A 142,490-nucleotide genomic window follows, 5' to 3' on the forward strand; every position below is an offset into this window, starting at 1 on the left:
GAATAATCCGTTCCCAGGACCCCATAATACATAATTTTCTACTTTATAATATTCTAAGCCTTAACCTTAACTCGACACAAAACATTGTGTGTGTGTGTGTGTATATATATATATATATATATATATATATATATATATATATATATATATAAGTATAAAAGTTTGTAAGCCAAGGGGTTCGTAAACCGAGGTATCACTGTAACAAAATTCTTACGCTTTATTGAATGTGTATGTCGTCCTAAAATTCAATATTCTGTGGGTCCTGCAATTCAAGTGACAATGACAAAAACTCCGGCACTGGAGTGGATGCAGTTTTGCACATCGTCTGGCTGTCAAAGAATTACAAGGTGGGGTGTCAGTTTCGGCTACTATTTCTGTATCAAAGATGTGACGTATTATTGGATGCACACATGGTAAATCGTAGGCTGGTTTGAATAAAATAGGGCCGCTCAAAAATGGATGACAGGCCACAAATGGCCCACCAGCTGTAGCTTTTACACCACCGTGAAGCTTTTGAAATGTGTTTGGCTCCAGACGATTTTATTTTGTGTGATCACAATTCCACAAAACACTTTTTTTGTCTCCTCCTGTGTTCTTGTGAAATTGTGTGTGCACCATTTTTTAGTTTTGGTGGCGTGCCACCATCTTTTTTGTCATGTAAAATGGCCGCCTCGGACCAAATAAAAGCGTGTGGAAAGATGTTCAGGCCATCATATTGAGATAATGTCAGCGCGTCTGTGCGGCTCACCCTTTATCTAACGTTACCCACGTTGCAGGATTTCTTTATCCAGGCAAGACGATGCCTTTGGGATAAAAGGATTTTCCATCGTCAGACGCAAAAAGAAAGACCGCCCCGAGGACTTGTAAACCGCAACCGCCGTCAACGTTTCGCTTTGTCTGCCGCCGGGTTAACGTTGCAAATGAGAAACGCTCCTGATGTGATTTACCTGAGGTTCAATAGAAAGAAACAAATCCAAAGCCTTGCAGAAAGAAATGTAGCCGAAAGCTCAGGGGGTGAAGGGGGGGGGGGGGGGGGTATAAATTCTCAACAATGTGTGTAAAAAAACCAAACAAACAATAATTCCATTTGATTTCATTTTATCGTCACTCCCTTTCCATTCGATATACTCTTGGATGTATGCAAATATCAAGATGGCTGACTGAGATACGGCAACGTTGCCATGACACACAACGGTTTTGGTTCATTCGCGTCAGGCACGTTTTCATCTTGGAACGGATATTAATGTCTAAGGGGAAATTAAACAGGTGCGTTGCATGTGTGTGTTGTGTGTGCGTGTGTTGAAGTCATTCATGTGAGTGTCTGAGGTGGCGGCGGCGTTTGGGAAGGGGAAATAACATTTCTTCCTCTGCAACATGAAACACACCAGACAACAAATAGGTCTTTTATGAAGCACGCCCACATTTCAAGCTCATATAACTCCAGACGCATATCATTTAGGAATTAACTCTTTTTCTGATGAAAAAAGAGAGTCTAAGGTTTCTTACGCTGAATTCAATATTTATGTAGTCCGAAAACTCCATATTCTGTGAGTCCCGGAATTCAAGTGACAATGACAAAAACCCTGGCACTGGAGTGAACAATTTTTTTGCACATCGTCTAGCAGTGAAGGAGTTAAATGATCATCTTTTGTTGTCTGCCGCTTAGCGATGCTATGCAAATAATTCACGAGACAGAAGCAAATTGACCCCCGCGGGGCAAACGAGAGGATCAAGGAAGAAGAAGAGAAGAAAAACGATGCCGTTGCAGCATCGCGAGGAACGTGTTACGCAACGTGCTAATATGCAAACATTGCAAAATACATGAAAGTACGTCAAATAAAACATCAAACTAGAGCGTCCATGTGGATAGCATCAGAAGCACCGAGGATCTGATTTTCAGTCCGGCCCGCCATTAATGCTACGGCAATGTTAAGGGGCGCCTCACCTCGCCTCGACCCCCCCCCCAACCGCTCGACCCCCTCGTCGGTATTCCACTAACAGCGGCAGAGAGCGCTGCCAGCCTCTATCGATCAGACGTTTAGCTGAATGTTCTCATCGAACAGCCCGGTTGCTGCGGATCAGACGCACGTGGCCGGACTGAAAAGTAGCTAGCTAGCGTGCTCACGCTACAAACGCCGACGCGGGTGAGGAAAGAGAGAAGATGCAGAGGGAAATAAAAAAGGGCTGAGCAAACACAAAATGATTAGCAGACAATCGGTAAATAGTCCTCCACATTGGTTGTAGCTCATTGAATAACTGTTGTTTTTGTTTATGAATTTTCATAGCGCTTTGTTAGCAAAGCGCAGTTCAATTGTATGCATCGATTGATTTTTTTTTTGGGGGGGGGGGGCATATTTCCATCTATATCTCTTGTTCATGGCGAGGGTTATATTCCAAAAATCTATGATGAGTTAAATCGGTGGACTAGTCATTATTATTATTATTATTATTATTTTACAATTTTGTATGCAAAGACATGCAATGTGGAAATACACAAAACAAAATCTCAAAAGCACAAAAAAATATATATACAGTGATACCTCGGTTTACGAACCCCTTGGCTTATGAACTTTTGTTCGTAAGCCAAGTATGAACATTTTACCTTGGCGAACAAACTATTTTTCGGGATAAACACGGAGCGCCACAATGAGTGATGTGTCATTCGCGAACGAGCCCGTTCTCCTAACAAGAAATGGCAGCCGACTGTTTTTGTCCTCTATTCCCCGCCCCCAGTCTACGGTTAAAGCCACGTGATTGGTCAAGAACGCAGCAGTGAGGGGGTAAGGGGTTTACAGACAGAAAAAGAGTGAGGCCGTTCTCCAAAAAAGAACATGGCAGCCGACTGTTTTTGTCCTCTATTCCCTGCCCCCAGTTTCGGTTAAAGCCACGTGATTGGTCAAGAACGCAGCAGTGAGGGGAGGTGGTTGAAACATTTAAGCAAACAGTTTAAACAACAACAAGAGACAGGCAGATGACAGTGAGAGAGTTTCAACTTTGATAGTTCAAAGGCAGAGTGTAGACTGCAAGGTTAAAATATTCCTATCAATCAGGCTCCACAAATAACCCGCACAAGCCATCTGTACACTTGATGCAAAACGCTATCAACCCAGCTAACCAGAACATAATTGATGATGAACTGGGTAAAATTATCGCAGAGAAACCACCGACAAGGGGTCATTCTTCAAGATGGTGAACAAAGAAGGCTATGTTCCTTATCAAGTGTTTAACGCTGAGGAAACCGGCCACTCCATTCCATCAAGCCATAAACGACCATCACAAAGGTAAATAAAATGACTTTATTATACAGTACAGTTTATTTCTTTATTTGTAATACCATAGCACATTTATTATACATAAAACAAGGTATATTTTGTGTAGTTTTAAGACTTAGAAAATTAGAAAGTAGAAAATTATGTTTTATGGGGACCTGGGAATGGATTATTGTCATTTTAATGGTTTCCAATGGGAAATTAATTTTGGGATACACACTTTTCGCCTTACACACTCTGTCTGGGAACCAATTAAGTTCGTAAGCCAAGGTATCACTGTATATGAAAAAAAAAACACAAGTCACAAGGAACTATTTAAAAAAAAGCTTCAGAGAGGTCTAGAAAACAATATTTGCGGCACAACGGTGAGCGATTTCAATAATCCGACAGAGACCTGGCAGCTCAACAGGTATGCACGCCGAAGGGAAACGCTCAGCACTCCAACTGCAGCTAATACACGTTCTCAACAAACAAAACAGGACGGTGATGAGGCGCACAGTGCGTTGGCATGAATTGACACTCCTTTGCAGAACGGGATGGACTGTTAACAATTTAAAAAATGGACTGTTAAAATAAATAAATGAATAAATACAAAATATGTCGTGAAAGACGAATCGCGCTTCAGCCAGCATTATCTGATAGGTGAGGGAAGTGTTTTGATTTTCCAACTTGATCATAAAGGACAACCGACGTCTCCGGACAAGTTGTGTCCATAATTTGTAAAATGGCATCAAATGACTTCTACTGAGCATATTTTACAAACATTCCACCGCATATAGCTATATTTTACGTTTTAAGACTCGCGCTGAATATTCAGGAAGTCTTGTTTTGGAGTTGGTGACGAGTCCGTACGTGACGTCACTGAACGAACGCCCCTGATGGAAAAAAAGACATATTGTAGCAGTCCTTCCATCACGTCAATGTATTTTGCTGTACTTGTTTGGTCTGAAAACCTCGTGTTGCACCAAAAAGCCGCCAGAAGAGGGCGACCAAGCTCCATCGAAGGGATTTATCAGCCTGTGGAAACGGGCTGACTAATTCCCTACACGGCTTTGTCGCCATTTTCTGCCTCCCTTGGGTGCGACACTTCCCACCCCTGATGCCTCAAAATGACACGGAATAAATTCTTTCATCGATTGCAAACATGTTTGCTTTCTTCTTCAGAACTATTTGAATCATATTCATAACTGGATGTGTAACAAGAAAGCATATTCTCCCAATCTGAAGCCATTGTTTTGATTCTCCAGCAATGCAAGACGTCTTGGCGTGACGTCACGAACTGGGGGCGGGACTTTCTGAAAATGCCCAATTCGTAGCTCAATTTTTTGCAGATTTTGGACACTTTAAGTCATTTTTATTGGTGTTTTGCATTTGAATAAAAATATCATACCGGGTGTTTTGGGTATTTTAGATGCTGTAAAACGTTTTTCTGATGTCAGTTAGGAAACAAAAAAGTGACGTCGGTTGTCCTTTAAAGTACATATGATATTACGCAATCACAACGACGCCGAAGAAGCGATGACAATATGGGGGTTGTGGGACCGGCGGACTGTTCGGTGGAGCGTATTAATCAGTAGCGGAGAGTCGGCAGGCGCAGTGATGGAGAGCCAGCTAATAGACAAGCTCCCTTTGGCGCGTGATGCTTTTGCGCGGTTGCGCGTGACCCCCAGGTCAAATCTATAATGGAAGATCCTCTCCCTCCATCTCACTGCTTTTGCCCTTTTCCTCTGCGACCGATCCGATGCACCGGCCCGCCTTTCTTTTCCCGTGCGCGTCACATATGGTGGTGCCGGGGAAGCAAGGATTTTTGTTTCCGGGACACTTTTTGGTTTTGTAACTGACATCAGAAAAACGTTTTATAGCCGCTAAAATACCCAAAACACACAGTATGATACGTATTTTTATTCAAATGCAAAACACCAATAAAAATGACTTAAAGTGTCCAAAATCTAAAAAAAAAAATGAGCTGCAATTATGGACACGACTTGTCCGGAGACGTCGGTTGTCCTTTAAATTTGACACCTTTTGGTGTACAATTTGTAAAGGTCGCACTAATGAAGTTTTTTCATTTCTTGAAAAAGGCAATAAAATAGTCCATCGTCAAAAAAAGGTCAAAAGTAACAAACAAATCTCGTTTTCACACCTAAATGACCAAAAGTCTTAGTTTGCGGTTCCCAAAACATCATTGGTGCATAAGCTCGAACCTGCGAGCGGATGTCAAATTAATGTGACGGAACTCTAGAGAGAGAGAGAGAGAGAGAGAGAGAGAGAGAGAGAGAGAGAGAGAGAGAGAGAGAGAGAGAGAGAGAGAGAGAGAGAGAGAGAGAGAGAGAGAGAGAGAGAGAGAGAGAGAGAGAGAGAGAGAGAGAGAGAGAGACAGAGACAGAGAGCATGGCAGCTTTTTGAAGCCGTTTGAAGCGGAGATCCAATTAGTTTCCCTCCACTGGAGTTCCGTTGGACTCTTTACTCATTGCCGAGCTCTCCCCACCATCCCTCTCGCGTGAAACAAACAAAACGATCTCCGAATTAATTAGCGAAGCCCTTTATAGCCTCGTATGTGTGGGGGGGCATCGGGGCAACATGCTAACGATGAAATATCGCTGGCGTCAGGCTCGATCACGAACCTCCCAAATTATCTTCCAGGAGACTCCCGCTCCCCCGCAAAAAAAAAAAAAGAAAAAGAAAAAATGCTAAGGAATGCGGCAAATGTTAACACGGGAGATTTTGGCTTGAGCCAGCGATCGATAGCGGAACTTGCGTTTCCATTTTAACAAGTCTCAGTGTCTCCGATTTGTTGTTATTTTGGTAAATGAGCAAAATGTGGAACAGGAATGAAATATTGTGCAGTGAAGTCCACCTTTTGTTCCGATTACATCATTCGGTGCTTTTGATGGGCGGCCATCGTGAATATCGCAAGGTCGGACTTGAGCTTCGCTGGCTTTTTGCGCTCCTTCTCCAAAACTCAATCCTGGCGACATTTATAGTCATGGCCAACGGGCAATTTCGACCTTTTTTTATCAGGGCTTTCTTTTTAATATATTTTTTGATGGCCTTCCAAGTTAATCTTTCCTATCGATTATGAATTGCGTGGCGTATGCACGGACGCTATGAAATTCGGATGTGCACGGGTGGGCATTCGTAAACCACAAATTGAAAGTTCCACATTGCGTGAGGATGTGGCTGGCATTGCCATGTCGCCTTCTGTTAGCCCCCCCGTATGTTATTTAATTTGTATTTGTCTTTATTGAATTTATATTATGTATTTATTTAATTTGTATTTATGTCTTTATTTAATTTATTTATGTATGTTATTTAATTTGTATTTGTCTTTATTGAATTTATATTATGTATTTATTTAATTTGTATTTATGTCTTTGTTTAATTTATATTATGTATTTATTTAATTTGTATTTATGTCTTTATTTAATTTATATTATGTATTAATTTAATTTGTATTTATGTATTTATTTAATTTGTGTTTATGTATTTATTCAATTAGTATTTATTCAGTTTGTGCTTATTTATATAGTGTTTGTTTTGTATTTATTTATTGTGTTTATTTATTCATTCTGTTTTTATGTTGTGTTTATTTAATTAGTATTTATGCATTTATTTACTTTGTATTCATGTTTTTATTTAATTGTAATGTATTTATGTCTTTATTTAAAAAATAATTGTGTATTTATTTGATTAGTATTTACGAATTTATTTAATTTGTGTCTATGTATTCATTTAATTAGTATTTATTTACTTTGTGCTTATTTCTTTAGTGTTTGTTTTGTATGTATTTATTGTGTTTATTTATTTATTCTTCTTTACCTTTTGGCTTTTCTGTTTTTATTTATTTAATTAGTATTTATGTACTTATTTAATTTGTATTTATGTCTTTATTTAATTTGCATGTATGTATTTAATTAGTATTTATTAATTTAATTTGTGTTTATGGATGTATTTAATTAGTATTTATTTACTTTGTGCTTATTTATTTAGTGTTTGTTTTGTATTTATTCATTGCGTTTATTTATTCTCATCTCATCTCATTTTCCGTAGCGCTTATTCCTCATTAGGGTCGCGGGGGTTGCTGGAGCCTATCTCAGCTGTCTTCGGGCACGAGGCGGGGGACACCCTGAATTGGTTGCCAGCCAATCGCAGGGCACACAAAGACATACAACAGTCACTCTCACACTCACACCTAGGGACAATTTGGAATGGTCAATCTGCCTGCCATGCATGTTTTTGGAGTGTGGGAGGAAACCGGAGGACCCGGAGAAAACCCACGCGGGTCCGGGGAGAACATGCAAACTCCACACAGGGAGGCCGGACCGGGACGCGAACCGGCGACCTCTGCACTGTGAAGCCGGTGTGCTAACCACTCGACTACCAGGCCGCCCGCGTTTATTTATTGTTTTTTTTTTAAATTTATTTCGTATTTATGTCTTTATTTAATTAAAATTTATGTATTTGAACGCTGGTGCAGTGTGGCTGCCCCTTCTCACCCGCAGAAAAATATCCTGTGACTGTAAAGTGTCCTTGAGAGTTTTGACAGGCGCTTATAAATAAAATGTATTATTATTATTATTATTATTATTATTATTATTGTGTGTTTGTATTTCGGTATTTATTTAATTTGTATGTATTTGATTTGTATTTATTTAGTCGTTGATTTATTTATTCTGTGTTGAGTTAATTTGTAGTTATTTATTCTGTGTTTATTTATTTAATTAGTATTTATTTAATTATCATTTATTTGTTTTGTGTTTATGTGATTTGTATTTATTATGCAGTGACGTGTTTAAAGGACAACCGACGTCACTTTTTTGTTTTTTAACTGACACCAGAAATACGTTTTATAGCATCTAAAATACCCAAAACAGCAGTATGATATTTATAGTCAAAGGCAAAACACCAATAAAAATGACTTAAAGTGTCCAAAATCTGCAAAAAAATGAGCTGCGAATTGGTCATTTTCAGAAAGTCCCGCCCCCATTTTGTGACGTCACGCCAAGACGTCTTGCATTGCTGGCGAATCAAAACAATGGCTTCAGATTCGGAGAATATGCTTTCTTGTTACACATCCAGTTATGAATATGATTCAAATAGTTCTGAAGAGCAAAGCATACATGTTTGCAATCGATTAAAGAATGTATTTGGGCCATTTTGAGGCAACATTGGGGGAAAATCTCTCACAAAAAAAAAGAGGCACAAAATGGCGACATCCTGTGGCCACCTCCGTTTCCACAGGCTGATAAATTCTTAAATGGCGCTTGGACGCCCTCTTCTGGCCTTCTGGCGGCTTTTGGGTTCAACACGAGGTCCCCAGACCAAACAAGTACAGCAAAATACATTGACGTGATGGAAGGACAATGCGACAATGCGTCCTTTTCACGGTCAGCAGGCGGTCCTTTTCTGACGTCACGTGAGGACTCGTCAGCAACTCAAAAACAAGACTTCCTGAATGTTCAGCGCGAGTTTTAAAACGTAAACTATAGCTACATGCGGTGGAATCTTTGTAAAATACGCTCAGTAGAAGTCATTTGAAGTGATTTTACAAATTATGGACACAACTTGTCCGGGGACGTCGGTTGTCCTTTAATGATCTTGCAAAACTGACATACGACTCAAGCCAGCATAGTTGCCACTTAAAAGGAGGAAATACATAGGAGTCGTCGTTGCATTTGGGGGCAAAGTTAGAGCAGCCATCTTGATGGGGACGTATGATGGAAAATTGTTTTTTTAATGGCTTGCACGCAAATAGTCGGTTTTCAGAGTGCCCGCTCGAGTGTTAAATTAAACAAGCAAGGCAATCTTGTGCGATCTGCCTCTTCCTAACGAGCTGTCCTGCCTCACTCCTGCAAGCTAATTTGCCCCAAATCAACATGGCGCCATCTCTCCTTCCAATCATTTGCTCTGTTGAGATGACGGCTGCCATTTTGTTTCGGAATTTCTCCAACCTTTTTTTTTCACAGCTGCCACTCAACCAAAAAAAGGAATCCGCGGATCAAAAACTGCCAAACTTTATTCTTCATGGAAAATGATCGAAATCTTGGAACAAGACAACCGTCTCAAACAGCGACGAGTCATCGCCGCTGCGGGAATTTCCACGACTGTGAGTGTTATTGATCGCCCACACGTAACAAGAATAAAAGAAATGAGCTACGCTGCCGATCGCCGAGCAGATATAAAGACAAAGCAAATTGATATCTGCTATAAAAAAAAAACGTGTCAAAATGAGTCTTAAAAAAATCCAAACAATAAAAGGATTGAGTGTGAGCCTCAATCCCATCCACATTTGGAATTTCAATCAGGCCCGCTTCAATTTCTCAGATAAACGACGTTCTAATCCCAAGCAACAAATGATAGTATGATAGTGTTGTTGATCTCGCAAAGTAAAAGGAGTCTGAAATTCTCCCCGGAGTGTAAACACGGCTGTCGTTGGGAGTCATCTGTCTTCCACACATGGTCAACCATCCATTTGGAGTGTGCATGAGTGTGTGTCTGTGTGTGTGTTTTTGAGTGTTGTGTGTGTGTGTGAGTGTGTTTGTGTGTCTCGCATTGTGGATGAGCTCCACAACAGAATGACTCTGCAAAGTGCAGTCGTTTACAACTCCAGGTTCCCAGTAAATCGGCGGCTCAGCGGCGTTACGGTCGAAATATGTCCACAAGATGAGAACTAAGACGGGCTGCCATTACAGACTAACATTACTTTTTTTTTTTTTGATTGGATTGGATTCGCCTTTATTGGTCTGGTAATGTAGAAATTGACATTTCACAGCAGTAAAGTGATGATAGGAAGAGGAAAGGAAGAAGTAGAAAAACAAAATAAAGGAGCTGCTATAAAGGCAGCCACTCTCGCGGCCGTCATCTTAAAGTCAAAACAACAACAAAAAAAACTAAACAACAAAGAATGTGACACAACACAAAAGACACAGTATTCAATCTTGAGCACTTTCTGTGCCCTTTGTTGCATGAAGAAGTTCAAGACGAAAGAGGAGATGATAAAAGCCTCCTTTTCACCAGTGGATCAGGAACGTCATGGTGAAATGTACGTGTCGGCTACAAGCTAAAAATTGAAAGTGAACATCAAGCTGTAGCATCCATTGACGAAAACAGATTGCCTCACATCTCCTGCTCCATGTAAATCCGCTTCAATTCCAAGTCGCGGCAGTTCCACTTATGCATTAACGCTTCTTTCTTCTCATGGCGGGCTCCTCAAGCCATGCATCCATCCATCCAGCCGCAGACTGTCCAACAACACTGACCTGTTCACCCCATAGCTATTCCTCCCAATCAAAAACGGTGCTGGCACATCCGCGCTGCCGAAAAGGCAGCATCCAAAAATGCTGAAAAAAACAACCCGTATGCCGTGTCGTCACATGACGCACAACAACTCAAAGTGACAAAAGAAAACACATCAACAACAAACAAAAAGCAAGGCTGGTGAGAGCACTCGCTGACGGCTACCTACTCGGGCCATCTTGCGCTTCTTTTTTCCACACTTACTTATTCATTTCACCGCTACATATGATTGACCGTCTTGCTCTTTCCAGTGCGGGCTCAACCGACACTTTGAAGGTCAAAACGGAGCAGCTTAAGCGGTCGCCAGCAAGGTCGCGCATTCTTGGGTCAGGGTTGTCCATTACAGTGTCACAAAGTTCTGCAAGTGGCCCGCTGACCCTGAGAATTCTGCTGCCTCAGAGATAGCGGCCCTGAAATTAACAACTCGCCAAGCGTTTCTTCCATCGCATTCACTCGACTGCTTCCTCTTCTTCAAAATAAAAGATTAAAAGAACACAATTATAGGTAGGGGAGGAGACATTGTTGCACTAGTTTAGAAGTGGGGTATTACCGTATTTATTCGAGTATAACACACAAAAGTTTCTACCGAAAAAAAGAACTCAAAGTTTGGGTGCGCGTTATAAACGAGGCCTGGGGAAAAAAAAAATCTCATATACAGTGATACCTTGGCTTACGAACTTAATTGGTTCCCAGACAGAATGTGTAAGGCGAAAAGTGTGTATCCCAAAAAATAATTTCCCATAGAAAAACATTCAAATGAGAATAATCCGTTCCCAGGTCCCCATAAAACATAATGTTCTACTTTCTAATTTTCTAAGCCTTAAAACTACACAAAATACACTGTATTTTATGCATAATAAATGTGCTATGGTATTATAATTAAAGAAATAAACTGTACTATATAATAAAGTCGTTTTATTTACCTTTGTGATGGTCGTTGATGGCTTGATGGAAAGGACTGGAAAGGAGTCGGTCCACCTTCAGCTGTTGTTAAGGTGGCCTTCAGTTTCGATTCTCGAAAAGACCCGGATCACTCGCATTCCTTTTTTTTTGATTGTTGATTACCATTTCTTTAGCTACGCTTCATTTCCTTTTCTCGCCTTGCCCATAATGAAACGTGAGTTAAGCATTGCTGTTTGGCACAATTACCAATATTCAGAGTTTTAATGATATACTAATAGCCGAGAAAAAGTGAAACACAATTTTATACTGATTTTATTTGAAAATTAGGGGTATGCGTTATACACATGTGCGCGTTATACTCTAATAAATACGGTAAGTCGATTATATCGCCGTTTGGGTATCGCACTCAATTCTATTCCAAGCGCTAAAGAAGCGATGGGGTCGTCCTTCGATGTCACCGTGGGCGGGCGGGGTGAGGGGGACTGCAGATGAATTTCACAGCCTGGTGGTAAAAGTTGTTTTGGAGCGTCATGGTCCCAGGCTTTATAGTCCTGTAGCATCTTCCAGAGGGGAAAGTTACGGGAGTGGTCGGTCATAATTCCACAGGAGTCCGTCTGCCTGTGTAAATGTCTCGGGAGCGGGCGTTGGAGGTGCGGGGGTGTCGATCCAATCAGCCACTCTGTTGCTCTCACGACCCACTGTTGGTTTCGCCTGTCTTTCACCGTTGGCTTCAGATATGCTATCATTGCTTTGCACGCACTGATTGATTGGTTGTCATTTCAGAAACAGAAATTGGACAACCCTGCCCTTCATGAATGAAGTTTGTATGCCAAGTCCCAATATTATATTTTAGTTATGATGGATATTCGATGATCTCTCGTGGAGGTCTGTGTGGGTGTAAGGCTTTGTGGATGTCTCACGACAGCTGGTTGCTGGGTGGTCTCAATTTCTGGAATGACAATGCCTATCAATCAATTCTACACGGTCGTCAGACTTCTTCATGTTATGGGACCCAAACAGTCCTGGATAACAAAAAGATTTTGACCGTGCCTAAATGCCACTCTCATTTGATCCCAAAGGGTCATCCCTTCATTAAAACAAAAAAAAATATCACTAAAAGTGTCTTATTTAAATCTAAAAAAGAACATAAGTAAGTGTTCCTTATTTTCCAGAATTATTTCTGCAGCAAATTAATGAAAAAAATATACATTCATGACTTCAACATGACATTCATAACTGGGTATGATGACACATTCCATATCGATTGACATCACACATAAACAATCATTTTGGGAGACTTTTAGCGCAGTTAGCATCGCCAACAACGGTCTCCAATGGAGTGCTCGCCTTTGACGTCATACAGCTCATTAGCATAGATCGCAAAAATACACGGACTCTATTTTATCTTGGTACTTTATATTTAAGTCACAAAGGGGTTCAATTTGTTTTGCGGTGCGTTTGAATTACTTTTCTAAACATTACTAACCTGAAAAAAAACTGGCGATGGGCTGGAGAAACGGACTAAATTGTTTCGATCTCAAGTTTCCTGTGAAGGGAGGGGGAGTGAGTTCCCTCACATAAATCGGAACCCGGTCGAAACAAGACCCAGAAGCGGTTGTTCCCTTTAATTTTTATACTCACATTATCCAAACAATTTTGAAATGTTCACTTTCGCTAAGAAAATAAATTGTATTTAAAATGCTCCGATCAACAACAAATTTCAGTGTCATATCAATAATCAAATCATCCAGGGATCTGTCACTGTCAAGTTTTGTTCAGGACTCATCAAGATGGCGCCGTAGTTGGCATACATTGGATGCCATCTATCTTTTGTGTTTGTCCTTTGTAAGTACCCATTATGGTTTGTTTTCAGCATTTTGGCCACTGCATTCTGTGTTTTGCTGCTATTTTACTGTTGAGACCGGGTCCCTGTCACATCCGATCTAGCACAAAACAAATAATATTCTCAGTTGTACAGTACAGTGGGACCTTGGCGTACGCACTTCAGTGGTTCCCAGACAGAGCGTGTAAGGCGAAAAGTGTATATCCCAAAAATTAATTTCCCATAGGAAACCATTAAAATGAGAATAATCCGTTCCCAGGTCTCCATAAAATATACATTTCAAGTACATAAGCCTTAAAACTACAAACAATATACCTTATTCTATGTATAATAAATGTTCTATTGTATTGTAATGAAAGAAATATACTGCACTGTATAATAAAGTTGTTTTATTTACCTGTCTGATGGTCGTTGATGGCTTGATGGAATGGGGTGGCAGGTCGGAGGGTATTGCTGTTTGGAGGGGGTCACATTCCGTAAGGACTGTAATTAAAGACATAAACTCTACTATATAATAAAGTCGTTTTATTTACCTTTGTGATGGTCGTTGATGGCTTGATGGAATGGGGTTCGGACCACATTAAATACTTGCTGAGAAACATATCCTTCTTTCACCATTTCGAGGAATGATACCTTGTAGGCTTCGGCAGCTTTACTGTCAGAACTGGCTGCCTCACCATGACAAGTAACGCAGTGAATCCCTGTACGGTGCTTAAAGTTCTCAAACTATCCTGTGCTAGCTTTAAAATCAGCAATAAACGACGAACTTCCAGGTTGCCGCATGACGATATCAGAGTGAATTTGCCATGCTTTATCGGATATAATTGCTTCATTCACGCTGTCGCAGACGAACTGCTTTTCATTAATCCAAATTAACAGAGGTTTTTCAACCTTTTCTATTGCCCGAAACACCTTTAGCAACACACGCACCTTTAATAGCTTCTTTGTTGCGAAAGATGGGAGCAATGGTGGACTTAGCATATTGCTACTGGGCCGTGAAGTCAGACAAACGCACACTTCATTCGTATTTCTCAATGATCTCCTTCTTCTCCTCGACTGTAATTTTGTTTTGTGTCTTCTTCGTCTGAAAACGAGCCCATGGTGGGGTCTTTTTTGGTCCCATAAGAGCAAAAATATATGTGATAAATCCTTGGAGACGAACAACGTGTGCACTCAGAGAAAGGGGGTGTGGAAAGGTAGGCCAGCTTTGGCGCTGTTCGGTCGTGTGGTTTGGTGTTCTTCTGCCGAAAATTACTCCGCCAACCGTGGTGGGGCGGCGCTGTGTGTATATCCCGAAAAGTAGTGCGTATGCCAAGGTTTAATTTTCAGAAATTCAACATTCGTAAACCGAAAACTTCGGAAGGCAAGGTGTTCGTAAACCGAGGTCCCACTGTATATGGAAGCGAGAAAGCCCAAAGTGTGGTTGCCTTGACTTCAAAATAAAACATAGCATTTATAGCTCGTTGTTTACTGTGGTTGGCAAGGGGAGATTTTGAGAGATTCACAAACAAGTCGGTCCATTCCAAGCTGCAACTGGTCCGTATCGGGGCCGGTTCAACCTGATGAATATGCTTTGACATATGACAGGAACTATTTGCGGCGCCCAACATCCGATGAATGCATCAACTGACAAAAAAAAAAAAACATTTGCGAATGTAATCATTTATTCAAGCCAGTCCGGAAAATGTACATGACTGTTCGGTCAAGGTATAAAATTTGCATTAAATAAGTTTGCTTTTTCATATTCATGGCCATTCATCATATAATGAAAAAAAACCCTGATTCTATCGGAAGACTTTTGGGACATCACAAATCATTAGAAAGCATAGGAAGAGTTAGTTAGGCAGTTAGCAAAAGCCGTCCAGCAGTTTGCAACCTGATTTCATCTGGGGGTGATGCTCATTTAAAAAAATAATAATAACTTTAAAAGTCTAAAACGGACACACAATAAGAGCTTATTTAAAAGTTCATGGAACGTTTTGATCAAGGATAATTTTAGAGGCTTGCTCTTTTTTGCTTCTTCCTCTTTCAGCAGAGCACTCTGTTGCTAAAACTGTTGCTTTTATACTGGTGTTGCAACACCCTTTGTTTTCCTGCGAATTGGAGGCTTCCCTAACGTTAGAGCCGGCGTAACGTCACTCAGGGGAATGACTTGTCTGAAGAGGAGCCTTACAACCATTTTGTTAGTTTGTTGTTTCGGTCCAGATGAAGACGATGATGAACCTGAGCCTGATGACCAGAGAAACTGCAGGCAGAGGAACATAAATAATTATCGTCAGTGCGTACGGTAACAAACGAGATTCCAAATTCAAGCCACAAAAAAGGGACCCATCATGACACAATTTTGTATTTTCACAAATTGTAAAAAACATCATTTTGAGGTTCTCTGCGATCTTCCATTAAAATTAAAAGGTACATTTGTTTTTGCCCCGGAAAGTAACTCTTTCTTCTCCGCTCGAGGCCAAATGACTTATTTTCAAGGCATTTTGTGAGAACACACCGTACAGAGAGTCAGGAGACGTATTCGGAACCAATAAAGCAAGGCTTCTTAGCGGCAAGGTGACGGGCGGTGGTGGGGAGTCAAATGAATGTGGAGCGCCTTCACGCTAACCATTAGCTTCCCCATTAACCCTCTGACACCTCCTCCCCGTGAGTGCATTAACAACGGCGACCGGGCTATAATTACAGCTGCTTGTCTCTGGGCCCTCTTAAGAATTACAGTGATACCTTGGCTTACAAACTTACAATTAATTTCCCATAGGAAACCATTAAAATGAGAATAATCCGTTCCCAGGTCTCCATAAAACATAATTTTCTACTTTCTAATTTTCTAAGCCTTAAAACTACAAAAAATATACCATATTTTATGTATAATAAATGTGATATGGTATTATAATTAAATAAATCAACTGCATTGTATAATAAAGTTGTTTTATGTACCTTTGTGACGGTCGTTGACGGCTTGATGGAATGGATAGCTTTTTGCATAAAATGTCTCAAGGAGCTCTGGGTTGTACATCTTGTGATATTGCAACAGCAACAGATGCAAGCAGACACACTAGAAAAATCATTAATAGCTGGTTCCCTTGCCTGTCTTTTCATTTCAAATTGAACTGATGGCTAGTGCGAGTTATTTGTGGAGCCTGATTGATGGGAATTTTAACCTTGCAGTCTACAATCTGCCTTTGAACTATCAAATGTCACTGTAATCTATCCATTTTGTCACTCTCTCTCTGTTGTCTGCTTGTCTCTTTAATGTTTAAACCACCTCCCCTCACTGCTGCGTTCTTGACCAATCACGTGGCTTTAACTGAAGACTGGGGGCGGAGAATAGAGGACAAAAAAATGTCAGCAGCCATTTTCTTTTTTGGAGAATGGTGTCACTCTCTCTCTGTCTATAACCCCCCCCCCCACTGCTGCGTCCTTGACCAATCACGTGGCTTTAACCGACGACTGGGGGTGGGGAATAGAGGACCAAAACAAGCTGGCTGCCATTTTCTTTTAGGAGAACGGGGTCGTTCGCGAACGACACATCTCTCATTGTGGCAGCTCCGTGTGCATCCCGAAAAATAGTTTGTATGCCAAGGTAAAAATGTTCGTAAACTTAACGTTCGTAAACCGAAAAGTTCGTAAGCCAAAAGAGGTTCGTAAACCGAGTTATTACTGTATAACAAAAAAAAACGCTACGTCTTCAGTAAAGTCCATTTGCTGCCACATCGAAATATTTTCGCCTGAACCTCGAAATATAAAAGCACTCATTCCGGAAGGAATGACTCACCTAGCACATTCTAAATTCACCCAACGCATGATTTGAGTGTTTTGTTTTCAGCTTGTTGTTTGATGAGCATTTTCTTTTCGGGGAGCCGCGCCTTTCGAATAAAACCTGCATCTGTCACCATTTGCAACGTCGTGGACCCCAAAAGAAGCAGGCAGGAAGGAAAAGCAGTGTGTATTGGACAAATTGTATTCAATAAAGTTGGCAGGAATGAAATCAAAAACAACAAAGTCATCAGAACAAAAAGGTCCAAAATAACAAACAAAACCATGATTAAAACATGACTGAAAACAAAGCAGACCAGATGAGAGGAAACAAACCTGACAGGGTGAAACAAACAATGACCGACACTGAATGGTCATGCCGGGTGTCCTTTTATCTTAGTCACTGGCAGACGATGTGCAAAAATGTGTCCAGTGCCAGGGTTTTTGTCATTGTCACTCAAATTGCAGGAGCCACAGAATATTGCGTTTTAGGACCACATAAAAATTCAATTCGGCAAACGAAACCTTATACTCTCTTCTTTCATTACAAAAAATTCCAAAATTATATGGGTCTGGAGTTATATGATTTTGAAATGAGGGCGGCTGTAAAAAATACAATGAAATGCAATTAGCGCTTTAACAACAGCGGAAGCTGGAATAAAGCGCTAACATGGAAAAAGTTGAAATGCTGCCCTCTAGTGGAAAAGAAAAAAAAAAGTATTGCCAGAGGTCTGACCAGCGCTTTATTGGCACCCAACCATGAAAAACCAAAACCCGAACAAATTCGGGAATGGCGCTGTATGTCACATTTTTAATTCCCGAATAAATTTGTGAATGGCAGAGAATGAGTTCATTGCCACTGACTAAAATGACCAACAGCTGCACAACTGCAGGCGGTGGGGCCCTACAGTGGTCAAAAACCAAAATGTGACATTGTTGCGGTTCGCGTTCCATTGTTTTTCCTTTGCTAGCTTGCCATTGTCTCAGCAGCGTCATATTTCCTTCCATCCCAAATCATTTCAAATTTAAAGAAGAAGAATACCCCGCAGAGTCTTAATGACTTCCTAATAATTAGAAAAATCCCGCTAATCTGCTACTCCATCGAGGCAATTCAGATGACTGACAGCAGACATGCACTCGGCGGTTATCGGCGCTTTTTACGAAAGGCTTTGGAAGGAGATAATTCCGTCTCGACGGCCGCTAATTACTAAGCGGAGAAATGCTGCGGGAGTCTGAATGTCTGAATCAGCTGCTTTTGGAAAGAACGAGATGTGCAGTGAGTCACCCCCCTCCCCCCCAATCGCACAAACGCACCAAGCGTGAATAGTTGACACTGTTTTCCGATCAAAAGACGCTCCGTCTTTTCCAAGTCGGCAGCGGGAATCTTAAGTCCCCATCAGATAAAAAAAAAAGCCAGCCTGCGCATTGAAAGGAAAATCCAGGCATTGAGTGCAAACGTCCACAACCCCCCTGCACAAAGAAAAGATGAATTCGCCATGCTATTTAACGGCAATTCCGCAAATGATTGCTAAGCGCCCGCTAATGCTTTGCTAACATTTCATGAGACTCAATGGGACGTTGGTGCAGCGAATATTTATTTGGACAATTTCTCACCCGAGGACTGAGACGATGAAATGAGACAGGACAATGGGACGACCTCGTTTTCATTTCAAACGCAGCTTGTAGCCGAAGTGAGGTGATGTCACCCGCGCGGGCTGAGATGACAATTTCGGTGGAATTGTCGTGGCTTGGAATTGAAGCGGATTTACGTGGGACAGAAGATGTAATAATAATAATAATAATAATAATAATAATAATAATAAATTTCATTAATAAGCGCCTTTCAAAACTCTCAAGGACACTGTAAAGTCACATGATATTTTTTCTGTGGGTGAGCAGCGGCAGCCGCACGCGCCAGCATTCACTCAACCCGGAAGTAAAAAAGTAAAAAAAAAAAAAAAAAAATAAATAACAAATAATATGACAACACAAGGACACAGAGAGTAATTCGTTCTTCAGCACTTTCTGTACCCTCTTTATGACATGAAGCAGTTCTAGATGAAAGAGGAGAGGATCAAAGCGTCCTTTTCAGCAGTGGATCAGGGATGTCATGTGAGGCAGTCTCTTTTCGTCAATGGATGCAACGGCTTCGTCTTTGCTTTCAAGATTTAGCTTGTAGCATATGTGCACATTTCGCCATGACGTCTCTGATCCACTGGTGAAAAGGATGCTTGGATCCTCTACGCTTTCATCTGGAAGTGCTTCATAAAACAAAGAGGGTTCAGAAAGTGCTTAAAATTGAATGACTGGCTGTGTCACATTATTTGTTAATTTGTTTTTTTGTTGTTCTTTTGATTTCAAGATGGCGTCGCGAGAGTGGCTGCCTTTACAGCAGCTCCTGTATTTCTGTTTTCTACTTCTTACTTTCCTTATCCTTTCATGACTTTGCTTCCGTGAAATGTATATTTCTCCACTGCGAAATTAATAAAAGCTACTCCAATCCAATCCTAATCAATCACGAGACAATGGGAAGAAACTTCACATCAACATAAATAGCGACAAAGAGAGATTTTGCGCAAGATTTAAAACTCCTTGTTACACAACCCAGGACTGGTCGCACTGCCCAGCTTTGGTCCAGCTATAAAAAGCCATTAGTAATCACTCCTCGACTCTCAGCGGCTCTTTTACCCAATCGAATTCCAACCAGCCAATCTGCATAAATCTGCATTAATCGACTATTTCCCCCCTCTTCACAGAAAACAAATGCGCTTTTAAAAAACTCTTTCTTATCTGTCGGCTTTTAGAGTAAACAGGCGCGCACGCACACACGCGCTCTCCATTTGACAAAACATTCGGCTTCTGTCTACCGAAAGGGTGTTTTTGCGGCGGCCGGACCACATTGTAGTTCTGGTTTCCTCTCGGGGGCCGTTATGAATTTGGGGAAACTATTAGAATGTTTCATCCCCCCCCACATAGTTTTCAAATCTGAAGTAAAAAAACAACTGTTATTATGGTTTACAATTTGGACAATTTGAAATTTTAGTTCAGACTTTAGCATGCATCATGGCTTGCTTGACATGCTTGATTTGCTTTTGCGGGCCGATTAAAATGATGTGACAGACCAGATTTGGCCCCCGAGCCTTGACTTTGACACCTGTGATGGAAGGAATTAGCCAGCTACCTGAATCGCTTGCTGGTTTGAAAGATGAGCATGGAATTTCACATGTTTGATTTGCTTTGGCGGGCCGAATAAAATGATTTGGAGGGCCAGATTTGGCCCCCGAGCCTTGGCTTTGACACCTGTGATGAAAGGAATTAGCCAGCTACCGAATCACTAGCTAGGTTACTCACTAGCTAGATCGATCGCTAGCTAGTCAGCTCGATCGTTAGCTAGCTAGCTAGCTCGATCGCTAGCTAGTTTGATAGATCAGCATGGAATTTCACAAGTTAGATTTGCTTTGGTGGGTCGAATAAAATGATTTGGAGGGCCAGATTTGACCCCATAGCCTTGACTTTGACACCTGTGATGTTAGGGATTAGCCAGTTACCTGAAAGGCTAGCTAGCTTGATCGCTAGCTAGTTAGCTCGATCGCTAGCTAGTTAGCTCGATCGCTAGCTAGCTAGCTCGATCGATGAGCATGGAATTTAACACGTTTGATTTGCTTTGGCGGGCCGAAGAAAAATGACGTGGAGGGCCACATTTGGTCCCCGGGCCGTGACTTGGACACCTGCCGTCTACAGTCAATGTATCACACCAGATGTGCCACAAGACAAAGGGCTTTTCATTAAATCTATGAAGGGTCGAAATAAAAACCCGAAAATATCTGGGTTGCATAAGTTTGGACACCCTCCCTGGAGTACTTTTTGGCTTTTCTGTTAACAACCCTAATACTAAATTAATATGACGAAAATGCTGTTTCGTTTGTTTTTTTTTTTTCGTACCAACAAAACATGGCATCACGCGAGTTCTTTTGATAAACACACTTACTTTATAATCACAATAGGCTGCTTGTTTTCATGCATTCAAACATGCATTTTCAATAAGCATTTTTTTTATATTGTGCTTGATATTGTATGTCTGAAACAATCATCAACATTCCCTTTTTTGTAGAACAACAAAAAGCATTACATTTGTCTATTTTTACATTTAACGAATGTGCTGCTGTGATCGTTCTGCATGTAAACAATTTTGCCAAAGGCTTGCACCTTCTTTTCCAAAAATATCAGCCGCTGAACACAAACAGGCAGCAAGACGCATCTCTGCCTGCTCCACAAAAATAAATAAATACATACAAAAGAAGTAATTCTTGGAGCAGGAGGAGTATTCTGATGGAGTTCTTTTCAGAGTTGTGTCGCACTAGCTTGCGCACCTGCTGCCGCCGCTATTGATTCGTGACAGGTTGGCAACTGATTCTTTGATACCATGGCGACTGGACAAATAGTGTTTCTTTTCGATTTCACTTGGCATTTGCAAAAGCGAGGACGTGGCCGGCGTCTTGTCAAGGCGGGCTTCTTTCTTACCAAAAAGTGTTGCCACAGAAACAACACTAAAAAAAAAAACTTCTTCCTGGCCGTCATGATCTTTGGTGAGCTATTTGCTATTTATGATTCTGCACGTCTAAAAATGAAAACTGGTTCATGAAAGCTTCATTTCGGAATCACGTAGCTAGCTCGGTTGTTATCTTATGAAAGATTATCGGATAAAATGAGGTGGGGTTTTGTTTGGGTTACCTGTCTGTCGACTTTCTTCTTTGGCTTTAAGTGGCCTTCCCTTTCGCCATCTCTTTGGTGTTTTCGGCAGCTCGTGCCAACGTGTTTGCCATCAGCGCCTCCTCCAGACTCCGCCTTGCTTGCTGCACCTTCAGTTCCTGCTCCCTAAAATTACAACAGAAACACGGCAAAGGCAGTTTTCAATTGCCGAATAAATTCGGGAATGGCAGCGAATGAGTTAAAAAAAATATATGCACATATGTGACCTTTGACCCCCCCCCATCTTCTTGAAGCATATTTTGTGTTTTTTTTTTTTTTTTTCTAACCAAGAAATTTACACCTGCAAATTTGTTTGGTTACATTCGACATCTCGTGGCTGCTCTTAATAATAATAATAAAATAAAAATAAAAATAAAAATAAAAATAAAAATAAAAAAAAATAAAAATAAAAATAAAAATAAAAATAAAAATAAAAATAAAAATAAAAATAAAAATAAAAATAGTCATTTAGCCTTTCAAAACTCTCAAGGTCACTTTACAGTCACAGGATACGTTTTTCTGTGGGTGAGCAGCGGCAGACACACGCGCTAGGGGTCAGGTCCAATGATGACTCATTTTTATTCTTTTTATAGACACGCAGCAAATATGATACATTGAAAATTGTACAAGGAGGAGCATTTAACACATTGACTGGCATACGATGTGCAAAAAATGTGTCCACTCCAGTGGCAGGGCTTTCACTCAAATTTCAGAATCCACAGAATATATAGAGTTTTAGGACTAGATATACATTCAATTCAGCGTAAGAAACCTTAGACTCCATGCTTTTATCAGAAAAAAAACAGTTAATTCCTAAATGATATGGGACTGGAGTTACAAATTCAGGAATGGCGCTCCATGTCACAGTTTTCAATTGCCGGGAATGGCCGCGAGTGAGTTAAAAAATATATGCACATATGTGACCTTTGACCACCCCCATCTTCTTGAAGCCTATTTGTGTTTTCTTTTCTAACCTAGAAATTTATACCTGCAAATTTATTTGGTTACATTCGACATCTCGTGGCTGCTCTAATAATAATAATAATAATAATAATAATAATAATAAATGTCATTTATACACGCCTTTCAAAACTCTCAAGGTCACTTTACAGTCACAGGATACATTTTTCTGTGGGTGAGCAGCGGCAGACACACGCGCTAGCGTTCACTCTTGAGCTATTAGCTATCTATTAGCTATATAGCTAGCTTTCTATCTTTTTGAGTTATTCCGGGTTGAGTGAACGCTGGCGCGTGTGGCTGCCGCTGCTCACGCACAGAAAAACTGATCCTGTGACTGTAAAGTGACCTTGAGAGTTTTGAAAGGTGCTTATAAAAGAAATGCATTATTATTATTATTATTATTATTATTATTATTATTATTATTATTATTATTATTATTGCTTGTTTGGTTATTGGAATTTATCTTGAATCTGCTTGTCGTGCTTTTTGTTTGTTTCTCCATTCTTGGATGCTTCTCTAATTTTCACATTTATTATTTACGGCCGGTGCAGTTTCTTTAATTCAAATTGGCTCGGTGCAATCGAACTCTGTTTTAATGAATCTAAAAATGGTCCGTTGAAAGTTTTCTAGAATTGTAAGTAAGGCCGGGACAAAAATATCCCGGGGCAGCCAAGGGTGAAAAAGAAAAGGAGTTGAAAGTTAACCGTCCCTTTGGACAATTTGCTCGAAACAATTTGAAGGAGTATTTGTCCAACGGGCAGCCAAAAGGAATGAGAGCGATTTAGGATGACGAGCACATTCGGAGGGAGGCACAGGGAGAGAATTGGAAATTAATGGAGGAAAGAGATAAGAAAAAATGGGGGGGAGCACAGGAGGCATCAATGCTGGAGGGAGTGGAGATATCAGAGGAGGCTGACGGAGGAGGGCTTGAAAATAGCCAGAGTGGCGGCCATGGACAAATCAAGACAAACAAAAAAAACAGTTCTGAATGGATCATATAAAAGGCAGGGAAAACAAGAGGGTTCAGAAAACTAAATCAGTCAGTGAAACAAAAATCGGAGGGAGGGGCACGGAGGGAGCGAGGATAAAATGAGATTTGGAAAATGGAAGGACAGATATCAGAATACATTCAACGGCAAGGAAATAGTCGCGGAGACACATGGATTCTAATGAGTCTTCTCTGCTCTGCTGGCCCACTGGACTGAAAGCCCCTCTACCCCCCCCCCCCCCTTCCCCAAGACGGTGTCAGTTCCTGTGCGTTTCCACAGTGCCCCCTAACGTCACGCGTGCATATTTTAAGACCGCTTGATTGAACCTTCCTATATATGCAGGCTCATCCCCATTCCTATTATGCCTGGGAAAACATGCGGCTTCATTTGTTTACTTCCTTATTAAATTAATTAATACATAAACTGCAAATTTCCCCACTGTGGGACTATTGAAGGCTTTCTGACATAAATAAATACAAAAATAAAATAAACAAACAAATAAATAAAAAGATGGGTAGATAATTAAATACACAAATAATAAATAATCAAAACAAGAATAGTTGCTGCCTTTCCAGGAGCTCCTGTATTTTGTTCTTCTATTTCTTTCTTTCCTTTCCTCTTCCTTTCATAACTTTGCAGCCGTGTTACTTCCGGGTTAGAGTGAACGCTCGCGCGAATGGCTGCCGCTGCTCAGCCGCACAAAAATAATAATAATTTAAAAAAAAAATCCACTGGCTGTGAAGTGCGCTTAGAAATTAAATGTATTATTTATTAGTATTAAATAAATAAACTTCAATTTAATTCAAAATAAACTATTAAAAGCCTGACGTAAATAAATAAATATATAAATAAACACATAAATAAATGGGTAGATGAATAAATAAATAAATAAACAAACAAACAAACAAATAAATAAATAAATAAACGGCAAATTACCCCACTGTGGGAATATTAAATGCTTTCTGACATAAATAAATGGGTAGATAAATAAATAAATGAATAAATGAATAAATAAATAAATAAATAAATCAACTGCAGATTTCCACACTGTTGGATTATTAAAGGCTTTCTGACTTTTTGACAGAAATAAATAATTAGATGGGTAGATGAATAAATAGACAAATAAATAAATAGTTTTAAAAAATCAAATCAAACATGCGTACTGCACATCAAGTCCTTCTTAGGAGGAAAAGGAGGCCACATTTGCTGACCATTTCACTGAGTGACAATGCGTGACAGCGAAAGCGACGGTCTGCCGCGGACGTATCGGCAACACTGTTTGCCATCTGAATGACTCTAATTAGCTGTGTTTGCACTGCTGCTTCCATTTGACCGCCCCCCAGCCCCCCAGCCATTTCAGAAGCGGAACGGGCAGTCGTCGCTTTCATTGGAAAGAATAACAAGTTTTCAAATCTGAAGTCAAAAATAATGACTGTTATTGCAGCTTACATACGACAATTTGAAATTTTGGTTGGGACTTTGGCAGGCATCATGGCAATTGACGCGAGTCGCATAAAATGATGTGGCGAGCCAGATTTGGCACCTTGACTTGGACACCTGTGGCCTAAATTCACTGCAGGTTGAGGACCATCGCTGTTAATCTTATAATAGATTTAATCCACATGTGAACATCCTCCTAAGCGGTAATAGAATCCTTTCCCCGAGTAAGATTGAACCTCTTACCGGATTTGTTCGTCGGTCACGGTGAAGGCCTTGCAGAGCGGCTGGGAGGCGTTGAGCCAAATTGCTGGATTCTTCTCAGCCGCCGCAGACGTTTGTCCCGTGATAGGGGCGGAGCTCATGTGGAGGGCGCTCGCGATGGCCGACAGCAGAGTCTCATCGCTCGAGTTCAGGCCAACACCTGCAGAGGCGGGAAAGTTCCCAGGTCGGCGTGGAAAATCACAGGATCGACCGGGCGTGCGTTTGCTCAACTGACTTTGGAGGACTTTTGGGAGGTCCATTGTTCGGAGAACTTCCTCCGAGACATCTGATGATCGCAAACCTTTCAACCTCCTCTCCCAAAAGAGCTGCGACGACACAGTGGCGGATTATAGAATCCGGTCAGATATGAGCATTTCAGACAAAGATACTGAAAACAGATAAACTTCAAAAGACAAAAGTCAACCATATGCAGAGAAAGAGAAAAAGAGCGAGAGCGTTTTTACCTGTCTGGGCTGCTCAGTGGCTCTCTGCAGGTCTGTCTTGACCTTGTTTCCCGGGTGACTTGTAACCTTGGTAACGGGCTGTTTAAAGATGGATGCCGTCTGTCTGATGGGCAGAGTCGTGTTCAGGTCAGGCTTGCCTCCCTAGAGAGAACGAGGGCAACGTTAGCGCGTCAGTGGATGATGTTTTTTTTCCCCCTTGCACATTCCGTATTATTCTGAAAACGGTTTGGGTTTGCGCTGTGCAGGAAATGACTCCTAGTATTCCTATTATTCCTGAAAAATAAAATAGCCCATTTGAATACAACTAGATGATAACCTACATCAATCGGGGAGAATTTCAGCTCAACAAGCAATACTCCAACCAGGCATAGGACACAAAAATAAAATGTCATGATTTAAGATAACATGAGATATGTAAATATAGGATAAAATAAGATAAGAAAAATTAAGATCAGGTATGGTAAAATGGCATGGTAAGGTACAATAATATAATATAATGTCATGTCATATCATTTCATTTAATCTAATCTAATATCATTTAAAATCATTTAATATATAATATCATATATATATATATCATATAATATAGAATATCATGTCATTTAATATCAAATCATGTCATGTCCAAGATAAGATAAGATAAGATAAGATAAGATAAGATAAGATAAGATAAGATAAGATAAGATAAGATTTAATAGTCTCACAATGGAGAAATTTGTGATCGACAGTAGCAAAGTTGAAAGGGGCAGGGTGTCACGGTTTGCAAGGTGGTGATGGCGGGTGTGGATCCCAAAAAGCAGGCAGGAGTGAGCAGGAGGTTGTTTGACAAATTGTATTACAATAAAGGTCAGCAGGAACAAAATGTAAAACATCAAAATCATCTGAACGGAAAAAATACAAAGTATCAAAAGAAACCCAAGCGTAAAAGTCCGCAAAGGTTAAACAAACACATGCAATTGCAGACAAAGCAAGCAACAAAGATGCAGCAAACAATGAACCGACACCGGATGGTCGTGCCGGGTGTCCTTTTAAGTGTCAGTGATTAAAACGACCAGCACCTGCGAGGCTGCAGGCAGGGCTGACGTCGCTACCCGTTGGTCGCCAAAATGATCGGGACGACCAGCACCTGTGCAGGTGCAGGCGGGGCCGACAGCGCCCCCCGTTGGTCGCCAACCAGATCATGACACAGGGCAGGCGGGTCAAAAGATAAAACAAAGTATTCTAATTACAAAAAAATGTCAGGAAACTGAAGTACAAAAATGTTCCAGAGGAAAAAAAATCTGCTTTCGATTGTCAAATGAGCCAATTACACTTCTAACCGTTCAAATAAATTAGCACTACGTTTTGGTAGGGGTCAGAAAAACACTTGTTTCCTTTTTTTGCGCTTGTTTTGTTCTCGTGAGCACTCGAACGCACACTGCAGTGCGCACGCCAGAAGCGTACGTGTTTACAAGCACGTCGTCAGCAACGCGTGACATTGGAGCTCGGACTGGAACAAAAGGGACAGGAAATCCGGCTTTCCTATTGGCTGTCCTTTAACCTTCTAAAAAACACATGTGCCAGCAATGACCTCTCAAGTGAGTCCACCTGGAACTTTGACGCTCAAATTGAGTGAGGAGGCAAAGGATGACAGCGTCATGACAGAATTTGACCACGTCTTGCTTGGGTTCAGCGCTAATGCAATGCTAATCTGATAATCTGGTGACACGCAGCTACAGAAGCAGTCGGGGCATTGTTACCTTCGCCAGACTGAGTTGGTCATGTCGGAGTCTCTGTTTGCTCTTCTGCAATTTGCCTGGCATCATCTTCCCCGTCCGGAAGTCGAAACATGCCAAATCCACTTTGTTTCCGAGGTAACGTGACAACTGAGGTTTACTCCGGAACTTTTTCCCCGTTGGACTAAATGGAGACAAAATGACAAAGACAAATGGAGAGTGTCAGAAATTGCCCAAAATCCAATGGAATGGTATTCACACATTTCTTGATCATTGGCCAACATTATGATTCACTTCCCGCAAAAGTTCAAGGACAACCGACAACTCCGGACAACGACAACACCAAATCACTTCAATTGACTTCTACTGACCACATTATACAAAGATTACACCGCATATAGCTATATTTTACATTCTAAAACTCACGCTGAATATTCATGAAGTTTTGCTTTCGAGTTGATGACGGTGCCGGAGTGACGTCACTGAGGGAACGCCCCTGACCGAGAAAGCGATACTCAATGCATTTTGGGTACTTCTTTTCGTCTGAAAACACCGTCTTGATCACGAAATGAGAAGGAAAACTACATAAATAACACGATGGTGAATCGTTGTGTGGCAGCCAATTGCGGTAACATGCATAAAGAAGGTGTAAGTTTACACAAATTCCCAGCGGACAAACCAGCCATTTCCAACGGACCAGAGCCGAAGGACAATGAGGAGCTAACCGGAGTTAGCGATGGATAACTCCTCTCGAGGCTGATCATCCAGCTCGTAAATTATTTTGTTGAACGTATATAAGTCAAATGGAGCTCTTCCAAGCCAAAGATGATGACATTCTTCAGAATGGGGACCAAGCTCTTTGATGTATCCGAAAGGATGACGGTCAAACCTGGTACGTATTGTAATGCCCCTCAGCGTGACATGGACAACACAAGCACCGGACGTTACAGTATTATTCCGACAGTCAGTATTTTCTTTGAATCGAACACGAATGCTTTTTTTTTGACAGCGTGATTACATTCTAAATAACTGGATGAGTAATAAGAAAGGATCTTTTTCCGAATCTGAACTCTCTGAAGCCATTGTTTTGATTCTGGAGCAAGGCAGTTTGTGAAGGAGTATCCTGAGCAGACGTCACAAACTGGGGGCTGAACTTTCTGAATCTCTCTAGTTTTGAGCTCATTCATTAGTGGCAGTTTTGGACAACTTTAAGTCATTTTTATCGGTGTTTTACGTTTGACTAAAAATATCAGCCTGCGTGTTTTGCGTATTTTAGATGCTATAAAACGTTTTTCTGATGTCAGTTAGGAAACAAAAAAAATGTGTTGGTTGTCATTTAAATGGCAGAAGCCACTTGTAATGCGGACAGGACTTGGACTCCGCCTTGGAAAGTGCCGAGCCCACATTTGAACCCCACTCCAATCTTTTTGCCTGACAGAATAACCCCAAAAAAACTGGAGATGGGATGACATTAAACATCCGCCGACTGCGGTTGAGTTTCACGTCTCTTCCAGTAAGTCGACCTTGCCGACTGGTTTCCTGACTGGAGCTGATGAGTCATATTACAAAGCAAACTGAAAGTAAAGTCGAGACACATCTCATGATGTACTTCAGCTTGCAGACAGAGTGAGGAAATGAAGAAGCGCAGATGTTTGTGACACGGAGCTCCGTCTGAGCAACAAACAGGAAAGGACCGCAAGCGTTATTTGCAGCTATTTTCCTTGTACTTGATTTGACTTTGCCCATGACGTTGGCCTTGTCTGATAAAAGTCAGTTGTCCTTGTATGAAAAGTGAGGTTTTTTTTTTGGTTGACCTCTTTGAGAACGCTCCAGGACTGATTATAAAACATCCTTTACTTTACCCACAAAAGTTGTTTGCCTGTTTTTGACTCTTTATTTGCGGTCGGTCAGCAGCGACTGAGGAATTTCACACCACTAAATACGTAATAGTGCTGCTTAAAATAAAAACTAGTCGCAGTACATATTCTGTTTTAGTCTTTAGCTGTAGCCACTTCCACGAAAGGGGCAAAAATGAGGGCACCGTGCCAGCCCTAGGCGTGTGTTCCACTTTTTTTTTTTACTTTGTTACTTCCGGGTTGAGTGAACGCTGGCGCGTGTGGCTGCCGCTGCTCACTCGCAGAAAAAATATCCTCTGACTGTAAAGTGTCCTTGAGAGTTTTGAAAGGCGCTTATAAATTAAATGTATTACAGTATTATTATTATAATCCACTGAGGTATGACGCTTTGACCAGTCATTTGTGATGGCAGTCATTGAATATCATAAAACAATATGCACTTGACATGGGGTGATCCAGAAGAGGTGGGACAGAAGAATAATACTGTAGTTACACGACTCGTCATCATCGGGTGGTACTGTTGAGAACTTCTAAAAGTCTTATTTGAAACTATTAATCGTGACGATGAGTGAGATTTTACTCCACGGTGGTTGTTGATCCGGTTCCGACACTTTCTGACGACTGACCAAGAGTTGAAGCAGGACACTAGTATGTATGTACCTGTAGTAATAGACGTCGCTTTTCCCGGCGCTCAAGCCGGACTTCCTGATCACTTCTTCCTTCATCCAGCCGGGCGGCAAAGCCGGACAGTCCGACCTCCTCTTCTCCATCCGCACACACTTATCAATCCCGGGATTGAGATCTGTTCGGGTCAACTGATCTCTCAGTGACCTCCGCAGTCCAACTGTGGAGGCAGGCGCCTACGTCACAGATGTTACGTTATCGCCGGCTCGCCCTGCCTCCCCACCCTGACTGCTTGTTTTGGGTTATGCAAAAGAAAAGTGGCCCGCGTGGATCGCTGCTGACAACTAAACAGGTTTCTCTCTAGAATATGCTTCAGTTTACCCCCCTCTGCCAGCCCCTGAACGAATAAGTCAAGGTCCGGTGAGGTCCGAGCTGGGCTAACGGCGGGCTGTGAGACTGTGACGTCGATGTCGCTCGATCGACCTCTCGGAGATCTTCTATTAAGACAGACGCATCACTTGGGACTCAATTTGATCTCATTCCAATACTCGTGAACAAACCAAGAGACAGAACAACCGCTCGAGTAGAACTGGTGATTCATAAGGGGAAGTGGGCTGTTGTGTTTATTCGAACTGATATTTCGCCAGGGTATTAACAATACGAAAATATTCGCATTCCTGCACTTTGTATTCATATATCCAGGGCATTTACTACTACTATATTACTTTATTCAGACAAATGGTGATTCTAATCGTTTGAACCATCAGTAAATTGTCGACTGATATAGAAGTAATCTTGGAATTAAAATACATACATTTAGTTTGGGGTCCATAAAGTAGGAGTAGTTGGAGTCCGGTGGTGCTTGGCCAAGCGGACAGAGTGAGAATACTTCTATATGTTTGACATCTCCTCTTTCAATTCGTGACGTCATGAAAGGGGTTAAAGGAGCCTCCCAGCAGCCATGAACCTTGACAGGACCGTCCCATCAGCCTTCTGCGTGGTCTTTGAGAAACGCTACCAAATATCAATCTATCCACATATTTCTCAGTGTATCTTCTAAACTGGTTCCCAGCCAATCGCTGGGCACGTGTAGACGAACACTCATTGGCACACATAAGCACACCTGGCATGCAAACTTCACACAAGAAGGCTGGATCTGGAATTGAACCCTGAAACCTGCATTGTGAGGAGGACACACTAAACAATGAGGATGAACGGATTGGAAAATGAATGGATGGATTAAAGATACTGAAGACAAAAAACATACAGTATTTACACTTAGAAATGGAAACAATCAAATAATATACAGTACAGCCTGATTCGGAAAATTGCACATGCGCTTTAAAAGATGAATGACGTCAGGATTAAGTAAACCACGCCTACCACTCAAATGTAACCATTCGACAAGGCGAAGGGGGATTCAAAACAGGAAGCAATGAATTGATAAGCCAATAACAAGTGTTACTGCACTTGATCTGATTCTGGACCAGCCAAATGAGTTTCATGAATTATTTCCATTGGTCGAATGTGCTCGTCAGCGCCTCCTCCGAAGAGCTTGAAGTAAAATCTTTTTCCCCTCTTTATTGCTACTTAAAAAGTGAAAGTAGCTGGCATATTTTTTTTTGCGTGAGTATTCTATACAATGTAACGTTTAATTGAGCGTAATACTTTTTGTTACATGAACGAGTTTTGTCCGTCTTTCGGTGTTACCTAAGCAACTATTAGCAAAACAACTCTTCCAAAGTTCGTTTGCTGTTTTTGAGCCATGTGACCAACAGTAGAATAAGCACTTTTTGAATTGATAAGATAAAGTAAAACGTTAAATTTATCATTTCAAATGCATTATTGTCCATTAAAACAGTTTGCCCACGTCCAGGACTGGATATAAAGTTTTGCTAGCAACTGGAACATCTCTTGGCGTATTCAAGCAAGCTGGAAGTTGTGTTTTTTTTCAGCATGGACGCCACCAGAGCAAGTGACATCGTCTCCCCAGAGTCGACAGTAACAACACTTCTGTCAAGTTCTGGCCACTTCAGGAGCAGCCTAATGTCTCCCGGGTTCATATACAGAGATAAGGTTGATCCGGTCTATTCAATTATCATACTCAAACGTGATTTAAAACAAAAATCATAGTCGTGCTATTTTCAGCTATGCGAACCAAATTGACTTTCTCCAACTTTTGATTTCGAAAGGAATACGAGTCAGCCTCTGCAGCGCTGGATGCCTACATCGCAGACTTTGACGGAAAACGAAATGCAGATTCACCGGGAAGTCTGGTTCTACCACGGAGTCCGTTTTCCACCCCGAGAAGACCGCCATTGAGCTCACGCAGAAACAAATGTGGTTGGTCAACACTGTCATCTGATCAATTCCTATCTATTTGTTGAAACAAAATTATTGGGACTCACTGGATACGATTTGTCTTTCTATCTGTAGTTTTGCGGGAAACTTTAACGGACAAAGAGGTGGATTTCTTGACCCTCCCCGTCAGTTCCCTCCGTCACCGCAACAACCGTGACAGGCTTTCGATGACGACTGACGAACTGCTGTCCATCCCCCGCGATGGTTCCATGCCTGTCACCCACACAACGGCCTTCATCCGAGGTTGGATCGCATCATTGCAATTGTATTTAGAAGTTTAACTAAAAGTGTGGTTGGTCCCCTGCATGTTTGTTTACCGCCGCAGGTCGCTCGTCTCAGTCCGCAGCGTCTCAAACTCGTGGTTCGTCTGAAGCGCCGTACAGAACAGCGGATAACATATCACACCCGGGTTTAAGAAGTAGTTGTCACAGCTGCAGGTTGGAGCTGACCTCCTTATTTCATCATTCCTTGTGTCGATTGGGATTTTAACGGGTGTGCATCAAACCCCCTCAGGTGGAATGGAGAACCCGAAGTCTCTACTTTGAAACAGGATATCCCCTTTGTCAGATGCTTAACAGTAAAATCACCCTTCAGTCTCCTCTTGGAATCTCAAACGCCACTCGAGGCGCATATTCTGACTCCATCTTGTCTTCTTGTGCAAAGTGTGCCCACAGGGAAGCCATGGCACAGGCGGCCTTGCTGTCTTCGTCGCTTCGTTTTCAACGCGGCGATGATGAGAACAAGGCAGATCTGGTACACTCCGGGATCAGCAACGTGCCCGCCTGGATCCGAGATTGTGACCTTGAAGAGACGCTGCCCCCATCTGAGGTCGACTAACATTCAATCACCGTATTTTCTGCTGTATAAGGCGCATATAAGGGTCATCTTTTGAAGAAAATCAAGGCTTTTGTGTCTGCCGCATACACCGGAAAAAACGGTACAAACAACAGTATTGATGAAATTGTTTCTTCTTCCCCAAGAAATTTCGTCAACAAACTAATGTCTTACTGGTACCAGTAAGACTTTAGTTCGCTGACGAAGTTTCTTGGATAAGAAGCGAAACGTCCGACACCTTCAAAGAAGTACAGATGACGGCTGAAGAAACCTTTTCATCGATGGACCACTCCTGTACGACTGAGAGCTTACACAGACAAACAGCAGTATTAGTCCAAAAACTGGAAGGCGTTTGGAACCTCAACTCACTGAGCACCAAAGGCATTTTGCTGTACTTTTTTTAGTTTTTTTGTTATATTTACCGTAATTTCCCGTGTATACGGCGCACCCCCAATGAATGTATGTATTTTCAAACTTTTTCCATATGAGACACACGGGACGATAAAACGCATCTTGAATGAATAAGAAAAGTTTTCCAAATAGAATATATAAATATATGAGAGTTTTCCAAATATAAGGCACACCAAATTTATAAGGCGCTACAGTGGAGACTGGGATTTCTTCTACAGGGGGATGGAACCTGTTGTGGCTCAATATTATTTCATATAATAATAATAATAATAATAAAATCAGGGGGTTTGGGTGGGCCTTATACCCTGGAAAATCTTTAATTTTTTATTTATTTTTAAATTTTGTGCAGTGTTTAAAAGATCTGAGGATCCAGTTTGCTGAACAGATATTGATCGCTTCGGAAAGAAAAAGCTTCAACTCCTCTGAATCTCTTGCGAGAGGTAGACTTTCATATGGTGACGCTTAACCGAGGAATGTCTTGTTTTGACTCCTTTTTCTGTGCTCTTATGTCAGATTGCCGGCTCGAGTCGCTGATCCAGAAAGCAGACGATGTGCTCAATTCGCTTTCTCATCGTTTTATGACAAGAGAAAGTCTTGCAGATTCTGGTAAAATCAAGTCGATGCTAGCAAGAGTTTGTGCGGGTTCGTTTATGCTAACTTATTTCCTTTTGCTCTCATAGAATTGAATAGTGAAGAAGTGAAGTTTCATTCAACTTTACGTGGTCCCTCCGCCCAGATGTAAGAAATCTTCATTCACACTTGTGCTTTGATTTGTTTTTATAGACGAACAATCAATACCGTCCTGTACCTCTAATCTTTTTATTGATGCTGCAGAGAATCAGAGAGAGCGGCAGAGGTCATCAAGGGGGCTCTACCAGGGGAAACCGAGCAGGTAGGGCTGACCCAGGATTAACTCGTTCACTGCCATTCCTCAATTTGTTCGGGGTTTGTTTTTTCTTGCTTGGGTGCCGATAAAGCGATGTCAGTGGCCGCTGGCAATGTTTTTCCATGTTAGCGCTTTGTTTCAGCTTCAGCTGTTGTTAAAGCACTATATAAATCAATGTGTATTGTATTGCATTGTATTTTGCACAGCCGCCCTCATTTCGAGCGCATATAACTCCAGACCCATATCACTTAGGAATTAACTTTTTTTTCTGATAAAAGAAGAGAGTCTAACGTTTCTAACACTGGACTGAATGTTTAGCCCTAAAACTCAATATTCTGAGGGTCTTGGAGTTCAAGTGACAATGACAAAAACACTGGCACTGGAATGGACACATTTTTGCACATGTCTGGCAGTGAATGAATTAAAGGACAAACGAAACCATTTTTTTGTTTCCTAACTGACATCAGAAAAACGTTTTATAGCATCAAAAATACCTAAAACATGCATGATATTTTAATCAAATGCAAAACACCAATAAAAATGAGTTAAAGTGTCCCAAAACTACTTCAAAATGACCCCGGAAATAGTGTTTCAGAAGGTCCCGCCCCCTTGTTCGTGACATCACGCCAGGACGTCTTGCCTTGCTCTAGCATCAAAACAATGGCTTCAGATTCGGAGAAGACGCTTTCTTGTTACTCATCCAGTTCTGAATATGATTCAAATAGTTCTGAAGAGGAAAGCATAAATGTTTGCAATCGATTAAAGAAGTCCTTCTGTCTCTTTTTGAGGCGTCTGGACTCCAATGTAGCGTACTAGAAAATGCACAAGATGGCACCCAAGCTCAGTTGGAAATTGGCTGATTTGTCTGCTGGGAATTTGTGTCAACTAGTTTCAAATAGTAGTCTTGGTGCAACACACAACGATTCACCATCGCGTTATTTATGTGTTTTCCTTCTAATTTCGCCATCAACACGGATCAACACAAAGTTTTCAGACCAAACAAAGTACCCAAAATGCATTGTTTGTCGCTTTCTCGGTCTGGGGCGTTCCAGACGTGACATCACATCTGGAATCGTCACCAACTCAAAAACAAGACTTCCTGAATATTCAGCGCAAGTCCTAAAACGTAAGATATAGCTATATGCCGTGGAATCTTTGTAAAATACGCTCAGCAAAGTCATTTCAAGTAATTTTACAAATTATGGACACAACTTGTCCGGAGGCGTTGGTTGTCCTTTCAGGAATAACCACTTTTCAAATCTGAAGTCAAAATGACAGTTGTGGTTGACATACAACAATTTTGGTTCAGACTTTAGCAAGCATTCTGGCACTTGACATGCTTGATTTACTTTTGTGGGCCGAATAAAATGATGGCCTTGACCTTGAGACCCGTACAGAAAACTCTCACAGCATAGCACGATGGTTGAGTCTTTTTACCGCCACATCCCCCATCTCCTTCTTGACTCAGGATTTCGATCTTGACACTAATGGCATCTGCGAGCAACCCGGCCCGTTGGAGGCTCTGAAACAGATGATGTTTCGACTGCAGTCGGTGGAGGCGGAGCTTCAGCGACAACAGCATTTCCCCATTGTGCCGGCTAGCAAGAAAAACGCGCTGAGGGTAAGTTTTTAGTTGACTCACCACATAATACTCCCAAAACTACAATTAGTACAGTAATCTCCTGTTTATTGAGGTTAGTGGAGGATTACTGTACTAATTTGATCCATGAAAATTCATGAGGTTTTTTTTAAAGGACAATCGACACCAGGGCAGACAACTCTGAAAAGTTAAAGTTGCCTGCCCCATTTTTCACAACTTGAAACACAATAAGACGACTCATCACAAAAAAAACATTGTTGCAAAGTATTAAAGGACAACCGACACCATTTTTTTTGTTTCTTAACTCACATCAGAAAAACGTTTTAAAGCATTAAGCATATAAATACCCAAAACACGCAGGCTAATATTTTTAGTCAATTGCTTTAAAAAAAAAAAAAAACAATAAAAATGACTTAAAGTGTCCCAAAACTGCCACAAAATGAGCTCGGAACTGGGTAGATTCAGAAAGTCCCGCCCCCTTGTTCATGACATCACGCCAGGATACTCCTTCACAAAGTGCCTTGCTCCAGAATCAAAACAATGGCTTCAGAGAGTTCAGATTCAGAGAAGATTCTTTCTTGTTACTCATCCAGTTATGAATATGATTCAAATAGTTCTGAAGAGGAAAGCATAAATGTTTGCAATCAATGAAAGAAGTCCTTCTGTATCAATTCGAGCCATCTGTACTCCAATGTAGCGCCCAGAAAATGCACAAGATGGCGCACAAGCTCCGTTGGAAATGGGCTAATTTGTCCGCTGGGAATTTGTGTAAACTTACACTTTCTTTATGCGTGTTTCCACAATTGGCTGCGACAAACAAAGATTCACAGTGTTATTTATGTAGTTTTCCTTCTAATTTTGCGATTAACATAGTGTCTTCAGATGAAAAAAAAGTACCCAAAATGCATTGTCGCTTTCTCTGTCAGGGGCGTTTCTTCCGTGACGTCATTCAACTCAAAAACAAGACTTAATGAATATTCAGCGCGAGTCTTAATACGTAAAATATAGCTATATGCAGTGGAATTGTAAAATGCGCTCAGTAGAAGTCATTTGAAGTGATTTTACAAATTATGGGCGCAACTTGTCCGGAGGTGTCGGTTGTCCTTTAACTGAACAAAAAAATTCACGATGCACTGAACCTGCGACAAGTGAATCATGAAGTAGCGGGGGAATCCCTGTACTTCACTGGGTGTGCCCCAAAAGGTGACCATTCTGACTACCTATTTTTATTACAGAGGCCCAAAAGCGAAGCGGAAGAGGATTTATCTGGTGCACCGTCACTGCAAAGGTAACATAACCCTGTCATTCCACACGGAGTCTTATAATAATCCCGAAAATGACAAATGACAGCTAATTGAATAATCGCTTTTCTGTCTGTTGAAGCAGCGGCCCCTAACCTTTTTTTCCCCAACGAACCGATTCAATGCCAAACAATATTTTCAGCTGCTGACAGAGAAATACAATAAAAATAACATGATATAACCTCCGTTAAAACCAATCTGGACACAACACGCTTATTACATTTGCTGTGTTTAAACGTACCTTCAAAATAAAATACGCAACAAATACAAAGGGCATGAAAAATACAGCTAGCCATCGCCGCATATTATGCTGCTTCAGGGTTTCATTTTACGTGACTGAGAAGTGCACCGTGACCTGTGTTAAGAGTGACATATTGTTAGACAGACAATCCGGTAATTTTTCAAAATAAAGCATGCCAGCATTGAGAAACAGTTTGCATCCGCAGGGCCCTTCAACATCTCAATCGCCTGAAGCTGCTGTTGGAGGAACCGAGAGAAAAACACGGTGAGGAAGAGGAGCTAGATGAAGGACAGTACTCTTCTTCATCTGCTGGCTTCCCGTTCAATATGGAAACTGGCGGGCGCTGAGACGCGGACCGTAGCCCATTTGGAACCAGGACACGGACAGACCTGCGAACTGTGAGCAAATTGAAACCTGACTTGTCGGAAATATGTTGCCGTCCCCCTTTGTCGTCTTGGTTTGCTGGTTGAAATACACTAACCGTGACTTCCGAAGATGAAGCGATTTTGACAAGAGAAGTTTACCAGAGCGACGTCGAGGGAGGAAGCTGTTGCGCCTTATAATGTGGTGCGCCTTATATTTGGAAAACTTTGAGCTATTTCTGTTATATTTGGATTATTTTTTAGTCCGGTGTGCCTTAAATATGGAAAAAGTTTGAAAATACACCATTCATTGGGGATGCGCCTTATAATGTGGTGCGCCTTATATTTGGAAAACTTTGATCTATTTCTATATTATATTATTTGGAAAACTTTTTTTTATTCATTGAAGCGCCTTATAGTCCGGTGTGCCTTATATGGAAAAAGTTTGGAAATACACCATTCATTAAGGGTGTGCCTTATACTCCGGACACCTTATGCTCCCGTGCGCCTTATACTGTACACCGGAAAATACAGTCCATTGATTATAATATATTATATTAATATTATATTATTGATTATATTGATTATGTTTTTATTGTGAAGTGTCCTTGGGTGTTTTGAAAGATGCTTGAAATAAAATATATTATTATTATTATTATTATAATGGGAAATGTTTCGGTTTTTGACCAAATCAGAATCAGAATCCGAAAGCCTTTAATAGTCCCACAATGGGGAAAATTTCAGTCCACTGCAGCAATTTGAAAGGGGGCTGGTGGAGTGAAAAGAAAAAAATAACATTCTAAGCATAATAAAAATGTCAGAAGACCGAGATGTATACTATAAAATGTTTCATAAAAAAAACTGTATGTAGTGCAAGTATAAAAAAGAATATTTGATATATGTAACTGTAAATCAGTTTTCTGTAACTCAGTTTTCAAACAGATTTCTGGAACGGATTATGGTCGAAAACCCAGGTTTGACTGTATTTCCCGTTTAGCATTGATTTTGTGTACGCTAAAGTGAATTATTTGAATATACCCTTAAAGGACAACAGACATCACTTTGTTTTTTTAACTGACATCAGAAACGTTTTATAGCATCTAAAATGCCCAAAACACGCAGTATGATATTTTTAGTCAAATGCAAAACACCAATAAAAATGACTTAGTGTCCAAAATCTGCAAAAAATTGAGCTGCGAATTGGGCATTTTCAGAAAATCCCGCCCCCAGTTCGTGACGTCACGCCAACACGTCTTGCATTGCTAGAGAATAAAAACAATGGCTTCAGATTCGGAGAATATGCATTCTTGTTACACATCCAGTTATGAATATGATTCAAATAGTTCTGAGGAGGAAAGCATACATGTTTGCAATTGATTAAAGAATTTATTTCGTGCCATTTTGAGGCAACATTGGGGGGAAATGTCTCACCCAAAAAAAGAGGCACAAAATGGCGACCTCCTGTGGCCATCTCTGTTTCCACAGGCTGATAAATTCCTTATATGGAGCTTGGACGCCCTCTTCTGGCGGCTTTTGGGTGCAACATGAGGTTGTCAGACCAAACAAGTACAGCAAAATACATTGACGTGATGGAAGGACTGCTACAATGTGTCTTTTTTCTGGTCAGGGGCATAACTTTAGTGACGTCACGTACGGACTCGTCACCAACTCAAAAACAAGACTTCCTGAATATTCAGCACGAGTCTTAAAACGTAAAATATAGCTATATGCGGTGGAACCTTTGTGCAAAGCATACATGTTTGCAATCGATTAAAGAATGTATTTGGGCCATTTTGAGGCAACCTTGGGGGGAAATGTCTCACCCAAAAAGAGGCAGAAGAAAATGGCGACCTCTTGTAGACATGATAGTATATTCCGTTTCCACAGGCTGATAAATTCATTATATGGAGCTTGGACACACGCCCTCTTCTGGCGCAACACGAGGTTTTCAGACCAAACAAGCATTGACGTGATGGACAATGTGTCCTTTTTTTCGGTCAGGGGCGTTCCTTCAGTGATGTCACGTACGGACTCGTCACCAACTCAAAAACAAGACTTCCTGAATATTCAGCACGAGTCTTAAAACGTAAAGTATAGCTATATGCGGTGGAATCTTTGTAAAATACGCTCAGTAGTAGTCATTTGAAGCCATTTTACAAATTATGGACACAACTTGTCCGGAGACGTCGGATGTCCTTTAAGGGGAGTCGGGAAATAGCTGCGTGCATAATCCTTTTTTTGTATAATTGCCCAGTAGGATGTAAAACGTGGCGTCGATCAGTTCAAAGTCAGGTCTACATCCAAATGTTAATGAGCCCGTTACTCCCTGCAGAAATGACCATTTTGCCCGCATGGTCAAAGGCGACGCTCTGCACGGCGTCCCTTTGACCGGACAGGCTGCTAACTTTGCAGGAATCCAACTCCACCAGTCTGACCAAACTATCGCTGCTAGCGATTGCTAGCATCTTCCTCCATGGATTGAACGCCACCTGATTAGCGCTCAGCGGCCCGGCGTCGATCGTGCGAAGGGGCGAGGCGGGCCTCCGGACATCCCACAGGTGGACCACACCGCGGGTATCGCAGGAAGCGATAGTTTCCTCGGCGAGGCCGAAAGTGGCGTGATTGCAGGGATGCTGGTGTCCAACGAAGGATGCGGTGCACACACCGAGTCGGACATCCCACAGGGCCAGGGTTTTATCGGCCGAACAAGTCAGAAGAGTGTTGGAGAAGGACTGGAAACGGACACTGTTGACGGAAGCGGCGTGGCGACGCATGGTCAGCCGGCAGCGCTGGCTATTGAGGTCCCACAGTTTGGCGGTTTTATCTGAGGAGCAGGACGCCAGGAAGTGACCGCATGAATGGAAGGAGCACCCCCAGGTGGGTTGGCTGTGCCCGCTAAATGTCAAAACGCAACGCCCGCAAGACAAATCCCACAGCTTTACCTGCACAGGAAAAAAAGGTCAAACATTGAAGGCGAAATTAGCGCATAAGTCTGATACTGAAACAGCAAATAGGTGACTTTGTCAACCAATACCGGAGCAGTTTTTATACCTAAATGTTATTGAAAACTTGGTGGCGGCAACCAAATGAAACCTCAGTCCAGTGTAAAGTTCATTCTAATGAATTTCTCTGTTGTCATGGCATCAAGTGAACGTAAACTGACCGTAGTGTCTCCGCTGGTTGTCGCCAGCTTGGTTCCTTCGGGGTGAAAAGTGCAGCTGGACAGCCAATTGGCGTGACCTTCACCGGTCAGGATCATCTGACCCACCTGATAACACAAATAGGACCCAAAACAAAACATGTTTTTGTCGTAATATTTACTGCATGTTTTAGGATAACGGTAATCCCTCATTTTTTGCGGTGAATGGGGACCAGAACCACCTGCAATACAGACAATCCCCAATTTACCACCGAAATACGTTCCGAATGGTCGTTCGTAAGGTGAATTTGTTTGTAAGTTGCTTTCGTGCTATATTTTGTATGGAATGTATTTTTAAGGCTTATATAAGTATGTTTTAGGTTTATATAAATATCTTTAAGACTTGTAGAAGTAACCTGTATTGGTTTGTACTGAAAAATAAACATTGAAGCAAATATATGCTCTTGAAAGATATGTACATGAACAACTGGAGAGAATACTATATCTCATCTCATCTCATTTTCCATACCGCTTATTCCTCATTAGGGTCGCGGGGGTTGCTGGAGCCTATCTCAGCTGTCTTCGGGCACGAGGCGGGGGACACCCTGAATTGGTTGCCAGCCAATCGCAGGGCACACAAAGACATACAACAGTCACTCTCACACTCACACCTAGGGACAATTTGGAGTGGTCAATCTGCCTGCCATGCATGTTTTTGGAGTGTGAGAGGAAACCGGAGGACCCGGAGAAAACCCACACGGGTCCGGGGAGAACATGCAAACTCCACACAGGGAGGCCGGACCGGGACGCGAACCAGCGACCTCTGCACTGTGAAGCCGGTGTGCTAACCACTTGGCTACTACTAACATGTTCGTATGTACTGTTGTTCGTAACTCGAATGATCGTAAGTAGGGGAGCGTCTGTATATGAAATAACCCATGTGATGGGACAAGGGGTGCTGGGCGGGGCTGAGAAGATACACAGCCAATCAACATTTTTTATTCTTAATGATTTTTTTCCCTTGAAAAAAATCCTCGATGCGCTGAAACCATGATAAGTAAACCGCGCAGTAGCGGGGGATCACTGTAAACACCTTTTTATGCATTTAGCATTGGTCCATGCTGTGCGAAGGGGGGGGGGGGGGATGCATACATGATCCTACCTTTTCTTTGCTGGCCGGCAATGCCCACAGCCTCCAGCTGCAGTCATCGCTGGCGCTGGCCAGGATTTTTTTCCCCGGAAGTTGGCAGATGCAGCTTATGGGAAGATCGTGGGCTTTGATGGAGTAGGCCAAATTGAACGAATTTGGGTTTTTCTGTTCTCCAGGATTTCCCTGAGCTCGCTGCAGGTTTACTGGCCGGCTGCAGACGGGAAACTCGGTGTCCTTTGGATGTCTGGGGAGGGTCGGCAGTTTGGGCTTCTTGGTGCTTCTCTCCGTCTTGCTTTGTTGGGTTTTGTCCACAAGCAGACTGGCATTCAGGTTGTTCTGTATCCGCTCGCTTTCCATACCGAGCAGCGTCTTCTGTCTCATGGCTGCCTCATATTTGTCATCCAGCTGCCTCAGCGCCGGCTCATAGGCCGCCAGGCGTTTCTTCAGCCTCCGAATGTCCTCCATCAGACGGATTTTGTCAGCGACCAATTTGTGGCAGTGCAGGCGGTGCAGATCTCTGTCCCTCTGCAGCCTCACCAGGGTGTCCCCCGCGGACAGCACCTCCTCTTTGAAATGGTTTGTCTCTGTGTAGACCTTCTGCAGTTCAGCCTGAAGGAGTTGTTTGTGCGTGAGGGCGTCGGGGATGACCAGGGCGCCCGGTGCTGGAGGACCTGTCAACAGGGGCTCTGTCAAGAGTTTCTGAGCTGAGCTGTACCACTCTACCTCAAAAGAGTTCAGAGTGCGGCTCAGGCCAATTTTCTGCAGGAAGTTTCTGATATAGTCGTCGACCGCTTCTGGGATGTTGGTGTGCTCTTCTTTGAAGGTTCCAAAAAGATAAGCAGTAGTGGAGGTGAGAGACATCTTCGCTGGGTCCATAAAGTTCACTTCTGAAATGCTCTGTTTTCCCCTGACTGAAGAAAACTCACTTGTTGCCTCCATTTCACTTTCTTTGGCATTTGTTTGCCACTTTGTTTTGTGGTTGCTAAAGTAACTGTACCCTCAGCAACTGGGTGGAAGAGTGAAAGTCTATTCTGCTAATACAGAAGCACCATTGAACTGACTGAATATTCCTTGAAATAAGATTTTTTTTTATTCCTAACTAGAAATAAAGTATTGTTAACACTGATTTTTCTATATAGTTGTGTGTGTGCGTGTGTTTTTGTGAGTTTTACTTCCGGGTTGAGTCTGGCTGCCGCTGCTCACCCGCAGGAAAAAAAAATCCTGTGACTGTAAAGTGTCCTCGAGAGTTTTGAAATCCATTTATAAATAAAATGTATTTTTGACTGGGCAGGGATGTTTTTCTACGTGTACCACCAGGTGGCGATCTTAAAAAAAAAGATATGTTGTGACGTCACTGGTATTTGTCACATGACTGTCAGAGACAAAAAACAGGATGAATTTGCTCAGTGGATGCGATAAATGGTTGGAGTATAATTTCTCATTATGTGAAACAAGGTGTAGTGGAAAATAATTTCACTTAACTCTTGTTCATCCAGGTTTCACGTTTTTTCACCGTTTGTTTGCTCGGCGGCGTATGTTGCTCCTGTTAAAGAGGAACAACGACAATAGTCTTCGCGCTAAAAGGTACGCGGATGTTATTCACTCGTCGTATATTTTCCAATATTAGTTAAAATATTCGGCGTGCTAATACAACTGTACCAACAACCACACGTAACGCTCTTGAGTTGTGATGTGTTTGCTGATGTTGACGTTCACATCATAACGATGTCATATTGTGCCTCGTTGACGGAAAGTTACGCAATTGATTCGTACCTAAATAGTGTGCGAAACATCTATTCCAATAGCTCGTTGTGACGACCCTGACAGGGAAACGCTGAAAAGTCGTGTCTTCTTGGCGAAACAATCCACAGTTGAACAATTTAAAATTGTCTTGAGGATATCTGAAAATGTTCAATAATGAAACAAAATGGGCAGGTTCAGGTTCGCACAGAGGTGGCACAGTGGAATAAGACGACGATAAGACGAGATAACCTTGAATTGTCTCACATTCGAGAAATTCCCATTTCACAGCAGCATAGTCATGAAAGGAAGAGAATAAATTAAAGAACAGAAAGTAGGAAAAACAAAATCGAGGAGCTTTCTGTCAACGCTGCCATTCTCGCGCCGCCATCTTGAAGTCAAAACAAAAAAAAAAACACAAAAGACAACTATAAGATATATAACTATATATTTTTTTACTATACAGTATATATAGACAATAATGTACAATGTGGTGTGCGCTCACAGTTTATGTTCAAGTGTTTATAGAATTGGTGTCTTGTCTTGGTCACTTTTGGCTTATTTCCACATTTGCAAAAGCGCACATTGTAGGGCAATCAAAAATTACATTGTCCTTGGTTTGAATATCAGCAGCACCCTGTGCCTGACTGCCACCATTTCAGTCACCTCGTTTTGCTTGATGCGAGCTGGAATAGACTCCATTTACATGTGATCCAAGGAAGACAAGCAGTCCCAAAATGGATGCATTTATTTATTGATTCATTGTATCTAAAAATCTAGGGCGGCCGATGATGGGTTCCGCAGTAGAGAGAACAGATGAACATGTGCGTGACTATCTGCTCTACCGCGGCTTCACCAACACTCTGAAAAACTTGGACAGTGAAATAAAAGCTGACAAGGAGAAAGGGTTCAGGGTATGATTTTGTCTTCGTAACACAACTCTGCATGTGCATATTTGCCTTTGACGAGTATTTGCGGCACTCGAGGAGAGTGACACTTTGGGCTGAGCTTCTAAGTGTCGAAAATTGGTTTGTTTCAGGTGGACAAGATCATTGATCAGCTGCTGCAGTTTATCCACGGCTTCGACCTGTCTGGCCTGAAGGACTACTGGCTCTACTTGGACCGCCGCCTTTTCTGCAGACTGGAGGATGTTTACCGATCTACTGTCAACAAACTCAGAGCGAGCCTGTACAGATACTACGTGATCAACACCATCCAGGTAAGGCAAATGCCGTATTCCGAAATCTCGGAATAACGGATTCTCTCATCATCTTTTTAACGGTCCAGAGAGGAAACTTGGAGAAGACTCAGGAGTTCTTCCAGAAGCAGGCTATCGAGCTGCAGGGTCAAGCAGAGTGGCGAGACTGGTTCATCTTGCCGTTTATTCCTGCGCCTGAACATAGTCCGGCTTTTGCTCCATATTTCTCTCGCCAGTGGTCAGACACCTTCCTGGTTTCCCTGCACAACTTCCTTTCTGTGCTCTTCCAGTGTATGCATATCCTTTCGTCGAATGCGGAAATTTTAGAGGAAACAAATTGCTGCCAGCGGCATTTTGTGTTCATTCTATGTAAAATAAAATGCAGGCACTTTTTTTACTCCTTAATCGGGGTTCACCCCAACCAGTCTTGCTGAGTTTCGATGCTGAAGTCCAGAAGATGACAAGCCTCGCTGAAGAGAATGAGCAGCTTCGTCAGCTGGTGAGTGTGTCGCCATGAATTGGATTGGATTGGTATTAGCCTTTATTCGTCTCGCAGCGGGGAAATTGACATTTCACAGCAGCGAAATGATGAAAGAAAGATGGAAAGAAAGGAGTAGAAAAGGAAAACTACAGGAGCTGTTGTAATGGCAGTTACTCTCGCAGCGTCATTTGATGTCAAAACAACAACACAATCTAAATAACAAATGATGGGATACAACGCAAAAGACACAGTCATTCAATTGTTGTAGGAAGCAGTTCTAAAGAGGAGAGGATCAAAGCCTCCTTTTCACCAGTGGATCTGTGGCGTAACACGTGCGCACCGCGGCGCTGCCGTGTATGCCTTTGAAGTGTGACTTTCAACCCTTTGATGTCTTTAATGTCTTTCACGTGCGTCCCAGCCTGATACATTCCCATGCATATATAAGTAGCCTTCGCGGGACAGAGATGGGCAGAATCACTCTGACTCAGACGCACACGCGCACAAACTCGCAGAGACCCGCACAGCGTCGGATGGAGTTCGCAGCATGACTTGCTCGACTCCACGCCATGATCAAGCTCTGGGATACATCTGCGTGTCACTTGCCTGGGAGATCTGACAACTACCAACTTACAAATTAAAGAGAAACATCAAACTCTTTAGATCTGAGACGTCATGGTGGATGGTGCATGTAGAGCTAAAAGCTAATTGTTGAAATCAAACACAAAGCTGTAGCGTGCATTGATGAAAAGAGACTGGCTTTCATCTCCTGTCCCACTAGGGAGGACAACCGACGTCACTTTTTTGTTTCTTAACTGACATCAGAAAAACGTTTTATAGCATCTAAAATACCCAAAACACACAGTATGATATTTTTATTCAAACGCAAAACACCAATAAAAATGACTTAAAGTGTCCAAAATCTGCAAAAAATTGAGCTGCGAATTGGGCATTTTCAGATAGTCCCGCCCCCAGTTCGTGACGTCACGCCAAGACGTCTTGCATTGCTGGAGAATCAAAACAATGGCTTCAGATTCGGAGAATATGCTTTCTTGTTACACCTCCAGTTATGAATATGATTCAAATAGTTCGGAAGAGGAAAGCATACACGTTTGCAATTGATTAAATAATTTATTTCGTGCCATTTTGAGGCAACATTGGGGGGAAATGTCTCACCCAAAAAAAGAGGCACAAAATGGCGACCTCCTGTGGCCATCTCCGTTTCCACAGGCTGATAAATTCCTTATATGGAGCTTGGACGCCCTTTTCTGGCGGCTTTTGGGTGCAACATGAGGTTGTCAGACCAAACAAGTACAACAAAATACATTCGACGTGATGGAAGGACTGCTACAATGTGTCTTTTTTTAGGTCAGGGGCATTCCTTTAGTGACGTCACGTACGGACTCGTCACCAACTCAAAAACAAGACTTCTCGAATATTCAGCGCGAATCTTAAAACGTAAAATATAGCTATATGCGGTGGAATCTTATTAAAATACGCTCAGTAGAAGTCATTTGAATCCATTTTACAAATTATGGACACAACTTGTCCAGAGTCTGTTGTCCTTTAAATCCACTTCAATTCCAAGCAGCGTCCTAGACTTTGTTGTCATTGAGGGCTCTTCAAGCCATGCCTCCATCCAGCCACAGACTTTCCAACAGCACCGACCTTTTCACCCCAGAGCTGTCCATCGATGACAGTCAAATGGCACCGATATTCGTCGAAAATCAAAAACAGTGCTGGCGTATTCATGCTGCCGGAAAGGTGCAACCGCTCAGCAAGGATGGATCCGTCCCTTTTTTCGGTCAAATATTATCCAACCATCCATCCATCTTTGAATCCACTTCTTCTCAGGGTTGCGGACATATTGGAGTCTGTCCCAGCGGCAAGGGACACCCTGAACAGGTTTCCAGCCAATCACAAGGCTAGCGACCCCCCCCCCCCCGTAAAAATTAATTTTATTCTTATTTTTTGTAGTATTTTGAAAGTCGGAGACGTTTTGTTCAGACACCTTTTTTCTTGGGAAATGCATGTTTCTTTTTCAAATGTGATCTCGTACTTGTGACGTCATCCATGTTTGAAAAAATCTTGTTATTTTGTCCCACCTCATCTCGTCTAGGTCTTTGCTTTGCAAACCGAAAGTCGAGACCAGAAGGTCGGAGATGAGGCGGTCCATCACAAATTGCCATTGTACGTGCAGAACATGGACCGGCTGGGAGATACAGAGCTGTGAGCCACTCGCTGCGTCACTTTGTCTTTTCTTGTATGTGTGTGACTCCATAACCGGCGGCCATTTTGTTTTTGTTTTGAAAAATTAACCTTCTCGGCATGTTGCCTAAAATGTTTTCACTTTGAACAAACACAAAAGGACAGCTAATGAGCACGCATTTAGGTTTTTCAAATGTTTGGTAAATATTCTGAATCGTTTTTTAAATTGAATGAAAGTACTCCAAGGGAGAAAATGGGGTCCGTTTTTAACACAAATGCTAATCGTCTTACTTACTTCGGAGTCATGTCGTTATTTTTTTGACATGTTATTGAATGTATTTATTTGAAGTGATTGATTTGTGAGTACACCGCTGCCGAAGTTTTAAGTTGTCAGCGGTCCCAAATCTGCATATGCACTTTTCATCCCCAAAAGCACGAGTTTGTCTTTTTTGTCTGATCGTTTTTACTTCATAAATAATTCTAAAATGTTTTAATCCACTAAGTTCTTGACAAAGTTCCATGACCAATCCAAATCACATGCTTGTTTACACTTTGCTGTGATGTGATTGATATTACAAAATAAACTATTCATTTTATGAATTATTGTTTTTTTTGGGGGGGTGGGGGAGTAAGTACATTTGTTCAGATAATAGCGCCATTATGATCATTAATGTGACTGATAGATTTCAGTTGTTAATATTTAAAAAAAGTTAATGATCGTAACATTTCTCAAATGAAAACTGTTGACAATGAAATAATAAAATATACAGGAACTGCCGTAAAGGCAGCCACTCTCGCAGCGCCATCTTGAAGTTAAAACAACAACAAAAAACAAAATAAAAAAAATCATGTGACAATACAAAAGACAGTCATTCAATCTTCAACACTTTCCGCACCTTCTCTGTTGTAAGAAGCAGAAAGAGGAGAGGATCAAAGCGTCCTTTTCTCGACTAGATCAAAGATGTCAAATGTGCACGTTTGCTACACGCTAAATGTTGAAAGTAAACACGGAAGCTGTAGCATCCTTTGGCGAAAATAGACTGTCTAACATCTCCCGTCCCACGTAAATCCGCTTCAATCCAAGCCGCGACAGTTCCACACATTATTTGTCATTCGAGTCACAGTGCCCCATGGTGAGAAAAGAAGCTCATTATCGGTGGCAGTCAGGATTAGCGGTTTCTGAAAATAAAACTTTTTCAAACCGTGGTCAATCTGCTGTTGGGATAAAGGTCAAAGTTTAAGAAATGAACGTGGACCGACACAAGCTAACTTAAGGGAAATCGTTTCACAGCTTTTTGTGACAAATACCAGGACGTGGAGTCATTAGCAGCACGTTAGCTGTATTGCTAACATGCTCGAGTTTATACTATTTTTTTGAACGATGAAATGTATCGTTATTGGAGACATATTGACGACATTTGGAGGTCGGTGCTCGTTTAGTTGAGGCCAAACTTGCGTTTGTGGTCGTTTTTTTTTATTCTGTGTGACCGCTTGAAAAATTGTGTTATACAGTATATTGAAATGATCAATTAGTAAAGTAATATTACACCAAGTAAATAAAGTTCAACAACATGGCCGTCTCCAAAATGGCTGCCCTTAGAAGTCTTCATCCTTTGGATTTCTGTATTTTATTTTATTTCCTTCTCCACCCAAAATGGTGACCTATTTTTCTGCTCCCAGCGACTTAGTGTCAAGCCAGCGGGCTGTCAGTGTTGTCACCACACCATCCAGGAACTTCTTCTCGACATTCCTACCGCAAGGTCGGCGCACGCCCGGAGGGAAAACACAGCAGGGAACTTTGGTATCTTCACCGAGCCAGGCAGCCGTCGGACGCAAGGACCAACCAACAAGTCAGGTGACAAGATAAAATACTTTGTTTGACGGAAAAGGTGGTGGGCAGGATGCGGAGGGTCCAATAGGATTTTCTGCGCCCATGTTTTGATTCTTGCACTGTGCAAGTCCTCGAGAGTGGGAATGATTATTTTCTGCCGTCCTAACTGTCCGCTGAAGTCCATTTTTTTGGCGGGCCCGAACCAAACCGTGATGGAAGAACGCAGGATTGATCCGATGACCGCCGTTTAGAAATGTCGTAGCACTTCCTGTGTCAGGCCATTTCAGTCTTCGGATGTCATCATGTCATCCTAAGATTGACTTTTGCAATGTGCCGCTTTGTTTTTCAGGCTTGCAAGACCAAAGATGCGGTCCAGGTAAAAGAAGCGAAAGCAGCCTCCGGTCAAGCGTCCACTGGCGAAATTTCTCAATCCCAACATGCGCACCAGCCGACGCATTTACGGCACAAGAAAATTCAAGCTCATGAGAAGGAGCGCAAGGAGCTTTTCTCCAAAGCATTGCCGCAGGTACCTTAACGGCGACGATGGGTTCTGTATGTTCCCCTTTAAATATCTCTTTTCAGTTCCAAGAGAAAAAGGGGGAGGCAGGAGAGGTGGAGTCTCCAAATGACACCTTGGTGGAAGCTCCCGATTCTTCCCCTTCATTCGGCAGGAGCGCAGAAGAAGACGGCGCTCTCGCCACAGAGCAGCCGTTCATAAAACTCAGCCAGGAGGAATATGGAGAACATCATTCCTCCATCATGCACTGCAGGTAAACATTCGGTAAAATGTTTCCCTCCAGAAAAAAAATGTGCACGTGATGACCTACGACCTCATTTTCCACCCGACTTTCACAACCTTCAAAAACTCTCATTTTGTTTAGGGTTGATTGTTCTGGTCGCAGAGTCGCCAGTTTAGATGTGGATGGTGTCATTAAGGTAAATCTGGCTCTTCTTCGGGAAATATAAAAAATAATGCACTCATTCACTGCCAGATGCTGTGCAAAAATGTGTCCACTCCAATGCCAGGGTTTTTTTTCATTTTCACTCAAATTGGGAGGACCCACAGAATATGAAGTTTTAGGACTACATAAACATTCAATCCAGCGTAAGAAACCTTCGACTCTCTTCTTTCATCAGAAAAAAATGTTAATTCCTAAATGATATGGGTCTGGTTATATGAGCTTGAAATGAGGGTGTCTGTACAAAATACAATGCAATACATACATATTGTTTTTTTTAAACAGCTGAAGCTGTAACAAAGCGCTAACATGATAACATGGACAAAAGGTAAATGCTGCCCCCTCATGGAAGGGAAAAACACTGCCAGAGTTCTGACCATCGCTTTATCGGGACCCAAACATAAAAAAAAAAAATCCGAACAAATGGCAGTGAATTGAGTTAAAAATGGTCTCATGCCGTTGAACTCATGGGGGTTCTTTCTGTGTCACCCATCAGGTGTGGTCCTTTAATCCAATCATGCAGACCAAAGCGACCATCATGTCCAAGTCTCCTCTACTGTCCCTCGAGTGGGCCACCAAGCCCGACCGATTGGTAGGAAAAGACCATTTGCACATCATCCGAGTAGCAACATTTCAAAATGTGGAAATCACTCTCCCTTCATGCATCAGAATTGTCATGTGACGTCATTCCGTGAAATTGATAGTCAAACCCTTGGTTTTCGAACAGAAAAATCATTTTTTATGCCTTGGTTTACAACCAATAATGGGTTCTCGACCAAACTGAGCGCACATGAACGCATCACTCGACTCCCCTCAGCGTCCTTCTACTTCACTTCCTCGTGTCACGTCTCTTTGTGACCAACGCATTTGTGTTGTTGAATAAAGTTTTTATGAAAAAACAGACGTGGGAGGCTGAGATGTCTGCAAATTGGATGTTATTCCATTGTGAGTCGATGTGTTGTTCATTATCGATTAACACAAAAAGCGGACATTTTTTATCATGTGGAATGTTTCGGTTTTCGAACAGGTTTCTGGAACAGATTATGATCGAAAATCGAACTTCGACTGTATTTGTGTGTGCGTGTTGAGTTGTTACTAGGCAGTGGCGTCGGCACAGTCCGTCTGTATGACACGGAAGCCAAGAAGAATCTGTATGAGATGAACATTGATGAAACGCACCCACGGTAAGCCCCTCCCCCCTTTTTTGATCACTCGAGGACGCATTCTGATGACATCACACACACACATCTTTTTTTTTTTAGCATCTTATCATTGGCCTGCAGTCCCAGCGGTTCGTCCTTTGTCTGTTCAGCAGCGGCCGTCCACAGAAGTGGACTGGCTGAGCCCGCTCATCGTGTCTCCACGCAGGTTTCCGGGCAGCTGCTGCTTTGGGATACCAAAACAGTGAAACAGCAGGTACGGCTTCAAATCAATCGTTGGAGCAGTCAAAACCGTTTTGGGCCATTTTGTGTCCCATTCGACTGAGCGTTTGCACAGTTCTTCGTGTTCACGCCGCATACAAAATGTACATCCATTTTTGTCGTTTTTTTTTTTACTTCAAGATGGCGCCGTGAGAGTGGCTGTCTTCACAGCAGCTCCTATATTTTGTTTTTCTACTTTTTCCTGTCCTCTTCCTTTCATCACTTTGCTGCTGTCAAATGTAAATTTCTCTACTGCGAGACTAACAAAGGCTAAAACAATCCAATCCGGCCATCCAGTCATCCATTTGTCCTCAAGAGTGATTAGATTAGATTAGATTAGATTCGCCTTTATGGGTCTCATAGTGGAGAAATTTACATTTCACAGCAGCAAAAACAAAATACCGGAGCTGCTGTAAAGGCAGCCATTCTCACAGCTCCATTTTGAAGTCAAAGACAAACAAAACAAAACAAAACAAAAGGTGACTTGTGTCTTTTTTTAGCTGCAATTCTCTTTGGAACCTGAACCAGTCGCCATTAACTGCACAGCCTTCAATCACAATGGAAATTTGTTGGTCACCGGCGCCGCAGACGGAGTCATCCGTCTCTTCGGTTCGTATTTAAAAAAAATACATGAATAAATACAGTGATACCTCGGTTTACGAATGCTTTAGCTAACGAAGTTTTCACTTTATGAACGTTAAATTCGCGAGAATATAATCTTGGCAGACAAACTATTTTTCGGGAAACACATGGAGCGTCACAATTAGTGATGTGTCGTTCGCGAACGAGCCGGTTCTTGGAGCTCCTAACAAGGAGTTAGAAATGGCAGCCAACTATTTTTTTGTTCTCTATTCCCGGTCTTCGGTTAAAGCCGCACATGATTGGTCAAGAGCCGTGGTAAAGGAGGTAGGGGACACAGCAGGACACACGCAGCAGTGAGCGGGGGGAGGGGTGACAGAAACAGAAATACACACACGAAAGGGAGACGACAGAGCTCGAAACAAAAAAAAAACAAAATTGAAACAAAAAACAAAAGTGAAATGGTGAGAAAATGGATAGAAAACACAGTGAATTTTTGACTCGTTTAAACTTCATTGATAGTTAAAAGGCAGAGTGTAGACTGCAAGGTCAAAATATCCCATCAATCAGGCTCTACAAATAACCCGCACAAGCCACCTGTACAATTTGAAGAGAAAAGACAAGCAAGGGAACCAGCTATTAATGAAGTTACTAGTGTGACTGCCTGCATCTGTTGCAATATCACAACTTCCAAGATGTACAACCCAGAGCTCCTTCAGACACTGTATGCAAAAAGCTATCCATTCCATAAAGCCATCAACGACCATCACAAAGCTAAATAAAACGACTTTATTATATAGTACTGTTTTTTCTTTAATTACAATACCACAGCACATTTATTATACATAAAATAGGGTATATTGTGTGTAGTGTTAAGGCTTATTTAGTCTAAAATTATGTTTTATGGGGACCTGGGAATGGATTATTCTCATTTTAATGGTTTCCTATGGGAAATTAATGTTTGGAATACACACTTTTTGCCTTGCACACACTTTCTGGGAACCAATTAAGTTCGTAAGCCAAGGTATCACTGTACACGTTTTGTTGTTGATTTGCACTGCAAAATACTTTAGCTATTCAATCAATTCCCTGCAGACATGCAGCAGTATGAAAGCGCCATGAGCTGGAAGGCGCACGACGGAGAGGTTTACAGCGTGGAATTCAGCTACGACGAAAACACCGTCTTTAGCGTGGGAGAAGATGGCAAGGTGCGCCGTGCTGTGCTCAACATCTGCTTTCACAATGACTTTGAAATGATCTCAAGATGCGGCCAATGTTGTTTCTTCAGTTCATCCAGTGGAACATCCACCGGTGTGGCGTCAAGCAGTCAGAACAAATTTTACCTCAAGATGCCACGGGGCCCTTTGTCCTCTCCGGATACAGCGGCTATAAACAGGTACTTTGCATATTCGCCGCCGTGCAAAATATTGTGGGTTTTTCGTCATACGCACCAGGGGCTTTTCCATCTTAAATTCTCAATTCCAGTTTGTCCCTGTGGGGAACACAAATAAATATCCATATTTTATTTTTTTTAGGTCCAGGTTCCCCGAGGTCGCCTCTTCACTTTTGATTCAGAAGGACAACACGTGCTAACCTGCTCAAGCTCCGGGGGGACCATTTACAAAGTAAAGACATCTACTTTCATGCAATAGCAATATTTTACAGTTGTGAAATTATTCAAGTATCTCCTGGTTCTTTTTCATGCACCCCCACCCCCACCTCCTCGTCCAGCTGACGAATGGAGATCCTGCGCTGCAGAGCTTGCTATCGCTAGGTGGGCACAAAGCCCCGGTGGTGACCGTCGACTGGTGGTCGGCGTTGGACTGTGGTACCTGCCTGACCGCCTCGATGGATGGAAAGATCAAACTAAGCACACTCCTAGCGCAGAAGTCCTGACCCCAAACTTGAGTATTAAGAATATTAAAGACCTGGTGGAGATTCGAGAAGACCACACTTGTCCGAGTGGATTTTTCAGTTGAACGCAGAAACACACAACTTCCCACAAAGTAAGCGAAATTGGACTCGGTGATGAAATTCTAGGATGAACCTTTGGATGAATCTCATTTTGGATTTTCTAAATGTTTAGCACATTGGCTGTTCTGTAATAGGGAGCAGTCCGGCAAAGTTCCAGGAGAACACGCTCAAATGCTTAAAATATTTATTTTATTTATTTAATTGATCTGTAAACATTAAAGGATTAAAGGACAACCGACATCACTTTTTTGTTTCTTAACTGACATCAGAAAAACGTTTTATAGCATCTAAAATACCCAAAACATGCAGTATGATATTTTTATTCAAGTGCAAAACACCAATAAAAATGACAATGTCCAAAATCTGCAAAAAAATTGAGCTGCGAATTGGGCATTTTCAGAAAGTCCCGCCCCCAGTTCGTGACGTCACGCCATGACATCTTGCATTTCTGGAGAATCAAAACAATGGCTTCAGATTCGGAGAAGATGCTTTCTCTAGTTCTGAAGAGGAAAGCATACATGTTTGCAATCGATTAAAGAATTTATTCCATGCCATTTTGAGGCAACATTGGGGAGAAATGGGTCACCAGAAGAGGCACAAAATGGCGACCTCCTGTGGCCACCTCCGTTTCCACAGGCTGATAAATTCCTTATATGGAGCTTGGACACCGTCTTCTGGCGGCTTTTGGGTGCAACACAAGGTTTTCACACCAAACAATACAGCAAAATACATTAATGTGATGGAAGGACTGCTACAATGTCTTTTTTTCGGTGTGGGGCGTTCCTTTCGTGACGTCACGTACGGATGCTTCACCAACTCAAAAACAAGACATCCTGAATATTCAGCGCGAGTCTTAAAACGTAAAATATAGCTAGATGCGGTGGAATCTTTTTAAAATTCGCTCAGTAGAAGTCATTTGAAGTCGGTTATCCTTTAAAGGACAACCGACACCCCCGGACAAGTTGCGTCCATAATTTGTGAAATCACTTCAAATGACTTCTACTGACTGCATTTTACAAAGATTCCACCGTTTTGGGTACTTTGTTTCACCTGAAAATACAGTTAAGATCGCGAAATTAGAAGGAAAACTACATAAATAACGCCATGGTGAATTGTGTGGCAGCCATTGCATAAAGAAGGTGTACGTTTATACAAATTCCCAGCGGACAGACCTGCCATTTCCTACGGACCAGAGCAGTATAGCGCCAGCCGATGAACTCCCTGGAATGCGCGAATCCACGCTTGGATAACACTGTCATCCCTCAGCCTGACAATGGGTAGAAAGTTGCTTCCAGTGGTGAAAGAGAGCAATCGTCATAATATTGGAGCAAACCTATCGGACATTCATCTGCTGGAACGAGGAGCAAACCGGAGTTAGCGATGGATAAACGCTGTCATTCATACGTAAGTTCGTAACTCTTCATCTTGAAAGTTTAAATATTGATATTGCTTATTCGCGGAGCTTCACATATGCTTCATATGTTGTGTCCTTCACCAGTTTTGTCGCTTTGCTCAGACAGCTCAAATTGATACGGAAGGACTTCTGTAATCGATCGCAAACACTTATGCTTTCCTCTTCAGAACTATTTGAATCATATTCATAACTGGATGAGTAACAAGAAAGGATCTATTTCCAAATCTGAACTCTTTGAAACCATTGTTTTGATTCTGGAGCAAGGCAGTTTGAGAAGGACTATCCTGACGAGACGTCACAAACTGGGGGCGGGACTTTCTGAATCTCTCCAGTTTTGAGCTCATTAGTGGCAGTTTTGGGCAACTTTAAGTCATTTTTATTGGTGTTTCGCGTTTGACTAAAAATATCCGCCTGCGTGTTTTGGGTATTTTAGATGCTATAAAACGTTTTTCTGATGTCAGTTAGGAAACAAAAGAATGGTGTTGGTTGTTCTTTAAGGGTGGATTTCATGTTCATCCTGTAGTGGTATATTACACTCCTGATTTTGAAATACGTACATGTATTAAATTTGTTTTTTCACATACAGTAATCCAATTGGCGGCTCCTTGTTGCGATGTGACGTTCTTCCGCTTGGGGCGATGTAACCCCCGTCTCTATTTGGCAACGAAGAAGAAGTGGATGACAACCATAACAATTTTCCCCACATACAGGAATCCAATTGGCGGCTCCGTGCTGCGATGTGAAACTGCTGTCGCTTGGGGCGCTGTAACGCCCGTCACTACTCGGCAGCGAAGAAGACGTGTGATGACAACAATAACAGTGCTAGCAGCAAGGGAATGTGACGCGCTCTCACTTAATCCAGCTGTAACTCACACCGATTGACAGCTGCTCTTTGCGAGCAACGCGATCCAAATTATTGTGCAGCTCGAAGAATTCTGATGCGGCGTGTCTTTCTCGGCACTGCTCTACGCTTCTATATCGATGCGCGGGTGGTAGGTTAGCCTGTTCCAACTCTTTCGTACTCGTCTTTTTTTGTTTCATGTCCCTGGTTTCCGTTCCCGTGAGCAAAAATGGAGAGCCTGTACAAGCGCAAAATGTTCGCTTCGATGCGCAAAACCAAGACGGGCCTGTCCAAGAAGAGGCAGATCGGTTTGCCCGCCTCTATCCTAGACGACAGCGACGAGGGCTCCTTCTCCTCGTCCTCGTCGTCCGGGTCCCAGTCGGACTTCCATAGCTCCCCGGAGGAGGACAGCGACCAGGAGGAGTGGCAAAGGAGCGACTCCGGAGCCACGTCCAGCGACGACAGTCGCTCCGTGACCCGCAGAAAGCGCTCTTTTCTGGGAGGCGACGAAACCTCCTCGTCTTCAAGCACCGCCAAGGAGCGGGACGATGACGATGAAGACGACGACGATGATGATGACGATGACGATGGTGGGGGTAAGAAGGAGCCGACGAGTCATTTGAAGAGACTGGTGCAATCCAGGAAGAGGTGCAGGGTACAGCGACAGGATGATTCGGATTCGGACCGTGCAGACGAGAAGCGGAGAGAAGAGGAGGAGAAGGCGAAGAGGAGACAGAGACACAACAAGCTGCTGGCTCTGTCGCGCAGAATGAAGGCTCGCGTTCCCAACCGGATGAGGAGGAGCCGCATCAAACAGGTATGACACCTGTGGAACGCATACCTGTCAACTCATACGCTTTCCCCGTATTTTATACGTTTTATTATCATTTCAAATAATCGACGACGTATTACAACTTTTATACAGGGGAAAAAAATACAATTGTGAAATGATCTACAAAGACCATGATGGCTCAAATCCAGTTCCATCCTGTCATTTAACGTGATTTTACAAATTATCAGAATCAGAATCAGAATCATCTTTATTGCCAAGTATGTAGGACACACAAGGAATTTGTTTCCGGTAGAACACGCTGCACTAGTATCGTTGTCAAATAAACTGCTAAGTGGCACTATATGGACGCAACTTGTCCGGGGTGTCGGTTGTCCTTTAAAGGAGACAACCGACGTAGCGTATTTTACAAAGATTCCACCGCATATAGCTATATTTTCCGTTTTAAGACTCGCACTGAATATTCAGGAAGTCTTGTTTTTGAGTTGGTGACGAGTCTGTACGTGACGTCACTAAAGGAACGCCACACACCGAAAAAAAGACATTGTAGCAGTCCTTCCATCACGTCAATGTATTTTGCTGTATTGTTTGGTCTGAAAACCTTGTGTTGCACCCAAAACCCACCAGAAGAAGGTGTCCAAGCTCCATATAGGGAATTTTTTATCATTTCAAATAATGTACGCCGTACTACAACTTTTACACGGGAAAAAAAATGTGCACAGATCTTCCAAAGACCATTTTGACTCTGATCCAGTTGGTCCCAACTGCTGGTAGGCAACGACAACGCTGTAGCTGATCGCTACTATTGTGTCGTTCCAACAAATTGTATATTTTTTTTTTTTCGCGATAAAATTTGCCGTCTTGTCACAAGACCAGCCATTCAAGCAAACCCCTAATAAACTACAAGGATGTTGTCCTCTTATGGCGTTTCGTATTACAAATGACATAAACAAACCTGATCTTTTTTTTCCAGAAAGAGGAAGAATCAAAAGAAGTGGTCGATGGCGCCGATGGGGATAAAGATGGAGGAAATAATGGAGAGGCCGAGGCTTCGGGTGGCGATGGAGAAGAGAAAGGAGTAGAAGAGGAGCAAAAGGAGGAGAAAGAGGAGCCAAAGGAGGAGAAAGAGAAAGAGGCTGCGAAGGAATAGCTTGACCCGTGCAGCAAACCGTATCAGATGTGGATTTTCAATCTTATTTTCAATTTTCAAGTGGAACTCCGTACGGTCTTTTGTTTTTTTGCTGCAGCACTTGTCAACAGGAACAGAAATGATCTGCCGCTTTTGAGACCGTCGTTGATTATAATCGTTGGAAAGGCGCACAGAGATTTGGGAGATCCGCGAGATCTGCCAGAGCGCTCATCCTGCAATAGCAGTGGATCCTGAAATGGGGCTGCAAGAGCATGGCTCTGTGTGTGTGTGAATGAGCGGCGTACCTGACACTTTTTGTCCATTATTTGGACATATTCCTTGGCCTGCAATGTATTTTTTTTCACAGGCATATTCATCATGAATTTACATTTGGCTCTGTAGCTTTTTTTTTCTTGGCAGAGTCCTTCACGAGGCAGCATCCCCTTTGTAACATTTTATCGATTTCAATCAATCTGAATCAACTCTGTCTTTTTAATGTTTTTGACAGTAATTGTTATTTGACCAAAAAATGCTTTGGTTTGTGAGGCCTGCAGATTGTGTCTAATCACACAAAAAATCATTCAGAAAAGTTGTCTGGTTACATTTTTTAAAATGTTCTTTGGCTCTTGGAATTTTTGTTTGAAACAGAGCGGTTACTGGATAAATTTTGATTCCGTATTGCAATTATTCTCCCCACCTCAACACCATTTGTGCTCATTTATTTGTATGCCTAAAGCAAACAACCAATACCTTATAGGAAATGTTTTTTTTACATTACAGGTTGAGGTTGCTTTACTTTATTTTGCCCACTGTGTATTGCAGTCAAGTTTTGATTCATCTGCACAATTTCGAATATATAACAATGTGAGATAAACTGGACTAAATGTTCTTGTTCCATCAAGCAGCATCAATGTTTATCAGTCCTCGATTTTTTCGGCCCTGGAGTGTTTTACTCATTGTCAAATCTACTATCAGTGCAGTGTATATGTTTTTCGGGTGTTTTTTGTTTTGGGTGGATTTACTTCTGGATAAAACTTTGCAAACCAACATGCTTTCTAAAAACAGCTTCATCATGAATACCATTTTTTTTTTTTTTTTTTTTGACCAAAACGGTTTGTAATGTTTTACCATCTTCTCACACACTATTATACAGTATTAAGTTGAGTACTTCAAAAGAAAAGTTGACTGTATGTTTCACATCAAGTCCACTGAATTCTGTAAAGTGTCCTTGAGAGTTTTGAAAGGCACCTATAAATAAAATGTAAATAGAAACAAAAAAAAAAAATATTTACTCACAAGGTAGTTGAAATACAGGCATGTATTTGTAAAATACAGATTCACAACATTTTACATTTTTAACAATGAAATCGAATTAACAAAAACAAAGTCTGAATTGATAATCTCTAAAATTTACACACAGAAAAGTAATATCTTGTGACTGTAACGTGTCCTTGAGAATTTTTAAAGGCCTTTATAAATTAAAGGTATTGTTAGACGAGATACGGTTCAGGAATATACCGGTCTGCTTCAAAGTTTCGAGACAATTCATTGGCTGTCAGAAAATCACGTGTTAGCCAATCGACTCCCGTAATCTGTTCACGTGAAAGATACGTAATCACGCGCTGGCCTCCATCATTGTTAAGGGCACTGAAGCTCACGGGGGTCTAAACGCTGCTATTGCTGTCGCGCGTGTTGGTGAATCGTGGACACGCAGTCCGTGTGTCACGGTGAGTTGCCGAGAAAGCAGCTATGGTCCAGACCTGCTCGGCTTACGGCTGCAAAAACCGTTATAACAAAGATAAAGACATCTCCTTCCACAAGTGAGTTCACTTGAAATGTGCGTTGGTCATTAGCATTAGCTAATACATGACATGATGGGGCAAAGCCTTGGTTGTGAACTCAATACTGGACGTCATGACTTGCGGTATTTCCTCACAATACACAATATTACTTATAATTTTTAACGTCACGAACGATTTTTTTCACTCAGATAAGCAAATGTCGTTCTCGTAACGTTATCTGTCTTTCGTTGTTCGACTTGACACATCCACTGAATCACGGTTATTCTTATCGAATGTAATACAATTTAGCAACTTCCGTTCGAAAAATAAAAACAACAATACGTCATTGTCTTAGTGGTAAATAGCTGGAAAAGATAGAATAAAGATAGATATGAACACGGTTACATTTTTAGCAAAACATTTTTTTGTAAAGAAAACAAAAACTGTCCAAAATGGTGTTGTATCTCCTTCAACTGTGTTAATGTGATTGTATGACCAGGTTTCCCCTGGCCCGCCCGGATATCTGCGGTAAATGGGTGGCAGCAATGAGGAGGAACAATTTCAAGCCCACCAAGTACAGCAATATCTGTTCGCAACACTTCACTAAAGAGTGCTTCAAGAGAGAGTGCAACAACCGGGTGCTGAAGGAGAATGCAGTGCCTTCGCTTTTCCACTTCAACCATGACATCAAGGTAATAAAGCAGGTCAGACAAATACCAAGTGGGCTTTTATGTACTTCCGAAATCTAAAGAACGAAAAGAAATGGTGTGAAATGGGTATGTATCAATCATGTGTTTAAAAAAAATCAAGTCAGATTAAATAATTTTCAATTGGTCAAAATTTGGGTGCCGATAAAGCGCTGGCCACGGCCTGTGGCAATGTTTTTTTTTTCCTTTCCACAAGGGGGCGGCATTTCCTTTTTACCATGTTAGTGCTTTGTTATAGCATCAGCTGTTGTAAAAGCGCTATATCAACCAATATGTATTGCATTGTATTTTGCACAACCACCCTCATTTCAAGCTCATATAATAATAATAATAATACATTTCATTTCTAAGCGCCTTTCAAAACTCTCAAGGACACTTTACAGTCACAGGATATTTTTTCTGCGGTTGAGCAGCGGCAGCATATAACTCCAGACCCATCATATTTAGGAAATAACTCTCTTTTTCTGATGAAAAAAGATATTCTAAGGTTTCTTACGCTGCATTGAATGTTAATGTAGTCCTTAAACTATTGGATTGGATTGGATATGCCTTTATTAGTCTCACAGTGGAGAAATTTACATTTCACAGCAGCAAAGTGATGGAATTCAAGTGACAATGACAAAAACCCTGGCACTGGAGTGGACACATTGTCTGGGAGTGAATGAGTTAAGGTCCACAAAGCAACAAAATAATCCAGAGTTACAGAGAAATTGCAAAAAAATCAAATAAAAATACACTTTTGACCAGGAAAACAGCGGAAATGAACCCAGCCAGTGCGAAAACATTCCGGTAGTTTTCATGGGAAGCCAACGTGAAACTCCCGTTAAAAAAACAGCGACTACATCACATGACCAAAGTCAGAAAACAGGCCCGCGAGTCAACAATTACATTACGTGTGAGTCAAACGCATCAAATGGGGACTCTCTTTCTTCTATCTGACAGTCTGAATGTCTGGAGGATCCCTTCCCCTCCGACATCCACTTTCCCCTCTCCTTTCCCTTGACCTCTGACCCCGTCATGGAGGAGTTGGAGCCTGTCAGGAGTCCGCCAGATATCCCCAGCGACACGGTCATGGTCTCCTGCGATCATAATTACACGGCGGAAGACTCGGCGCGGCAGAAGAAGCGCATCCAGCAGTTGGAGGAGCAGCTGGAGCTGCTGAGGAAGAAGCTGAAAACCACGCAGCAAAAATGTCGGCGTCAGGAGAGGCAGCTGAAAAGCCTGAGGGGCTCCTGCAAGACCCGCGACGTGCCGACCGCGTTCAGCGAGGGCTACGTCATTTTACCAAAACACATCTACCACACGCTCAAAGGCATCGAGTGACAGGACGGAGGCCCGAAAATGGACTCAATTGTAACGCTGATCTGGAACAGTTGGTGGAGCTGTTGAGTAAAAGAAGTGAAGAGGCTCCCCCTGCCGTCGATGGACTGAACACCGAATGCTACGGAGTGATTGCGGATGTCGGCGCGGCAACGGCGGTTTTGCACATTCGGAAAAAACTCAGCACTGACGAATGTCATTTTTTAATTTGGGAGGGGCGTTGTTGGAAAACTGGAACGAGTCGGGCTCGCCCTACCTTGAGGCGACCTGTCGTGGCGGCGCGTTCGAACGCGTCATATTTGTGACAAGCTTCCCATTGCAAACTTGACTGCCTTCTTATGTGATGAGCTTTCAGCCCAAATTTTGTAGTGTGGATTTGGGCGCCATCTTGACTGACTGTTTTCAGCCATTTTGTATTTCTACAAAAGAAAATTGGTGACGATGGACTTGGAAGGAAAAACGTGTTTCAAAAAATAAAGTGGAAATAGAAAAAGGTTTTTTCTTGACAAAATGTCATTTGTTTCATTCAGCGGAAAACGGTGTACTTCCATACTTGATGATTTTTTTCCAAGATTACTTGTTGCAGTGTTGCAGTGCGGTATGTAATCCCCCCTCCCTCCTATACCACGGATCTTGACCAATCTCGGGAGGCTTTAACAGAAGACCGGGTGTGGGAAATTGCGAGAAAAAAAAGTTGGCTCCCATATCTGGCTCCCAGTTAGGAGCCGGTTCTGTCGTTCACTTCAAAGATCCGGATCTTAGGACCGGCTCGTTTGTGAATGACACATCAGGAGTCAAAAAGTGTCAGGAGAGCACTCGCTAACTGTGGTTACCCTCAGTGGTCTTTTAACAAATGTCAAAAGAATAGGGAATGAAACCAAAAATTCTGAAGATACAAAAAGGAGAGGAGTAGCAGTACCTTACATTGCAGGATTTTCTGAAAAACTACAGAGTCCTTTGGCAACACAAAATTCCTACTTATTTCAAACCGATAAACACGTTAAGGCAAAAATTAGTGCATCCAAAAGATAGGCTACCAAATGAAAAACAATGTAATGTAGTTTATTTAATACATTATAAAAATGAAAATTGTAAAGAGCAATACATTGGGGAGACTGAACAAATTCTCCAAAAAAAGACTATCAACATCGCAGGGATAATACTAGTGGGCCTCAATCTGCAGTACACATGAACCTAAAAGCTAGCAACCACTCATTTGATGAGGTTAAAATCTTAGCGAAAGAAAATAGATGGTTTGAAAGGGGAGTAAAAGAAGCGATTTTCATAAAACAGCAAAACCCTTCACTAAATCACCATGGTAGGGTGAGGTTCAATTTGGATTGTATCTACAACCGACTTCTTAGGCGACATAGGCTCGGTTATGCTGATGAGGTGATATCAGATCAAATGGGGCCATCAGGCCAGTCGTAGAGCCCATCCTCAGGCAGGACAATAGAAGTAATCAGTCAGGTCTTTAGAAGTAATCAGTGTAGCCGCAGGTAGTAGTCCTCTGCTCCCCCCTACCTGACAGCAGGGACCAATCATAGTAGAGTCTGGCACCGCTACGTCTGGACAGTAGGCATATCTATATAGGGCAAATACTACCAGCAAAAGATTTTAGTTCGCTGACGAAGCCTCTTGGATAAGAAGCGAAACATCCGACACCTCCAAAGAAGTACAAATGACGGCTGAAGAAACCTTCTCATCAATGTTTACTTCATTGACAAAATTGGAAATGATTCAAATATATTTTTATCTGGTGCCTGACAAATTACAAAGAGGCGTTTACGGTCTACTGTCCGTCGCGTACTTTTGAATTGATTGTTTTTATTTAAAACTGAATTGAAGGAGCGTGAATTGCTGTGACACAACTGGACAGCAGGTGGCGGTGCAGACTAGGTGAGGAAATTCTGCCCCCCTACCGCTCTTAACGACAAGAATTAAATATGAATTTTGCATAAATCGGGAACTATGGTTTTAAAACATTGTGTGGCTTTGAAAAAAATCACATCTTGTATTTGTAGTAATTTTAGAAGACGTTTATCATCTCCTCCGAGCTGCAGGTTAGATGGCAGACTCCCCCTCGCCCACCCACTGTGACCTCCCCTCGGGTGAACTGACCTTTCATGGTGGGGGAATCTGATCCAGGTGAACTGCTCTAGTCAAAACACAATGCTTCAAGTCGGAGCCATAACCCCCCTCCACCGCCCTGTAGCATCAAGGTTATCGGGTCGGAAAAACGGGGGTGGGGGGGTGTGTGTGTGTGTGTGTGTGTGTTAAATGATTACTGTTGTTGTGCGATTGTGTCGTATTCAACAATTGTGTCCTATCACAATATTTTGAACCTAAGGATTCTACATAAGTCAATATGTATTGCATTATATTGCATAGACCAATGAAATCGTTTGTACTGTGCCAATAATATCATCGCACCCCCCATCCCCCAAAAAAGCCACTTAATCATCACCGTGTAGCGCATTTGGATTTGTTGCGCATGGATCAGTAGCGCCTGCCTGAAGGGGAGTCGCTAGAAAAGGTAGTGGGAAGGGTGCAGAGGGTTCAGTCGGATTTGTCTTGATAATAATAATAATTAATAATAATAATACATTTCATTTATGAGCACCTTTCAAAACTCTCAAGGTCACTTTACAGTCACAGGATAAGTTTTTCTGTGGGTGAGCAGTGGCAGGCACACGCGCCAGCGTTCACTCAACCCGGAAGTAACTCAAATAGAATAGTAAGACAAAGACAATACTATGACAAATAGATAGAAAGCTAGCTAGCAGCTCGCTAGCCAGCCAGCCAGCCAGCCGGATAGCTATTGTGGGCAAGTCCTCGACAGTCGGTAGGGGGGGTGGCCAGGATTTTTTTCCCCCCGAATTTTGTCCATTTTTCGTGGCGGCCCCGAACCAAACTGCGATTTAAAGAAGGAAGCGACGGTGAGACATAAGGCCTCACGTCCCCTCTTTGCATCACATCTTTTCTTTCTAGTCAATCGCGCTGATGCAAATCGGATGCCGATGAATCTGTTCATCCCTCTGACCCAGATAGGAAAAAAAACGCACAGCTTCACTTTTCATTTTCTTCACTTTGGACTCAATTTTTTTTTTTTTTTTGCCTGCAGCGCCGAGCTCACGCTTGCTCGTAAGTGGAGGTTAGCAAACCACAACGTACGTATCTAAATAAAAAGGCATCCATGATCTCAAATGTGCCTGCCGGCTTTTATCAGATCCATAGCATCGTCTGATGTGGCTGCCAATAATCGGGTACTTCCATGGATACGGCAGCAAAAAAAAAATGCCTTGGGGATGAGTAAAGAAAGTGGGGAAGAAAAGAAAAAAGGGGGGCCGTGGAGCACATTTCTCGATCAAACCTCAGGCAGGGAATAAAACGAGTTCAAGGGGTGAATGAGGCACGAGAGGTTACTGCCGATGTGTTGCTGAGCTAAGGGACTTGTTTGTTGTTTTTATTTTCTTAAGACGCATATCTCACTGGTATTTTTAGAGTTGGGATCGGTCATGTTTGACTCAACATCAAATTTGGAATAAGGTATGTGCCATTTCAGGGAAAAAATGGTCTCCGTTTGATATTTTGTGTTATACTTGAACGGCTTTGTTTTTTACTCATGGAGAAACGAGTCTGCTCTATCCCAATAAAATAATACATTCCGACTTATTTCAAACCGATAAACACTTCAAGGCGAAAATTAGTGCATCCAAAAGATAGGTTGCCGAATGAAAAACAAAGTAATGTCGTTTATTCAATACATTGTAAGAATGAAAATTGTAAAGAGCAGTACATTGGGGAGACGAAACAAATTCTCAAAAAAAGACTTTATCAACATCGCAGGGATAATACCAGTGGGCCTCAATCGGAAGTACATATGCACCTAAAAGCTAGCAACCACTCATTTGACGACAATGAGGTTAAAATCTTAGCGAAAGAACATAGATGGTTTGAAAGGGGAGTAAAAGAAGCGATTTTCATAAAACAACTAAATCCTTCATTAAACCGGTCTGGTGGGGTGAGGTTCAATTTGGATCGTTCATACAATAGCCTGCTTAGGCAACATAGGATTAGTAATACTGATGAGGTGATACCGGTCGAATTGGGGCAATCAGGCCAGTCGTTAGTCAGAACGACAGGAACTATCAGTGTAGCAGCTGCAGGGAGTAGTCCTCTGCTCCCCCCAACCTGAGAGTAGGGACCTATCATAGCAGTGTCCGGCACCGCCATGTCTGGACAGTAGGGATATATATACAGTAAAGTCTCGTTATATCGATATTCAAGGGAGTCGGAAAAAATATCGATATAACCGGGACTATCGATATAGCCGACCCTGTTTGCATGTAATTTTCTCCGTGCGTGCATAGAAATAGTATCGATATAACCGGGACTATCGATATATCCGATATCGATATAACGAGACTTTACTGTATATAGGGCCTAAACTACCAGTAAGACTTTAGTTTGCTGACGAAGTTTCTTAGATGAGAAGCGAAATGTCCGACACCTTAAAAAAAAAAGAAAAAGTACAGATGACGGCTGAAGAAACCTTTTCATCGAATGACCACTGCTGTACGACGGAGAGCTTACACAAACGTATTATTCATGCGGATTAAATGGCGATTCATGTGGAAAGCGCTCATTTTCTTTCTCTGACTACTAATTTGTGCGCACTAATAACTATTTTGTGCTCGCCAAATGTGACTTTGGCGCACACGAAATTGTTAAATGCGTGCTCGCCAAGTAGCGCTGATTCATTATTGGACACGAGGGTGCGCACCTTCGATGGCTAGCTTCTCACTGACCTCAACGGTGCCTTCAAAACCCCCAAAATTTTAATGCGTCTGACTTTTTTTTCTGTAACAACGACAAATACAGTCAAACGCGTGTTTTCAAATGTCTCTGTTCTCGACCAATTTAGTTTTTGACCATAAATGTCGTTTTGTTATGCCTGGCTTTACAAGCGAAAATGGGTTCTCGACCAAACCGAGCGCACCTGAATGCACCACTCGACTCCCCTTCACTTCCTTATATTATGTACTTCTTGGTGTCACGTCTGATTGTGAGCGACGCATTATCCTTGTGTAGCGTTCATTGTGAGCAAGCGATCAATATCAATTAAAAAAAAAAACAGACATTGATAACATTGATTAAAATGGGAAACTTTTTGGTTTTTGACCAAATCAGTTTTTGAACAGCTTTCTGGAACGGATTATGGTTGAAAACCGAAGTTTGACTGTAGTTTATCAGCCATGTTCGACTAACCGTTGATGACAAATACAGCTCGGGGAGTTTTTTTCTGTCTTTGAAATGTTATCCTTTGCTTCAAGACGTTCAAGAAAAGTCCAAAAATAGTAAATAAGAACTGCGATCATGGCATTTGTATGTCTGGAATTTGTACGCTGGAGAAATCTCTCCGACCACTAAACAGCATCAAATGTGGGCTTTTGAGTTTTTTGGGTTAAGTCAGTCAACAGATTTCTGACCGTTGACATCACCCCGACGTCGACAGGGCGGAGGCCGTGTGACATCACTCCTCGGGGGTTAAAGAGCGTCACCGTAACCTTAACAACCTGGGCTCCCCACCCTTGCACATTGACACAGCTGAGGTGTGTGTTGTTGGTTTGAGTCACGTCTGCCGCTTTAATTCTTTCCTGTCCCGAAAATTTGTGAGAAAAGCAGGCAGAGTGACATTGACCTACGCTCGCCGACGATCGTTTTTAACTCATTGACTGCCAGACGATGTGCAAATAAAGAAGGTGGAGGATTTTAAGTACTTGGGCTCAACTGTCCAGAGCAATGGAGAGTGCGGAAAAGAAGTGAAGAAGTGTGTCCCGGCAGGCTGGAACGGCTGGAGAAAAATGTCAGGCGTGATGTGTGATAGAAGGGTTTGAAAGGAAACGTGTATAAAACAGTAGTGACACCAGCCATGATGTTTGGACTGGAGACAGTGCCACTGAAGAAAAGACAGGAAGCAGAGATGAAGATGTTGAGGTTTTCTTTGGGAGTGACCAGGTTGGATAGGATCAGGAATGAGTACATTAGAGGGTGAATTCTCATATTAGAGGCTTTTCTTCTCATATTAGAGGCTTTAGAGAGAACGTCAGAGAGGCCAGACTGAGATGGTTTGGACATTTCCAGAGGAGAGAGAGTGACTATATCGGGAGAAGGATGTTGAGCCCTGAACTGCCAGGCAGGAGACTGAAGAGGAGGTTTATGGATGTTGTCAAAGAGGACATGAAGGTAGCTGGAGTGAGAGAAGAGGATGCACAAAACCGGGGTAGATGGAGGACACTGAGTCGCTGTGGCGACCCCTGAAGGGAAAAGCTGAAAGGACATGAAGAAGACTGCCAGACGATGTGCAAAAATGTGTCCACTCCAGTGCCAGGGTTTTTGTCACTGTCACTTGAATTCCAGGACTCACACTGTGTGTAATGTAATGTATTAATAATAATACATTTGATTTCTAAGCACCTCTCAAAACTGTCAAGGACACTTTAAAGTCACGGGATAATAACTTTTTTTTTGTGCGCGTGATATTGACTTTGAGGACTACATAAAAATTCAATACAGCGTTAGAAACCATAATCTCTTCTTTCATCAGAAAAAAAGATTTAATTCCTAAATTATATGGGTCTGGAGTTATCTGAGCTCGAAATGGGGGCAGATGTACAAAATACAACGCAATACATCCATATTGTTTTATATTGTGCTTTAACAACAGCCGAAGCCGTAACAAAGCACTAACATGGAAAAAAGGCAAATGTTGCCCCCTTGTGGAAGATAAAAAACAGGGTCAGAGGTCTGACCAGCATTTTATCGGCACCCAAGCTAGAAAAACCAAAACAGTGATCCACGTCATATTTTCAATTCCCGAATAATTTCAGGAATGCCAGTGAATGAGTTAATATTCGGATTCATGTAAATGTGTACCTACCAAATTCATGAATAATTCATGCACTTGCGTGCGCGTGTGCGTAAGCCTCGTGGCTAATAATAATCTGAAAAGTAGAGACAGTGGAACAAATCAACGCTGAAGAGTATGTTGCCATTGCACACAAACACACGCATGTCAGTCAGTCTGTCGCTTTAGATTTGTCACGTCGTGTTGAGAGACTAAAATATAAATTTAACCCCAAAAAAATGGCTGATTTTGGCGCTAGCTAATGGATCATGCTAACGATTTAAATAATAGTAATAAGAGGAAGAATAACGTATTTTTGTCTTCTTTTTGGTCATCTCACGACAAAAACAACAAGCAGAAGCCCGACATTTGTCCTCGTTCTGTGCGGTCCGCTTCGGTTCACTTGACTTCCTTAATTTGTCTCCATCAATTTGAGCAGCCAATAGTTTTGGGGCGTTTAGCCTCCATCTTTTTGTAGGTGGGGGGGGGGTGGGGGTAAATACCATTTTCTGCTCGGATTGAATAATTAATGCCAAGCAGTCCAAGCAGACATATGATGATGACATTTGCTCTCCTTGTCACATTGTCTTATTTTATGAAATTATATGGTAGGAGGGTGGGGCATTTTGGGGTTGAGGGTATCCTCTAAAAAATGAAATACAAGTACGGTGATACCTCAGCTTACGAACGCTTTAGCTAACGAACTTTTTGCCTTACAAACGTTAAATTCGCGAGAATATAATCCTGGCATACAAACTATTTTTCGGGAAACACACGGATGAGGCACAATGAGTGAGGTGTCGTTCGCGAACGAGACAGTTCTCCTAACTAGGAGCTGAAAATGGCAGCCGACTTCTTTTTCCTCTATTCCCCACTCCCAGTTTCCCTATTTTTTGTCCTCTATTTCCGGTCTTCGGTTAAAGCCGCACGTGATTGGTCAATATCCGTGGTAGAGGAGGGAAGGGACACACGCAGTAGGACACACGCAGCAGTGAGCGGGGAGAAGGGTGACAGAAACAGAAACACACACATACGAAAGGGAGACGACAGAGCTTGAAACAAAAAACAAAAGTGAAAAAAACAAAAACAAGAGAAATTGTGAGAAAATGGAGAGAAAACAGTTAAATTTCGACTTGTTTCAACTTTATTGATAGTTCGAAGGCAGGGTGTAGACTGCAAGGTTAAAATATCCCATCAATCGTGCTCCACAAATAACATGAAAATTATGCTTTATGGGAATGGATTATTCTCATTTTAATGGTTTCCTCTGGAAATTAATGTTTGGAATACACACTTTTTGCCTTACATACATTTTCTTGGATCCAATTAAGCCAAGGTATCACTGTATGCAAAAGTCAATTCTATTGGACTGTATATATATATCCACGGACGTACTCTATACGACTTTGCAATTCTATCGTGTATTCTATCGCGGGTGGAGGGAGAAAGTGAAATGAACTGCGAGATTATTAAAAACTGAAAAGCTCCCGAAAATTCTGATGATAAAACATGATTCAAAAATGAGCTGTGACGGGCTAAAATGAGTTCACGGCTCTGTGAATTGGCCCCGACACACAAATACACACACACGCACCGCTAGCCTCATCGCAAACATGACTGTGATCAGATGTGATCAGTTTCCGCTCAGCTTGTTCGGGCGCAAAGAGGCAGCGGCATAAATTTCCTCGTCGTGCTTTTCTCTCTAATTTCATGCAGCAGAGCAGCTGCGGGGAGGTCAAGGGGGAAGGGAGGGTCTTCGCCCCGCCAATATGCGACCGTGCCGGCAGTTCGCAAGAAGCAACATCGGGAGTCCTTTTTTTTTCAAAATCAGGTGAGGCGAAGTGACATCATCGGAGGGCGACGTGGACGTTTTCAGTGAAACAAGGCTTTGTTTCTTTTCCCGTGCCGCTTCCTGTTTTGCTCACTTCCAAAATAAGTTGGGACCCAAAAAAATGATTGCCCAAGTACAATTCACCCCGCCCAGAGTGACAACACGTCTGGTGGAGAGAATGACAACATTTGCTTTTATTTTTGTCATTGGCGCCGTCGCTGTTTGGTCACGACCCAAAATGTTTTTTCCTCGGCGAATAGTACAGCAAATAACATTGGAATGAGAAGAATCCTAAAATGGCGATTGACAAGCGCGGTCGTCGGGTGTTCCGCTTGGTCGCCGTTAGCTAATTCATTGCCAGACGATGTGAAAAAAATTATCTACTCCAGTGCCAGGGTTTTTGTCATTGTCACTCAAATTGCAGGACCCACAGAATAATGACTTTTGGGACGACATAAACATTCAATACAGCGTAAGAAACCTTTGACTCTCTTCTTTCATCAGAAAAAAGAGTTAATTCCTAAGTCATATTGTTCTGGAGTTATCTGAGCTTCAAATGAGGGCAGATGTATAAAGTACAATATATACCTATTGATTTATATAATAGCGCTTTAAAGGACAACCGACACTATTTCTTTGTTTCCTGACTGACATCAGAAAAACGTTTATAGCATCTAAAATACCCAAAACAAGCATACTGATATTTTAGTCAAACGCAAAACACCAATTAAAATGACTTAAAGTTGCCCAAAACTGCCACTAATGAGCTCAAAACTGGTGACATTCAGAAAGTCCCGCCCCCAGTTCGTGATGTCTCGTCAGGATAGTCCTTCTCAAACTGCCTTGCTCCAGAATCAAAACAATGGTTTCAAAGAGTTCAGATTTGGAAATAGATCCTTTCTTGTTACTCATCCAGTTATGAATATGATTCAAATAGTTCTGAAGAGGAAAGCATAAGTGTTTGCGATCGATTACAGAAGTCCTTCCGTATCAATTTGAGCTGTCTGAGCAAAGCGACAAAACTGGTGAAGGACACAACATATGAAGCATATGTGAAGCTCCGCGAATAAGCAATATCAACTTGGGTGATATGTAGCATATAAGGACATGAATAACAAATAATAAGCTTCAAGATGTCAACATCAATGCAGATTGTTGAATGGTTGGGCATGCAAAACATTGTTTAAACTTTCAAGATGAAGAGTTACGAACGTACGTATTAATGACAGCGGTTATCCATCGCTAACTCCGCTTAGCTCCTCGTTCTAACAGCTGAATGTTTGTCTGATATGTTTGCTCCATTATTATGACGATTGCTCCCTTTCACCACTGGAAGCAACTTTCTACCCATTGTCAGACTGAGAGGATGACAGCGGTTATCCAAGAAGGGATTCGCGCACTCCGGGGAGCTCCTCGGCTGGCGCTGGAATCATTATAAAATACGCTCAGTAGAAGTCATTTGAAGTGATTTTACAAATTATGGACGCAACTTGTCCGGGGACGTCGGTTGTCCCTTAACAATAGCTGAAGCTGTGACAAAGCGCTAACATGGACAAAAGGCAAAATCTGCCCCCTTGTGGAAGGGAAAGAACATTGCCAGAGGTCTGATCAGTGCTTTATCAGCACCCTCCCCACCCCGCAACAAAAACCAAAACCTGAACAAAATCGGGCATGGCGCTCAACTTTTCAAATCCCGAATAAATTCGGGAATGGCAGTAAATTAGTTAAAATGGTGGCGGCCAATTGCTCTGAAGCCCCTTGAAGGTATTCTCGAGTGCGTTCAACTTTTCTTCTGTCGCCCCACCAAAAAAAAAAAAAAAAAAAAAGCAGAGACGACGCAGCCAGTGTTTGGTGGGGCTGTTTGGATTTGGTTGGCGTTCCGGGATTGATGGCAGCGGTTTGTGTTTAACCTACTTAGACAGGGAGTGAAGGAGCTAAACTGAGCCCCCCCGCAGGATTGAACATTTCCAACTGTCACGACGAATTAAGCGGCACTAATACCGCTTTCATCCCTCGCCGGGTTCCTTCGCCGGGGTGACTCACGGCTCAGTAACGCAGAACGGGAGCTCGTTCGGAGAGGGATTCTTTCAAACATATGCAATATTTTGTCGCGATCCGCTCCAGGTTCCTACTGGAAGAAAACAAATCGGCACGGGGGGCGGGGGGATTTGTTGTACAATAAGTGAGGAAAAACCGGTCCATCGGAAGTCGGATGCTCACATGTAACCATTTTAAAGGCGAATGTGACGAGCCCGCAACCTCTGCACGGATGCTTTCAATGAAATCGGATTCATGAATTGGATTTTGATGGGTTCAAAATGATGCAAAAAAACGTTGATATGATCTGGTCAACTTTTTTTTTTTTTTGCATTTTTTTCTAAATTCCGTGAAAAGAAAACATTCATTCTCAAATTTTATATATTATTTCATTCATGCCTAATACATAAATACATATATAAGTGAATACATGCATAGATACATAGATAAATAAATAATGTAGGTAAATAGATCAACAAATATCAAAAAATAAACACATGGATGAATAAATAAATAAAGGAATGAATACATGAATAAACGAATGAATGAATAAAAGAATACATGAATGAATAAAGGAATAGATAAATATGTCAATCGATCAGAATCAGAAAATCAGAATCACAAAACCGTTCATCTTCCCACAATGGGGAAATTTGCAATAAATATAAATATATATTAATAAAAATATCAAGAAATAAACACACGAATAACTAAATACGAATAGATAAATATCAATAAATAATCACATGAATTAAAAAAAATATATAAATTAAGGAATAAATAAATTAATAACTAGACATATAAATATATCAATAGATATATAGACAAGAATAAATACATATACATAAATAAATATGTAGAGAAATAGATCAATAAATAAATAGTAAATAAAATAATAAATATCAATAAATGTATATGAATAACAAGAACAAAGAACAACTTTGTTAAGAACAAGGGAGATGTGCAGAGTTGTAGTAACTACAGTGGAATAAAGTTGATGATCCATACAATGAAACTCTGGGAAAGAGTAGTTGAAGCTAGACTAAGAGCAAAAGTGAACATTTGTGAGGAGCAGTATGGCTTCATGCCGAAAGAGTACGACAGATGCTTTAAGAATGCTGATAGAGAAGTACAGAGAAGGTCAGAAGGAATTGCATTGTGTCTTTGTAGATCTGGAGAAAGCGTATGACAGGGTGCCCAGAGAAGAGCTGTGGTATCACATGAGGAAGTCTGGAGTGACAGAAAAGTATGTCAGAGTGGTGCAAGACATGTATCATGACTGTAGGACAGTTGTGAGGTGTGCTGTTGGTGTGACTGAGGAATTCATGGTGGAGGTGGGACTCCACCAGGAGTCAGCTCTGAGCCCCTTCTTGTTTGCTCTGGTGATGGACAGACAGGCTGACAGACGATGTTAGACAAGAATCTCCTTGGACCATGATGTTTGCAGATGACATTGTGATCTGCAGAAACAGCAGGGATCAGGTGGCGGAGAAACTAGAGATGTGGAGATATGCCCTGGAAAGGAGAGGAATGAAGATCAGTCGCAGCAAGACGGAATATATGTGTGTGAATATGAGGGATCCAAGTGCAAGAGTGATGCTACAGGGAGAAGAGATAAAGGTGGAGGATTTTAAGCACTTGGAGTCAACTGTCCAGAGCAATGGAGAGTGTGGAAAAGAGGTGAAGAAGCGTGACCAGGCAGGCTGGAGCGGCTGGAGAAAAATGTCAGGTGTGATGTGCGATAGAAGGGTTTAAGCTAGGATGAAAGGAAAAGTGTATAAAACAGTGGTGAGACCAGCCATGATGTTTGTACTGGAGACAGTGCCACTGAAGAAAAGACAGGAAGCAGAGCTGGAGGGAGCAGAGCTGAAGATGTTGAGGTTTTCTTTGGGAGTTACCAGGTTGGATAGAATCAGGAATGAGTACATTAGAGGGACAACTCATATTAGAGGCTTTGGAGAGAAAGTTAGAGAGGCCAGACTGAGATGGTTTGGACATGTCCAGAGGAGAGACAGTGACTATACCGGGACCACGATGCTGAGTCTTGAACTGCCAGGCAGGAGACCGAGAGGAAGACCGAAGAGAAGGTTTATGGGTGTGGTCAAAGAGGATATGAAGGTAGCCGGTGTGAAAGAAGAAGATGGAGAGGATAGATGGAGGACATTGATTCGCTGTGGCGACCCCTGAGGGGAAAAGCCGAAAGGAAAAGAAGAAGAAATATAAATGAATAAAAATACATGAATACATCAGTAAATGAATGAATCAATAAATAAATAGCGAGGCCAATTCTGAAATCAAACTTGTTTTCATAATCAGTGGCAATGAATGGATGACATTTGTAGTTTTCAAAAGTACGTATGGATTCATTTAAACATCTGGTTTTCAAAAGCACATTTACAAAGTTGGGAATCGTTTTGTTTGATCTTCCGCGGCACATTTTCATTGATCAGATTGATGTGGAACAACAAAGAGCTTTTGTCATTTCACTACCAAACAAAGCCGCGCATCTCTTTGGACCACGCATGTTGAATATTTATGAAAACACACCGGAAAAAAAAATGCCTTGAAGGAATGTGAACCATTTGGTCAACTTGAATTAGAATCAGATTAAAATGGCATCATCGCGTTCTTTATTATTCCGCTGCGTTTTGGACTGTGCAACATTATCCTGGAGGAAAGCAAAATATTGAGATCTGAGCACTTGCTCAAGATACTACACAATTTAAATAACAGCCTCTTTTTTTCCTCCAAAGCCATAAAAAAATACCCCCCCCCCCCCCAATATAAAAAAAAACACCTCCATGAATTCTAGATGAGCATGACAAGGATTAATTATAGCGCGGGTTAAACCTGCAGTTAATATGCTGGGCTCAGACCGACGCTAATGCTCATGACAGACTTACAGCAACCTTGGATGCACACACAGGGAGCGTCTAGAAATAGTTGCCCTTTTTCTCCGCAGGGAATAGCAATTTATTTTTTGATTGATTGATTTTAATCGTCGCTGTTAAGTTAATCGTCAATGCTACGTTTGGGCCTGCCATCACTTTCGCTGCACTTCAACCAATTCAATTCACACAGTGAATCCATTGTGATTTTTTGTTTCAGGCGACATTTGCTAGCTTCGTTAAATTTAGGCACTAAATCAGGGTGTCAAAGTAATTGTTTGCCGCGGGCCACATTATAGTTACGGTTTCCTCTCGAGGGCCGTTATGAATTTGGGGAAGCCATTAGAATGTTGAATCCCTTCCACATATCACATATAGAGCGCACAACAAATGAACGAATAACTCGTTTTCAAATCTGAAGTCAAGAAGAATGACTGTTATTGTGGTTCACATCCAAAAATATGAAATTTTGGTTAAGATTTTAGCAAGCATCATGGAATTTTACAAGTTTGATTTGCTTTCACGGGCCGAAAAAAATGATGTGGCGGGCCAGATTTGGCCCCCGGGCCTTGACTTTGACACCTGTGCACTAAATGAAGATATATAACAGAGAAAGGAGAATTCGTTTATTTCAGAGTAAGACAGCGCAACTCGTTTAATAAATAAAATAGAAATAAAGAATTAATTCTTGGGTATGGGTGCCCGGCCCGATATTGATTGATCTGCAGACCAGTACTGGTCCGCCGGCCAAGGGTTGGGGACCACTGCCCCAAGGCACTGTTTTAACTCATTCACTGCCAGACGATGTGCAAAAATGTGACCACAGTGTCCGGGTTTTTGTCATTGTCACTCGAATTCCAGGACCCCCAGAATATTGAGTTTTCGGACTACATAAACATTCAATCTTCTTCTTGTTTTCCTTTCGGCTTTTCCCTTCAAGGGGTCGCCACAGCGAATCAGTGTCCTCCATCTTCAGAGGTTTGATTCACATGTTTGTTTTGGCCAGGCTTTTATGTCGGACACAACCCTCTGTATTTATCCGGGCTTGGGACTGGCACAAGAAGACACTGACTTGTGTCCCCTTGTCGCTACAGAACAAGCAACTTGATAAACTTAAGAAAGATGAAGATGCTCAGTAAAAGGCTCCCAAACACAAAATGGTTATCGGCACAGCAACATTCAAAAGAGCAAAACTATACTCACCATTTGATACCATGAAATGGGCATCTCTTTCCCTACTGAACTGCATTTAAATAATAATTAGTAATAAAAATAATCACAATAAGTTTTAACTATAAATTACACCACTGGTCATGATTGACAGCCAGGATATATTTCAACGTGTGGCTATTTCTGTAAGCACTCATTCAAACATTCAATACAGCGTTAAAAACCTTAGACTGTCTTCTTTCATCAGTAAAAAAAAGAGCTAATTCCTATGTTATATGTGTCTGGAGTTATCTGAGCTTGAAATGGGGGCGGTTGTACAAAATACTACTGGACCGACCGCGTCATATGCTAATCCGGTCGTGCGAGTCATTCGTTGGGATACTTTCTTCTTCCGCCAGCCTCGTCATGTGACTCATCGGCGCCACAACGTGTCGCGTAATTAACATGGCGGCATCCATTAAAGCGACGTATATTTAAATTGGGGAGTTAGCCGTCTGTTGTCGCTAATCCTCAAACTGAGTAGCCACTAATTTGGGCTAAAAAAGAATTATTACTGTTTTTTCCCGGAAAAGACAAATAATCCACCACGAAAGTTTTTGCTGTTTGCAAAGAGGGGCGGGAAGGGGGTGGGGAGGGGCTAGTGTTTTCAAAAGTTTCCTTCCAGCAACAGGAAAGTCGTTTATGTCAAAAAGCTACGCTAGGTCCAAGAACATCCCGCCACGCGCACGGCTGGGCGTTCTCAATAACATGCTGTAATTTTAAAATAAATAAATACATCAATAAAAACTTTTTTACAGTTAGAATATTGAATGGCGGCCATTACGGCCGCCTACGCCTCGCATGATGTCATCCGTTTTCAGCCAAAAACGGTTCGCCTGCTGCAATACGGCGCCGATCCGGAAAAATAAATAAGCCGACATCCTCGTTTTCTAAATTACGGCGCTAAAATTTAAGTCCCGTGACCCATACGAAGTTTCTGGGGGAGATTCTCAAAGTGACCGTTCCAGTTTGCTTGGTGCTTTGCTTAGCACAGGGGTCTCAAACTCGCGGCCCGCGGGCCAAATGCGGCCCCCGAAATAATATTTTGTGGCCCACCTTGATATGAAAGATTAATGTTAGTGCGGCCCGCATGATTGATATGATTGAAACTTGTGTATGGAGCTGAACAAGTAGGCAAGATAAGCAATGTTTAGGACAGTTAATGTTCAATATTTTCTTTATGTTAAGAAAGTTAAAGGTTAAAGAACTGTGAATACAGACATTTCAAACTATTAAAATAATTAGTTTTCCTGTGGTTTTTTTCAGTCGTCTGTAACTGTCTTATGATCATTAAATTATTTTTTACTGGTTCATTAATTTTTTTATTCATTTTTCCATTTATTCGTTTAATTCATTTTTTTGTGTGTTAAAAATACAGATTTTGAGAGCATTGGAATGCTTTATCTGTGATTTTCTTGTGGAAAACCCGATGCAGCCCAGCCTCACCTAGACTCTGCCTCCAGCGGCCCCCGAGTAAATTGAGTTTGAGACCCCTGTTTTAGCATTATAAAGTTGTTAATTCCGTCCGTTTTTTGTGGTCCGCAGGTGTGATTCTCTGAGGCGGTGGCTTGAAATAAAATGTCACTTTATATCTTTGGAGTTTTTCAAAGGATTCCAGGACAGAGACAATTACGTTTATAACCCCGCCCCCCCTCCCCCGGGCGGAAGTCTGATCACGCGGTGCAACATGGACGACGGCCGTTTTATAGAAACGAAATGTCTGCTCGGCGCAGGTGCCCGCAGGTCAGAGCTAAAAACAAGATTGGAGCGCCACTCAAAATAATCCGGGCTGACGTCCCGGCGGACAAATCGGCTTCCCGGACAAAAGAACGACTTCCCCGTTGTTGGTCGGGGGAAGAAAGAATCGCGGCGAATGCCTGCAGGATGTGATTCATCGAGGCAGAGAGGGGGAGGGAGGAGGGCGGCAGAGAGGGGGCTGCAAGTGGTCCGGTCCGGTCGACTCCTCACTTCCTCGTTGTTCTCTGGATGAAAACCGACGCGGTTTTTGGTCACTGGTGCTTTTGTTTTTGAATCAGCGCAAAAAAAAAAAAAAAAAAAAAAAAAAAAAAAGTGCACGCATGCGTGCACACACAGATCAGATCGGGCATCTTAACACCGTAACATATTCAATGCGGGCTTATTTCAAACGCACAGCGAAATTTACAATGTGACCAAAGTGCAAATCATTCATTTCCAACAATTTTTGTCTTGATTTGATTGATTGTCTCATTTATTTCTTTTCAGTCCAATCAGATTTCAGCTTCAACGTGTTGCCATGCAGATATTATCCCCAAAAGTTTTTTTTCTATTGTAGACACGGTGATGCAATATTCGTCCACTTTTGACGATTCAAAAGATTAATCAAGCGGGCCACCTAGCTAGCTATCTATTTGCTATCTATTGGCTATCTAGCTAGCTATGTTCTTGAGAGTTTTGAAAGGCGCTTATGAATACAATGTATTCTTTTTATTATGATCATCATGATTATGATGATGATGATGATTATTATTATTAGCTATATATTAGCCAGCTGGATTTCTATCTATTTGAGTTACGTCCGGGTTGAGTGAACGCTGGCGCATATGGCTGCCGCTGCTCAAAGCTTGCTTATCCTGTGACTGTAAAGTGACCTTGAGAGTTTTGAAAGGCGCTTATGAATCAAATGTATTATTATTATTATTATTATTTCTTCCACTATCTCCAGCACCTCCAGTGCAGGCGTCCGCCCCACGCTTCTTTTATCCGCCCTCTAATCGCTTCGGAGACCAGCGCACCGAGTTGCTTCAGCTCAATGTGCGCCCGCGACGTCGATTCTCTAACACAAGGGTGTCAAAGTCTTTTGTCTCTTGCTAGCTCGATTGCTAGCTAGCTAGCCTAATAAATGAGCATGGAAGTTTGATTTGCTTTCACGGGCCGAATCAAATAATGTGGAGGGCCACATTTGGCCCTTGGGTCTTGACTTTGACACCTGTGTGGTAAGGGATTAGCCAGATATCTAAACAGTAAAAGGGATAGCTAGCTAGCTATCTCGATAGATGAGCATGGAATTTCACAATCTTGATTTGCTTTGGCGGGCCGAATGAAATGATGCGGCGAGCCAGATTTGGCCCTTGGGCCTCGACTTGGACGACGGTTCTCGACTATGTTGATACATTTGATTTTCAAATAATACATTGTACCAAAGAGGTTTTGAGTTCTTGAGGTGAAGTGGGGGGAATTACGGAGCAGAAAACATGACATTTGGGTGGAAAGAAGAAAAAAAAGACTTTGAACTATAACGATTATGTACGCACAAAGGTGTTGTTTTTAAAAGAAAAACACTTTTATGTGCCCGTGATGGGCATAAAACAGAAGTTTGGGTTGAATCCGACGAGAATGCGGGTCCCTGCTAAAAAAAAAATGACATTCATCCAATCAGAAGAAGAAGAGAAAAAACACTGAGTCAGAGTCTCACTTTCCTGACATTTAAAACAGGTACACACACACACACACATTTGGAGTGCTTGGCAGTTTGTGTTGACTCAGTACACGTGTGGGCGGAGCATCTGAGTCATTCTTCAACAACGACCACGCCAACATCACATTCCTCCATCCGTCAGGACCTTCATTGCTTCTTCTGACCATCAAAACCCCTTTCGGCCAAATGTTTTGTAGCCCGCATAATCTTTTTATAATTATTATTACAGTGATACCTCGGTTTACGAACCCCTAGGCTTACGAACTTTTCGGTTTACGAGCGTTAAATTTATGAACATTTTACCTTGGCATACGAACTATTTTTCGGGATACACACGGGACTGCCACAATGAGCGATGTGTTGTTCGCAAACGAGCCCGTTCTCCGAAAAGAAAATGGCAGCAGGCTTGTTTTGGTCCTCTATTCCCTGCCCCCAGTCGTCGGTTAAAGCCACATGATTGGTCAAGACGCAGCAGTGAAGGGGCTGGGGGGTTACAGACAGAGAGAGAGTGAAGCCATTCACCAAAAAAGAAAATGGCTGCCGACATTTTTCGTCCTCTATTCCCCGCCCCCAGTCTTCCTTAAAGCCACATGATTGGTCAAGAACGCAGCAGTGAGGGGAGGTGGTTTAAACATGAAAGAGACAGGCAGACGACAGAGAGTGCGAGAGAGTGACTAAATGGATACAAAACAGTGAAATTTGGACTCATTTCAACTTTGAATTGATGAGGAACTAGGTAAAATGATAGCAGAGAAAGCACCTATAAGGGATCATTCCTCAAGATGGTGAAAGAAGAAGGCTATGTTCCTCATCAAGTGTTTAATGCTGATCAAACCGGCCACTCCATTCCATCAAGCCGGTTAAATAAGTAGGAATTTTTCATTCCTTTCAATTCAAACCGATAAACACTTTAAGGCAAAAATTAGTACATCCAAAAGATAGGCTGCCAAATGAAAAACAAAGTAATGTAGTTTATTCAATACATTGTAAGGATGAAAATTGTAAAGAGCAGTACATTGGGGAGACTAAACAAATTCTCCAAAAAAGACTTTATCAACATCGCAGGCATAATACCAGTGGGCCTCAATTGGCAGTACATATGCACCTAAAAGCTAGCAACCACACATTTGACGACAATGAGGTTAAAATCTTAGCGAAAGAACATAGATGGTTTGAAAGGGGAGTAAAAGAAGCGATTTTCATAAAACAACTAAATCCTTCATTAAACCGGTTTGGTGGGGTGAGGTTCAATTTGGATCGTTCATACAATAGCCTGCTTAGGCAACATAGGATTAGTAATACTGATGAGGTGCTGTGGGGCATTCAGGCCAGTCGTTAGTCAGGAATGTCGGAACAATCTGTGGGGACACAGGGAGTGGTCCTCTGCTCCCCCCAACCTGAGAGTAGGGACCTATCATAGCATAGTATCAGCCCTATATATACAGTAAAGTCTCGTTATATCGACATTCTCGGGATTCGTAAAAAATATCGATATAACCAGACTATCGATATATCCGATCCTGCGGCATGTAAATTTTCTCCTTGCGTTCATAGAAATAGTATCGTAATAAGCAGTACTATCGATATAACCGATATCGATATAACGAGACTTTACTGTATATATAGGGTCGATACTACCAGTAAGACTTTAGTTCGTTGAAGAAGCATCTTGGATAAGAAACGAAACGTCCAACACCTTCAAAAAAAGTACAGAAGAAACCTTTTCATCGATGGACCACTCCTGTACGACTGAGAGCTGACACAGACGGACCATCACAAAGGTAAATAAATTGACTTTATTATACAGTACAGTTTATTTCTTTAATTATAATACCATCGCATTTTTTTCTCATTTGAAATAATTGTAATTCTAAGGACAGCTATTAGCCAAGTTTGACAGGTATGCTTTATTTCCACCTTCAATTTCTTTCTATGGTGATTTTTGCCCCTTGTGTCACATCTCGTCTCCGATTTGCTTTATAGTTTTTGGCCCTAAGCTGTCGATTTGACCCACGTGAGCCCGCCGCAAGTTCTGAGAGAGCGCAGGAGACGCCGTGAACTTTAACAAAGGTGGTAGGCTGCCAGTCGACGGCTGTCAGAAAGCTCAAGTTTCCTCTCCCATCAAATCCTCGTTGACACGCAACATGTCGTATCGTTTCTCTCCCCCCTCCAGAGACGAGCTGCCGTCAAGCTAACCGCTATCACCTCAGTGTGACATCACAGCTTGGGGCGGCGGCCGTGGTCGGGGACTCGGTGACGCCTCAGGTAGGTTTCATGAATATTTAATGTGGCGGAAAGAAGGCACGGGTATGGAGACCTGAGGTCAGAGGCGAAACAGGGCCTGAAATATTTGATGGACAAACGAATGAAGAACTGGTTTTCAAATTTGAAGTAAAAAATAATGACTGTTATTGTGGTTTTCATGCGACAATCTGAAATTTTGATTCAGACTTTAGCTAGCATCAAGCACTTGGCGTGCTTGATTTGCTTTCGCAGACCAAATATAATAATGTGGCGGGCCAGATTTGGCCCCATGCCTTGACTTTGACACCTTGTATAGGCACACGAAAATCAACAAAAATTCGGTGTCAACTGGCCACGACAATCTCTTTGTTATTATTTTCTCCTCTACACATTGGTCCACAATATCTATTTAATGACCAGGAAATTGTTTTATGCCCTCTCCCCACTGATACCCTTTAAAGACTCACCCATCTCCGTACAAGCTCTCAGTTAAAAAATAGCTTGTGCCGTTAGATTTGTCTAAATAAATAAATAGAGCGATAGATATGTAGCTAGATATGTAGAGATGTATCTAGCTAGGTAAATGTGTATCTAGATATGTAGCTACGTAGCTAGCTATATGTGTAGCTATATAGCTAGCTAGATGTATAGCTAGATAGCAAACTAGATATGTAGCTAGATATGTAGCTAGGTAAATGTGTAGCTCAGTAAATAGCTTGATAGATATCTTGCTAGCTAGTTAGTGAGATATCTACATATGTAGCTAGAAGTATACGATAGATAGATAGATAGATAGATAGATAGATAGATAGATAGATAGATAGATAGATAGATAGATAGATAGATAGATAGATAGATAGATAGATAGATAGATAGATAGATAGATAGATAAATGTGAGTCAAATTGAAAGGTATTCAATTGCGGACATTATTAACATGCAACACTTGTTCACTGTCAACGTGTGTTTATTTGAAAATGTTCATTATTTTTACTGACCTACCCCCGCCCCCTACCCCTTAAGTTTGTTATTAGCTTGTTTCAGAGCTTATGCACTGGCGTGTGTGTGTGTGTGTGTGTGTGTGTGTGTGTGTGTGTGTGTGTGTGTGTGTGTGTGTGTGTGTGTGTGTGTGTGTGTGTGTGTGTGTGTGTGTGTGTGTGTGTGTGTTGAGGTGTGGGCGGAGGGGGTATTAGTCACCAGAAATGGCATATAGCCCTCTCTCTCTTTCTCTGTCTTTCTGTCTCACTTTCTGCCTCACTGTCAGTAAGTGGGTCAGTCCATCTGGAGCAGAATATGGAAAATCTGCAAAACAATCTTCATCAAACGGTTGGACTCGGGAATTCTTGGCCGGTCTCTCTTTGTTTTGGAGATGGCTGTAGATTGGAAAAACAACTTTTCTCCCTCCGTGCCAGTTGCCTGCATACACATGTGAAGAGACCCCATTGTCGGTAGTCTTGTTAGAAAGCAAAAAGACACGCCCACGTTACTGGAAAGTTACAAAAGAAATCAAAACAAGGACAAGAAGAATGAGCCGACCGAAGCGGTGGACAATGATATATATATATATACACAGTAAAGTCTCGTTATATCGATATTCAAGGGAGTCCAAAAAAATATCGATATAACCGGGACTATCGATATATCCGACCCTGTTTGCATGTAATTTTCTCCGTGCGTGCATAGAAATAGCATCGATATAACCGGGACTATCGATATATCCGATATCGATATAACGAGACTTTACTGTATATATAAAATGATATATCGTCCACACCCACTACGGCGGCCACGCCCATAAATGAGACAGATCTTTGGCTCACGTTCAACCTTGTGTGTGTTGCTCATCCTCCCTCATCGCATCTACACCCCCAATTTCGAGTCTTCCAAACACGTGAGCAACCTCAAGTGGGTGAAGGAACCGCTCTCTGAATGAATCAGAGCTGGACAACTTGGAGACTCTGGCGAAGGGGGGGGGGCACATGCTTAACTTCTCGGTGATGAGCTGGCAGGCGAGCGGCCCGCCCCAGAAATCGGTGCGAAAAGTGGTGACTTCATGTACCATCAGGCTTTCTAATGGCTGCGTGGGCTGCAATCCCCCCCACCACCACCATTGCCACCAAAGTATATCTGGGTAATAAGCAAATCCAATATTGGTGCTATTTGTCCTATTAGCCCAAATACACAGAGTGGCGACACTTGTCAGACTTTATTTATTTTTATTTTTTTTACATCAAGTGGCAAGAAACTTTGAGCAGCAACACATGAAAAATCCAAAAAGGTACATTTGAAAATTGGACTTCCAACCAGAGTCGGATTGTGTACATCACAGGTGTCAAAGTCAAGATGCGGGGGCCAAATCTGGCCGGCCACATCATTTTATTCGGTCTGTGAAAGCAAATCCAAATTGTGAAATTCCATGCTCATCTATTGAGCTATCTAGCTAGTGGTCGAGCTAACTAGCGATCGAGCTACCTATCTATTGAGCTAGATAGCAAGTAATCGAGCTAGCTGGTGATCAAGCTAGCTAGCGATCAATCTAGCTAATGATCGAGTTAGCTAGTGATCGAGCTAGCTAGCGATCAATCTAGCTCGCGATAGAGCTAGCTAGTGATCGAGCTAGCTAGCGACCGAGCTAGCTAGCGATCTTTCTATTCAGCGAGCTGGCTAATCCCTTACAACATAAGTGTGAAAGTCAAGGCCCGGGGGCCAAATCTGGCCCCCCACATCCATTTTTTTTAGCCCGCAAAAGCAAACCAATCTTGTAAAATTCCATGATGCTTGCTAAAGTCCCAACCAACATTTCAAATTGTACCATGTAATTTGAAAACACTGTGCAAAAACGTCGTGCGCTCTCGATGAAACATTCTAATGGCTTCACCAAATTCAAACTGTAACGACAATGACTTTGACATCCCTGGCGTACATGGAATGTGAAACAAAAAAACACACACATGCACGCACAAATCAAACACGGGAATAAAACAAAATAGCAAATTCCATCGTAAACGTCCTTTTTCAGTACACGTTTTGAAATGACAAATCCAGGAGTACAGCAACGATCTCATAAAAAAAGAAACAAAAAGAACGAGTTTGTAGTGTTCGTACTTGACTTGATTTGATTCACCCCAAAAAAGGCAATATAACACGGGAAAAGGCGACGCAATTATCATGACAAAAAATATACAATAATAATAATAATAATAGTAATAATAATAAATAATAGTTCAGCTGTTAAAATGCTCTTGAAAGTCCAAATATCCCATTGGACGTCCTTCACGGCCGGCAACCTACTTTGAAGAAAGAAGCCTTTGGACCATCTGTTTGCTTCCACCAGGCCTTAGCTGACCCCGAGCCACTTCCAGGACACTTCCTCCCTCCCCTTTCTGGACAGCGTGGAGTGCACTTCTCCCAAATGTTGGTTGATCTGCGATCCTCGGTTGGTTCAGCAGTTGGAGTCCTCACTGGCGGCGCCGCAGCCCCTCCCCCCTGATTTTCCGGGAGAGCCGACGGCGATCTGGCAGCCGTTGGTGACGTGACTCATGACCTTGCGCTTGAGCTGAGAGACCTGCTCCCGCAGCACGGAGGCGGTGGAGGCCAGGTCGGAGTTCTGACTCTTCAGGATCTTCACCTTCTCCTCCAGCCGCGAGATCCGCTCCAGTTTGCGCTTGCGGCATTTGGAGGCGGCGATGCGGTTGCGCAGCTTCTTGCGTTCGGCTTTGATCCGCTCTTGCGTCTCCAGGTCGATGGGGGACAGCGAAGGGGGCGAGGCGGGGTCCCCGTGAAGGTGAGCCACTTCGGGAACCGTCTGAGGGGCGTCCAGACCTCTGGCGTGAGGCTGGGGGTTGTGGTGAGCGTAGCCGACGGGCGCCGCCGAGTACGCCAGCGGCGCCTGGTTGTAGCTGCCCAGGTTGGTGTAGACGGGCACGTCGCCTCCGGACATCAGGTTCCTCTGGTAGGAACCGTTGGAGGACGAGGACGGCGACGCGTGGCCCCCCACCAGCTGGTTCTGCTTGTGAAGGTCGGCCAGCGCTTTGACGAAGCCGTCGGCGAAGCCTTCTTGCTCGTTGGTGGCCTGGTTGCGGTAGAGGAAGGGGTTGGCGGGGTTGGACAGGGGGCCGCCGCCCGCCAAGTTCTGGTTGGACTGGATGATCAGATGTTCCAGGTCGGGCGAGGTCATCTTCAGCATGTTCATGTCGGACGGCGGCGTCGCCATGGAGCCGACGTTGTTGGGGTTGGGACCCCTGGCCGCCCCCGCTGCGCCGCTTCCGGTGTAATGGTGGCCCCCCGCCGACAACGACATGGCCTTCTTACACATCAGCATCTTGTTGGGGCCGTAACGCTCGTATTCCGGAAAGTGTCCGAAACTGTGGACGGCGGCGGAAATGGCAGCGGAGGAGTCGTCGTGGTAGAAAGGAGCCTCCATCTTGGCTGTCATGGATGAGGAATTTTCTTGGAGCTAATCTTCATAATCAGATTAACCTCAATAACAGCCGAGATTGAAATGTTCCCCTGACGTCAGGGGGGGGGTTGAAGAGCAAGACCCAGGGGCCACAAAGAGAATATCCAATCCCGTCCCGGCGGTGGGAACAATCTGGTCCGCCATTAGAAACAAGACAAAGAGGGAAAAAAATTAAAACCGGTAAATTAAAATCACAGGAGTAAAAAAAATCATTTTAGAGTCGGAATAAGTTATCAGTGACGCACCAAGGAGCCTGATCAAAGCCATATGACTGGAGTTAGGTTGAAAGAGCGATCTAACCTAAGTAGTTGTGATTTAGTAGGTGACATGATACACCAGATTCCCCCCCCCCCAAAAAAAAAATTGTCCGTCAATTTATTTTGCCTATTTTATATTTTTCTCAATTTTTTTCAACTTTTGTTTTCATTTTTCTCTTCTTTTTTTCATTTTTTTCCTACTTCTACCATTAATTTTTGACTATTTTTTTCAACTTTTATTTTCATGTTTCTTTTTTTCTTTTTTTCTACTATCACAATTATTTTTTTTGCCTATTATGTATTTTTATCCATTTTTTTCAACTTTTCTTTTTTTCCATTTTTTTCTACTATTACAATAATTTTTTATCATATTTTATGTATTTGCCATTTTTTCCACTTTTATTTTCATTTTTCTTTTCTTTTTTAATCTTTTTTTTTCTACAATGTGAATAAAATGTTTTGCCTTTTATATTTTTCTCCATTTTTTCTACTTTTATTTTCATTTTTCATCTAAAACTGCTTCATGTCACAAAGAGGGTACAAAAAGTGCTTCATGAATGACTCTCAGTGTCTTTGTGTTGTCATTTTTATTTTATTTTTTTTACTTTATGTTACTTCCGGGTTGAGTGAACACTGTCGCGTGTGGCTGCCGCTCCTCACCTGCAGAAAAAATATCCTGTGACTGCAAAGTGTCCTCGAGAGTTTTGAAAGGCGCTTAAAAATGAACTGTATTATTATTATTATTATTATTACAGTAAAGTCTCGTTATATCGATATCGGATATATCGATAGTCCCGGTTATATCGATATTTTTTCGGACTCCCTTGAATATCGATATAACGAGACTTTACTGTATTATTATTATTATTATTATTATTACTATTACCACTATTACCACTACTACCATTATTATCATTATTACTATTACTATAATTACTATTACTACTATTATTATTATGATGGTGATGGTTGTTGTTGTTATTATTATTATTCATGACCTACCAAAACTCCAGAGGGCCCCAAACCCTTGGTCAATTTCTCCTGCTACGAGAAGATGCGGTCATATCGTATGACGTTAGCAGCCAGACGGCGAGGCTACCAGCCGCTTGATCCCTGGTGCAACAAACACAAACCTTGTCAAGAAAATGCAATTAAGCAACCCCATACCGCAACTTTTGAAGTTTACAGGACTTTTTTTTTTTTTTATCCAAGGGGAATATTTTACTCATCCCCCCTGCACGACCCCCCCCCCCCCCCCCAAAAAAAAAAAAAAAAAAAAAAAAAAAAAAAACAATTCCCTTCTTGGAAACTATAAATAAACGGAGCACTTTTGCATTTTGTGTCTGTCCATATGTTAGCTTGCTACTTGCTACTATGCTAACGCAGTGTGGTTTGAAATATGCAAACTAGCCAAAACCGATGGCTTAATGGTGAAAAATAGGGGGGGGGGGGGGGGCAGTTGTCCAAAATTCGCCTGATTTTGGTCAGCAAAAAAGCTTGGGGCATTTCATTCATTCACACTTAGTGGTTCATGTGCAAGGGGTCAAAGGGTGTGTGGTGGGGGCGGGGGGGTGATCATTAACCAATCGACTGTCGGACACGACGAGTCCGCAAAAAAAAAAAAAAAACATAATAATAATTAGCAGGATGACATTGACGTTAAAATGACTAAGATGGATTTATTGCATTTCTTACATATATTTATTTATTAACATGAGCATAATCGACAATAAAGCTGACTTTGACTTATGTTTGTTTTTTTCCAGTCAACTATCCGTGGAGATAATTTTGGGATGGCGGGAGGAAGTTCTTCAAGCACCAACATAACCTTGCCAACTTCCTCACACAGAACGCAGCCGACATTGGAATACTGAACCGTAGGATTGTGAGGCACACCTCAACGCACTTGATCACTATATAATGTTGTCAACCCCCTTCCCCCCCACACACACCTAAAAAAAATGAAATATGATAAGATTTTGCCCCCCGACGACTGTTTGCCATTCACAAATTCATTCGGGCATTGAAAATATGATGTAGAGCGCCATTCCTGAATTAGTTCGGGTCTTTTTCGTGCTTGGGTGCCAGTAAAGCTCTAGCCAGACGTCTGGCCATGTTTTTTCCCCATCCACGAGGGGGCAGCATTTGCCTTTTTCCATATTAGTGCTTTGTTACAGCTGTTGTTAAAGCGCTGTATAAATCAATATTTTATTGCATTTTGTACAGCCACCCCCATTTCAAGCTCATATAACTCCAGACCACATAACTTGGGAATTAACTATTTTTTCCTGATGAAAGAAGAAAGTCTAAGGTTTCTGAGGCTGCATTGAATGTTTATGTCGTCTTAAAACTGAATATTCTGTGGGTCCTGGAATTCGAGTGACAATGACAAAAACCCTGGCACTGGACATATTTTTGCACATCATCTGGCAGTCAATGAGTTAAACGTGTTCCGGTTTAAGACCGCACGCGGTTTTGATCAATTTTGTGAATGTTTTTCACTTTTTTGTTTTCTTTTAGATGCCACCATGCCGATGCAGTCTCGTCAGAATCACGAACGACCTTACAAAGCCTCATAAAGGTCAAGTGAAAAAATGCTTTGGATCGCAAAACTTTTATGACACTTCAGAAAGTATTGCATTATTTTGGATAATCTATCCTCATTTTTTTTTGTTTCTATTGACATAATGAGCTTACTTTTGGATGCAAAGAATCATCTCGCCTACGCTTGAATCGCCTTTCTGCTTACAGATCAGTGCACAGGAGGTCACCCACAAACAAACAAACACCGGCATGCGAGTCGTGCCCCATCCGCTTCAAAGCTTCAGTCTGATCCGGTACAAACAAATCAACACATGCCAGAAGCGGTCAAGTTTTCCCTCCTGCCATAAACTTCAAGAATTTTACAAAGCCGACTTGTGACTCCGAAGACTAAAAATCACGGATACTCACACAGAAGAAGGCAGAGCGATGTCGAAGCATCCGAGAGCAGACAGAGTGAGTCAGGCGCCACATGCGCATCCACGCCCCCGTGTGTGTGCGCGCACGCAAACGCACTAACCAACTCCTCGCTGCTCGCTCTCCGACCATCAAGTGAGTCACGCGCTGACGTTTTTTTCACTGCTTCTGCCTTGGACTCATTAATTGGAATCGGACAAATCAACGTTTAGACGGAATACTCGGGGAAAAAAATAATCGCTCGTTTTTATGCGCATGCTAATCAAACAGGAAAGTTTCCAGTTTAATGCAACCATGCAACCATCTATTGAATTATAGTTTCCAGTGGAAACTATAATTCAATAGATGGTTGCAGCTATGAAATAGCCAGAAGAAAAATCCCCGAAATGGGGGTTAATTTATCAAATAAGCTCATTGTAAAAGTACAAAACACAAGATAAAAGTCTAAGAGAGACGGAGAAAGACTAACAATTAGCATCAGTAGAATATATAAAAAATATCAAAGTCACCCACGAATAAAAAAATACCATTTATTTGCAATATTAAAGAGAACAAAGCGTCAACTTTACTGTTTATGTTGTACAGTCAACATGGATGTTGTCCGCCGACGCAATCAAAAGGAATCCAAAACAATAGCAGCATAATGCAGAAAATATTATTCACTAAGTCATCCTTCTTTTTTTTTTTTTCATTTTTTTGCTTCTGTATCAAAATATTCTGCTCTAACTTCGCGACTATTTGATATAAATTGAGCGATAGCCAGAAAAACGAAATCTTTTGTTGACATGCCAACCGGCGTGACAATACATTTGGCGTCCTCTAGTGGCCATTGTGTTCATTACATCCGAATATGCGTGTCAGAGGTGATTGGGGCGTTTTTTTCTATTTTGCATGAAAATAATCATTAAAATTCAATTACATATGTTCAACTCTAAAATTCATGTACTCACATATTAGAGTATTATATTTGTTTTATATATCAAATACTCAAGTACTGTAAAAAAAAAAAAAAAAAACTGTCCAATAACGGTACTGAACTTGTCCCACCTGACGAATAGCTTGAAATTCAGTTCCGGTAAATATTTTGATCATTTCGATAAATTTTATTTACAAATCGAATTGGACATACGTTATTGAATATTTGGTCATTCCTGTACACATTTACAAATCTAGTGCGAGTGCATTCAGACGTTATTTTACAAATGTACAAGTCTGATTATTCCTTCTCTTCCTTCGTCATGTGCTTCACAGGTTTGTTAATAATAATAATAATAATAATAATAATAATAATAATAATAATAATAATAATAATACATTTCATTTATCAGTGCCTTTCAAAACTCTCAAGGTCACTTTACAGTCACAGGATCAGTTTTTCTGTGGGTGAGCAGCGCCAGACACACGCACCAGCGTTCATTCAACAGGGAATAACTCAAATAGATCAAGTTAGCTAGCTAGCTAATAGATAACTAATAGCTAGTTAACTAGTTAGACAGCTAATGGATAGCAAATAGATAGCTAGCTAGGTAGCCAGCAACGGTGACCCCGTTCAACCGGGAATAACTCAAATAGATCAAGTTAGCGGGCTACATAGCTATCTATCTGTTTGCTATCTATTTGCGATCTATTGGCTGTATAGCTAGCTAGCTATCTATTAGTTATCTATTAGCTAGCTAGCTAACTTGATCTATTGGAGTTATTCCCGGTTGAATGGGGTCACTGTTGCTGGCTACCTAGCTAGTTATCGAGCTATCTAGTTGATGTATGTTAGCTGTCTAACTAGCTAGCTAGCTAGCTATTAGTCATCTATTAGCTAGATAGCTAGCTAATTTGATCTATTTGAGTTATTCCCGATTGAACAGGGTCACCGTTGCTGGCTACCTAGCTAGCTATCTATTATCTATTAGCTCTATAACTAGATAGCTAGGTAGCTATCTATTAGTCATCTATTAGCTAGCTAGCTAACTTGATCTATTTGAGTTATTCTCGGTTGAACGGGGTCACCGTTGCTGGCTACCTCGCTAGCTATCTATTTGATATCTATTAGTTAGTGTGTCTAACGATAGAGATTAAACCTCACCTTTGGGTTAATGGGTTCGACTGTCATAGTGTTCTTGATTGACTTTGGCGCGTTTCAGACATTTGAAGCATTTAAAGGCCTCCAAAATAAAAATAAAAGCTTTGATTGACACATACAAGATTACAGCAGCCGAGATCAAATCAGTCAGGCGTTTCCGTTTTTTTATATCAATTTTCAATGGGAAAATATGAGATTTGAAATTCTTCTCCAGGCTCCTTTTGTGGTGATTATTTGATGTCTTCCCCCTTCTTGGTCATCTTCCAGCTGAGCGTCCATTTTGTCTTGAAGGAAGCGTCGTCTTGGTTCACGAGTCCTTTGACTGACCGCCGCTGCGTAGAGAAATACGCCACTTCATCGCCGAGCGGCTCCCTCCGGTAGCAAATCCTCCAGGAGTCCTGCCAGGCCTTCACCTCCTCCTGAATTGCTTCCGGGCGGTCCGCTTCGTGGTCTTGGTGGCTTCTCCTGTGAGCCACTGCTACCATCCAGGACCGCTTCCAGGAGGACAGGGCCACGTTGGCTTTGTGGAACTGCAGCTGAAGTGGGACCTTGGCTTCGGGTTGGATTGACTTGCTGCACTTCTTTTGCCATTTTTCCTCGGTATTGTCTACCTTCTGAAGTTCTTCCTCTTCGTCCGTCTCCACCATGTCCACCTCCTCTGCTGTTTGGTCTTCCCTGAGCGAGCCCTCCTCAGCGTCATTGGGATCTTGTTCTTCACTCTCCTCGATCTGGTCGCCATCTTCCATGTTAGTCCCACCCGGTCTCAGGCTTTCAACCATGTCCTCCTCGTCCGTCTCCCTTTTGTTTGAAATCATTCTGAAGATCTCTCTGAGCTGGAGTGAGACGTTCTTGTACGCTTGGACATTGTCGGTCACTCCGCTGTCTTCATCTACATCCTGATTGTGGTTATTCTGCAGTTTCACCTCATCCGTTTGGACATCCTTGTCTCTTTCTTCCATGTCCTCAGCTTCACTTTCTGTATCTTTGTCCTCCTCCTGAGACGGAGGCTCAAGTTCAACGTTTTCACCATTGGGAGTTTCTGTCCTACCATGGATGTCCTTTACGTCATTTTCCATCTCTGTGTCCTCCACTTCATGTTCCTCCTCGACTCCTTCATCCTCCTCTTTATCATCGTCAAGACTTTCCCCTTCATCTCGCGATCCTTCCTCGTCCGATCCGTCGCTCCCCTCGTCATTGTCCACCCCTTCGTCTTCTTCTTCTGCGTCCGGAGGTAATTCAGACGCTTGCGCGTCATTGTCCAGGTTCTCCTCTTTTAGTGGCTTGTGTCTTTTTAAGGTCTTCCAAGATTTCCACCACTCGGTGGGATCGACGTGGCCATCGTGAAGTTGTGATGCGAGATGGCGGTTGAGAAGATGACGTTTCCTCATCAACAAGTTGCTGTGTCTTTGATGGGATTGTCGTGAAGACTTACACCACCTGGAGACACGAGATACTGAAACTTAGCACCACATCGTTTCATACTTTTAAAAGAGCTAGCCTGTTTGTCACTAGTTTTTAAAATAAAGATTAGAATGGAGCCTACAGGCGCGCGAGGACGGTGGATACGGTAAGCTAACATTACTAGCCGAGTTTATTTTGGTCATCCTTGAAATGTTACAAATGTTACAATGTGGTGGAGAGGACAAACCACACAGGTTGACATCGACCGTCAGGAATTTGATGAGCTCGTACAATTCGTGATCGAAATAGATCTTGGCAGTGTTGGGTCTCTGCTAGCTTAAGCGCGGTCACAAGCGTGGACTGATTTTATTTCACAACCCGAAATTCCAACGTTTTTTTAAACGCGAGGGGGGTCATTACGTCGATCGCCATCGACCAGAGTATCATTTGATCACCGCTTGACATAAAATATTAAAAATAAAATAGACGTCAAACCATTTCGGTCACTGCGCATGTGTCAACAACAGCGCTAAGTGCGGCAAAGCTAACAAGCTAGTTCGCAAATTGAATTTCTTTTAGCGGGTACAACATTTTGACTTTGTTGTTTTCTAACCAGCTCGCAAGTTAAGAAAGTGTTAGCCCCCCCCTGCTTTAATAAAATTATCATAGTATGCATCAAATGCGTAACAACCTACCTTATCTATTAGCTATGTAGCTGGCTCTCTAGCTATCTAGCTAACTATCTCGCTAGCTATCTATTAGATATCCTGTGACTGTAAAGTGACATTGAGAGTTTTGAAAGGTGCTTATAAATGACATGTATTATTATTATTATTATTATTATTATTATGATTAGCTGACTAGTTAGCTTTCTATGAGTGGGTTGAGTGAACGCTGGCGTGTGTGGCTGCCACTGCTCACCCACATAAAAACTTATCCTGTGACTGTAAAGTGACCTTGAGAGTTTTGAAAGGCGCTTATGACATGTATTATTATTATTATTATTATTATTATTATTATCATCACTATCATTACCATTTCTATTGTTATTGTTATTGTTGTTATTATTGTTATTGTTATTATCATTGATATTGTTATTAATGCTATTATTGTTATTATTACCTTAGCTGCATCCTGAAAGACCAACAGGAGCTCCAGATCTTTTCCAGATCTTCTTTTTCTTCTTGGGCAGCCGCAGACATCATCCAGGACTTGTTCCACCCAGTTAGGAACACATCATTGATCTTTCCTGTTTCAAAAGTGAGCTCAAACAACGTACAGTCTTCAGCTGTAGCGGTGGCGTTTGAAAGCCTCCACGAATCCTCCCAACCCGGAGGCTCGTCCTATTGGAGATACACAAATTGGATATTATCCGTGTTTTTAATCAGAATATAATAATCAGGGTAATTCAGTCTTGCTCTACCTGCTCCACAAGTCGGCGTACGTTGTCGACTTTGCGGCACAAATGTGGTGGGAAAGCAGGCCATTCGCAATCCCACTCTTGCTTTTCTTGTCTGAAGGCAAAGTTCATAAATTTCCAGGTGCCGGCCCACACGGGAAGTTGATAAATGGCGATTTCGGGTTTGGGGACCACGTCTCTGTCCAACAAAATATCCCATTGGAATCGTTTGTCAACCCCTGAATACTCTGACGGGGTTGCACCCTTGACCTGGAACACAAAGCGATACGTCATAACCTGCACTCAAAACAAACCTTAAAGAACAACTGACATCACTTTTTTGTTTCTTAACTGACATCAGAAAAACGTTTTATTGCATCTAAAATACCCAAAACACGCAGTGACTTAAAGTGTCTAAAATCTGCAAAAAATTGAGCTGCGAATTGGGCATTTTCAGAAAGTCCCGCCCCCAGTTTGTGACATCAGGCCAAGACGTCTTGCATTGCTGGACAATCAAAACAATGGCTTCAGATTCGGAGAATATGCTTTCTTGTTACACATCTAGAATATGATTCAAATAGTTCTGAAGAGGAAAGCATACATGTTTGCAATCGATTAAAGAATTTATTTCGTGCCATTATGAGGCAACATTGAGGGGAGATGTCTCAACGAAAAAGAGGCACAAAATGGCGACCTCCTGTGGCCACCTCCTTTTCCACAGGCTGATAAATTCCTTATATGGAGCTTGGAAGCCCTCTTCTGGCGGCTTTTGGGTGCAACACGAGGTCCCCAGACCAAACAAGTACAGCAAAATACATTGACGTGATGGAAGGACCGCTACAATGCGTCTGTTTTTCGGTCAGGGGCGTTCCTTTCGTAACGTCACGTACGGACTCGTCACCAACTCAAAAACAAGACTTCCTGAATATTCAGCGCGAGTCTTAAAACGTAAAATATAGCTATATCCGGTGGAATCTTATTAAAATACGCTCAGTAGAAGTCATTTGAAGCTGTTTTACAAATTATGGACACAACTTGTCCGGAGACGTCGGTTGTCCTTTAAATTTTCTTTTACAACAGAATACCCGTTGTCGCTTCCTTGAATGTCATATTTATTAAAAAGTCAAATTACTCTTTATCAGCTACCAGCCATAATTCACCGCATTAAATTGGGAACCAAATGGTAAGGCTTGATATGTAAAAAAAAAAAACTATCAATGTGAGATTAAAATAACTAAACAAATAAATGGATAAACAGATAAATAAATAATATATAAGTAAACACACAAATTAATCAACAGATAAATGAATACATAAATGGGTAAATAGGTAAATGAATAATATTGGAAATGCTATTTAAATTAGCATATATTGTATTGTAATCATAATACATAATACGTATACACATCCATTAATATCAATAAACAAACACAAATAAATAGATAAACAAATAAATACATCAATAGATTAATAGATAAATAAATATAATAATACATAATATATAAATGAATGAGTAAACAAACACAAATAAATACATAAATAAACTAATAGATCAATAAATTAATGGATAAATAATACGTAATATATAAATATATTAATAAATAATAATACAAAATAAATGTTAAATAAATAAATCAATGAATATATAAATAAATTGTACATTTAACTAACCCATTAATCACTTTGAATTGATTGATTAATTAATTGATGAGTTTGTTGTTTAACTTAGCTAATTAATGAAATTGTGCATGTATAAATCGATTAACTAACCCATTCATCACTTGGGTGATTAATTAATTAATTGGTCTGTTACTTCTTTAATTAATTCATTCATTAGTGAATACAAACTGGTGTTTCGTCCACGTGATTAGGTCATGTTTTTCGACGTCACCTTCACAGACAAAATAACTATTTATTTATTCATTTATTTATTTTCTACCTGCTTCCAGGATCGGCTCCAGTCAAGAGTGGACGTGCGCTCAGGCTGGGATGCATATTGCACAGGTTTGTGCTTCTTCTCTCTGACCGCCACTTGTATGGTTGTAAATCCTTGAATTTGGACTTTTGTGTCATTGGCTTTGAGAAAAAGATACTTTGGCGGTTTAACACTCATCCAGGACTCTCTCCAGTGCAAGCGGAAGACGTCTATTTCAACCTTCCGCCTCGCTATGAGACGTTGGGGCGACGGCCTCCTCGCAGGACGGGCTGGCGCTTTACTTTTGGGTTTGGGAGGTGGAGGAGGTACGATTTTGAATTTGATTTTGGGCTTGTTGTCTTCTGCTTCCTCTGAAGTGACCCTCTGAAACTCGGACGTGTCCCCGTTGGCCGCCAGAGTCCAGTGGTAGTTCCACTTGGAGTAAAGCCTGCCGGCAAAGAAAAGAAGGTGAGCATTTCTCATTTGTGAACCGTGTGCGTCAAACGAAATGGCGAGCCGTGGATTTCATCGCTAGGCCTTCAGTCATGCTACGTCTGAATCAATCTTGACTGAAAAAAGTGTGCTGTCATTTACTACAAGTCATACAGTTATTTCCTGGCCATTGGCCAGGAAATAACTGACCGACCTTTCTTCATAATGTCCATTTTTTCTTGAAAAGTTTGTCTTGAAAATCTCTACCCGCTAAGTGATAAGCACATACTGGCCAGAGCTAGCACACTGTATCTGTAGTGAGCTGCATAAGCAAATAGATTGTTGTGTTGATTTAATATTGCTTTTGTCAACTCACAATGGCCGAAGGAGGAGAAGAAATGGATTTGATTGCAGATATACTCTTCAAGCCATTTTCAAGATGGACTTTTCAAGAAAAGATGGACATCATGAAGAAAGGTCGGACACCTCCCAAGCTAACAAAAATCGCAAATAATTTAGCAATTTTATGAAGTTATCAGGAATCCACATTTTCATAGTCAAGATTCGACCAGTTTAATGACAGTTTTTTTGAGGTCACAATTTATTTCCTGCCCAACGGCACCCTCTAGTGGAAGTGTAGTAATATCACACCACACTCGCACCTGTAGAGTGATTCAGACGTTGCACTAGTAATGGCCTGTAAAGTGTGATTTCAAGGGTTCATAAAATAACATGCTCACAGTTTAAGGGAACTTTTCTCCTTCAACTGCCGCTCTTGTTTGCACTGCTCCGCCATGGTCTCCGCTCTCTTCTCCCATTGGTCTCTGAGACGCCCGTTGCCGAACGACCTCTGCTCGCCTTTGTTTGACGGCATCCTGCGTTTGAGAAAAAAAAAAAAAAAAAAAACGTCGGCAGTCGATGGGTTGGATTGGATTAGTCTTTATCGGTCTCGCAGTGGTGACATTTACATTTCACAGCGGTAGAGTGACAAAAGGAAGAGGAAAGGAAAGAAAGAAGTAGAAAAACAAAATACAGGAGCAGCTGTAAAGGTAGCTACTCGTGCGGCGCCATCTTGAAATCAGAAGAACAAAATAACAAATAATGACAACACAAACACACAGTCATTCAATCTGAAACTTTCTGCACCCTCTGTTGCATGAAGCAGTTCTAGATGAAAGTGGAGAGGATAAAAGCGTCCTTTGCACCAGTGGATCAAAGATGTCATGCTGGAATATGCACGTCTGCTACAAGCTAAATGTTGAAAGCAAACACGAAGCTGTAGCACCAAAAGAAATTGTCTCACATCTCCCGTCCCACGTAAATCCGCTTCAATTCCAAGCCGCGATCGACATTTTTTCTGAACAAAGTAGAGCTGTGAAAATGCTGCCCATGACACGCGCAAAAAAAGCCCAATCGCCCCAGAGCTGTCCAGCGATGACAGTCAAATGACACCGACATTCCTCTCAATCAAAAACAGTGCTGGCATATTCATGCATAACGCTCATCAAAGCAATACGATCCACAACCAATCATTTGAGCTGTCGGTGCAAATCATTTCCTTCCCGGATTTCTTGACAGTCATGAATTTGCATACCAATCGCATGCGTACACACCTCATCCAAATGAAAGAACCGATCTGTGTCGGTTTTGCACATGCGACCGGACTGCAAAACGAGAGATGATGACCACATGGTCGAATATTAAATGTCGGGGTCAAGTATTCGATTGCGGTGCCATGGATGGCGATTTGGCGTCTGACTCGGTAAACGATGTCATGAGATCTGTCGATCTCTGACACGGTTGTCACAAGCAACCGATATCAACAAACAACCAGAAAGCAACAACTGAGATGCTTTACTAGCTTGGAACTTTGGAACGACGTAAAGATCCGTTATTATTATTTATTGCTTTGCTCGGAACGGATGACTCGAAAGCAAGATGGCCAACGAATAAGAATTGGGAAGAATATGGCTGAGAATTTGAGACATGTTAGCAAGGTGTAAATTAAAAACGAGAGCTTTTGATCCTCGGCTGTCAGCGGGATGAACCTCGGGGCTCATCAGTGTCTCCGGTGATCCGAGAAGCTGACAAATGCAATAAAGTATTATCTAAAATTAGGGAATGATCTTAAATCACCGCAGGCAGACACATGCTTGCAATATCTCGTCATATAATAGCTCATCTGATTCTGATTTTATTTTTTTAGGATCACAATAGCCCCCAAAAAAATCTGAATATTGTGACGGCTGTAAGTAAAATTAGCTATACACCAGCAAATGATACGATCACTCACGACACTTTATTTGTTTATCGATGAGAAGGCTTCTTCAGTCGTCATCTGTAATTATTTGAAGGTGTCGGACGTTTCGCTCCTTATCCAAGAGGCTTCGTCAGCGAACTAAAATCTGCTGGTAGTGTTGACCCTATATATACATATATATCCCTGCTGTTCAGACGTGGCGGTGTCATGCTCTGCTATGATAGGTCCATGCTCTCAGGTTAGGGGGAGCAGAGGACTATTCCCTGAGGCTACACTGATTACTTCTACTGTCTTGACTCGTTACTACTATTGTCCGGCCTGATTCTGGGGTATACGACTGGCCTGTTTGCCCCATTTGCTCTGGTATCAACTCATCAGCATAACTAAGCCTATGTGGTCAAAGACGTCTGTTGTAAGAGCGATCCAAATTAAACCTCACCCCACCATGGCGATTTAGTGAAGGGTTTTGCTGTTTCATGGAAATAGCTTATTTTACCCCACTTTCAAATGGATATATATATATATAGGGCCAAAACTACCAGCAAATTTTAGTTCGCTGACGAAGCCTCTTGGATAAGAAGCGAAACGTTCGACACCTTCAAAGAAGTACAGATGACGGCTGAAGAAACCTTCTCATCGATGGACCACTCCTGTACGACTGAGAGCTTACACAGACATATTTATTTGTTTATTTGTAAATCCTGCACAAACTACGAACTTGGAGGGGGAAACAACGACAACAAACTTCTGACTTACCTGATGTCTTTTGTTCAGATGGATGTTTTCCCTTTTGGGGGTTTGTTTACAAATCTTTTCTTTATCCAAAAAGACTCAACGTAAAGGTCCAAATCCACAATGGCTCCTAAGATGCTGGTCTGTGGCTACAGTCGTTCAGGTCGCTGTGGTCCACATGGTGGTCTTCAGTCAGTCGGTCTCTGTCTCTTTAGCTACGAGCTTAAACGAGGCCAGACGTAGTCTGCGCGGGGTTTTAGCTGTGTGGAAAGCAAGTCTCCCTCCTTGCTATTTTTACTTTGTATGCGAGTAGATTCTGATGCCGCGGCTCTAAATTTAGTGGCGGTACGCAATACGAAAGACGGTGGAGCCCGGAGTACTGTTGAGATGCAGACAAGAGATATCAAATCAATGAAAAAAGGTGGATGCGCAGCCACACACTAAAACAAGATGGTAGCTGCAAGTAATAATAATAATAATAATAATAAATATTATTTGAAGCGCCTTTCAACTCTCAAGGACACTTTCCAGTCACAAACAAGCATAGGTACTATAATAAATAAAATACAATCACATAATACAATACAATAAATATAATACAATTATAAATAGAAACAAGAGAAAGAGCTACACAGAAAAAATAAATAGTTGGGTTTTGAGGTGGGATTTGAAGGTGGGAAGACAATCGATGTTACGAATGTTGGGAGGAAGTGAGTTCCAGAGTTTGGGGACTGAGAGCTGAAAGCTCTGTCCCCCATCGTGCTGAGATGGGCGGGGGGCACACAGAGGTGGAGGGAGGAAGATGAGCTGAGGGAATGAGAGGGAATGTAAATTTGAAGAAGGTCAGATAGCTATGGGTGGGCAAGGTTACGGATAGCTTTAAAGGACAACCAAGGTCTCCGCACAAGTTGTGTCCATAATTTGTAAAATGGCTTCAAATGACTTCTACTGAGCGTATTTTACAAGGATTCCACTGCATATAGCTATATTTTACGTTTTAAGACTTAAGAATATTCAGGAAGTCTTGTTTTTGAGTTGGTGACGAGTCCGTACGTGACGTCACGAAAGGAACACCCCTGACTGAAAAAAGACGCATTGTTGCGGCCCTTCCATCACGTCAATGTATTTTGCTGTACTTGTTTGGTCTGGGGACCTCGTGTTGCACCCAAAAGCCGCCAGAAGAGGGCGTCCAAGCGCCATATAAGGAATTTATCAGCCTGTGGAAACGGAGGTGGCCACAGGATGTCGCCGTTTTGTGCCTCTTTTTTTGGTGAGAGATTTTCCCCCAATGTTGCCTCAAAATGGCACAAATAAATTCTTTAATCGATTGCAAACATGTATGCTTTCCTCTTCAGAACTATTTGAATCATATTCATAACTGGATGTGTAACAAGAAAGCATATTCTCCTAATCTGAAGCCATTGTTTGGATTCACTAGCAATGCAAGACGTCTTGGCGTGATGTCACGAACTGGGGGCGGGACTTTCTGAAAATGCCCAATTCGCAGCTCAATTTCTTGCAGATTTTGGACACTTTAAGTCATTTTTATTGGTGTTTTGCATTTGAATAAAAATGTTATACTGCGTGTTTTGGGTATTTTAGATACTATAAAACGTTTTTCTGATGTCAGTTAAAAAACAAAAAAGTGACGTCGGTTGCCCTTTAAGTAATTTATATGGGAGTGGAAAGATAGTGTGCTGTCAAGGATGAATCATCAGACAAAAACACTTTTTTTTTTACTCCCCACAATGATGTTGCCCGCGGCGCTATTTCAACTCCAGCCTTTCCGATAATCACAATCTGCATATGTAACTGTCTGCTTTGCTATAACATATTTCTTTACTTTTAAATAAAACCTGCTCAACTTTCTCTTCTGCAACCAGCATTCAAACGATATCGACGCGCACCATTGCATAAATAACAACAATAGCATTTAAGTGAAAGTATGAATATTTTATTGTTAAGAGGTTTGATAGAAAATATTAAGTTAAATAATATTTACAATTCAACTAAACTGACATGTATTATTATTATTATTATTATTATGATTAGCTGACTAGTTAGCTTTCTATGAGTGGGTTGAGTGAACGCTGGCGTGTGTGGCTGCCACTGCTCACCCACATAAAAACTTATCCTGTGACTGTAAAGTGACCTTGAGAGTTTTGAAAGACGCTTATAAATGACATGTATTATTATTATTATTATTATTATTTCTCGAGCACTTTAAAAAAAAACCGTCATAAACAAAGTGATGTACACGAAGCAAAAAAACAATTCATAAGATAGCAAAACAACAACAACCAATGAACAGCAAACTACATAGTTTGTGTTTTGAAACATTTACAAGAGGAATGTGCAAATCATATCAATGGGTTTATTGGGATTATAGCAAAAAAATCATTCGCCTAAAACACAGTTCTAGGGCTTTAAATAGAAGAACAAAATGCACTAACATGATTCCTTGTCAATATATTGCACATAAACCGTGGATTAATCCGGATATAAAAAAAACCCTCCTGAAGGAAAAGAAAAGGCTTTTGTGTCGGGCAACAGAGAGGAACTGTAGGCTGTGCAGATCCAACTGAGGAGAAAGATCAGAGAGGGGAAGAAGGCCTACAACAGGGGTGTCCAAAGTGGGTCCTCGAGGGCCGCCGTCCTGCCTGTTTTCCAGCTCTCTCAGGAGCAACGCACCTGATTCAAATCATCAGGACCATTTTGATGCTGGCTGATGAGCTGATCATTTGAACCAGGTGTGTTATTTGATTTCTCCAGTGTGGAAAGTGTGGACACGTCTGCTGGATTTATTTGAGGTCAATGAAAGACACATTTCTGAGAATTTAGCAGAGGAGCTGGGGAGGTAGTGCAGGACACATGCACTGCTTTGGAGCCATTTGAGCAGATCACTGGAGATCAATGTAGACAGGTACAGTAGACAAATGTTATCACATTATGTTGTTATTATTATTCAATTATTATCAATTTTATTAGTTGGGATTATAGCATTATTAATATGACAAGCAAATTATTGACAGCTGATCATCAGACCAGAGTAACCACAGGGGAACGGGAAAGTTAGCATCACTAACTATGTGCACATATAAATAAAGCGTAATAAATAAAAGTATTTGATATTGTGTTTTTGTTTTTTTACATGAGTAATTCGCTTTTGACATAATTTTACAGGATTTTTGGTAGTTAATTAATTTAAGCAACAAAAAAACTGAGGAGCCATTTGGGAGCCAAAAGAGCCGTATTTTTTTTAGTGAGCGAGCCAAAAGAACCGGCTCTCTGAAAAGAGCCGGAATACACATCACAAGCAGGTTGCGATTGGCTGAGGCAACCTTGCACCTTCTCAACAAGGGTAGGTCATCTACCCATGCGTCAACTGCCACATGATCACGTCAAACAATTACATTGGATTGGATTGGATTTGCCTTTATTAGTCTCACAGTGGAGAAATGTACACGAAGGGGAAAAAATCGCGCAAACATCGCAAGCAGGAGTTGCGGCTGCAATCGCTTTCTCACTGTTGTGGCTGCATTAAGCATAAAATACCACTAGAGGTCGGTAGAAGCTCTTGTTTTGTTTTGTTTTTGTAGTTGTTGCAAACTCCAGTTGCACCGTCAACTGTAGACAATAGCCGGATAATTCAATGATGTTTTTGTTTTTTTGTTCTTTTAAACACGGATTGCAAAATTACATTTACATGTAATGCATATTTATGGTGTGTGAACTATGTTGTTTTTACTTTGAAGATTTTTTTTCAAAAATGAATGAAATAAAGGATTTGTATTTTGTGAAAGGGTATTGTTGTTGTGTGTCTTTTTATGCATTTCTAATTTGTCTATTTTTAAAATGAGCTAAAATTGGCCCTGCGCATGATTATGAGCGAGAATGGTTGCTTGTGCACTGCAATTGAAATGTAAATTTCTCCACTGCGAGACTAATAAAGGCAAATCGAATCCAATTCAATCCAATTAGTTGGCAACCAGATCGGATATTCCCCAACTCCTGACCCAAAACAGCATAGAATGTCAATTTTTTAAAGTTTTTGTTACGGAAGTTGGGCCTTTGCTAGTATATGGGGATATGAACAAATGTCTTCGTATTGTATGTCAATTATTCGAAAAGTACACCATGTATAATTTACAACAGATTCTTTTCTTAAAGATAGTTGCGTTTTAGGTGTTCAGTTACCTTACATGTTTCGCCGTATAATTCCGCCTTCGTCACAGTGTCGTTGTTTCAGTGACGTGCAGTCAGTGGAGGCAGGTGAGGCAGTGCCTCACCTGTCATCATGGAAAGCTGTCATGGAAATATCAAATGAAAAAATAAATTAAACAGTTAGATGTATTTAGGGATTTGTACTTTAAAGTTCTTGTCCATTTAATTTCACCGTTTTAGGATTTTTTTCAAAATCGCTGAATTTTCACATTTACCGTTCAAATACTAAGTAGAGCCGAGCGGTGACGTCATTGATGACGTCAGTGCCTCACCAGCGATGAACCTCACCGCACGTCACTGGGTTGTTTATTGTTTTAATTTCATCAAAATATGATTGTTTACAGTGATCCATGTTACACAAAGCTGTGGATGTGACTTGAAAAGAAAAACATTTTTCTTTTTTCATGGCCATACACATATGGTGTAGTAATTCACATTTTTCAAGAAATCATGTTTCGTGAATCAAAATTCTACCTGTGTGGAGTTTCCATGTTTTCCCCGGGCCCGCGTGGGTTTTCTCTGGGTGCACCGGTTTCCTCCCAATTTCCAAAAACGTGCATGGCAGGCTGATTGAACACTCCAAATTGTCCCTAATGTCCCTGGTAATGTTTTCTCCAACTTACCGACTTGGTAGCTGTGGATTCGTTAGTGACTTGTTTTTCGGGGTTCCACTTCTTTAACTGGATGCCACACCTTTTTTTTTTTATTTAGTGTCTATTGAAGCTGAAGAGTGCAAACCTGACACATACACAAACGAAAACATGAAGATTCAGCCTAAAGTAGAGAAGGAAAAGAATCTCTTATAAATGTACGCATTTTAAGGTCTAGTTAACCACGTTTGCCGAACTAAATGTTTTCTTCACAAATGTAAGTTTTATGATTATGAAATTAGTGTCTATTTAGGCTTCAGAATGCAAACTTGACACATTTACAAGTGGAAATATGAAGATTCTGCCTTTTGTTTAGCTGTGAGGATCATATCAATTTTTGTATTGCTCCAAACGCATTTTCAGCTGTAGTTAAACACGTTTTCTGGAATAAATGTTTTCTTCATGGGTTTAAGTTTTATTATAAAAGTAGTGTTTATTTAGGCTGAAAAGTGCAAACCTGACACATATACACTGTTGTGCAAATTAATTGCACCACCCTGTTATTTTGGCATAAAATTGATTGTTTACCCTTTTTTAGAAACTCAAATGATTATAATGTACATTTTAGTACAAGAGGTGTGTCCTCCCTTGTTCTTTATCACCTCAGCGATGCGTTGTGGCATGGAATCGACCAGATTTTGACAGTTGTTGATGTTGGAAGGGTCTCTGTACCGGGTCTTAATTATAGCACAAATTAAGGCTTTTTTGTTGTTGTGTAATCTTTCTCACGCAGACAAATCTTGATTATCGACCATAAATTCTCAATTGGGTTAAAGTCCGGTGAATTGCCAGGCCAATCCATCACAGTAATGTCCTTCTGTATCCATCTTGTTGAAGAAAAACTGATTTACAAGCGAGTTGTGAGAGTCATTTCAGGTTTTTTTTTATTGCTCCAAATGCATTTTCAGCTCGGGTTAAACACGTTTTCTGAACTCAATGTTTTCTTAATGGTTTTAAGTTTTATGATGAAATTAGTGTCTATTTAGGCTGCAGAGTGCAAACCTGACGCAGATACAAGTGAAAACAAACATTCAGCCTATTGTTTAGCTGTGAGAATTATTTCATTTTTTTATTGCTCAAAACGTATTTTAAGGTCTAGTTCAACACATTTTCTGAACTAAATGTTTTCTTCATAAAGTTAAAGGACAACCAACTTTTTTGTTTCCTAAGTGACATCAGAAAAACGTTTGATAGCATCTAAAATACCCAAAACACGCCGTATGATATTTTTATTCAAATGCAAAACACCAATAAAAATGACTTAAAGTGTCCAAAATCTGCAAAAAAAAATGAGCTGCGAATTAGGCATTTTCAGAAAGTCCCGCCCCCAGTTCGTGACGTCACGTCAAGATGTCTTGCATTGCTGGAGAATCAAAACAATGGCTTCAGATTCGGAGAATATGCTTTCTTGTTACACTTCCAGTTATGAATATGATTCAAATAGTTCTGAAGAGGAAAGCATACATGTTTGCAATCGATTAAAGAATTTATTTCGTGTTATTTTGAGGCATCTGGATTGCAATGTAGCGTCGCAGAAAAGAGGCAGAAAATGGCGACCTCTTGTAGACATGATTGCGTTTCCACAGGCTGATAAATTCCTTATATGGAGCTTGGACGCCCTCTTCTGGCGCAACACGAGGTTTTCAGACCAAACAATCATTGACGTGATGGAAGGAGTGCTACAATGAGTTTTTTTTTTTTTTTTTTTTTTTTTTTTTTTTTTCGGTTTTTCGGGCGTTCCTTCAGTGACATCACGTACGGACACGTCACCAACTCAAAAACAAGATTTCCGGAATATTCAGCACGAGTTTTAAAACGTAAAATATAGCTATATGCGGTGGAATCTTATTAAAATACGCCCAGTAGAAGTCATTTGAAGCCATTTTATAAATTATGGACACAACTTGTCCGGAGACGTCGGTTGCCCTTTAAGTTTTATGATGAAATTAGTGTCTACGCTACAGAGTGCAAACCTGCTCAGTTTTCCACCCACATTCCAAAAACATGCATGGCAGGCTAAATGAACACTCCAAATTGCGTCCTAATGAGGAATTACCGATACAAAAAGACGGGTGATGTGAGTGTGAGAGTGATTGGTTGTTTTTCTCTGTGTGCCCTGTGATTGGCTGGCAACCATTTCAGGGTGCCCCCTTGCCTCGTGCCCGAAGACGGCTAGGATAGGCTCCTGCACCCCGCTTGACCCTAATGAGCAATAAGCAGTACAGAAGAGGGATGGATGGATGGATAGATGGATGGATGGATGGATGGATGGATGGATGGATGGATGGATGGAAAATGATTCTGTGGTGAAGTTTGATGCTTCAAACCTTCGTCGGCCCTACTCGCTGTCTGTTGTAAAAGTTGGACGTACCTGTAAGGGGAAAACGCAGCCAGTGCGGAGCGCTCCCTCTGCCGGCCAGCGTGACAGGCAGCGACAGGCAGGTGACAGGCAGCGAGGAAAGAGAGCCAAATCAACGTGAAGGGAAGCCGACCCAAACCGCGGCAGAGGTGCTGTTCGAATGGCAAATGAAAGCGAAAACGGGAGAGAGCTTTTCGCTTGATTGAGAGTTTGGGGCGGCTGCAAAAAACAGCTTACAGCACCTGGTATTCCCAGGCGGTCTCCGATCCAAGTACTAACCAGGCCCGACCCTGCTTAGCTTTCGAGATTGGACGAGATCGGGCGTTCTCAGGGTAGTATTGCCGTAAGGAATGGGACATGTCGCAGATGGGGCATTTATAGGCAGAGCCAAGCCACGGAAGTCATCACGACAAGCCCTTTGGAGTAAGCACAATCCCGGCGTAATTAATGAGCTCAGGCAAACGCCCTACTCGCTGTATGGATCTGGTTGGCGACCAACGGGTGGGGCTGTCGGCCCCGCCTGCACCTGCACAGGTGCTGGTCGTCCCGATCAGTGGCGGACTGCCACGTTCGGATTGGCGACCAACGGGTAGCGACGTCAGCCCTGCCTGCAGCCTCGCAGGTGCTGGTCGTTTTAATCAGTGACACTTAAAAGGACTCCCGGCACGACCATCCGGTGTGGATTCATTGTTTGTTGCATGCTTTGTCTGCAATCGCATGCATTGTATGCTGTGCATGTGTTTGTTTAACCTTGGCGTACTTTTACACTTGGTTTTCTTTTGATACTTTTTTTCTGTTCAGATGATTTTGATGTTTTACATTTTGTTCCCGCTGACCTTTATTTTAATACAATTTGTCATACAACCTCCTGCTCCTTCCTGCCTGCTTTTTGGGATCCGCACCCGCCATCACCACCACGCAAAACGTGACAATAAATTAAGGTAAAGGTATGGGCGCACAGTTCTCACCATCTTCATTCCTACCAGATGAGTTTTAAGTGGCATGAGAATACACATGACGACCTTCTTCTGGCAGAAGTTGCAGGGGACTGGATTCCGCCTATGCCCGCCCCCGGGTGCGGGTTTGGGATCAGTCGTTGCCAGGCCTCTACCCTTCGACCTGTTCAGCTTAGGTGACCCTGCTAGGAGTACGAGCTCCGGCTGAGGTAGATTTCAGGGTCATCGAGACGCGCAAAGTGCCTCGTAATGATAAGGTTTTGATCCCAGTCGAGGCACGCACACAATTACGCACACACATAGTTCATGGATCGTTATCAAACATTTACCCTTTAAAAGTCAGTGCTTACTTGTACAAATTATGCAAAAACCGCACAACTTGACAGTTATGCACACGAGCATATTATTTTATTCAAATAAACAAAATACTGTACTTTTCTAAAGTAAACTGCAGGTGGCTTGCAAACTACACAGATTTACGACGCAGTAATGTAGGTTATTATTATTATTATTATTATTTGGGGGGGGGGGGTAACTTTGGGCATAGGAGCGCCTGGACGCACAACAACTTTATTTTCCCAGAGGCAGATGGCAAGGCGAAGAAGCCAGTGACGTCAGACAAACAGCGTGAAAGTGTTTTTAGTGCGGAGACGCTTACTGTTCGCATCCAAGGGAGTGTTTTGAAATCGCCTTTTTGATAGCCTCATCTTTTATTCTCGTGTATTAGAGAAACATCTTTTTTTGTTTTGTTTCATGGAGGGAGGACACCCCCGTTGTCATTAAAACACGAACTCATCTGGCTGGACATGATCGCTATTCTTTCATAGAGAAGGTAATTTTATTTCTTTCTATTTTAATTTGTTTTTCGACTCTTTCCCAAATGACATTGAGTTATTCAACTTTGTAAAAATGTTTTATGTTAGTTCCAAACGTGTCATGCCAAATAGTTTGTTGTGATCTATCCATGAATCGGTCAGTGGTTGTTTTACAGCAAAAAAAATAAAATAAAACATCTCTGCGAAACACCAACACGTGGCGGGGCATATTATGCACACATTCGGCTCGCATGGCTGCAATTGTAAAATATTGAAAACATAGTTTTGTCTGTTATGTTTTTGCACCATTTTGTCGTTTTACAGTTACTTATTCTAAAGTGCAATTCATTTTTGTCTTTGCCTTCCTTCTGTTTTTTAAAATCTGTAAACCTGAAGCAGCAACTTAAAACTGTCATATAAAGTACTCCACTTTTAATTTACATTTGGCCGGAACAGTTGTCATAAATCCAAATTACAGGACACAATTAACCAAACCAATCAGTTTCTTATTCCCACCCAAAAAGCGTATAATTTGTTAAAGAAAATAAAATGCTCTGGCCAGCCTTTTATCAGATGAAAATCTTCCCTCACTCTTATTTACAAGACATACAAGTTAAGGTAAAAACAATTGTGCCAATATGTGTAATTGTGGTTATCAGAGTGATCAGCATTTGTCCCACTGCTCATTTTGGTCATAACGCCAAATGTTTTGTATAAGAATATTAATAATAATACATTTAATTTCAAGCGCCTTTCAAAACACCCAAGGACACTTTACAATACAAGTGGTGTCCCCAGCCCAAGGTGGAGTGCTGAAATGTGTTTTTGTTAAGTGTAATGGATTTAAATTATAACTTGATATGTTGTAATTTCTATTTGATAGAGGTGAAGTTTCATCCCAAATTTGAATGTCTGGGCCCCCAATATTTAGTACACATTGTTTGGACTAAAACTGCTTTATACATTGAGTGGACGAGGAGGATGTTCAGAAAAGTTTCACTTTAAAAATGATAACCGATTGCCGTCATAGAAGCTGTTTACTGTGAATTGAATCTACTTGTATCTCGAAATCCTACTGTATACACCAGTAGGGAAAGTTATTTGTTGTCACACCCCGCTACGGATGAGGAGTGACTGGTCAAAAACAATTTAATCTCAAAGTAACCAAAAAGTAAACAAGCTATTCAAAGTGTCAAAACACGAGAAACGTTAGGAGAAACCACTTGACTCACCAACAATTAACTCGGTGTGACAGAGAACACTAATTCGGGCACCAACAACAAGCTGAAAATGGCAGCCTGAAAACCATGAAACTTAAATATAATAATAATAATACATTTTATTTCAAGCGCCTTTCAAAGCTCTTAACGACAGTTTACAGTCACAGACAGGCAAGCATGGATGCAATAATAAATAAAGTACAATTATAAATAGAAACGAGATAAAGCTATACAGAAAATGCCATTTTAAATAGGTGGGTTTTGAGACGGCAAGTGATAATGCAATACGAAACGGACAACCGATGTCTCCGGACAAGTTGTGTCCATAATTTGTAAAATGGCTTCAAATGACATCTACTGAGCGTATTTTACAAAGATTCCACCGCATATAGCTATATTGTTTTGATTCTCCAGCAATGCAAGACGTCTTGGCGTGACGTCATGAACTGGGGGCGGGACTTTCTGAAAATGCGCAGCTCAATCTTTTGCAGATTTTGGACACTTTAAGTCATTTTTATTGGCGTTTTGCATTTGACTAAAAATATCATACTGCGTGTTTTGGGTATTTTAGATGCTATAAAATGTTTTTCTGATGTCTCAAGAATCAAACCAATGGCTTCAGATTCGGAGAATATGCTTTCTTGTTACTCATAGAGTTATGAATATGATTCAAATAGTTCTGAAGAAGAAAGTATACATGTTTGCAATCGATTAAATCATTTATTCCGCGTCATTTTGAGGCACCAGGGGTGGGAAATGTCGCACCCAAAAAAGGCAGAACATGGCGACAAAGCCGTGTAAGGAATTAATCAGCCCGTTTCCACAGGCTGATTAATTCCTTACAGGGAGCTTTGTCGCCATCTTTTGCCTCTTTTTGGTGCAACACAAAGTTTTCAGACCAAACAAGTACAGCAAAATACATTGACGTGATGGAAGGACTGCTACAATGTGTCCTTTTTTCGGTCAGGGGTGTTCCTTCAGTGACGTAGGGTGAGGAATCGTCACCAACTCGAAAACAACACTTCCGGAATATTCAGCGCGAGTCTTAAAACGTAAAATATAGCTATATGCGGTGGAATATTTGTAAAATACGCTCAGTAGAAGTCATTTGAAGCCATTTTACAAATTATGGACACAACTTGTCCGGAGACGTCGGTTGTCCTTTAAGGCTTAAAAAAAATTAGAAAGTAGAAAATTATGTTTTATGGGGACCTGGAAACAGATTATTCTCATTTTAATGGTTTCCTATGGGAATTAATATTTGGGATACACACTTTTCGCCTTACACACTCTGTCTGGGAACCAATTAAGTTCATAAGCCAAGGTGTCACTGTATAGAACCCTCGTCCTCAGTTCCCATCAGCCCGTTGCACCTGAGATGTGGAGGCATCAGTGTCAGACTACTTGGAATGCTGCATCAACATCGATCACACAGATAAACTGTCTGCTCCTTTTGGGGAATCCGCCCCCTTTCACACGGACCTCATAGTCTCTGTTTATGCAATAACGCAGTTGTCTTAGCGAGGGATTGCGGAGACGGGGTGGATTTTAACATTGATGACTGCAGCTGTGCCTCTTCAGCCTTTTGAAACAAGAGAAGATGGGATCTGCTGCTCCCCAAAATTGCATGTGAAAACACATTACAAGCACACTTTCCCACTATATTGTGTATTAAAACGTTCAAAATGTTGATAACACAACTAAGATTTGGGAAAAACAAATAATGTGAATATTTACCCTGGAAAAATATATACAGGTATCCCACTGGAAGTAAGTTGGTGCATCATATTGTGTGATTGACTGGTCAGTCAATACATTACACTGCAAATTCATTTAGACAAAAAATGATGTGTACAGTGTCTGAAACTCATGTCAAAAAGTTAGCGGACACCAGGGCGGACAACTCTGAAAAGTTGCCTGCCCGGATAAAGTTGCCTGCCCCATTTTTCACAACTTGAAACACAATAAGACGACTAATCGCAAAAAAAAAAACATTGTTGCAAAGTATAAATGTTTTTTTTTTTTTTTATTAAGGATGTACCTACCACAACTGCTTTCTTGTTTAATTTATCGGAAATATCCCTTGCTGATGATTTTGCTCCAATTGTCGTTTGTCCATACACTGTTCGTCATATTGCACAATGCAATGTTTGTGTTGCGTCGTCTGCTACAAGCCACGTGAACTCATCTTTCCACAATGCTTTTTAATAATAATAATAATAATAATAATAATAATAATAATGACATTAATTTCTAAGCGCCTTTCAAAACTTTCAAGCACACTTTACAGTTACGGGATGATGTATGTTTACGTTTTGTAGCGTCATTTTGTTAGCTTCTTTTGTATCTTTCTTCTGGGGCTGAAGTCTGTGCATCTACTCTGGAAAATGATATGCAAATGCACGACCTTTATAACGCTCGGGAAAGTCTGGAAGCACTAAGCAGGCTTCTGATTGGCCGCAGTGCCGAGTATGCAAATTGACAAACGAACCGTAATTCAGAAATTTCCGAACCGAACAAAGATTTCGAAATTTTTGTCCAAACGTTTGCTTTATTGAAAAAATCTTTCTGTTTTTTTTGTTTGCATGAAAAAGTTGTCGGCCACCCGGGCGGAGACGTTTTGTAAGTTGTACGCCCGCACGTAAAAGTTGCATGCCCCGGGCATCCGGGCAGACGTTATTTCAGACATTACTGTATATCTAATTCATTTGCAGTGTATTCACGACGGTGGATAGGTTTTCTTGTGCACTAAAAGGGTGCGATCGCAGAGCAGTCGTGCAGCTTTTGAGGGAACATTGATGCTGTTACATTTACAATATGTGAATCCACCGGAAACAAACGTGTTTTCATAGTGTGTGCTATGTTTGTCTACTTGATTTTCATGAGACAATTCAACTGGTACAATGTTAACTGATGTGTTCTTTATGTCAAGGTCGGGTTCTGAGTGAGATGGCCATGCCTCTACATTGCTACGGGACAGTTTTGTTAGCTGTGGCCTTTTTTTTCCTGCCTTGTTTCAATTCCTCACTCAATCTGGAAGATCCAAATGTCTGCAGCCACTGGGAGAGGTTTGTCTGCTAATTTTATATACGTTTAGTGGATGTGGTTACACTGCAAATTGTAATTGCTAAAATACAACTACTACTACTACGACTACTACTAATAATAATAATACTAATAATACATGTGGAAAGCTCTCAGTCGTACAGGAGTGGTCTATCAATGAAAAGGTTTCTTCAGTTCGCTGACGAAGCTTCTTGGATGAATTTTAATCAATAGATTTTTACAATGTATTGAAGTTTATTCAGTACATTTTTACAACGTATTGAAGTTTATTCAATACATTGTAAAAATGAAAATTGTAAAGAGCAATCCATCGCAGGGATAATACTAGTGGGCCTCAATCTGCAGTACATAGGCACCTAAAGGCTAGCAACCACTCATTTGACGACAATGAGGTTAAAATCTTAGCGAAAGAACATAGATTGTTCGAAAGGGGATGGAAAAGAAGCTATTTTCAGAAAACAGCAAAACTCTTCACTAAATCGCCATGGTGGGGTGAGGTTCAATTTGGATCGTTCATACAAAATACTTCTTAGGCAACATAGGCTTAATTATGCAGATGAGGTGATACCAGTGCAAATGGGGCAATCAGGCCAGTCGTAGACCCCATTATCAGTCAGGACAAAGGAGTAATCAGGGTAGCCTCAGTGAATAGTCCTCTGCTCCCCCCAAGCTGAGGGCAGGGACCTATTATAGCAGAGTCTGGCACCACCACGTCTGGACGGTAGGGATATCTATACATAGGGTCAAAACTACCAGTAAATTTCAGTTCGCTGACGAAGCCTCTTGGATAACAAGCGAAACGTCCGACACCTTCAAAGTAGTACAGATGACGGCTGAAGAAACCTTCTCATTAATGGACCACTCATTCATTGCCTGGTCTCCTGTTCTTTTTGTGGTTTCAGATATTCAGTGACAGTTCAGGAGTCATACGCCCATCCTTTTGACCAAATTTATTACACCAGCTGCACAGACATCCTCAACTGGTTCAAGTGCACCAGACACAGGTGAGGATCACATAATTTTCTTCAATAGTTCCTGCTGTTTTTACTTTATTCTCATTTCCTTTTCTTGCCCTTAGAACATTTACAGCTGTCAAGATTCTTACTTCTATATTTATGACCGATTTAAACCTGGTGTGGGGCGTATAATGACTCTGCGCGGAAAAATGTTATTCATGACGCAGATATGGACGCTAACACAGCCTACTTGATTCACCACCAATCAAAGCAGCTTCTGCTATTCCCTTTAAATATGGCATATACACATCTTGCATAGAGACGTCTCTGTGCGGGTATGGAAGTACAAAAATCAGGAAATGGTACCGTGCCATCGATAAAATTTCCAATTCCATTTGAACAATTCCATTTTTGTGCCTATATCTGATTTTTGGTTGGATTATCTTTACATATAAATTTCGAGTAACCGAAATTAGTGTTTATCATGTGAATATGTCAACACCAAGCAACTGCAATAAAAAAAGGAAACTGGAATGCAGATTCAGATTGCATTTGTTATTCAGAACAAATCACTTCACATTTTGAGTTTTAGGTATGTTGATGCAAAGTTACTGTCTTTTCATTCAGATATACAGTAAAGTGTCGTTATATCGATATTTTCGGGAGTCGGAAAAAATATCGATATAACCGGACTATCGATATATCCGATCGTGCGGCATGTAAATTTTCTCCTTGCATTCATAGAAATAGTATCGTAATAAGCAGTACTATCGATATAACCGATATCGATATAACGAGACTTTACTGTAATTGTGAAAACTCACATTTTCCATTTCTAACCTTTCAATGAATGCCTGTATGCAATTGCTGAATGTCCGCTTATGATTGATGGCCAATACAATGTGTTGACAATTAATTTTCCAAATTCAAATATGTCCATAAAAACATAGATAAACATTCAATATACATGATTTTTCACAACACACAATGATTGGCCAGCCACCCTCATTTCAAGCTCATATAACTCCAGTGCCATATACGTAATTTAGGAATTAACTCCGTGACTGTAAAGTGTCCTTGAGAGTTTTGAAAGGCGCTTAGAAATAAAATGTATTATTCTTAACTCAGTTTTTCTGATGAAAAAAAGAGAGTCTAAGGTTTATTACACTGCATTGAATATTTATGTAGTCCTAAAACTCAAGGTTCTGTGGGTCTTGGAATTTGAGTGACAATGACAAAAACCCTGGCAATGGTGTGGACACATGCTTGCACGTCCGGCATTGAATGAGTTGAATCTTATTGGATGACCTGACTTCCTGTCTGTGTGAAGGGTAAGCTACCGGATTGCGTATCGTAGAGGAGAGAAGACGATGTACCGTAGGAAGTCCCAGTGCTGTCCAGGCTTTTTTGAAAACGGCGATATTTGTGTTCGTGAGTATCAGATTTAAAGCTGTATAAGGTTTGCCTGACCGTGAAACTACTCTGCAACGTTGTATTGTTACTCTAAGCTTTTTTTTTTAACATAATGCAATATTATAACAGATTGAGAAGCAATCGATTCAACACCAATCCAATATTTGGTGCATTCATTTTTAACGCAAGTAAAATACAGTGAATTTGAAATTTAACTTGCTGGAGGTCAGATTTTTTTTATTTCTTTGTGACTGACGTTTTTTTCCCCATCTAGTCGTTTGGGTCCTCCTGCAATATTGTACCAACCTCATTTCCCGTCTTGAATCTGTGTACTTCAAACGTTATTTAAATTACTTTTTTTCTGCCCAATATGTCGCTTGAGGTTGTCCAACTTCTATTTATTTACTCCATAGGAAAATTCACTTACCACTTTCACTTTGGTGCATGTTTTACAGAGCAGCCGTTTCTTATTCGAAAAAGAAAATATCTCACCCAGTTTGAATGCCTTTTCTTCTATTTGTACAGATTCCAGCAGCCATTCCAACTACAAAACACCACAGTTCATTCTTATTTTAGATTGGAGAGTCGACACGTTGCATTCACTGATCGGTCACTTCGCCATGATAAAACATTAGCATTGTGCAACTCATGGCCGGGACACTATAATTGGTATGGAGCAGAGTACACATGCAAGTACAGTGATACCTTGGCTTATGAAATTAATTGGTTCCCAGACAGAGTGTGTAAGGCGAAAAGTGTGTTTCCCAAACATTAATTTCTGAAAAAAAATGTCAGCTGCCATTTCCTTGTTAGGAGAACGGGCTTGACAGATTTTTGCACATCGTCTGGCAGTGAATGAGTTAATGCAATGTTTCAATGACAGTAAAGAGACACATATATAGTTTTTTTTTGTGTGAGTGTGTGTGCGTGTGTCTGCGTGTGTGTGAGTGAGTTTGTGTGTGCATGCACGTGTGTGTGTGTATGTGTCTGAGATAAAATTTGCTATTGTGAAAAGTCCCCTGTTTTGAAAAGTCTTTATGCAAATATGATTTTGTTGATAGAGGAGTTTCACTGTATCTGGATTGATGATTAAGATGCAGTCAAATCACCCCCACCAAAAATGTCACCATAAACCTATGAAATGCAAACCTTTGCATAATAAAAAGAAAAGGCTGATACAAAAAAATCGTGAATCATTATCAACATTGTAACATACCAAAATGATTATACAGTGATACCTTGGCTTACGAACGCTTTAGCTAATGAAATTTTTGCGTCACGAACGTTAAATTCGCAAGAATACAATCTTGGCATACGAACTATTTTTTGGGAAACACACGGACACCACAATGAGTGATGTGTCGTTCACGAAGCCGGTTCCTGGAGCTCCTGAAATGGCAGCCCGCTTTTTTTCCCTCTATTCCCCGCCCCCAGTCTTCGGTTAAAGCCGCACATGATTGGTCAAGATCCGTGGGAAAGGAGGAAGGGGACACACGCAGCAGTGAGCGGGGGCAGGGGTTACAGAAACAGAAACACACGTGCACACACACACGAAAGGGAGACGACAGAGCTTGAAACAAAAAAACAAAAGACAAAAGTGGAATGGTGAGAAAATGGATAGAAAACACAGTTAAATTTGGACTCGTTTCAACTTTATTGATAGTTCAAAGGCAGAGTGTAGACTGCAAGGTTAAAATATCCCATCAATCAGGCGACACAAATAACCCGCACAAGCCATCTGTACAATTTGAAGAGAACATACAAGCAAGGGAACCAGCTATTAATGAAGTTTCGAGTGTGTCTGCCTGCATCTGTTCCTGTTGCAATATCACAACTTCTAAGATGTACAACGCAGAGCTCCTTGAGACACTTTCTGCAAAAAGCTATCCATTCCATCAAGCCATCAACGACCAACATAAAGGTAAATAAAACAACTTTATTCTACAGTACAGTTTATTACTTTAATTACAATACCATATCACATTTATTATACATAAAATAAGGTATATTGTGTGTAGTTTTAAGGCTTATTTAGTTGACAATTATGTTTTATCTGGACCTGGGAACTGATTATTCTCATTTTAATGGTTTCCTATGGGAAATGAATGTTTGAAATACACACTTTACAGACTTTCTGGGAAACAATTAAGTTAGTAAGCCAATGTATCACTGTACTGTGTATGTTTTAACACATTAGGACAGTGAGGCCAATTCTTTACTTTAATAAGTTAAGAAATGTTCACCGATTGAAAAGAGAATGGCTGGGTGGTCGATATTGTCCATTTCTGCTTGCCTTACATCCACTTCTCTCCCTCTCCAGCTCATTGTGAAGAGAGCTGTGTTCATGGCCGCTGTATGGCCCCCAACACCTGCCAGTGTGAGCCTGGATGGGGGGGTGCCAATTGCTCCAGTAGTAAGTCATCCAGCTGTTGCTGTCTGTGAAGTGACATATCTTTGTTTGTGAGAGTCTTAAGTTCTGTGAAGCACAGCGAGAGCAGAAACATTTTGGATCTTCCTAGTAACGGTTTTGCTGATTCCCCACAACACTTTGACACACCATTTGTGTAAAAGTGAATATGTATTTTACACAAACCGCATTTCAGTGTTGCCTTTCCTGTGTAATGTCTAAAGTTGCAAACTGCATTGGAAACGCCAAACTATCGTCATTGAGTTTTCGCTAGTGAATTGTATCGCAACATTGTGTTAAGTAACCGGCAAAGAAAGTACTGTGTTTGATCACCGGAGTTTTTGGAATGAAAACTTGTTATTATGTAAGATTCAGTTAGCTTCTGATGTCGCCAAGCCATTCCAAAACTAATAATACTTAGTGTTGTGCTGACGTTTCTTCTTATTATTATTATTAACAGTATTACATTGAGTGGTCACCTATTTCCGACTTGCGCTGTATTTCACTCAGTTCTTACAATTTGTATACACATCTCTCCTTTACACCACAGAGTTGTCTTTTGGAAAGCCCCTATTTTGGGGCATTTACTCATAAATGGTAATGCGAATGTTAATTTCCAACCCATTATTTAACATCTATTTACAACGTTCGTTTCTTCATTGACGGGTCATGAAAGAAGTACACACCAATAGTCTTAAAGTTTTTTTTAGCTACCCCAAGAAATAACATATGTAACTGAATCGAACAGATAACCCCTTACCCCAGTGACCCCTCAAATTCAGGGTCCATTTCCACAGCACTTTATGCCAGTTGCATTTGACATTTAATGGCCGCATTGCAGATGTTTGGTTTGCTGAAAGCTTTGTAGAAAGATGTTTGTTTGTTTGTTTCCATACAGAGCTTTGGAGCCATACTGTATACGCTGAGGGAGCCCCTTTTGTCTTCATTTTCAGTATGTCATAAAAGAGAGCATTGTTGAGTCCGTCCTAAGGGCTTCTCTGGACTTCACTAGACTTGGACTGTCTGAATACTGTCACAGACACGATCTTAATGTGTAAAAATTGAGGAACAAAACATCTTTTTTTGGACTTAACCGTATTCTAAAAATAATATAATTTATAATGCCAGTGCTAGGTTTGTCTCACTACTACTATGTAATAAAACAATCTATTAAGAATGTTCTGAAAGAGCAGTCAAATAAGATTACTGACATCAAGTGATGTGACTGACTATGTTTCAGGTTCAAATATCGTAGGCGCACATTGAAGTTACAGTTTTCCTCAAAGGGCTGTTAGGACCGTCAAGGTTTGCATGGTAGTGATGGTGGTGGATCCCAAAAAAGCAGGCAGGAGGGAGCAGCAGGGTTTCATTTTCAAATTGTATTCAATAAAGTCAGCAGGAACAAAATCTGACAGGGTGAAGCAAACACATACAATGACCCGACAAAGAATGGTCGTGCCGGGATTCCTTTTAACTGCCACTGATTGATTGGAATGACCAACACCTGCGCAAGTGCAGGCGCGGCCGACAGCGCCACTCGTTGGTCAGCAACCAGATCGTGACAAGTACTGTGAAAGCATCTAAAGAAGTAAAAAAAAAAAGGTAGATCCAACTATTATTTCAATGATCGCAATGGTGTGTTTTGTCACAATAAATGTCTTACAATACCTATTTATTATGTATGAGATTTTTAAATTTTGGTCCAGATTTCAGTAAATGTTATTGAATTTGACATCTGTGATTTTCTTTCATGGCCACACAAAATGTTGTCGTGTGCCAGGTCTGGCCCCTGTGCGTTGAGTTTAACACCTGTCGCGTAAGGTAAAAATTCAAATTCCTGAATCATTCGCATTAATCCGTTCAGATGTCGGCGCAGACAGCTACTTCTATGTAGGTGGTAATCAATTGGATCAATTGAACAACATTGTGATGCAAATAGATGTTATTTGATCAAAAGCCGCACGTGATTGGTCAAGATCCGTGGTAGAAGAGGGAGGGGACATACACAGCAAGACACACACGGGTGCAGGGGTTACAGAAACAGACTCACACACACACATACACACACACGAAAGGGAGACGACAGAGCTTGAAACAAAAAAACACAAGTGAAAAAAAAACAAAAGTGAAATGGTGAGAAAATGGATAGAAAACAGTGAAATTTGGACTTGTTTCAACTTTATTGATAGTTCAAAGGCAGAGTGTAGACTGCAAGGTTAAAATATCCCATCAATCAGGCTCCACAAATAACCCGCACAAGCCACCGTTACAATTCGAAGAGAACATACAAGCAAAAAACAAACCAGCTATTAATGACGTTTCGAGTGTGTCTGCCTGCATCTGTTGCTGTTGCAATATCACAACTTCTAAGATGTACAACCCAGAGCTCCTTGAGACAATTTATGCAAAAAGCTATCCATTCCATCAAGCCATCAACGAACGTCGATATGTCAATCTTTTTTTATCAATAAAGTGGTATTAATGTTTGAATATAGCTAGTCCACCTTTGAAAGTGTTACTGACTGCATGTAAACCGAGTTGCTGAGACCACAATGTTCAAAGACGTAATGGTGAAAAAAACTAATTGTGCATATATTTATATATACAGGACACAGCAAAAGGTTTAGTAGTTAACTTGGCAATTAATTTTTTTCCAAAAAAATAACTACTTCTAAAGAACAACTGCGAGCAAAGTAACATCTTGGTGTACGAAAAACGTTTTCCAAGCCTGGCTCCATCGGTGATTTTTTTTTTTTTGAAAAGTGACAGGAGTAAAATACTCCCATGACAGAAGTTCATCAACGTAATTTTGTTGTATTTCTTATTTTGAAAAATATCTTATTTTGAAAAACGTCTGCATGCAAGATGGAAACATGACTTTGGGGTTCATGATTCCAATACTACATTTGTGACATTCTATACTTTGAATTTTGTTTCACAAAAAAACAAAAAACTGAACAGATGGTTATTTGAAGTTTAGTTGCTAACAGCTGTCCATTTTCAAGTAACACTGCTGAATGATGGGCGTTCATGCAAATGTGTATGTAGTGAGTCGTTTAGCGTTTCAGCAACTCTCCACTCTGTGACAAATAGAGTCAAGTGTTGCAATTAGCACTGCAATAGACAAAACAAATTTGGTTCCAGTTACTGGGCAAGGGTTCCAAATAATTTAAAGGCATTTTACAATACAAGTATGATGACTCTGGAAAAAAAAACAGCATCAGTATTTTAACAGCCACCTTGTTCATCCATGAATAAGAACTGTGTCATGTTAGATGTTAGAACTGAAAAACTTTTTGTAAGTTCACACTTCCAAAAATCTGACTATAAGTGTCAAATGGAAAATAATATGTTTTTATTTATCATAACATGTTTTTTTCCATTGGTATTAGGCGCAATATACTGGGCCGTACGTAACATACAGTAGTTCACCTTAATTTTCTTTTCAGAGCATTTCAACACTGACCTAATAACATAATATACTTCCTTCACTCATTTTACTAAACAGTATACAAGAATCCCTTATTATTCATTTTTTCAGTGTTACCAGTGGTATAAGGCTGGTTTGTAAACAGTTTCCCCAGACTTCTAAACAGTCATTTAAACATGGTTACAGCGCAGAATATGAAGTGACTTCTGGTTGAGTGCAACTTTTGCTTTCGCCAGGACAGAAATGGGTCTTCAAAGTTTTGATTGGAAGTGTTTTACAGTAAGTGAGGTTCCCGTTCCATTTTGTTGGCAGTTTTCCAATAAGCAGCCACGGTGTAGTCCATTTGAACCAGGCCTGTAATTTTCTAAAGGGATCTGATGTATTTACAGTGTTTTTCAGGTCAGCAGACCTTGAAATATTCCTGAGCAGCAATTTAGGGACAAGTAACAGGAAATGGGGATCCTCGGTCCAAAGGGGACCAGGAATAATAGCAGAAAATTGTCTGCCCTCTGTGAACTGTATGATGTATACCATAGAATTACCATAAGATTGTGTTGTCATTAACTCTCTAGAAAAGAATACACCTTTGAAACAGTTTAGGCAAGCGATGGAACGATGGAAGTGTTTTTTCCCCACTCCCTGTGAACCTTCTATATCAGTAAAAAACTGTTTTATCTGAGTGTATGTCACAGTCTACCATGATTGGTAGACTGTGTAATCACTAAATAGATGCATCCCCGTTCTCTACTTCTTCCACCCCTATTCCAACTCCTTGTGAACTGTCTTTCGCGGAGGAAAAAAAGTCAAATACTAAAATACAACAGGCATACGTTTTATGAAAAGCAGTATGCACATTTTCCCTGTGAAAATTTCTTTCCTTAATCCAGGTTTCATAACGGTTTCATAAGGGGTCCAGAGTTGGCAGACTTAATAATAATAATAATAATAATAATAAAAAATACCTATTATTTCAAGCGCCTTTCAAAGCTCTCAAGGACACTTTACAGTCACAGACAAGCATAGATACAATGATAAATAAAATACAATAATTAATAGAACACAATAAATAAAATAAAATTATAAATAGAGCGACACAGAAAATGCAATTTGTAATAGGTGGGTTTTGAGATGGTATTTGAAGGTGGGAAGAGAATCGATGTTACGAATGTTGGGAGGAAGTGAGTTCCAAAGTTTGGGGGCATGGCAGCTGGAAGCTCTGTCCCCCATCGTGCTGAGACAGACAGGGGGCAGCACACAGAGGTGGGGGGAGGAAGAGGATTTGATTGAACGAGAGGGAAATTTGAATAAGGTCAGATTGGTATGGGGGGCAAGGTTATGGATAGCTTTAAATGTATAAAGAAGAATTTTAAAGCTGATTCCATATTTGACCGGGAGCCAGTGGAGCTCTTGGAGGACGGGGTTGATGTGGTGAAAGGATGAGGTTCTGGTGATGATGCGGGCTGAGGAATTCTGGACTAGTTGAAGTTTGTGGAGAAGTTTCTGAGGGACACCAAGGAGAAGTGAATTGCAATAGGCAATCCGGGAGGTGACAAGACTATGAACAAGGACAGCAGTGGTCTGAGTGGTGAGAGACGGGTGAAGACGATTGATATTGCGTAGGTGGAAGTACGCAGAGATAGTGTGCTGTCAAGGACGAAAGACACCTAGGCTTTTGACCTGATGGGAGGGACAAACGGTCAAATTGTCAATAGTGAGAGAGAAACTGTAACTGAAACTATAAAATGGACAGATAAAATGTTGCAATCTAAACCTGTCGTGTTTATCTTTTTTTCTTCTTCTACAGCTTGTGACGGTGGTCACTGGGGCCCCCACTGCAGCAACAGATGTCAGTGCAAGAACAAAGCTCTGTGTAACCCCATCACTGGAGCCTGCATCTGTGGTCCCGGATACAGAGGATGGCGTTGTGAGGAAGTGTGTGAGGTGGGCGCCTATGGTCATGGATGTCAGCAGAAGTGCCAGTGCCAAAATGGGGCAACTTGTCACCACTTGACTGGAGAATGCAAGTGCTCACCAGGATACACTGGAGCTTTGTAAGTCTGAGTTTAAAATTGTATTTTCTCGTCTCTTGCCTTGTTGTTTTGACTTCATGATAGTGCCACGAGAGTGGTCGCCTTGACAGCCTTTATTTACTATTTTATTTTTTAATTTTTTTCCTCTTCCTTTCTTAACTTTTTTCTGCTGTGAAATGTAAATTTATCCACCGTGAGACTAATAAAGGCTAATCTAATCTCATCTAACCTATTCTAATCTAATCTAATCTAATAATGGATTGGATGTACCTTTATTCGTCTCGCAGTGGAGAAAATTACATTTCACAGCAGAAAAGTTATGAAAGAAAGATGAAAGGAAAGAAAGAAGTAGAAAACAAAATACAGGAGCTGCTGGAAAGGCAGCCACTCTCACGGCGTCCTCTCGAAGTAAAAAAAAAAGCAACTGAATAACAAATAACGTGAATAACACAAAGACAGAGTCATTCATTCTTCAGCACATGCTGTTCCCACTTTGTAATATGAATCAGTTATGGATGAAAGAGGAGAGGATCAAAGCGTCCTTTTCAGCAGTGGATCGGGGACGTCATGGTGCAATGTGCACGTCTACTACAAGCTAAATGTTGAAAGCAAACATGCAGCTGTAGCATCCATCGACGAAAAGAGATTGTCTCACATCTCCTGTCCCCACATAAATCCGCTTCAATTCCAAGCCGCCACAGTTCCACATATGCATCGGCGCTCCTTCTCTCTTAAATGTGGAACTTGTGATTGTTTGTCACATTAAGGAACAGCTCATGGTTTGTCCTAGTTTGCACCTCTTTTATACTGCCATTGCGTTCAAGTCACTGAGATAGACCGCCATTTTCCCCTCGCGTATTTTTAGAACTCCTTGGAAAAGTCTTAAACCACAACAATCTAGATTTTGAAACCTGTAATGAGTTTTGGTTCGTTTGGCTCCTCAAGCCATGCATCCTTCCAGCTGCAGACCGTGCAACAGCATCGACCTTTCCGCTGAACAAAAAGGGGCTGTGAAGATGCTGTCCAGTACAGGCGCAAAAAAAGCACAATTGCCCCAGAGCTGTCCAAATGACTACTTAATATGACATCTTCCCTATAATCATTTTGCCGATCAATTGGACAATCTGCTACCTCAGTGCGAGAGGACTAGAAAGCACTGTGGGGACCTTCACCCAGTCCATTTATCTTCTATCCTTTCAGGAACAGCATGTACTACAGTGGACAGTTTGTCATGTTATCAGTTTATATCAGTGGTTCTTAATCTAGGTTCGATTGAACCCTCTGGGTTTGTTGATCCTTTGTTGATCTGGGTTTGTTGATCCTCAGGGTGGTGGGTCCTTTTCCAGAGGTCCACCCCTCAGTCTCGTCTGCAGTTAGTGGGTGCAGTCTATGAAAGAAGGGTTCGGTGAATGGGAATATTAAACTGGTGGGGTTCGGTGCCTGTCACGTTTTGCGAGGTGGTGATGGCGGGTGCGGATCCCAAAAAGCAGGCAGGAGGGAGCAAGAGGTTGTTTGACAAATTGTATTAAAATAAAGTTCAGCAGGAACAAAATGTAAAACATCAAAATCGTCTGAACAGAAAAAATACAAAGTATCAAAAGAAGACCAAGTGTAAAAGTCCGCCAAGGTTAAACAAACACATGCACAGCATACACAATGCATGCAACAAACATGCAGCAAACAATGAACCGACACCCGATGGTCGTGCCGGGTGTCCTTTTAAGTGATTAAAACGACCAGCACCTGCGAGACTGCAGGCAGGGCTGACGTCGCTACCCGTTGGTCGCCAATCCGAACGTGGCAGTCCGCCACTAATCGGGACGACCAGCACCTGGGCAGGTGCAGGAGGGGCCGACAGTGCCACCCGTTCGTCGCCAACCAGATCATGACAGTGCCTCCAACAAGATTAAGAACCACTGGTTTATATGTTCTCATCATGGTGCATGAATAGTTTAATTAATTAATAGTTGCCATATTGGAATGTTACTTGCAATAACTACCAGAAGACTGCATACATTTATTCAAACTATTTCACAAACGCTGGGAAGATTGAGACATCGCCATGGAGTATCATTCTGACCAATGCGGAGCAAAGTCTAATTTGTCCAAAATTGTTTCTATTGTTGTCACGATCTTGTTGGCGACCAACGGGTGGCGCTATCGGCCCCGCCTGCACCTGCACAGGTGTTGGTCGTTCCAATCAGTGGCAGTTAAACGGACTCCCGGCACGACCATTCGTTGTCGCATCATTGTATGTGTTTGCCTGTCAGATTTAGTTCCCGCTGACTTTATTTAATACAATTTGTCAATTACACCCTGCTGCTCCCTCCTGTCTGCTTTTTTTGGGGTTTACCACCATCATCACCTTGCAAAACGTGACAATTGTCTCCATAAAGGAGCGTGTCTCTGCCTTGACCATGTCACAATTTGTGACTGCATGTTTTTAAATCGTTCTAACTCAGTATATTGGATTGGATTTAGCTTTATTAATCTTGCAGTGGAGAAATTTACATTTCACAGCAAAGTGATGAAAGGAAGAGGAAAGGAAAGAAAGAAGTAGAAAAACAACATACAAGAGCTGCTGGCACCATCTTGAAGTCAAAAGAACAAAACAAACTAAATAACAAATAATATGACAACACAAAGACACAGTCATTCATTCTTAAATACTTTCTGTACCCTCTTTGTTACATGAAGCAATTCTACCTGAAAGAGGTGCAAGAATACGGCTACATGAGAGAATGCTAAGCCAGGGGAAATGTTTACAGCGACACAACATCCTTTCTCACTAGATTGAAACACAAATGTAATGAATGTAATTGAAATGAATAACAATGAATTATTGTGGACATAGTTTTTCCTGCTTTAACTACAAGCAAGAATATGTTACCATCACAAATATTCTTATATATTCCCCCACTTCCCGGTTCCTAACTAATTTGCATCACAAGCTACTACGTTTTTATCACTTATGGACTAAAACTACAAAAGTCAGCTGTTGTTGTTTCCAATGTTTTTTTCCACTGATGTACTAGTAGGAAATCGACACCACATGATGGTCGATGGAAATTTTGCCATTGTAGGACACAGTCACATATTTCCATTACTTCATGCAGCCTGATGCAGCGTTACCATTGATAATGTTATTGGAGCATGACAGCTGCCGTTTTCAAAGCCAGATCTGCAGCTGTGTTTTACTAGCTGAAAGCCCCACAGCAAAAAAAAATGAAAATTCTACTGCCTGTTTATTATCATTCCCTTATCTTAAGGCCTTTAGTGGAAAGCAATGTAATATTTTAAGAAAGTCTTCAGGCTTTTGGCTTTTGTCAAGCCTTTGGAAAAAAATATAACCATAGAGAGGCCATTCAATTTAAGTTGGTGTGACTCTTATAACAGCATCTTCGCACAATGCCCTGTTCGTTTATAATACAAAACAGAACAAATCAATTTGGCAAAGTAAATGAAGCCACCGTGTCTTGTGATTAATGTATGTCTCATAACCATAGAATCTGTGTTTGAATCTTCACAGAGGCATCAGCCAGAGGCATGTCTTTGATGATGGGTATTCAGTTCATACCCCTTCACACATGCACCAGATAATTTTAGCCTTTATTAATATCAATCGGTGTCTGAAATAACGTCTGCCCGGGTAGCTGACAACTTTTTCAAGAAAAAATAAAAAAACGAAAGATTTTCTTTCGGTAATTTGCATACTAAGCAGCCAATCAGAAGCCTGCATCGAATAACTTCGTGCTTCCGGACTTTCCCGAGCGTCATAGCCCCAGAGAAAGATTTAAAAGTAGCAAAAAAATTTAGGACGCTACAAAACATAAACGTACCTTAAAGGCATCGTGGAGAAAGGAGTTCACGTGGTTTGTCGCAGACGACGCAATGCAAACATTGCATTGTGCAACATGCTGAACAGTGTATGGACAGACGACAAGTGAAGCAAAATCATCAGCAAGGGATATTTACCATAAATTAAGCAAGGGAGCATTTGTGGTAGATACATTTTAAAGTGTTGTTCTGTTATATATTCTGATTATCCATTCTTAATAGTACTTTGCGACAATGGGGTTTTTTTTTGTGATTAGTCATCTTATTGTGTTTCAAGTTGTGAAAAATGGGGCACGCAACTTTATAGCTGTGCAGGCAACTTTTCAGAGTTGTCTGCCCTGGTGTCCGGTAACTTTTTGTCATGAGTTTCAGACAATGTATCAATTATTTAAAAAAATACTTTACTTTTTAAGAGAAACTGTCCTTACACTATATTTTTGCACATGCTCACTGATGTGTTTGTCCTCAGTTGTGAGGATGTGTGTCCTGCAGGTAAACATGGACAACAGTGTGAAGAGAGGTGTCCCTGCCAGAACGGCGGCGTATGTCATCATGTGACCGGGAAATGCTCTTGTCCGGCAGGATGGATGGTATGCACACATTCCTAAAATCTGTTTTTCGGAAAAAAAAAAACAACAAAAAAACAACACCAACTTATTTTTACACTTATTGTATTGTGATAACAAGATAATACGGCAAAGGGATGACGGAAAACAACTGTCTGTTGGTCCTTCAGCACGACCATCTGTAGATGTTTCTGCTGTTCAGCTAGCTATGGTTAAAAAATTTCATTGATACGCCGGGGAAAAACTTCACCCTGGTAACGTTTTTTCACCGGCGCATCAATAAAGTTTTTAATCATAGCCATGATCAGCTTGTCAAAGCCTTTGACGAGAGTGACTCAGATCAATTTCTGTGGGCCTCTTTAGCATAAGGATGACATGGGCTTTCTGTTAAAAATGTCAGAATCAGAAGCATCCATCCTGATTGGCCAAGTAAGTAGAGCACATAAGGAATTTGTCTCTGGTAGTACAGACTGCACTAGTATCATCATAACAAGGACATGACCAATAACGGCGGAAGGACATTCCGTAATGTAATTGTACCGTTGTGCAGTGGTACCACCCAATGACAGCTTTGAATCAAAGTGCAAAGTCTGTTAGCATCCCAGGCAGCTGCGGGTAAAGTCCATCAGTATATTGCCCCCGGACATTAACTCATTCACTGCCATTCCCCAATTTTTTTTCGGGAATTGAAAAGCATGATGTGGAGCGCCATTCCTGAATTTGTTCGGGTTTTGTTTTTTCTTGCGGGGTGGGCCAATAAAGCGCTGGTCAGAAATCTGACAGTGTTTTTCCCTCCCACGAGGTGGCAGAAGTTACTCTTTGTACAGCTGCCCCCATTTAAATCTCATATAACTCCAGACCTATATAACTTATATATAAATTAACTCTTTTTTCTGATTAAGGAAGCGAGTATAAGGTTGATTACGCTGCGTTGAATGTTTACAGTATGTAGTCCTAAAATCAGAATCAGAATCATCTTTATTGCCAAGTATGTAGATCACACAAGGATTTTGTTTCCGGTACAACATGCTGCACTAGTATCATCATCATAAAATTGTTAAGTGGCACTATACAGTTCCATTTGGGCTACTGTTGAAAGAGTTCAAAGAGTTAATGGCTTGGGGGAAGAAGCTGTTTAAATGTCTGCTGGATTTGGTGCGCATGGATCGGTCGCGCCTGCCTGAGGGGAATAGCTGGAAAAGGTGGTGGGCAGGGTGCGGAGGGTCCAGTAGGATTTTCCGAGCCCTAGTTTGGATTCTTGCAGTGTGCAAGTCTTTATTCCGTGGGTCTTGCAATTTCAGTGAAAAAGACAAAAACCCTGGCACTGGAGTGGACACATTTTTGCAAATTGTCTGGCATTGAATGAGTCAATTTGGCCATTACCTTTGTGGCGGTTGATCATTTGAACAGTCTTTCTCACATCTGCTGGGGGAACACAGAGTGTCATGTAAACAATACAATTTGATACGATACGATGCGACGCAATGCAATGTGATGCGAGACGAGACGAAACAATACAATACAATACAATACAATACAATACAATACAATACTGATTTATATAGCGCTTTAACAACAGCGGCAGCTGTAACAAAGTGCTTAACATGGACAGCTACCATATACAGGAAATAAAGATGTAACAAAGATAGTAGAAACACCAGGGAGTAAAACCAAGATCAAGTCGGAATCATGCTGAGTTGAATGCCAAACAGATGGTGGGATGTGTTTCACTGTCAGGGATTTATTGCTCGGTTCTTCAAATGGGGCAGAGAATGTTTGTGGGCATCTGGCAGGGCATTGTGCACCTGTGGTGTTAGAGTTAATAAATCGGCTGATGCCTTTACACATGCTCAAGTGTAATCGCAGATGCTGTGACCTCAGGTCTTCTGTGCAAAGAAGGCATGTCACATTCCTCATAAGAAAACCAGAGTGCAGAGAAACTGCAGGGAAAACTAAAAGCCTGAGCTAAAATAAAGGCCCAAATATGAATTAGAAGAAGGCAGCAACTCCTACCAGTGCTACCATGAGCTGTCAGTCTCATGCAAGGTCATTCTAAATATACTGTAAAGATAAATTCCTACACACCAAATTCAACCAAACAACCATAGAACCGTGTTGTTTGTGTTGAAGAAATTAGAATCTCGGAGGTCAAATACAATACAAGAGAAACTGAAAATCATTCATGTCATCAGGGGAGGAAAGCTAGAATTTTAGCAGAAGAAAGAGGGAAACTTCTTGATTGAGTTCTAGCTCATGCGTCATTGAGGTTGGTGTCTATTTCTGTAGTTTGGAACGAAACTTGCATTCTGTTTTCATCTTAACTTGTTTGAAAGTGTGAATATATAATGTAAATCACTGCATGTGTATCACTGGTTTTAATGTATTCTACTTGCTGATACTTTAAAAGGTAAATTGTAAACTTTAATCTAAAGATCTTGGGTACCAACAGAACACTTTTCCATCAACAAAAATGAATGAAAGGGTTGTCTATTTCCTTGTTGTTTGTCAAATTCTAAACTAAAGCGGATTATTCTTTCAAGTAACACACGCAGTCATTCACATCACAACTCTTATCACGCCTTTTATCACTGTCTGTCATTACATTTATTATCCACATGATGCTGCAGTTGAGCAAGTGAGGCCCGATGATGCATCGGCAAAAAAGTGAACCATTTGGACCAAAGGCCTCATTGCTTCAACAAGGCCTCGTATTCCCATCACTAACATTCAACACAAAATTAGTCAACATAATACAAATTATAATGTCACAATACAATATAAATTAGTGTGTATTTATTGATTACGATGTGTATGTATTATTGTATTTTTATAGGGCACCGTATGTGGGCAGCCATGTCCAGAGGGGCGATTTGGCCCAAACTGTTCCCAGGAATGCCAATGTCACAACAATGCCTTATGTAGTTCATCCACTGGACAGTGTCGCTGCAGCTCCGGATACACCGGTGAACGGTAAGAGACACATTTCATTCCAGGAGTGGACCAAAAAAAAAAGGAAGTGAAATACTTTGGGCTATGATTTGTAATTGTGTTTCAAAATAAAAGGAATATGATTCTGTTCGATCCACCTTGTAACATCAACTGTATTGGACATTAAATTGACTGCTCATGTTTGATTAATAACTTCTAATCAGTTTTCTGAGTGCTAGTTATATCTTTCGTCTGTTGGTTTTAAAACTGGAATACAGCTAAGTGAGCCAACTGCACAATTTTTGAGTAAAGTTGAGCTAAAATAATCCATTCACATTGTCTGGACAATCACCAAAACAAAACAAAACAAAACCAAAGATCCTAGCTAGTGTTTTCTTGGACAAATCACAGCTGACACCCACCATGAATTTCAATCCATATAATTACCAATATCAGAGGGCCTGCACCATGTACTTAAGCAAGCCAGTGATGAGACAGGAATAGACCATCCATGTGCCCATTAAGAGTAAATAAGGGTTTGAGTGAAGCCAAACATCATGGTATAACGCTGCTTGCCGCACCCAAACCTTCTGGAATCCATTAACTGCCGAGTTCGGGCCCCTCAGAAATACAGAACAAAAAAGAAATCTGAATTAATTGGCAGACTTGTTTGCAGCGTTTTGTTGACAATGTGTGAGGAAGCCGTTAACAGGCTTTTGTGAAAAGATCTCACACGGGTGCACATGTGTGTCATTTGTTTCGGTATCCATTTCGACACGCTTAAAGACACCAGCACGGTGAACGGGTGGTTAGTATGTTAATCTCACAGGATAGATCTAATGGGCTTTATTCCAGGTCTCAGTCTTCTTGTGAGGATTTCGCATGTTCTTCTCATGCCTGCGTTGGTTTATGTCCGGGTATTTCGGTTTCCTCCCAAAATAGTACTCGATTAATTGTACATTCTATATTGTCCCTTGGCATGATTATGAGTGTGAACAGTTGTTTCTGTGTGCATTTGGCTGGAAACCAGTTCAGAGTGCGGAAGACGGCTGGGAGGATCCAGCATGCTCTCTCATTCATGTAAGGATAATCAGTTGGGACAATAGATGGATGTTTGAAGACAGCTGCTGAAAAACCGTGAAAAGATTACATTGTAGTCCTGAATTGTGAAGGCTTCTGGTTTAAATGTTTTTCATCACGTGTGATCCTGATTTTTTTTGGCGTTTGGCTAAAACAGTTGTCCAGTGATGAAGTTAAATGAGTTATCCTTCCTGAATTAACGGTCACAGCCCTACTGTATAACCATTGAGTGTCTCTCACGTGTCACAAATTACCCTCTGCGTAGTTGAAGTATTGCACACATGTCCAGATCAAACCAAATTTGAATGTTAACAATGTATTTTTCACAACTTTGCAGACTTTCATGATTAGCCCATCCAGGGCGTAATTTTAAAATATGTAAAGAGTGTTGATGCAAAGCCAATGGGTATGGTTGAATTCCAAAACTGAGTTGAAACTTCAGAATATGTATTGGTGCAAATGACAGGCCGGGCTACACAGCAACTATGTTACTTTACGTAATCTCGTCCACTTTACTGTCATTGCATATCAGGGGTGTCAAAGTCATTGTTTGCCGCGGGCCACATTGTAGTTATGGTTTCCTCTCGAGGGCCGTTATGAATTTGGGGAACCCATTACAATGTTTAAATCCCTTCAAATATTACATATAGAGCACACAGCAAATTAATGAATAACTCGTTTTCAAATCTGAAGTCAAGAATAATGACTTTTATTGTGGTTGACATCCAAAAATATGAAATTTTGGCTCGGATTTTAGCAATCATAATGGAATTTAACAAGTTTGATTTGCTTTCGCGGGCCGAAAAAAATGATGTGGCGGGCCGGATTTGGCCCGCGGGCCTTGACTTTGACACCTGTGTTGTATATGAAAGAAGTTTGCATCTTTTTGAAACGTGTGACTTTGTAAATTTCTGTGTACAGGTGTCAGGATGAATGTCCAGTTGGTACTTATGGTGCTGGCTGTACGAAAAAATGTCACTGTAAAAACAGTCATAAATGCTACCTTAACGATGGAAACTGCTTGTGTGAGCCAGGCTTCACAGGCCAGACATGTGATGTCCCACTGTGTCCTAAAGGAAACTATGGTCTATTGTGTGACAGGAAGTGTCCATGCTACTCCCAGAACACGCAGAGGTATAGTATCTAGTACTTCACATAGCTGTTGTCCAAATGTTCTATGATGGAACTTCTTCAGTGATGTCAAAGCCGTTGCAGGACACAAATCCATTTTCAACACCATTGCCACCATCTTATCCTATTTTGTGCGTCCTCTTTGCTCACACCAGCAACCTTCATGCTCTCTTTCACAAAATCCATAAACCTCTTTTTTGGACTTACAATGACAATACTTACTGAAAACAAAATGTTCAATCCTTAACATTGCTGTATTTTTCTGTCACTAGCTGCCATCCAATGTCAGGGGAGTGTACATGTCTGTCAGGTTGGTCTGGACTCTACTGCAATGAGACGTGCCCTCCAGGATTCCACGGCAAGTCCTGCCAGCAGGTGTGCCAGTGCAAGAATGGTGCAGACTGCCACAGTGTCACAGGAAAATGTGTTTGTGCTCCAGGCTTCTTGGTAATCATTTTCAATGTTTCTCATAAATTTAAAGTGCTAAAGCCAATTCTATGTTGCTATGATATTTAAGAGTATTAATTTTCCCTTATATGATTATTAACTACAGGCATTCCATTGTGCGAAAGTAGGGTGGCTAATCAGTCAATCACGATCAACCTGAAGCCCGCATAGTGGTCCCGAAATGATTGCGGCAGGCGTAGGGGTGAACGGAAGTAAAAATAAGCAGGTCACCTTTACAACATGCGCCTGGTCGCGAAGAAGGTGAAGAAAGCAAAATGGTGTAAGCTGAAAAAGGAAGAGTTTTGCATGACTTTTAGTAAGGAGTTGAGACGAGCACTGGGTGGGTATGAGGTTCTTCCAGACGACTGGAAAAAACAGTGAATGTGGTCAGGGAGACAGGTCGAAAAGTACTTGGCGTATCAAAGGAAACAAGTAGATAGGGAGACTTGGTGGTGGAATGTGGAGGTGCAGGAGTATGTACAGTGAAAGAGGTCAGCAGAGAAGACGTGGGACACTGAGAGGACAGAAGAGAGTAGACAGGAGTACAAGGAGATGTAGTGCATGGTGGCGAAGGCCAAACAAGAGGTCTACGATCACTTGTATGCGAGGCTGGACAGAGAGGAAGGAGAAACTGATTGAAACAGGTTGGCGAGACCGATGGACAGACATGGTTAGGATGTGCAGTAGGTTAGGGCTATTAAGGATAGAAATGGAAATGTATTAACAGGGACCAGTGATGTGATGGGAAGATGGAAAAGTGCTTTGTAGGATTGATGAATGAGGAAAGAACCTAGTCGAAGATAGCAAGAATAGAAGATGTGACTGTTGTGGACCAGGACATAGCAAAGATGAGTAAGGATGATGTGAGGAGGGTGGCGAAGAGGATGAAGGCTGGAAAGGCACTCGGGCCTGATGTTTGACCAATGTGGTATGGATGTGTCCTAGAGATGGGCACCCTTGTGCTTGAGCGCGGGTGCCCATGACGTTGATCGCGGATTGGTCCCAAGTTGATCGTGCTGAGTTAAGGAGGAAAGAAAACATCCTTTGTTCATGTTATTAATGTATTTCTTGTGTTAATGTACACTGTGCCCTTGGCACACTTGATGAAGACACATACACAGTACACTCTGCTCCCCCCAACCTGAAAGCAGGGACCTATCATAGCAGAGTCCGGCACCGCCATGTCTGGACAGTTGGGATATATATATAGGGCCTAAATTGCCAGTAAGACTTTAGTTTGCTGACGGAGTTTCTTGGATGAGAAGCAAAACGTCCGACACCTTCAAAGAAGTACAGATGACAACTGAAGAAACCTTTTCAGCGATGGACCGCTCCTGTACGACTGAGAGCTTGCACAGACACATACACAGTGTTATGGTCATTACTAATGTAGCCGGAATCAAAAGTAAGAACAAAAAGATTCTTTAATCTTTGGGACGGCACAAAATGAAACTGCCTGCACCCAGAGGGGCAGGCAGCCCGAGGGGAGAAGAGGAAGAAGAGGTGTTCAGGAGAGCTTTTGTAAAGACCTGCTGGGTGTGACCAGGAGCATTAGTATAAAATGCAGGTCCGAGAAAATAAAACGATGTGATCACCGCTTTTTTTTTTCCGCTGCTGAAACTTCTGTAGTGTCGCCCAAGCAAATCTTAACTGCAGATTTCGCGTGGGCTACATATTTGCATGTCGCCACATTCTTTGGGTGGAGGACAGCCTTCAATCATTCTTTGCACGAGTTGCATTGCCAGCGGGCACTCCCGCTAATGTGGCTACGGCCCTGAACCCCCTGGATTGAGTGGAGTGTGGAGGAAACATTTTGGCAATCTGTTAAAATGGTCGTCATACTTGCCTTTTGTCATCCATACGCGATGCAACGTTGTTGTCTGTCACTCGCTTTGGACGTCCATCTGTGTTGATACAAACCAGTTTCATCTTTGGCCACCTCGGTGGTTATGAGTGCCCAGGAGTTCTTCTCTGTAGAATCCCCCTCTCTTAATTCTGAAAGAAGATGGTTAGCGCGGAAACCCTATGAAATCAAATTTCTGATTCTGCTTGATTTTCTGACCTTCTGATTTTCTTCTCGCCAATTTCACGATTTCCGACACGAACGTCGAGAAATTCCTCTAATGTGCACTGTATTTAAATAATAATAATTAATCATACAAATAATCACAATAAGTTAAATGAAGGCAAATCAAATCCAATCTAAAGTTTCATCTCCCATAGTTATAGTATCTATAACTATATTATATAAGTATATTGGGCTAGATGATAGATAGATAGATAGATAGATAGATAGATAGATAGATAGATAGATAGATAGATAGATAGATAGATAGATAGATAGATAGATAGATAGATAGATAGATAGATAGATAGATAGATAGATAGATAGATAGATAGATAGATAGATAGAATTGAAATCCCATTGGAATTGGGACATTTGAATATCTTACAGTAAATCTAGCCCGAGAGTACACTGCTCTGTTTTTATCTAACTGTTCGCTTTTTTTTTCTAGGGTTTAGACTGTTCAGTCCCATGCCCAGCAGGATCTCATGGACAGAACTGCTCCTCCACCTGTAATTGTAAGAATGGAGCTCTGTGTTCTCCAGTGGATGGATTCTGCTTTTGTAGACCAGGTGAGCCAAAAAAAGAGCCAAACTTAACTAGTTGCTGCTTGGGGGGAGGATAACTACATGCAGGCCACAATGTTCATGCTTACTTTTTTCACTTCCGTTATGTTCATTTGCCATATAATTGTGGGGCAGATCAGGATTTACAAAAAAACTAAAATAATTCACCGGACAAGCATATTACATAAAATGGCTCCAGTCGTGAACAACCATTAATATGAATACAGTGATACGTCGGCTTATGAACGCTTTAGCTAACGAACTTTTCGCCTTACGAACGTTAAATTCGCGAGAATATAATCTTGACATACGAACTATTTTTCGGGAAACACACGGAGGGCCACAATGAGTGATGTGTCGTTTGTGAACGAGCCGGTTCTTGGAGATCCTGAAATGGGAGATGGGTTACAGAAACATACACACTCACGAAAAGCAGACAACAGAGCTTGAAACAAAAAAAAAAACAAAAGTGAAAAAAAACAAAAGTGAAATGGTGAGAAAATGGATAGAAAACAGTGAAATTTGGACTTGTTTCAACTTTATTGATAGTTCAAAGGCAGAGTGTAGACTACAAGTTTAAAATATCCTATCAACCAGGCTCCACAACTAACCCGGACAAGTCAGCTGTACAATTTGAAGAGAACATACAAGCAAGGGAACCAGCTATTAATGAAGTTTCTAGTGTGTCTGCCTGCATCTGTTGCTGTTGCAATATCACAACATCTAAGATGTACAATCCATAGCTCCTTGAGACACTTTATGCAAAAAGCTATCCATTCCATCAAGCCATCAACGACCATCACAAAGGTAAATAAAATGACTTTATTATAAGTACAGTGTATTTCTTTGATTACAATACCAGAGCACATTTATTATGCATAAAATAAGGTATATTTTGTGTAGTGTTAAGGCTTATTTAGTAGAAAATTATGTTTTATGGAGACCTGGGAACGTATTATTATTATTCTATTTTAATGGTTTCGTATGGAAAATTAATGTTTGGAATTCACACTTTTCACCTTACACACACGAACCAATTAAGTTCGTAAGCCAAGGTATCACTGTAGGTTGATACAACATACGCTTTTGAAGCTGCGTGCCTTTGGCGAAGGCTTAACCTATGTCTATGCTTCCTAATACATTTCAAGTGACTCACACTCATGCTATCGTGGCTGCTAAGTTGGTGCAGATTTTAGCCTCTTCTAGTCCATTCTAAGTCTGTTTGTCAATGATGAGAGCAATGTAAGCCAGTAGCATGTGACCAGTTTCGGTCTGTAATGGTACAATAGCGCCACTGTGTGAAATGAGCTAATTTGCAGCGAACAGAGTTAAACGACTGCTTTCAAAGGGACGCTTTGAGAGGAGTTTACAAATCAGTCTGTTTGTTAATCAGGGGTCTGCTGTCCAGGTCTGTTAAATCAAGGTCCGAGTGAATCAAGGTTTCACAGAGAGTTAATTGCACCGGCATTACAGTACCTTTCTCGTGGGATGCAGTGGTTTGCAATGAAGGTTAAAGGCTGTGGATTATGCCACTGATATACGTTTTTGAACCAGTTCTCCCAACCTAGATCTATCAAGTTCTAATTTGAGGGCGCAAGCGACGCATAGAGCCTACACACTGGTCCTTAGGAATGGGGAAATGCTTTTATCCACATAAATACAGTAAAGTCTCGTTATATCGATATCGGATATATCGATAGTCCCGGTTATATCGATACTATTTCTATGCACGCACGGAGAAAATTACATGCAAACAGGGTCAGATATATCGATAGTCTCGGTTATATCGATATTTTTTCGGACTCCCTTGAATATCGATATAACGAGACTTTACTGTAATTACACTCTATCCTTTAATCAGGGTGGCACGGAGTGGACTGTTCCATCACCTGCCCCAGTGGGACATGGGGAATTGGCTGCAACATGACCTGTCTGTGTGGGAACGAAGGTGCTTGTGATCCAGTGACTGGTCATTGTACTTGTGCTGCAGGCTGGAGAGGAAATAAATGTGACCTGCAGTGCCAGGTAAAAACACTATGTCAGGGTTATCATGGAACATTCAGAAGACCCAAGGAAGAGTTGAGACACTTTATTCTAGTACCAAATCACTGGAAAGGGGAACAGGGAGAAACATTTGGGTTCAGCTTTATGCACGTCACCCAAGGATTTCCCTCCTTGCATTCTCATTTATTTTTCATTCATTCACTCATCTTCCAAACTGCTATTCCTCACTGGAATCGTGATGGGTTATGGAACCTATCCCAGCTGTCTTCGAGCGGTGCGTGGGCGACACCCTGAACTGGTAGCCAGCCAATCGCAAGGCACACAGAAACAGACAACCATTCACACTCACGCTGAGGTCAATGGTCATGCATGTTTTTCGAATGTGGGAGAAAACTGGAGGACCCGGCAAAAACACATGCAGGCCTGGGGAGAGCATGCAAGCTCCACACAGGGAGGCCGGAGCGGGGATTGAACCCACGACCTCTGCACTGTGAAGTTGGCATGCTAACCGGCCACCTACTAATTATTTCTTTTTGGAAATCTTATACTTTAGTGTGTTCAACCTAAAGGGGGGCTGATTGCCCCATTAGCTCTGGTATCACATCATCACCATAACTAAGCCTATGTTGCCTAAAAAGTCTATTGTAAGAACGATCCAAATTAAACCTCACCCCACCATGGCGATTTAGTGAAGGGTTTTGCTGTTCTATGAAAATAGCTTCTTTTACTCCCCTTTCAAACTGGCAATCAGGCCAGTCGTAGACTCCATAATCAGGCAGGACAATAGAACTAATCAGTCAGGACAATAGAAGTAATCAGTGTAGCCTCAGGGTATAGTCCTCTGCTCCCCCCAACCTGAGAGCAGGGACCTATCATACCAGAGGTCTGGCACCACCACCTCTAGATTGTAGGGATGTATATATGGGACCAAAACTACCAGCAAATTTTAGTTCGCTGACGAAGCCTCTTGGATGAGAAGCGAAACGTCCGACACCTTCAAAGAAGTACAGATGACAGGTGAAGAAACCTTTTCATCGATGGACCACTCCTGTACGACTGAGAGCTTACACAGACATATTGCATTTTTAAAGTCGTCAAAATGAAATTCACAATGTTGTCATCGGGCCTGTGATTTTCACATTTGCTTTTGTCTAGGATGGGACCTATGGTCTTCACTGTAAAGAGCGCTGTGACTGTAGTCATGCTGACGGATGCCATTACGTCACTGGGTACTGCCACTGTCTGGATGGATGGACTGGTAAGGGAAATTGAGTCTTCACCAAGACCACACATACCATATGTATCAAATTACGGCATGTCATTCTGTGTGCTCTTGGAACACACCTATTTTCAAATGATCAGAATCAGAAAACCTTTATTTGTCCCACAATGGGGAAATTTGCAGTCCACAGCAGCAATTTTAAAGGGGATGGGATGGGGGGGTGAAAGGATAGAAAACAAGATATTCTAAGCATAGCAAAATAAAAATGTCAACAGTGTACTGTATATGTACAAAACCGTTTCAACTCATCAGTAAGCTCTGCAGAAGCCTAACATTGACCCAGTTTTCTTGAATCACGTATGTTGGAACAGAGAAAATGAAAAAATATGCAGGCTGGTTCCCCTGCAGGACTGGAAAAATGGCCTACACCTAAGGCCTTAACTCTCTTCTTTCATCACAAAAAAAAAGTTTAAAAAAAAAATATTTCAAACAACAAAATGTGGTCTTAATGACAAAACCACATTTTTACTTAGATTTATAACATCAGCAACAGAACCAGAATCATCAAAACAAAAATAATCTATTTACAGATGTGTGCATGTGTTCGAACTATTTACAGGTGTGTGTGTGTGTGTGTGCGTGTGTGTGTGTGTGTGTGTGTGTGTGTGTGTGTGTGTGTGTGTGTGTGTGTGTGTGTGTGTGTGTGTGTGTGTGTGTGTGTGTGTGTGTGTGTGTGTGTGTGAGCTATATCCAGGTGCGTGTGTGTGTCTGTGTCATCAATAGTTCTTTTTAGTGTGATATGTAGTGTAGCACTCTCCAGGGTGCAGCAGGACTGATCAGGACTGCTGCACCGGCTGCTCATCGATCCTGATGGCAGAAACCCCGTCGGAGAAATCCGCATCTGGTTCTGAGTCACCCAGCAGATCACCCTCAGTTAGTTGTGCAGCTACACTGCCGGTCCAATGTTGTGCCAACGTAGACTGCTTGTAATTGTGACTAAAGCGCTTTGCCATGATCGGCATTCTCTCCTCCATTCAAACACTGAAAGGGGCGATCGGACGCTGCTTTTTTTTTTTTAAGCGAAGCGCAACTGTTTCCCCCTCATGGTAGGGAAATTGGCTAAGGTTCTGAAATTCACAGACAAATAAAACAAACAAACTCAGGAATGGTACTCCACGTCCCATTTTTTAATTCCCGAATAAATTCAGGAATGGAAGCGAATGAGTTAGAAACATGGCTTAACTTCATGAACAAATTGGCAGCAAGTGTGCATGCAAGAGGGAAAGTCCTCCTCTGTCACCTATTGGAGATGCATAAGAACTTGTTCGTGACACCCATAATGCACCGCACAACCTGGAAATTTGCACGTTGACAAAAAAAAATGAGTTATTGATAGTGTTCAAGACTACATTACTCTGTGTGTGTGTGTGTGTGTGCGTGCGTGTGTATGATGCAGGTATCCACTGTGACAGTGTGTGTGCAGAGGGCCGCTGGGGTCCAAACTGTTCCCTAACCTGTCACTGTAAGAACGGAGCATCCTGCTCTCCTGATGAAGGAACATGTGAGTGTGCACCGGGATACAGAGGCAGCACCTGTCAGAGGAGTAAGTGTTAAAGTTTTAATTAAATGCTTTATTTCAAATTGTGATATTAACGCGATACACTTATTGATATTTTTAACACGCAGTAATCGAGATGTCAAACTTTGAACATGACTACAAATGCAACAATGAGTCAGATATACAGTACTTAAACCTACCTTTAAGTAGGTTTAACCTTTAAGTACCTAAGGTATTTAAAGGTACTTAAAGGTTAAGTACCTTAGGTCAAACATGCCATGCCGGTCATTCTCTTGTTAATGATGATGATCC

General features: G+C 41.5%; 9 protein-coding genes, 1 long non-coding RNA gene and 1 pseudogene across 16 annotated transcripts in view; 6 read left to right on the forward strand and 5 right to left on the reverse strand.

Annotated features, from left to right (window-relative positions):
- Window positions 1–14,957: 14,957 nt before the first annotated feature.
- On the reverse strand, window positions 14,958–30,620 carry mbd2 (methyl-CpG binding domain protein 2). Its single transcript, XM_089020624.1, has 7 exons — window positions 30,165–30,620; window positions 27,673–27,832; window positions 25,934–26,074; window positions 25,705–25,795; window positions 25,452–25,629; window positions 21,802–21,945; window positions 14,958–15,556 (listed from the first exon to the last, which is right to left on the reverse strand). Exons 1-6 carry the CDS (start codon window positions 30,272–30,274, stop codon window positions 21,828–21,830), a joined length of 798 nt encoding a protein of 265 aa, XP_088876750.1. The 5' UTR covers window positions 30,275–30,620; the 3' UTR covers window positions 14,958–15,556; window positions 21,802–21,827.
- Window positions 30,621–31,741: 1,121 nt separating this feature from the next.
- lg18h18orf54 (linkage group 18 C18orf54 homolog) lies at window positions 31,742–38,761 on the forward strand. Its single transcript, XM_089020438.1, has 13 exons — window positions 31,742–32,204; window positions 32,321–32,471; window positions 32,565–32,732; window positions 32,815–32,926; window positions 33,003–33,066; window positions 33,153–33,317; window positions 34,084–34,174; window positions 34,248–34,340; window positions 34,415–34,472; window positions 34,569–34,626; window positions 36,089–36,241; window positions 37,456–37,508; window positions 37,968–38,761. The coding sequence occupies exons 1-13, from the start codon at window positions 32,085–32,087 to the stop codon at window positions 38,107–38,109; spliced, it is 1,428 nt and encodes a 475-aa protein (XP_088876564.1). The 5' UTR covers window positions 31,742–32,084; the 3' UTR covers window positions 38,110–38,761.
- A 124-nt stretch (window positions 38,762–38,885) lies between these two features.
- spag16 (sperm associated antigen 16) lies at window positions 38,886–43,584 on the reverse strand. Its single transcript, XM_089020463.1, has 3 exons — window positions 42,426–43,584; window positions 41,288–41,392; window positions 38,886–41,066 (listed from the first exon to the last, which is right to left on the reverse strand). Exons 1-3 carry the CDS (start codon window positions 43,350–43,352, stop codon window positions 40,419–40,421), a joined length of 1,680 nt encoding a protein of 559 aa, XP_088876589.1. The 5' UTR covers window positions 43,353–43,584; the 3' UTR covers window positions 38,886–40,418.
- Window positions 43,585–43,782: 198 nt separating this feature from the next.
- On the forward strand, window positions 43,783–54,775 carry wdr91 (WD repeat domain 91). Of its 2 annotated transcripts, XM_089020571.1 has the most exons (19): window positions 43,783–43,835; window positions 43,910–43,997; window positions 44,934–45,067; window positions 45,193–45,372; window positions 45,441–45,647; window positions 45,767–45,850; window positions 47,949–48,058; window positions 49,718–49,892; window positions 50,218–50,394; window positions 50,451–50,638; window positions 50,750–50,804; window positions 51,324–51,419; window positions 51,917–52,011; window positions 52,090–52,243; window positions 52,749–52,857; window positions 53,923–54,035; window positions 54,116–54,223; window positions 54,363–54,452; window positions 54,559–54,775. In XM_089020571.1, exons 3-19 carry the CDS (start codon window positions 44,942–44,944, stop codon window positions 54,721–54,723), a joined length of 2,232 nt encoding a protein of 743 aa, XP_088876697.1. In that variant the 5' UTR covers window positions 43,783–43,835; window positions 43,910–43,997; window positions 44,934–44,941; the 3' UTR covers window positions 54,724–54,775. The 2 variants fall into 2 exon arrangements, with proteins under 2 accessions (XP_088876697.1, XP_088876696.1); XM_089020570.1 differs by having other exon boundaries at window positions 43,793–43,997.
- A 2,245-nt stretch (window positions 54,776–57,020) lies between these two features.
- ccdc82 (coiled-coil domain containing 82) lies at window positions 57,021–60,172 on the forward strand. The gene is made up of 2 exons (XM_089020572.1): window positions 57,021–57,873; window positions 58,820–60,172. Exons 1-2 carry the CDS (start codon window positions 57,286–57,288, stop codon window positions 58,994–58,996), a joined length of 765 nt encoding a protein of 254 aa, XP_088876698.1. The 5' UTR covers window positions 57,021–57,285; the 3' UTR covers window positions 58,997–60,172.
- A 368-nt stretch (window positions 60,173–60,540) lies between these two features.
- thap1 (THAP domain containing, apoptosis associated protein 1) lies at window positions 60,541–63,278 on the forward strand. 2 transcript variants are annotated; one of them, XM_089020537.1, is made up of 3 exons: window positions 60,541–60,795; window positions 61,256–61,448; window positions 62,406–63,278. In XM_089020537.1, the coding sequence occupies exons 1-3, from the start codon at window positions 60,725–60,727 to the stop codon at window positions 62,784–62,786; spliced, it is 645 nt and encodes a 214-aa protein (XP_088876663.1). In that variant the 5' UTR covers window positions 60,541–60,724; the 3' UTR covers window positions 62,787–63,278. The 2 variants fall into 2 exon arrangements, with proteins under 2 accessions (XP_088876663.1, XP_088876665.1); XM_089020539.1 differs by having other exon boundaries at window positions 60,543–60,702.
- Window positions 63,279–82,763: 19,485 nt separating this feature from the next.
- On the forward strand, window positions 82,764–97,975 carry LOC148884322 (uncharacterized). Of its 2 annotated transcripts, none has more exons than XR_016118277.1 (7): window positions 82,764–83,185; window positions 83,289–83,380; window positions 89,841–89,959; window positions 90,595–90,655; window positions 90,826–91,167; window positions 95,638–95,770; window positions 97,859–97,975. It is a non-coding gene; the product is annotated as an uncharacterized LOC148884322 (long non-coding RNA). The 2 variants fall into 2 exon arrangements; XR_016118278.1 differs by having other exon boundaries at window positions 90,826–91,071.
- june (JunE proto-oncogene, AP-1 transcription factor subunit) lies at window positions 86,561–91,154 on the reverse strand. Of its 2 annotated transcripts, XM_089020542.1 has the most exons (4): window positions 91,027–91,154; window positions 90,772–90,903; window positions 89,077–89,187; window positions 86,561–87,949 (listed from the first exon to the last, which is right to left on the reverse strand). In XM_089020542.1, the coding sequence occupies exon 4, from the start codon at window positions 87,791–87,793 to the stop codon at window positions 86,801–86,803; it is 993 nt and encodes a 330-aa protein (XP_088876668.1). In that variant the 5' UTR covers window positions 87,794–87,949; window positions 89,077–89,187; window positions 90,772–90,903; window positions 91,027–91,154; the 3' UTR covers window positions 86,561–86,800. The 2 variants fall into 2 exon arrangements, with proteins under 2 accessions (XP_088876668.1, XP_088876667.1); XM_089020541.1 differs by lacking the exon at window positions 90,772–90,903 and having other exon boundaries at window positions 91,027–91,149.
- On the reverse strand, window positions 92,920–101,505 carry LOC148884324 (uncharacterized). Its single transcript, XM_089020540.1, has 6 exons — window positions 101,273–101,505; window positions 98,997–99,131; window positions 97,849–98,272; window positions 95,934–96,179; window positions 95,633–95,853; window positions 92,920–94,546 (listed from the first exon to the last, which is right to left on the reverse strand). Exons 2-6 carry the CDS (start codon window positions 99,128–99,130, stop codon window positions 93,340–93,342), a joined length of 2,232 nt encoding a protein of 743 aa, XP_088876666.1. The 5' UTR covers window position 99,131; window positions 101,273–101,505; the 3' UTR covers window positions 92,920–93,339.
- Window positions 101,506–108,711: 7,206 nt separating this feature from the next.
- Window positions 108,712–108,830, reverse strand: LOC148884325 (5S ribosomal RNA; annotated as a pseudogene).
- A 1,248-nt stretch (window positions 108,831–110,078) lies between these two features.
- megf10 (multiple EGF-like-domains 10) overlaps window positions 110,079–142,490 on the forward strand; it is a 47,455-nt gene continuing 15,043 nt past the window's right edge. For all 3 annotated transcript variants that reach the window (XR_016118294.1, XM_089020611.1, XM_089020610.1), the window contains exons 1-14: window positions 110,079–110,269; window positions 114,405–114,540; window positions 115,441–115,542; window positions 116,825–116,925; window positions 119,228–119,320; window positions 124,549–124,795; window positions 129,081–129,201; window positions 132,011–132,147; window positions 134,107–134,319; window positions 134,589–134,763; window positions 137,280–137,400; window positions 139,256–139,419; window positions 140,554–140,656; window positions 142,077–142,223. Coding sequence is in view for 2 of the 3 variants with exons in the window: in XM_089020611.1 (XP_088876737.1) it covers window positions 114,422–114,540; window positions 115,441–115,542; window positions 116,825–116,925; window positions 119,228–119,320; window positions 124,549–124,795; window positions 129,081–129,201; window positions 132,011–132,147; window positions 134,107–134,319; window positions 134,589–134,763; window positions 137,280–137,400; window positions 139,256–139,419; window positions 140,554–140,656; window positions 142,077–142,223 (1,843 nt within the window). In the remaining variant the exon portion in view is untranslated. The remainder of the gene's footprint in view (window positions 110,270–114,404; window positions 114,541–115,440; window positions 115,543–116,824; window positions 116,926–119,227; window positions 119,321–124,548; window positions 124,796–129,080; window positions 129,202–132,010; window positions 132,148–134,106; window positions 134,320–134,588; window positions 134,764–137,279; window positions 137,401–139,255; window positions 139,420–140,553; window positions 140,657–142,076; window positions 142,224–142,490) is intronic.

The sequence above is a fragment of the Hippocampus bargibanti genome, linkage group LG18 (genome assembly GCF_051943395.1).
Source record: "Hippocampus bargibanti isolate YZ-2025 linkage group LG18, ASM5194339v1, whole genome shotgun sequence".
NCBI classification, from domain to species: domain Eukaryota; kingdom Metazoa; phylum Chordata; class Actinopteri; order Syngnathiformes; family Syngnathidae; genus Hippocampus; species Hippocampus bargibanti.

Excerpts from the sequence above, each read along its gene's own strand:
- mbd2 (XM_089020624.1), bottom strand. The coding sequence starts at position 30,274 with ATGGAGAAGAGGAGGTCGGACTGTCCGGCTTTGCCGCCCGGCTGGATG. Across the intron at positions 27,833-30,164 it reads AGCGACGTCTATTACTACAG|TCCAACGGGGAAAAAGTTCC; the intron begins GTACATACATAC and ends GTCTCCATTTAG. Across the intron at positions 25,796-25,933 it reads CCACTGAGCAGCCCAGACAG|CTCTTTTGGGAGAGGAGGTT; the intron begins GTAAAAACGCTC and ends GTGTCGTCGCAG.
- lg18h18orf54 (XM_089020438.1), top strand. The coding sequence starts at position 32,085 with ATGGACGCCACCAGAGCAAGTGACATCGTCTCCCCAGAGTCGACAGTA. Across the intron at positions 32,733-32,814 it reads CACAACGGCCTTCATCCGAG|GTCGCTCGTCTCAGTCCGCA; the intron begins GTTGGATCGCAT and ends TTACCGCCGCAG. Across the intron at positions 33,067-33,152 it reads CCTTTGTCAGATGCTTAACA|TGTGCCCACAGGGAAGCCAT; the intron begins GTAAAATCACCC and ends TCTTGTGCAAAG.
- spag16 (XM_089020463.1), bottom strand. The coding sequence starts at position 43,352 with ATGGAGGCAACAAGTGAGTTTTCTTCAGTCAGGGGAAAACAGAGCATT. Across the intron at positions 41,393-42,425 it reads TGCCGGCCAGCAAAGAAAAG|GTGGGTCAGATGATCCTGAC; the intron begins GTAGGATCATGT and ends TTGTGTTATCAG. Across the intron at positions 41,067-41,287 it reads CAACCAGCGGAGACACTACG|GTAAAGCTGTGGGATTTGTC; the intron begins GTCAGTTTACGT and ends TTTCCTGTGCAG.
- wdr91 (XM_089020571.1), top strand. The coding sequence starts at position 44,942 with ATGATGGGTTCCGCAGTAGAGAGAACAGATGAACATGTGCGTGACTAT. Across the intron at positions 50,395-50,450 it reads TCTCCAAAGCATTGCCGCAG|TTCCAAGAGAAAAAGGGGGA; the intron begins GTACCTTAACGG and ends ATCTCTTTTCAG. Across the intron at positions 54,453-54,558 it reads CCGGGGGGACCATTTACAAA|CTGACGAATGGAGATCCTGC; the intron begins GTAAAGACATCT and ends CTCCTCGTCCAG.
- ccdc82 (XM_089020572.1), top strand. The coding sequence starts at position 57,286 with ATGGAGAGCCTGTACAAGCGCAAAATGTTCGCTTCGATGCGCAAAACC. Across the intron at positions 57,874-58,819 it reads GGAGGAGCCGCATCAAACAG|AAAGAGGAAGAATCAAAAGA; the intron begins GTATGACACCTG and ends TTTTTTTTCCAG.
- thap1 (XM_089020537.1), top strand. The coding sequence starts at position 60,725 with ATGGTCCAGACCTGCTCGGCTTACGGCTGCAAAAACCGTTATAACAAA. Across the intron at positions 60,796-61,255 it reads AAAGACATCTCCTTCCACAA|GTTTCCCCTGGCCCGCCCGG; the intron begins GTGAGTTCACTT and ends TTGTATGACCAG. Across the intron at positions 61,449-62,405 it reads ACTTCAACCATGACATCAAG|TCTGAATGTCTGGAGGATCC; the intron begins GTAATAAAGCAG and ends TCTATCTGACAG.
- june (XM_089020542.1), bottom strand. The coding sequence starts at position 87,793 with ATGACAGCCAAGATGGAGGCTCCTTTCTACCACGACGACTCCTCCGCT.
- LOC148884324 (XM_089020540.1), bottom strand. The coding sequence starts at position 99,130 with ATGCCGTCAAACAAAGGCGAGCAGAGGTCGTTCGGCAACGGGCGTCTC. Across the intron at positions 95,854-95,933 it reads TACGCCGACTTGTGGAGCAG|GACGAGCCTCCGGGTTGGGA; the intron begins GTAGAGCAAGAC and ends TATCTCCAATAG. Across the intron at positions 94,547-95,632 it reads TCTTTCAGGATGCAGCTAAG|GTGGTGTAAGTCTTCACGAC; the intron begins GTAATAATAACA and ends TCGTGTCTCCAG.